Genomic DNA, 144179 nt, shown 5'->3' with positions numbered 1-144179 from the left:
CCATAAATAATGAATTTAAATTACACAATTAATTAACAAGGCCTAGGGTTCAGTGTGGAATCAATAACAATCTTTTCTCTGTAATGTTTTAGGTTAAGATCCCCAAATAAACATTTAATTTAGATTTTCATATGGGAGTTACTGTGTGTATAACGAAAGATTATTAAATGTTTTTACAGAGTAAAAGATTAACTGTATAACAGATGAAACATCTGTTAAACAGGTTTTAATTCTACTATCCATTTCTGTCTGGTTTTAATTCTAACATTCATTTTAACCTACTAAACTTATTTTACAGGAGCTGTAATGTATATGTATATGTAATGTAATGTATACCAACATTTTAGTTGGTATGTAATTGTAAACAGGTCTTTTACCATATAGTTAATAGCAGGCTATACGGAGGAATGTGGTGTTGATACATAAGATACAGAAATACCACACACTCACATAAAACATACCAGAGGGTGATGTAAAGGTCTGTTCTCTGCTTTGCATAGGACAGTATGGAGGCAAGTCTATGGGTGGTCCTCAGCCTTACCCCCTTGGGATTTTACTAGGCAAACAGAGGCACAGCATTAGGTCGGGCTGTGGTAGAGCATGAACGTTGTCACTTCACGGGTTGTTTCATCCATTAGCACTTCCACCGAATGTAAGAATCTCTGAATAGTGGCACAGGATTCTGTTTGCAATGAAAAAAAAAAAATTAGACAGAAATGGAATTGCATATTTCTGTGGGTTACCAAAGAAAGCCACATTTTTATAACCGTTCCCTTTTATCCTCTAAAACAAGACACCACTCTTGCCCTAACAATAAGGGAATGTCTGTTAAAGAATTTTGAGTACTACTGGGAAATGATGAAACAGATATTAAACAAGGCAGGTAATACATGATCTAAAAACTGAGGAAGCTGAATTTTTTTAAATGTGAAGAGGGCAAGAACAATTCAGATTTCACCCCTAACAGGCCCTTAACAGGTGCTGCTGCATTTTAAATAATGCAAGAATCAAGCTACAGATCTCCAGGACATGTTTAACTTTGTCTTGCATTAAATTAATTACTAAAAATGTGGAAGCAATTTGTGTTAAATGAAAACATTTGGACATGGGTCATGGGTCTAACTGCCTTAGCCAAATGGTTATTTCATAATTGTCCACTGTGGGATTTCTTGTACTTTCAGTGAAGCATCTGGTACAATCCATTGTCCAATATAGAATGCAGGGTTGGATGGAGCCAGTATTCTTGTTAGGTATGGTTATTTTTCTGTGGTAATTGAAATTATCTTTTGATTAAAATTCATTTAAATCCTTTACCTCCATCTACACCCAAATTTTGCTCAGTTTTTCTGAAAAGTTCAGTGGCTTTTCAGTTGGCTTTTTAGTGGCTCAGGCAAGGTGGTAGAGGTAGAAATCTGTGTAGCACTTTGGATAAATAAACAACTCACCAGTGTGAAAATTTCTAAAAATCTACAGGGGTATCAAAATTTGTTTGATAAGGAAACATAATTCCTCTCTTACTGTAAATGCATTTCAAGGATATAAAATCTTGACCTAGATGAAGGCAACAGAATTTCATCACTCACTTCATTGCAGTACATTCAGGATTTACCTAGGAAAAACAATTTGCTCAAGACATTATAGGAGCCCATGAGAGAGACCCAAATGGTGCACGGTTACATGAAGCCCTAGTGCAATGCTTGAATGACAAGGACATATTTGCTAGTGCAGCTGCTCCCTGGATCTGGGTGAAGTCCTGGTGCTCTAGGTTTTCTCTTACGCTGGATCAGCAAAATGATTTAAAAAATCTTTCGAAGGTTTGATGGACTTCATTAATGAATGTTTATAAAGCACCTCAAATACCTTTAAAGAAAGTACTAGAGAACCATAAATAATTACTATTTCCCACTTGCATTGTGAACAAACACAAATGCTTTTGTGGAAACTGACATTTTCACATACATACCAAATTGCTGAAAAAATCCGAGCTTCATTGTATTAAATGTTTAGCAACTCCAAAGTTTAGCATGGATTTCTTCACCTCTCTCCCTCCCAGAATTCAGTACACATGTGAAAATATGAAAATGCCACCTTCCACAAAAACATTTATATTAATTTTTGACAGATGTTTATCATATTGCAAGATACAATGAAAAGAGTCAAAGTCCAAGAAAGAAATGCTTTCTCTAAGATGAGCTCAGTGAGCTACAGTATTATAAAACTAAAAGGAGTTCCATTTCTCAGCTAAGCTCATGAGTTCACACACAAGTCACATGTTGAAAAGGTTTTATGGAAAATCATATCTCAAATCTAAATTTAGCAACTCATACCCTATGGGAATAAGGAGGAGTTGCAAACAGTGGAGACTTCAATCCTGTTTATGTCTGTCTGCCAGTATAACTGTAAAAGCACATAATTTGGCCACAAGTTACCTTGTAACACGCAGGTGATCTGAAAACCATTCTCTATACTGAGATATATTGTTATAGCTTGTCACCCTTTCTTGTTTCATAACATGAATTCTGTCTTAGTTATTACCTAGGAAAAGACACTCCCTGTGAAAATTTTTCTTAAATCTAAATCTGACAGGATATGGGGAGAGGAGTGGATAAGGGCCATTGGAGTGCCGCTATAATTTAGTTCATTAGTAATTTTTTATATTCTTATCTAAATGGCTAATTTCACCTGTTTTCTAATAATTTGGAGACAGCTAAACTACCGTCATCTTCAGTTAGGGAAAAAACAAAGGTTCAAAATCATAACCTCTGAGATAAAAAACAAAGCAAATGACACTGAATAGTGACTATGAAGCAGTTCATTTAAGAAATCAAAACAATCAGGATACCAAGACTATGAAGCTAGAAATCAGCTGCTGGTCTCCCCAGATACCATTTTCTCAGCCTGGACACATTCTTCTCAGATATCATAAATAAATAGCTCAACTAACTTTGTCATCTTCCCAAAGCCCTTCCTAAGTTTCTCAGCTGTCCTCACTGTGGGTTTTGAGGGTGGTTGAGGAGGTAGAGCTAATTGTGAAGGGCCTGACACATAAAGAGAACATGCAGAGATGTTAGTGGGGTCACAAAGAGAAACATAGCCACAGATAGAGCTTTCCATGCTTCTGTGTTATCAGAGATACCCTTGACAAAGTGGCCTGTAATAGGTAAGATATCCAAATTTATTTTATAAAGTTGAGAAAATACATTACCCTAACATTTGTTAACCCAGAATATTTTGAAATTTCTCATTCAGAAACAAGGAGGTTCCTTAGGCAAGGCCAGGATTATTATTGTATCTTACCCAGAACATCTTAACTCATGTATGTGGAGAGAGATACTTTGACCTATAAAATCAGGAAAATTAGTGAAGCTTGAGAAAGGATATGCTATGCAGAGAAGGAGGAAAGGAGGAGGACAGCTGATACCAAAAAATGATTGTTCGTGTTCTGAGAGGTCTTAATGTGTAAATGACTCAACATGATGGGGAATTATGTGAAGAAGGGGCATAAAAGATAATTCAACCTTTTCTGATATGGTTGAGGTCACTTAAAAAAATTGGAATAAAGCACCAGAAAGGTCACACCATGAGGACAGGAGCTCATGACATGTTTAAGAATTCTTCAGACAAAATCTTAGACATGTCCATTGTATTTAAAATCACTAAGGTTCACCATGGGTAAGAGTCTGAACACTTTAATCTGGAAAATTATAAAGCCATCAAAGAGACCTATAATCTCCAGCAAGGCTAAGTAAAGCAAAAGTAAGGATCTTTGTTCTATTAAATCTACAGAAAAAGATAAGATTTGATACTCCCTGCTATATACTTTTCTTTCATCAAAATACTTCAGTGCTCTTCATGGATCTTTTCATGCTAAAATAATAACAATAAACACAAATCACGATCAGCTACAGTGGCATTTCACACCACCCATCAGCTACAGAGCCTGAAACAGGAAGCACCATTTTCCAAATTGAAAATGTTTCAATGGGCTGTCAAAAAGCCTCTCAGTAAATGTGTTCCATCCAACAGAAACAAACCCTGTGCAAACAAATCAAGTGGTGCAGAAATCCTTTGCACAAGATTATAGGCAAGGCCTCCATGCTGACACTGTATGCAAGCCAAGTTTTCATGTACTTTGATGGCTGACCTCCAACTCCTGACATATTCATTATATTCCAGCATGTTGGGTGCAGATTGCATTGAAGTGATGACAGCTACAAGGCAGCCTACAAGGAATATAGGCATTCTGGCAACAGGTGGCCTTTCATTTGTACTGGGAAAGTTAATCTAGTTTATCATCAAAGTATATTATGTTCAAGGCGTGTCATGTTTTGAGAAGTCTAGTGACAGATCAAACAGAGGAAGCATTCTTCCATTGACTGTGACATTTTTTGTAGACCAAACCTTTCAAATTGCTCTATTGTTTATGCTTGACTTAGGTCAGTTAAAAGTTATTCCATTGTCTCAGGGTTTACATTGCTGGCTTGAAATTGCAGTTCCTGTTCTATGTCAAAGGCTGATGGAGGCATGCTGTACAGTATGCAGCCTTGAGACCACCATCAGCTGTACACTGAGGAATACTTGATTACCTTGCAGAAGGTGATTTTAGAAGGACAATACTCCTTAAGGAAACAGAACAGATAGGAATACTTCTGGGAATGTGTATGTCTAGCTCTGACAACCACATTAGCAGCAAATCAGTCCTGAAAAATCTTACTCCCCTACCCATTTTGCTTATCTATTTCAATAGACTGAGGAAAATGATGTGTAAAATTGAAATCACGTCAAAGTCTTATAGCTCAAGTGGTTGATGTGAACTCTTGGTTTAATTTCACTTCTTCTTTAGAAGGTAGGTCAGAGAAATACTGCACCACAGATAAAGCAAACCACTGATTTTACACATGAGAGTATAGCCACAGAGCTGACACCATTTTTTCTTGTTGAAACTGTTTTGGGTTAACAAAGTGGGTTTTAACGAAGAGGATTTTCAACAATTAAATCAATTTGTCATGGAAATTATAAATAAATATAACCAGGAGACATAAATGAGCAGAAAACGCCCCAAACCCAAAATAGTTAAACTGGAAATGGATATCTGGAAATCCTGGGACAGCCTCCAAATATTACATCTTTAATAGCCTAAATCACTTCTTCTCTACTGACCACTTTCTGGGATGCAGAATTACCAGAGGATCTTGGCAGTAAAACTAGACATATCATGAGAAAGGTGATCTACCCAGGGAAACTGAGACACCAACAGAATTGGCAGACTAGCAGGGCTCAAACTACATTTTCTGTACTGTGGGCACCATGGCAACATTTCCAAATCAAAATATCAGGTTTTCAGATGAAATACTTCTTTTACTAATATCTATCAAAAATAACCACTTAATGGAAAATGTAAACAAGTAGCTTAACCTCATAAATTAAATTTGCCAAATAGAAGATGAAAAAAACATCTTTTTCTAGCATGTGTTGCTAACAGTGTAGTTAAGCTTAAATGATTGCTGAATAAGGATCCAAATGTAGTTTGACAGCATAGTAGTCTGAAAAATCCAAGCATGTATATAAATATTGGTTTTGTAAAGGTGAATGTTTATCAGGAATCTCATAATAATATTTGGCTTTTGCAATCAGGGAACATAATATTTGAAAGATTTTAATCAATACAGCTGCATTGATGTTTTAGCTTAGGTGAAGAGTATGTTCCCTGAAGTCATCCTCTCCTGCTGCACAATGGTTCTTAGTATGGAGTTGTCTTTGCAGGGGCGTTGGACCAGGTGACCTTTGAAGGTCCCTTCCAGCCCAGCCTCTAGACTCTATGATTTTATGATTCTGTAATTGCATGAACCAAATTAATTTGAGGTACAACTTCATGAGAAAATGTGTTCCAGAACAGCACAGGCCAACTCCATCCTTTAGTCTGTGCAAGCAGACCAGAGCTAAACCAAAGACTTTGACAGCCAGTTTCTAGCTTCCCAAGCAAAAAAGTAGCTAGAGCTACAGGGGGGAGTTCTTTCGTTGGTTGTTTGGCTGGCTGGTTGGCTGGTTGGTTGGTTGGTTGGTTGGTTGGTTGGTTGGTTGGTTGATTGGTTGGGATTTTTAATGAAAGATACAAAGGAGATAATTTCTCAAATAGCAGAGCCTTTAAGATATCTCAGCAGCCTCTAGAAACTGTGGCATAGGTGTATAATGTTTCTGACATGACCAACAAGAAACCTGAATCATTCTCTCACATGGCTTTCATATATATACACTTATTAACAAAGTAAAAATTTTAAGATTAGTCCTGAGAAAACATTGATATCTGACAAATAAGGACTCCTCTTTCAAGTTAGGAAAATATGCATCATATTCAAAGGTATTAAAAATAAATGTAGGAAATAAATTACACAAGTTTGCAGAATGTGACAGATGATATGGAGCTCAGACCATTATCTAATAAGGAAAAGCAGAAAAACAAACAGCAAGTATGCCGTTTTTCATAGATGAATACACCCAGATCACCACCTCTTGCTGTTACAATGGCCATTGACACCATTAATTGACAGCTGTGCATATCTTTACTTCTGTAAGTCATTTTCTGCATACTGAAGAGTGACTTCTGGTTCATCAGCTGCTTGCCCCAACCTGTCTAGTGGATTTATAGCTTCTGATTATGATTGTCTTTACCATGTTGTGATGTTAATTAAGATATATGTGCATTCTACTCATGTGACTGAGAACAGAATCATGCCCACAGGCTCTAATTTCTTTCACATTCCAACAAAACATGTATCTATCAGAAATGCCTGGTTTTGCCTCATGTTCTCTGCCTATTGCTCATGTTGGTCTAAATCCTTACAACTGATTTTATAAATGGCTTTTAATTAAGAAAGGTGTTATGAAGTTCCTTGTCCTGCTTTCTTATATTTCCTTGTGACCCTAGCTGTCAGAGACAGAATGTTTTGAAATTTGAATTTAATTTTTTATTGCAAAGTTCTTCCAAATTTTGTCCTTACTCCCTGTAGCCAGTTACTGAGTAGCTGGAAGCTGAAAATAACAGGTAATTTGGTTAACCAGGTGATCTTGCAGGTCTCTTGCATCAAAGAACATATGACAGAATTATGCCATATAGCGTTGACTGAGATAAAAGTTAGATAATAAACATTTTAAATAATTTCTTACTTGCTGTTTTATAGACACTCCCCCTTCTCTACTCTTACAGTGTTGCAGTTAGCCTGTGAAGGCAGATCTATGGAAAATAGGCTTTGTAATGGCTTCCTGCCTCCTGAAAACGGGAAAAGTGTAGGCCCAGATATGAAGTTTAAATGTCTTAAGTCCTAGGTGGCTGTTCTGCTAAAGAGAAAAAGGCAGTTATAAACTTAATTTGATGTATGTGCCTCCTTCAGCTGAAAGGGGGTTTTGAGTCTTGATCCGGATTTGGAGAAAACTTCTGGAACAAACTCACAAACAGAGTTTCAAGTTGACAAGCAGGTATTCTTTATTGCGGCACCAGAAGACAACGGGGGATAGCTCTTCCTAACGTGTGTCCCTGTATTGCTGTACAGGCTATTCTTATATGGTCACTGGGCACACATGAATTACATCATATTCCAGAAAGATTCTCACATGCATACAAGAATGTGATGGTGGTCTTTAAGGGTCTTTTTACTTCTTCCAACAATCTTCATAACTTCTGGCAGTCTTTGAAGCACCAACTTAATTAACATTACAGACACAGCAATCATCCTGCCTTCTACTTAACAGTTAGTTTAACTGCTCCCATTCTGGATATCTGCTAGTCCCAGATACTCCCCATCCCCAGGTCCTGTTTTCCTATTCTGCTTTTCTTAGTCTTTTTGTACTAAAGTCTTAAGGACCTAAAACTATGTCATCTACCTTCAAACACCGCAGTTATTTTCCGTTACAAAGCCATCAAACTTAACGTTACTTAGAACTGATTACATTGTGCTTTTGTGCCTCCTTGTCTCAATCCACAACATTTTTAGAAGACTCTTAAAGGCTAAATTTTCTTCCTTATTCATAGCCATTACTCCTCTAAACCTCTGGATGCTCAGAGTATGGTGAGAAAAGGTTTAAATTGCAGTCTTACAAAATCTGGGAGCTGCCCTGCATGACTTTCAATGTGGAACACAGCATGTTATCTATCATATTAGCTTCCTGTGCATACCTAGGTTCTACAGAGCACTTATTTTTGAGGGGTGTTTCACCAGCAGAAACAAGACTGAGGAAAGTAAATTTGGTTATAAACATCACAAAATTTTATGACTTCTAATGCATGGACTAACAGAAATGGTTTCTGGTTCACAAAGGTTTGTTAACACTATTCTAATAAAAACAATATGCAATAACACTAAAAGACAGAAAACAAACTGCAGACGCACAAAATAATCATGACAAGTTCTCAAAAGAAATGTACTTCTGGAGACAATATGTTTGCTGTTTCTGTCACATTTGAATAAAAACTTTTGATTCTTACCCCAATTTATAGTTGCCTTAGTTAAATTAATCATTGAAATCTTTTCCCTAAAATATTTTTTCTAAGAATAATGATTAAACTTGATATGGGTCACAGCTGCTCACTCAGAACCCTTGGAGACTGAGAAACCTTTGTTAACAGGACAGAGGGATGTCATGGCGTTCAATTATGGGAAGTAACACCTAGCCACAGGTTTCTTGCAAAAATTTTTAATTATGCTTCTCAGAGTTTGGGGTTTTTTTCAATGAACACTTCCTGTATTTGCTTGAATGTCACTTGTGCAGCAAACATTTCAACCAGCAAATTCTTCTGAGAGTGAATTTATGAAGGCAAACAGGAAGGCTTTCTCTGGACTGACTCAAAGACACTGTTTTTCTATAAATAAATAACAAAAAATCAGCGTTATCTCACTTTAAAATCCTACCAGCAGGCAGTGTGTTCACTGTTTCCTGTGAGGTACCCAGGTAAGTACCTTACCTCTGCAGTTGACCTCATCTGATTGACCTTGGGCTAACTCTGAAAGTGCTTTGTTTATAGTGCATTTTTGGCACAATCAGTCAATGCCTAGTCGTTATCTGCATGTAAAGCACTTTTTTACCATGTAAAGCAACCACTGAAACTTACAGGACTGGAATTTACACGACTCATTCACTCAGGGATGTTAGCGCACTGGCCCAAGGGCAAAAACTTTGTGGAACACAGTTGTACTTGTCTGTCCCATTCTGCTGCTGCCATAGAGAAGCTGTTGACAGAAACACTACTATTGTTGCAAAACTGCACTAGCACAAGTAAAGTAAATTCCTCTAAATACATTGTGGGAAAAGAAACCAAAGTGACTTGGCTTTCCCAGTCACAAACAGAAGCAGAAGCTACATGTGGAGAAGCTAATTGTGGAGAAACTATTTCTTTTCCCTGCAGAAATTTGTGATGTATTTGGCTGAGAGGCACTGATTTATATCCTCATACTGCTACATTATCTGTCCTGCACTTGGCCTATTCATTCTCTAGAGCCATGTTTCAGATGTTTACATGTCTGTAACACACATCCCGGAAGCTTATACTGCAGCCTTCTGCCAATGCTGTCACACCTCAAGTAAAGACATTGTAGATATTATCAATACATAAATCATTATAAGATACTGACTTCTATAAAATTACAGTCCAGAACTAGAGAAGCAATTAGCTTTCCACCCTAAAATGTACATTCATCCTGTTTATAAAATGCATTGCAGGTATCAAATGCATGCTAATGTCTCAAACATCTGCAGTAATTTCGCGGCATGAGCTTCCAATGAGCTTCTGTGACATTGCCACTAATATTTCTCATTAAGAAAAATTAATTCTACATTCCATCATGCCACTTTCTGGAGGTATCAAATAAGGAACTAGTGTAGAGTAACTCAAATTTGATACAGCATGTCTTTCCTTAATTTACTTCATGCTGTTAATTACCCATCTAGAGAGATTTTAACGATGCCACTTTTAATAATCCAGGTCTGTCTATGTATAAGCATTCATTTAAACTTAGTGGAACTTACTTTGTTCTGGTACATGACTGGCAACATGAGAAATGACACGATTGAGGATTTTATGTAAGAGGAGTTTGAATAAGATATATTTTACCAGTTCTCTTGCAAATAAGAGATGGATAGTGTAGAAGGGTGCCCTAGGAGACACTTTTTCCTGCCAAGACTTTTCTGTGGAAAGCAAAGTCATTTAATTCCTAGGTCCTTTTCATTTTGCAGTTCAGAGCAAAAGGTCCAGTCATGTGTAGTCATGGACTTAATATGTACTCTGCCAAGAGCTATGCTGCAAAGGCAGTTGCTGCATTTTTCTCACAGCATACCCTTGGCTGTATTTCACCATCTTTTCACTGCTGGAAAATATAATTGGTTGATTAGAGTACTTCCCGGCAAAAGAGTACTCTGAAGTACTGCCCAAGCACCAGACCTGATAAAGGGTGAATGTAAACATTTCAAAATGAATTTTAATATGATGACACAGTTCTATGTGGACTGTTCCCATGTTTCAAGTCAAATACATGTTCTGTTACTTGTTGGATTAGAGCCAAAGATTTTGTCTGTCTGTAAGCTTTTTAACAAAATCACATTCATGACAATTTCATTCACCTTTCAGATGGTTTACTTACACCTGGTGTTCTACCGACAGTTCTGTGGGTGCAGTAAGGACTCCTGCTTCAGTGTATGCTCTCCATGAACAAGAACCACAACCCAGAACATATTTCTTCATCCACCTGATCTTGCCCAGCATGGTCTGTTGCTCTCCATATGTGCCCTGTAGACCAGAGACATTTGGTTAAGTAATAATTCCTGATACTTTCTGTTCCATTGCAAGATTTCAACCTATAAGGATATTTTTAAAAGATAAAATAACACATTTATAAAGATAGATAAACTCTAAATAAATTAACAAAATGCTCATTCATTTGTGCATTCATCAGGCTTAGCCTGATGAGGGTAGGAAACTTGATGACTTTATAGTGTTTCATCAGTCATAAAGATGAAAGTAATGACTATGCAGAGACCAGTATTTTAACTACTGCATGAGGAAATGTGCCCAACTTTTTATTTAAATGCAAATTAGCAACAGTAGAAAGATTTGCAATTGATTTTACAAATCCCACAAATAACTTCACAAATAATTAATAGTGTTAATCTACCCACTTTACCTCTTATCATGCTCCATACTTTGGAGCTCTATTTAATGTTCTGAAATCCATAGGGATAGCAAAGTGTTAGAGCATAAAAAGGTTAGGAGTTTAAACTGAAATTATGCTAGTACACAAGACAGCTGTGCAAGATACCAAGAAATCATTGCCATTTCTTTATCCAGAGTACTGGCATTGCAAATGTCTTGCAGCACAAAATGTGAAAGCACAAAACTTTTGAAAGCAATGAAAATGATTTATTGGCACTTTCTTTCGAAGTCTCATTAACTATAATAAACTGGACACAAAAACTGACTGTCAAAAAGAGTGCAACCATTTACATAATAATCACTCACACTACTTAAAAAATAAGACCACAGTTTAACATGCCTTACAACCACTTAAATTTCTCAGTTCCTTTATTTGTGTGCCAGGGGAAAAGTTGCTCCTCCTCCATTATTAAGTAATATTCAACGGCTTTGATCTTTTTTTTCTAAGAGTGAGGTAACAGTTTCTAAAGTAACAATTTGGTTTACGTCACTTTTGAGACATTTATTTTTTCCTTTTTGTAATTTGGAACACCTCCCTTTTAGTTCCTCTGTGATGACAATTTTTTTGTCTCCTGCGGACATGAAATAGAATTCTTATTCATATACACTTTCTTCTTTGAAAGAATATGCCTGCCTTCATGTTTCTTATCTGTGAACACTTTGTAACCTGCTCCTAACAAACTAGGCTCAGTTTCAGATGCAACAATATTCTATTGTGTTGTTCTTGACCTTGCTTACTGAAGTGTTCCTTGTAAGAGCAAACGAAATGTAACTGTTCAATGAACAAGGTATGTTCTGTCCTCCATACACTGTTTTTAAGATTTTAATTCAGCATTTACTTCAGGACCCTTTTGACCAATATATTCACACATCCTACTTGTTTAGTTATCCATTTGTATTTGAGCAGTAAACAAAAATTCTTTTATGGATTGTACCATTCTTATTCAAGAGGCTCTCTAACTCTCTGGAGGTTGGTAGGAATCCATTATCCCTTACCAGTGTTTAGGTGACCTTTCTTTTTTTTTTGCAGGGGGTGGAAGGTGAAAACCAAACAAAGTCAAAAAAACCCAAACCACTACATAGGTAATTATGTGATGATTTCTGTGCTAGGAAGAGATTAAACTACTGGTCTGGACATCCAAACATATCCATAGTTAGTTCTTATCCAAAAGTGTCTGAAAGTATCATAAATAGTGGAATTTCTCTTTAGCACCTCTTTAATAAATAAAAAGTGTCAAATTGGATTACTAGGCCTTGCAGCACCTTGGTATTACAGTTTCTTTCACAGGTAAAAGGATGAGACTGTGATACTACACAGTTGTAAAGATAGGGTACAGACCCATATTTTATTGGTAAGAAAGAACTTGACATTTAAATTCACTCCTAATCAGGTTCTACCCATACAACCAAATTCAGTTTTGTACTATTACTCCAGTTGGGAAGCCTGCTGTAGAATTTCATTCCTCTAGTGAACAACTCAAATGAAGTAATCAGGGAGGAAACTTTCCTTAATATATTTCCTCAGCAGTACTTTACACACTAAGGGTGACATTTTTAAGCAAAACTTGGGCAAAACTTCCTTTAAATTTAATATGGACACATTTTCACATAAAAGTACCATCTAATGAAACCCCTAATTCTTGTAATTGTGTCTTTTAGACTCCACCCTCACCGTGAGAAGGTTTCGCACTTTCTGCACTAGTAGCAACTGGTAGACAGGACATGCTTGATATCTGGCAGGGTCAGAATACATGGGCAACATTTCAAAAAAGTATCTATACTGAACTAAGTTTTCTGCAGTGGTTGGCACAGCAGGAGGTTGAGAAAGGTGGATCATTCCAGCCCTGTGATTATAAGAAACAAAACTCCACTTTTCTGCGCTTCCTTTCACATTCTGCTCTGCTGACAAACCCAGTAAATTGTGCTGTTGGGAGTGAAGACCTTCATATTTTCTAAGCCACTAGTGCTTAAAAGTGAAGTTTTGCCTTTCCTCATGCAATGCGTACTATTGCACAAAGGAGGGTCAGAATCCAGGGCCAGGAGTCATCAGATAAAAATTTCTTTATGCAGGAGCTTCTCTTCTAGGCACTGGTTGCTTAATTATTACCTTTTCCCACCAACTTGATGAAAGGTTTTGACCTCCTGGGGTTTTTACCCCTTTCAAAACAAAAAAGGTTCCCACAGAGACATTGTCAGAATTTGGAAGATTTGCATTACCTGGTTTTACCATATCAGGTGTTTTTCTGAGTGGAAAAAACCCCAGAATTTGCAATAACAGTATATAAAAAAAAAAAAAAAAAAAAGTCTTAAAGAGAGTAACTAACTTGTTCGCAGCATGAAAAACAAACATGGAAATCACTGGGTTTATGGCTTATTGTAAGCTTCATAGATACTTCTCATACAAGACCAGCTAAGCTGACCTATGATTTCATGCTGACATCATACAGATACAACAGTTTCCCATGAACAGGAGAAGAGAAAATTCAGCACTGGCAGATCTGACATTCACCATGAAAGATGTGGGAAAGGAAGTCCATTTCTCCACAAATCAAAGAAAATGCTTTCACCAGTTTTTGGGTCATGAAGATTCTGAGTTATTCCTGGTCTGATTCAAATTCTATTACGTCTTTCATATCAGCCCTACTTACAGTTTTGGTTCACCACTGCAGTCACAGAGAATGTGTCATTCACATATCTTTCCTTTTTAGCCAGCTATTTAAAACAGCATGCAAAACGGGTTTTGAAAATGCATGTTCTATCCCAGTTCTAGCAGCATTCCAGGGCCAGGTCATTTATATTCACAGAATAAACAAATGAAAAAAAAAAAAAAAAAAAACAACACACCAACCTCATGTAGTAGATTTGAGAAAGAGTGTAGAAACACCATCTAACTCCTGAAAGCCAGTGAAGAGTTTAACTTGCCTACTTTTCAGAGACACATATGTCAACATATTGCAAATGTATTTTCAAATTGTCTGAGTCTTCCATGTTGCAACATGGATCTCACACTTCATGTGCCTCATCAGATGATTTTCTCATTTTGAAGTTTTTAGTTTTATTTGGTCATTAAACCTGAAGACTGCACAACACAGAAGATGTCTAAAATATAACTGATCAATGCGACCTGGACAAGCCACAAAAAAAAAAAAAAAAAAGTAATATTTTCCTTGTTTGGAAAGGCTGTCATAGAATCCTGCTGAGATTCTGCCACAGATTTTCAACTCAGTTTTTCCTGCCATCAAATAGAAATTTGTCGTGGTTTAAGCCCAAGCTGTAAATCAGAACCACGCAGTCTACTGCTTCCCCCCCCCCACCTTTCTTCCCTCCGCTTCTGGAGGGACGGGGAGGAGAATCAAAAGAATGCAGCTCCCACGGGTTGAGATAAGAACAGTTTAATAGCTAAGGTATAACACAAATCACCACTGCCGCCACCAACAATAACAACGACAAGAGAAATAACAAGGGAAGAGAACACGATACCGCCCGCTGGAAAAGACAGCCCGGCTGAAAAAAAGGGACGTACCATTCCGGGGAGCTCCCAGTTACATCCCCTGGCATGACGTGCTGTGGTATGGAACACCTCCTTGGCCAGTCTGGGTCAGGTGTCCTGTCCCCGCTTCCTCCCGGCCCCTCCTCCTCCCTGGCAGAGCATGAGACTCACAAAGTCCTTGGTCAGTCTAAACATCAGTGTTATCAGCTTTTTGTTCCCAAGCCAAAAGTCAAAAACACAGTGCTGCAACAGCTACTAAGAAGGAGAAAAAACTGACTGCCACTGCTGAACCCAGGACAAAATTAAAAAGAAAAAAAAAAAAAAAAGTAATTTTTAAAGCTCTAACCAAAATTTTTAAAGCTCTAAACCATAATTTTACCATTAACAAAATGCAAGTTGTTCACATCAGTATCAGATATTTTGAGAGAACCTTTAAGATATCTTGAGAACGTTAATTATCTAACAGATCAGTGGTGAAAAAGGGAAAGAAAGCTATTCATAGTTCATAGCTATGTTTTACTTCTTTTCTATTACAGCTACTGAGGAACATAAGTCCAGCCAGGAACCTATTTTGAGCAGAAGAGTGAACAATGGTTCACAGACCATAACTTGAACTTCTGTGACAGATTTGATGTCACCTTGACCTAAGAAATGACATAAAAGTGATTCCTCCTTTGTTGTTACGGAATCTTGGATCTTATTCTTTCAGCTATAGCACAGTCATGCTATATGCCATTGTGCGTTTTTTAAGAGGTTGGTTTAGAGAACAATAATGAAAAGCGACTTTTTTCCTGGCACTTGCTTTTTCTACTGAGGACAAACAATGCGTTTAGAGTCCTATAGATTTTAACAAAAGAAGGTCTTTGTGACAATTAATATACTGGGTTTGTGTACAAAACACACAGAAATAACTAACACATCTTAAAAAAACAAGAATATATATTCTGCATTCAGTAATTAAAGTTGAATTCGTGGCACAGATTGCCACTTCTAAGGTATATTTTCTAATTTTTTCTTTTTTTCTATTCGGAAATTTGCAGTTGATTCCCATTACTTACAGATCTTATAAGCATTTGAAACTGAGGTATATTGGGAATTAACAAACTCATTGATTGTCAGAATTTAAGCTGAATCTCACCTGTAAAACACCTGACTCCAGAGAAGACCAGCTCCCTCAGTACAGCATGGAGTCTTTTTGTTTAATCATTGTCTTGCATGTATAAATGTAGAGTTTAGAGATTTCAATTTAAAAAAAAAATAATGTATAGCTAAAATAATTAAAAAAAAAAAAAAAGTCAGTAAGGATCAGGCTTACTCTGAAATCTATATAAGGTGCTAGCACTTGAATAAAATTGTCCACAAGGGGACTTTTTAGCAAAAGAACAGCAATTTTTTCTACCCAGCTTAAGTAGCTAAAGTAGTTAGTCAAAATATATGCACCTTTGATAATAACATATCTTAAGTAATACTGTTTTACAGTTTACAAAATAATGAATACAAATGTAACAAATCATTCTCCTGAAATACATGACTAGATTATCTCTCTAATATTTAATCAGTCTTAATGCATAAATGGGAATTTTTTTTTGTTGATACTAATAATAGCAAAAAGGATTTTTTTAATATTGTCACATATTTCTTCTCCTTAACTCTCTGCTCTGTTTTTATTTAACTTCTGAAAACTGGTATATCTTTTGCTTTCATTTTGGTTTTGCACCATATTCTTACAACGCTTTCTTGAGACAAACCTGTAAGATAATATAATTAGAGTATCTGAAATAATACATTTCCTGCAGCTCACCTCCTACTTATTAATAATTTGAAAAGTCAGTATTTTGATTTGTTTCAGTGTTTGGTTTTTCAGGGGTTTTTATGAAGTTTGAACCCCAACACTTGTGTCAGTGACTTGGGTAGTTCCTCCCCGAAAAGCCCCGCTTTGGCTCCTCCCCGGAAGGTCGCACTTTGACTCCTCTCCGAAAAAGTCACGAGCCTAGGAGACTTTTTTAGATCTGGCTGGCCACTTCTTCCAACGTAGGCTGGCCCTGTACATCAGAATGAGCATGCGTTTTTGCTAGTATATGAGCCCAAGCCTCATCCTATGCAGGGAGGCAGAACCTCATACCACCCAGGTCAACGTTGCCTCCGTGGGGACGCCTGCTAAGGTTGAGCCTGCCACCCTGCTCTGCAGTGATGTTTCTCGGAGCTGGTTTCCTGATCATCATTACATGGTCTGTGGGGTTGGTAAGATAACCAAACATCAGAGATATCCTTTACTGTGTCTTTTGTTACCTCCATATTTTCCCTGTATTAATAAATTAAATATGATTCTTTACTGCGTTGCATTTCTCTCAACCCAGAGTCCTCGAACTCTGCCACAACACTGTAGTTTAGATGATGGATACAATTCCGTATCTCTTTCTTCAGTTGTTGTACCTCACTTTGTCATTTCACTGAGGACTTAATATTTCCTGAGAGAGCAAGAGAACTCTGCTATTGGATTGCAAATCACTTATCTTAACAAAACTACCTGTATAGATTAACCCACTCAACAAGGTTATTCACTTGTCAGTGTTTTCTTCAAGGCTTTACTCTTTTTGACAGAAATGGTAATGTTCTGCAATAACATTTATCACCAGATCAAAGGATTTCTCATGTTCAAAAATTGCTTAGTCCATAGAATGAGATTCTATGGCGGGTAAGCTAAAAATACTGGTCCTTCAGATCCCAAGATGTGAAGAACTACTTACACCATGCAGGCACCCGACACTGTCAGTTGTCTTCCAGTGATTCAGAAAATTCAACTTCCAAGGTGACGAAGGTAAAGAGCGTGCTCTGAGTTACAGTGAGGATTACTGCAGCGAAACCATGTTACGTTTCAGTAAAAGGGCTTCCAATGCAGCGCAGAAAGATAAGAATTCCTGTTGTATTCAGTAATAGTGAAACCAGAATTGCAGTGCAGAGTTGAGTTTATTTACACTGCACATCAATACAGTGCAATTTTCACACAATACAGAGTGGGGTCTTATTTAATCACACAATGATGGTTATACACCAAACTGCTGAATTTATTTGGGATTAGAGATACAAATCCATCTGCTAATTTTTATGGTTGTCTTAGCCCCAAAGACATAGGTGAAGTGTTGGTTTGAATGACTTATATCTTTTATTTTTCAACATATCTGAAAGAAGTGATAAATAAAATGGCAAGGGTGACAAACACCTAAATTGGTATTAAAATATTGTGATGCAATATAGGATTTACAATCTATAGTAATTGGTGTTTGACCAAAAATATTAAAAACAGGGATTTTTTTTTTCCAGTGTATATTGGGTGGAACTTAACACTAATATTGATTTTAAATAAGCATGGCAATACAGTAACAGTTAAAATACTGCAAGGAAACTTATTAGAGAGTGATTCAACTAAGTGACTACCTGTTTACAACCATTTCTATTCCAAGTATTTTTTTCTTTAGAAGTTTATAAATTGGAAATAAGAAATGTGTTTAAAATGTAACTCAGAGTGCCAGAAATTAATCAAGTAAATTTTGATGATATGTAAGATAATGTATCATTTCCCTTATTGTTAATATGTGTTACTGTATTTTATGTAACAATATATTGTAAAAATAATCTCTGTATGTGGACGTATACCACAGACACTGATGTTTTGAGATTGTTTCTGCATTTTTTGTTAATGAATGTTTACCTCCTTCTTATTCCCAATAAGAAACAGCAATTTTTGCTGTATCTATTAATAAAAAGGAAATTATTTTTGCAGTATTGTTGTCAGGAAAGCTGGACTCTGGTTTTTTTGGAAATAATTTTTCCAAAACTGGTACTGCTCCAGGCACACATCTGCAACCTCAACTGGAGAGCACAGGCTTTGTGCTGACTACACATAGAATCATAAAACGGTTAGGGTTGCAAAGGACTTTAAGATCATCTAGTTTCAACCCCCATCTCTGAGGCTAGCTGCTATGGAGGCACCTGGCCTCTTCGTTGCTCAATTCCCTGCAGCCCTGATGGAGACCAGTGCCTTTGCACAATGGTGTTGTAGCTGTCTGCTCCTCCTCTCTACAGTCCCATGTACTGGTTGGATAGAGCTGGAGAGACAGTGGTTAGCACCAGGGAACATATGCTACGTCTTATTTACAATCATATATTGCACATCTGCCCTGATACTACAACCCATACAGCAGTGGTGTCCCCACACCAATCACCTACCTTCCCTCCAGTACGAAAAATCATAAAAGGAACTGGGTCATGTAACCTTGTCAAGTCTGCTATCTAACACTTTTAGGACAGCCTCTAAGAAATGTCTTTAATGAGAATATTGTGTCCAGTTCTGGGCCCCTCAGTTCAAGAAGGACAGGGAATTGCTTGAAAGAGTCCAGCGCAGAGCCACAAAGATGATTAAGGGAGTGGAACATCTCCCTTATGAGGAGAGGCTGAGGAAGCTGGGTCTCTTTAGCTTGGAGAAGAGGAGACTGAGGGGTGACCTCATCAATGTTTACAAATATGTAAAAGGTGAGTGTCAGGATGATGGAGCTAGGCTTTTCTCAGTGATGTCCAGTGATAGGACAAGGGGTAATGGGTGTAAACTGGAGCATAAGAGGTTCCATGTGAACATCAGGGAAAACTTCTTTACTGTGAGAGTGACAGAGCACTGGAACAGGTTGCCCAGGGGGGTTGTGGAGTCTCCTGCGTTGGAGATATTCAAGGCCTGGCTGGACAAGTTCCTGTGTGATGTACTCTAGGTTACCCTGCTCTTGCAGGGGGATTGGACTAGATGATCTTTTGAGGTCCCTTCCAACCCTCAGGATTCTGTGATTCTGTGTGATTGCCGTACTGAAGAAATACATATCCCCATGGCTGATACAGCATTGATAGACTGATGTAAAATGGTATACCCTGATGTAATTTATTCCTTTTTAAATTTAGAATTATTAATTCGAAAACAAATTACTCTTTATCTTGCAGCAGTTTACCTGCTGTGTATGACACAGTGCAAACAGTCATGATGCTTATAATTATGGTTTACCTTCTGCTTCAGGATCAACTTCGTTTTATACCAAATTTACCTATAAAACCAGCTTTTACTGAACGCAAGCTAGAATGAGAAGATTGATAATGTGGCAGCTAACATTGAAAGCTCTCAAAAATTTTGCTGAGATGGAATGCAAATTCTCACAATTAAAAAGTTACATTATAAGAAAAGGCCCATTCCTTCCTGAAACAGGGTATTTGGGAAAAGGACAGAGTTTTAAGAGAGGAAACCAACATGAATGAGGCTTGGTGAGTTACAGAAAATGAAAACGTACATTAAAAAAGATTATTCATTAGATAAACATACTCATGGGTGTGCATCATCAACCAGATTCAATAAACACTAGAGTAGGTTTAAATTTAAGCACTGACTGCAAAGTGTCTTAGGTGTATGCTTAAGTGCTATGCTTACCAGAAGTCTTGCAAGTGAATTTTGTTTGCTTCGCTCACAACCTGTTATATTTTCTACAAAGAACAACTTACTGATGTTTTACAATCAGATACCTTTCTCATTGCCATCATCCCTTTTTAACAGTGAAAATAGAAAGAATGACTATAAAGAAAAAATCTTGACACAGATAATATATTGGACCCATGCATCCTTTGAAAGCATCCTCTAAAAGCATCCTCTCATGCTGCTTGAAGAAAAAAATAAATGAGAACAGTAACAGTAGCACTATACAGTTCTTCAACAATTAACAAGGCTAAAACGATTAACATTTAGTATTTATTTTATGAAGGGAACAATGGTATTCTGGAAGATCATGTAGAGAAATCACTTGCAAAAAAAGTCTGAATTTTTTTGATGAATAAAGGCTTCTGTTAGCACTATTTGTAATTTCAGAGTATATGGCTGCTGGCAACCACTGAAAAATGACATAATCTTTGACCCCAGAAATATAAGTGATAAATATAAGAGGATTATAAACCATTTTCCATAGTGCTTTAATGCTACTTCCTAGCTTGTCAGAAATGATTGTCTTAGAAGTTAAGTAGTAAATATTTTAAAGTCTTTGTTGTTGGCATATTTAGCCTGTTAACTGTGAAGGCAACATTAGCATAAATGTCTTCTAAATAGCACCATTATAGCTCTCTGGCTGTTCATATGACTAAGCCAGAGCTGAGCTGAACTCATCACCACCTGCCACTGGGAAAGACCTTACTATACATTTTGGAAACCACTTCTTTTCCATGGTCATGGCTTATGCTCCCAGTTTCTTTCTTCTCTAGGTTGCCATTCCCACTCCTGTGTTTCCAAAGCCTCACAGCTGTGATGCAGTGTACACTTGATGCCAACTAAACACCTGAGTACATGTTAGCATCTCCATGCTCAGCCATTTTAATATGGAGGAACCGCAGAGTAGAGTGGATGGGAATCAATCAGATGAAGAGGAATAGCTAAGAGATCTGAAATTTGCATATGCTACATCTTGTAAAGGTTTGGAAACTTCACAAAGAACAACAGATGACGCAAAATATAGTACATGTTTGAAGGAATTAAAATAAAAAGTTATCCCATCAAAGCTAAGAAAAATACTGTACATATATATGTCTGTTTATAAGTGGTAGCTGTAAGAAAGCCAAAAATTGTAAACGGAAATAAGTTCAGAACAAGATCAACTGTCAAAAAACTCTAAACAAAACCAAACTCCAGCAGCAAAGAATGCATTGAGACAAGTGAGAAATATCTGATGCAGCTGCCTGATCTAAACTAAAAACTGAAAACGTGCAATAGCAATGCCTTGTCAACACTAAAACAAAATATGGAGCAAAATGCGCAGAGATAATCAGAGGTTTTCAATACCCCTTGCCTAAAGATGATTTTCAGTTGGCAATGCCGAAAAGACTGTGGTGATAGCCAACCAGGACTATGTATAGATCACCATCTGGAATGCTAAGGCTGGTGTAAAACTTGAGAGCAGATGACTACACTCAGATCTTACATAGCAACTTTATAAGCGAGAAGCAAAAATGTTATGGACCTTGTCTATTATAAGCTCAAAAAACATCAGCAGTCTTCAAACCAATTCTTGCAAAGAACTTCAGCTGGAGAATAAGATGAAGAATCTGGCTCAAGATAGATGGAATGAATGAAAGAAATGAAGAGCAATCTATCTATTCCCCACACCTCCTAGAAATCATTTAGCTAATTTCCCATTTCAAAGGCTAATAATACAAATAAGAATGGAAATGGAGATCCACATGAAAAGCACATCCTAAATCTGAGTGTAACTACAGTAAGGACTATCTGTGGGTTGAGGTCTCTTACATGCTGTATTCAGCTTTTCTGAATATAAATAGACAAACTTGCGTTGCTCTTAAATATATTTTCTGTATAAATTACATTTTTCAGTGGTAAAATAGAAAGCTAATAAGACTGAAAAGGTAATATTACTTGGAAGAGGGATTGGCAGCTTCAGTCATGAGAATAAAATTCTAGTATTTCTGACATTTTTATTTTGATTGACTGACAAACAACTTCTTATGGCTTTAAAGCAGAAAATTGTATGTACGTTTTTTGAGATATAAAATACTCTGGCTAAGTGCTCAAAAATAACAAACGTGTAACTTGGCCAAAGTCTCATGTGTCCAATTAAAAGGCATAGTAAACACACAGACATTCAAATATAAGAAAAAAAGAATATTTCATAAATGCAACAAAGAAAAGTAAGACTAGTTCACTCATCTAATGGCAGAACAACCATTAGAAAACAAAGCATGACATCTTTCTACAGCCATGTTATTTGAATATCTCTTTACAAAGAGCTCATTACAAAGAGCTGCACTGTGTCACCCAGAGAACACTGGATCCGTAAAACACCATGGCTATGCCAACAGAAGATGCAACCGCTCCCTGCTTCTCAGTGTTACATGCTGCCAGATGACATTGCTGCTCCCAGATGCTCATCTCATCTAAACCTAAATTACCCGAATTAACTACAAAATCCAGGCTCAATAGTGGGTCTTTCTGCCATTTGGCTGAAAGAGGTTGGAGAGTACTCACCCAAACAGCTGTACCAAGAAATTTCAAGGAAAAGTTAGGACTGCTAGGGAGCCAGGGGTGACAGTTGATAGCATGAACCAATTGGCAGAGATGCTTTATAAAGAGGATGTATTTTCACAGAAAGAAAACACTTGTCTTGGAAAGCTAACAATACAAGTGGATCATGCAGAAAAAAAGGGATAGAAAAGGGCTGGTGGTTTTCCTTGCTTTTTACATGAGAAGTTAAGTAGCAGTGGGATTATTCCCTCTGTTCCATGAAACATGTGTCTTGCAATCATTGAGACATAAATCTGTGTTCATCTTTTGTCAAAATGTAACCTCAGCAATCTGCTTGAGGAAATTTCTGTTATCAGCAAGAGCAAATGCTGTATCCCAGGTCTCATACCAATGTTTTACTAGAAACAGACTTCCTCTTACCAAAGAAGTAGCTGAGCATGGTGCAAAATGTCTGTTAATTTGAATATCCATACTCAACTTCTTGTTAGCTTCTAACAAAGGAATTGCTGGGCTCTATCATTCTTTACAAATACTGGGATCCTTTAGGCATGCTTTAGACCAATCTTCACTTGGAGAAAAGTAGAGGCCTGTCTACTTTGGAAGAAGTGAAAAAAAAACAAACAACTGGAGCAGTTACTGCAGGACACCCCATTTGCACTCATTTCTGGAATGGAATGTTTATTGACCTTACTTTATTCTGCAAATACTACGATTTTCACAAAGCAAGGATACAGTGTCCTTAGGGGGAGCTATTTTCCAAAAACTACTTCAGTAGTGTGCACTATTTTGAAGGTATAAATGAATATAGACTGAAAAAAAAAAAGGAATAAAGAGACTATTTAAAGAATATGCCCATCTGAATCTATACTATTTACTTATCTAAAGATTTTAAACTCTTAAAATTCAACCCACACTCTTTTCATTCAGAAATACTGCATTATCTGGAGGAACTACACAGAGGTATGTTCAGTGTTAGCCAATTCTTGGTTTGGCAGGCAAAAGCAACATCTGCTCCGTGCCTATATTTTTCATTCTTGTTTTAACAGTCATGAATACTTTCGCAAACTGAAAAAGAACAGGGCTGCAATTCAGATAAATTAAGATTTCTGAATTCTGAAAACTGCTTCAGGAGTTATTCACCAAATTAGAAGAAAATTGATTTTATTCCCAGAATGTCACACTCTGTACAAGTACTAGACAAGGTTTCAGCAATTTTGCTCACCCATTTGCTTTTGAGTTTTGCAATCCCAAGAACACCAGTGATGATAAGCATTTGGGACCATACAGTTTAATCACCTCAGCCACCTATATCACATAAGCACTCCAAAGAGCTGTTGAAAACCAAGAAGTCTTTGTACTAAGAAAGTTAACAATAGGAAGCTGATCAGTAATGTCTTGGGAGTAGAGGACCTTCAGAAAACAATCAAATCCTGAATATATCTTCTCTTCATACCCACACTGTGGAACATTATAAATTGAGATATATTTCCAAAGATAAAGGAGTAAAGTAAAATCTCTTTTCAGCTTCAGGAGATTTTTATATCTCGCCTTATCCCACTTTGAGAAGGGAATTGCATAAATATTTATATAAGTTATACAAGCACTGTGATACACTAACAAGGAACAAACGTAATTACGAGGCAAATAGAGTGTTATATAAAAGGACAAGTTTTGTAGAACATATAAAACCTTCCTTCACTTATGAGTACAGATGTTCCCTGGATAGAAAAAGATCAAAATATGTGCTTGTGTGATTTCCTGAAGCTGACTCTTATTTAAAAGAAAAGGAAAAAAAAAAAAGTACAAACCCTCTTCTATTACAACAGATATAACACAAAAAATATGGAGTTCTTTTCCAAAATAAAGAAATTTCCTCTCTCCTTTATACAAGATAACACAAAAGTTCTGATACTTAATGATTCTCACTGAGATCAGACTTTTGTTTTAAGAACTGAAATCACTTCAGCCTCACTTTTACTTCAAGTGCCACACATTACAGGACTTAGATGTCTAAGACACAGTTCTTGTCTGAAATGTTTCACTCACTCACTTTGCAACAGATGGAGCAGAAAGATTGAACCAAAGAACCAGACAAAAGTCCTAAGAGATCTAAAATTGTTCCACACAGTTGAAACGCACACATGCTTTCAGTCAACAATACTGTAATTACAACCTCATACAAATTCTAGCAGTAAAAACAAGGGTGAGTTAAAAGGAAGAGTAATATTTTTACTCTTGATGTAGTAAAACTGATATAAATTAGATCTCAGAAAGTCTAGAGATATATCATCTAATGAAGCCTTTAAGCACCTTGAAGGTTCAGCTTGCAATTAGTATGGAAACCCTAGTTTGAATGGGGCAAACAGATTCCCTCCTACGCCCATCTCCTTCACACATCTCCAGCTTATGTCCTGTAGTAAAGACAAACCCAAGTTTCAAACTTTGAATCAGAGTTCTTCTGAACTGGTATTATGAACTTCACTTACCATCAGAATTCCTTCTTCTATCTCATTATTGTGGCCAGTTTGGTGATCAGGTTTCCTGAATCCTTTCTAATTACCTTCTTTTAATTAAATCCTACCATGAATAATATTTCTTACAAGTCATTAATACTTGTTATAAAACTAGTAGGAGTCTAAGCACAGATAAAAGACTATTTATTTTGTTTCACTTCTAGAGTATATTGTAAGCATTTTCATAGAATATCAACAGCATAAAGTAGTGCATGACCTAGAGTAAGTGTGAAGATTCTCATTATTTCATATTAGTAAAAATAAAGTTTTCACACATTGAAATGTTGTTAATGAAAGAAAAAAGAAAAGAAAAGAAAAGAAGAAAAGAAAGAAAAAGAAAAGAAAAGAAAAAAGGAAAGGAAAGGAAAGGAAAGGAAAGGAAAGGAAAGGAAAGGAAAGGAAAGGAAAGGAAAGGAAAGGAAAGGAAAGGAAAGGAAAGGAAAGGAAAGGAAAGGAAAGGAAAGGAAAGGAAAGGAAAGGAAAGGAAAGGAAAGGAAAGGAATGGAAAGGAAAGGAAAGGAAAGGAAAGAAAAGAAAAGAAAAGAAAAGAAAAGAAAAGAAAAGAAAAAAGAAAAGAAAAGAAAAGAAAAGAAAAGAAAAGAAAAGAAAAGAAAAGAAAAGAAAAGAAAAGAAAAGAAAAGAAAAGAAAGAAAAGAATAAAGAAAAGAAAAGAACACACTGGTAACAGACTTTCTTTTTGTGGATCCTTCTCCTGAAGTTGCCAAAAGCATTTGCCCCTTGGCGGGAACTGATTTTAAGGCCATGGTAAGAGATATTCTCTATTGCAGTTGCTTTCACTGAGAGGATCTTTCTTGAGGTTGTACTGGTGGTTTCTGCAACAGTCAGCATATTCTCGGAAACATGCTTTAGCTCTAAATTAGGGATGAGATGGTGTAATACAAATTTTACACACTTGCCAGCAGTAGCTTTTGAAGCTTTGAAAGTGCTGCAAGATGATCCTCTCCCTCCGTTGCCTTCCTGCAATTCAAGGTATCCTTGAAACTCGCAGCAAATGACACCAGGGCCAGGTACCCACTCACCCAGTCCATCTTCCCAGTGGAAAGCCTCTTCTTGCTCTCACATTTCATATGCCCTAACAGTCCACAGAATGGACAGCAGTAAGAACTAGAGGGGTGTGTGAGAAGTAACAGGTCTTATGTGGGTTTTTAAGAAGGCAGCTATCCTACAGAGTGCAGGATTCCAAAATGGCAGGTCTGCATTAATACATGCAATTACATTGTTGTAACAGCACCATGTATGTGTTCGGAGGCTTCAACAGCCTCATCCTGAGTGACATCCTGAAGTACACACCTGAGAATTTTTTGACAACAAAACTGCCTGCATGCGAGCAATACTGGCTGAAAATCAGTGGATTAGCAAAGAACAGATGTCAGAATAGCATCAGGTTAGGTGGCTGGGTTGGTTTGGTTTTTTTTAATGCAAAGAAAAGCGTGAAAGTGCTAGTAGTTGAGCTGGAGAACAGAGATCTTTTTGCTGGTGGTGAAGAGCAATTCGAGATAGAAAATACCTGTTACATTTCTTTATTGATCTTCCAATGGGCAGATTATAGCTGCAACACACAGTTATTGGTAATATCTGGCAAGAGATTTATATGCTCATAACTCCTGTACTTTTGAGAAGGTAAGTTACCAGGATTTCAGTGTGACTTCTAAAGCATGTCTCCATATTTTGGGAAGATTGCTCTGCATATTTTCACAACCAGTCAAGCTGATCTAATCACACATCACTAGCAATCATTAGGTATCTGTTGTCCCAGTAGAAGGAAAGGATGAGAAATTGAATGAAATACCTTTTTGTTAATAAGTGTAGTTGTAGCCAAATTCAATTCTCTGGTACAAGCTCCAGCCACTTGTACCACAAGTGTGGTTTTGCATGGCTTAGCTCTTGATCTTCTGCTGTTTCTGTGAATTATTTGATTTGACCTAAAAGCATTTCAGGTTAAGTTTCTTGGTGAATGCACACAATAAAACACCATATCATAATCAATAAGTAGATGTCTGAATGCTGAGAAAAACCTCAAACTACTCTCTCTAAGACCTTTGGCAAGAATTCTCAGGGAACAAGATCAGATAAGTGGCATTTATCCATCTCATTCTTCTGAAGAATGTCTGCAAAATCTGTTAAAGAAGAGCTATTCACATTCCTCTTTTTCTCCCTCTGCTTTCATCACCACAAAAAAATACGTTAAAATGGCCTACTAAAAAATGACTGTTTACAATACTGCAGGGGGAAGTATCAAATGAGGCCTTCATTCAGTTGGGCTTGTCTGCAGTATTTATTTTTAAAAATGAATGTTTAATAAAGAAGGGAAGCTTCAAAACTACATTCATCTGACAGGTTATTTTGTACATTAGAAAGAGAAGAGCAGATAAACAGAATAATCCCATTCCAGTCATGGTTGGCTTAAAAAAAAAAGAGCTCCTTCTTTAACTGTGAATGTCCTTTCGTATTCTGTATTTCAAGTATTTCATGGCAAGTAGTTAGATGGATCAAACTGTCTTAAAGATTGTTGGTTGCCTTACAACTGGTCCAATTATAACAATTATTTTTAAATTCATGGATCTACCCTTGTTATTGACTGCAATTAAACATTCACTTATTGTCTAGGAAGTGCAGACCTAGATTTTTGTGTACAGGTATTATCTCTATGTTTGTATCTTTGAATTTCCAGATCCATATTTACATAACATATGGATTATATTTTTGAGCACTTCCTTCAACAACGTTTTAGTTTGTGAGAGAAAAAGGATTTTTTATTACCAACTTTCCCACCTGCACTGTACTTCACATTTGACTTGTTTTTAAAGAAAATAAACCAAAGATCAGAGTCACTTTTCTACCTTTTTGTTGTTGTTGTTGTTCTGTGAAAATTAAAACAGGTTGGGATGTGTCTGTAGCGGGGGGGGGGGGGGATGTTGACACTTTATATTAGAATTCAGAGAAGGCACTTTTCAAAAGCATTTCGTATACCGATACCCCAGGTATTAGCTGCAGAGCCATATGAGCAAAGTTGTCAAAAAGTGCAAATACAGAGCCTAACTGTTTACCCTAATCTTGCCTCTAAACCTGAGGCATTGTCCCTAAGCAAAAGTACATGGAAGTAAAAGGTAACTTGCCCAACCGAGACTAGATGAAAATCAAGACCTTCCCTTTAAGGAAAATACATCATCCTTTATCACTCAGAACGGTTACATTACAGCTCTGCTACTTTTGTGCTTCAGTTGAGCAAGTTACAGATATTAAACAAAATGGCACATCACAATAGGACATGAAATGAATTATAGCATAATGAGTGAACACATCTACTGTATTATTATACATAGTCACCTTTCATGTATTATGTAAAAGAACCCAACTTGAGAGATCTAGCTTATTTTTCATTTCAAAAGAATTTTGTAGAGAACAGTTATAGTGTCAATTACTTCAGTACCAAATAGCAGATCTTTTGAAAGCTGTAAGGTGCGGGAGGGCCCAGCAGAGGTAAGTACATCACCAGTCACTTGGACAGCAGTGATCTTCACACACAGAAAAAAAAGGCAGCAATAAGAAATGTCAACCCTCTTTGCAATCCAGCAGCACAATTGCTCTGCTTAGGATAAAAGACAATGCAGTGTCAGGACTGTGACAGGCTACACAGAGGTCCTACCGGTGTCTTGGGAGGACCCTTACAGTTATACCCACCATCCTATCCTACAGGTAGCTGCCTGCACTGACAGGGGTTTTTTTTTCAGTAAAACTGATGTCCTTTACAACAGAAGGCAAAGCAAAATGGAACAAAATATTCCTTTCCAGGAGGAAATACCATTCCCAGCAGTAGCTTGCAAAAATAAGGTTGCCTGCAGCAAAGAGGGAGGCAGGTTAAAACTGATTGCATCTTTAAAAAGAGATGACAGTGTTTTCAGGCTTTTGTTACTCCTCAGAACAAAGAGTATCAAATTCTTCAACTATCAGACACATGTTCAAGCTAATACCTAAGCCACCAATAGACCATCCTGTACAAGCTGAAATCTATGTCCATCAAAATTTATAGATGCTTATACAGAAAACAGAATTTTTCCTTAACTTCTTAAATTATAATGGCTCACATGACCTTGTGATGTTTCAGTTATTAAAAAATAACAATTCAGCCATAAATAAGCCATCAGGAAAACATAACAATGGAAACTGTAGGCTATATATGGTGTCCCCAAATGAAAATTATAGATTTTTCTTTTTTTGAGATAAAATATATGTCATTCATTTGCATGTCACGACCGCTATGGACCTTCATCAGAGTTTCCTCTATGATTCCATGATTCTATGATTCTATGATTTGTAGTTTATCTTCATGGAAGCAAAAAGACTATTGGATTGGTGAAACACTTAAATAGGCTAACCATTTTTATACAAATGATAGTGGTTTAAGAACTGCAAGAAATATTGTTATCTTTAGCGGAATAACTTCATAATCTTTTATCTACTGAAGACCAAATACATTTTAAGGAAATTATAAATATTCCTTTTACCTTACCATGATGAAGAGGTTTACTGCAAACATTAACATACCTACTCACTGCACATAATTTATAACAGAGAAAGAGCTTGAAATGCTTTTATGTAAATAATCATAGATTTTCCTATGGTTACTAAAAGGCTGTTTGAAACTCTTCAGCAGCAGGGGAACTTGAAAAACACTGTTTCTAGCAAATTTCAGTGTTTTCTTTAAGTTTTGCACAGGGCTTACCCAGCTGACACCATTTTTGTCTCAGATCCTTACATAAACAATATTTGTAATAAAAGCAGATTTCATAAAAAAGTTTCATATGAGGCAGGCCTTGCAATAGAAATGCAAACAAAGATACTGGTGTAAATGAATGGAAGCATCTTCCAGCCTCTAGAGCTCATCAAGTACCTTCAAACATCTCCATTCACAGAAAATGCCACATTTACCCTAACTGGCAGAACAGAAAATACACAGGTCTCCAAATATCATACAACAGCCAGACTCCCATAACTACCACCTGTTATTATAACTAATGAGCAAGGATGCACTTGAAAGAAAAAAAGAGACACAGTTACACACTTGCTCTGTTTCCTTTATTCATATAACAATGGCTAAAGAAGGCTCTCAACTACAATGCAGGCTTTTGTCAAAGTTCACCCATCCAGAATATGGATTCAGAAAAGGAGAAAAAAGACTCTAGTTGTGATAATCTATTTATTAGAAGGATGTTTAGAGATTCAGAGTAAGCTTAATATTTTAAACTTCTGGTTTGCCTGTGAAACTACAACAATGCTCCCTGTTTCTTTAAGTCCTCCTAAGAGACTAGTACCTCCAAGAGTAACATCACAATGTGCAGCAAACACCGACAGACATTGTGATATCCCTTAGGGGAGGTATCTCACTTTATACACGATTCTGCATAATGAGACACAAAATGCAAGCATTCTGGATTCTGGAATATCTATAGATGTGTCAGGTTTTCACTCTAGCCTGTCTTTTGATCTCAAATTTCCTGAAGCAGATATATTAAAAATATGTTCCTGTCCTTCATGTAATCTTTCAGATATAATGTTATGTAGCTTGCAAGTGAATCCCTAAGTAAAACGTAATAGTTACAATTCCCACTTCTAATACAAAGATATAGAAGTTTCTCACAAAACACCATATTATCAACTGCATTTTAATAAAGGATAAAATATAAGTTAAAGCAGTCTCATATTAAAATATCCATAGATTTAAATGGAGGACATTATCAGAATATTTGATTAGGAGCCACCTTGGAATAATTGATCCATTATGACAATTATAGAAAAAAGAAATATGATTTACATCAGAGTGTAATATCCCGTACTCCAACTGAAGCTACAATTGTAGGCACATGTAACATAACAGAAAGCAAATTTAACATGCTTTTAAGATCTTCTAGTTTGGCCACAATAAGGTTGAAGGAGTTGATATTGCATCACCTAACCCCTAAAACAGGAAAAAAAAAGAGTTCCAGATATACCATAGCCAACTGGTGAAAGTTTATTATAGCAATCAACTGTAAAACACATTAAAAATTGGAAATTAGTTCTGATGGACCCTTACATTCATGGTTCAGTCTAGACATTCAGAATCAGCAACCAGGACACAGTTTTATTTTTGTTCTGGAAAAGCAGAAAGACCTAAGAGAGGCCCACATACTGCACACAAAGAAGGGATGACAATCCTCACATCCAGAGAGGCTGCAACTTAGGAAACAATGAAAAAGACAAGTAGCTAGGGTCAATAGCCTTCAATGATCACAATAGCCAGTAGACAAGCTCTTGCTCTGAGTTCATCAGAGAAGGGGACCGAGTGTATGTCTAAAATAGAAATTTCAATTTAAAAAGTGAATTAGTATCACTTATCTGAGGCTTTCCATAAAGGAAAAATATATAATTTCTCTTGAAGTACTTTCAGTTTATTTGGGGACTTTGTTTTTTTTCTTCTTGTCGTGGTTTAAGCCCCGGCTGTAAATTAGAACCACGCAGTCTACTTCCCCCCCACACTCCCCAGAGGGATGGGGAGGAGAATCGAAAGATGTAACTCCCACGGGTTGAGATAAAAACAGTCCAGTAACTAAGGTATAACACAAATCACTACTGCTGCCACCACCAACAACAATGATAAGAGAAATAACAAGGGAAGAAAATATGATACCGCTCGCCGGAAAAGAGCCCGACTGAAAAGAGGACGTGCCCTTCCGGGTAACTCCCAGTTACATCCCCGGGCATGACATGCTGTGGTATGGAATACCTCTTTGGCTAGTTTGGGTCAGGCGTCCTGTCCCTGCTTCCTCCCGGCCCCTCCTCCTCCCTGGCAGAGCATGAGACTTGATCAGTCTAAACATCAGTGTTATCAGCTGTTCCCAGGCCAAAAGTCAGAAACACAGCGCTGCAACAGCTACTAAGAAGGAGAAAAACTGACTGCTACTGCTGAACCCAGGACACTTCTTTACATTTTTAATTGGCTGTAATTTAGAATTAGAGCTCTGCAGTTGGAAGGGACCCACCAGCAAGGACTCAAAGAACTTGTAAAGACTCAAAATGCTCCCATTTTACAACCAATAGAGGTCAAGACTTTTTTAGGACTAAGGCAGACTTCCTTGCCTCTCATGCCATTAAGACATGCATGGGAATGCTTCTAGGGCTGGAAGTCATAGACCTGCAGTGAGATGCAGTGGATGAAGATCACCAAATGATGTGAAGGTGAAAGCCATATAGCATGGCTCTGAAGTCAGAGTCCCTCTGTACCTGTGCAGCTAGGACCACCAGGCAGGAAAGACTGATGAGTCCCTGAAGTCTCAAATATTTCAGTGACACCAAGGTGGCTCAATATTTCAGTAAAAGATAACATGAGAAACCTAAATGTTCCACAACAATTTCATGTCCTTGCTTCTCAAGAAATCTTACTGCCACAGTTGTGAAGGACTGGGTGGGGAAGAGATGTTAGTCACGAGGGATTATCAAAACCTGTTTACATGACCAGGTGCACCATGGAACACATCCATACTAACAACAAGTAGCTAACCTGTATTTTCAAAATAATGAGTTACTTACCCACTAATATGTATGCTTCCTCTGCTAAGTAGCTGCCTCCCACCAGTCCAGCAATGGCTGGAATTCAGCAATAAATAGTTTTCCCAGGACTGTGCCTGTGTTGGCTTTTTTTGCTTTGTTTTTGTTTTTGTTTTGTAGGTTTTGGTTTTGTTTGGGTTTTGGGTTTTTTGTTTTGTTTTTTTTTTTTTTTTTTTTTGCTGTTTCCTTGGGGTTTTTTAGGGGTTTTTTCTGTCTTTTTTGTTTCTTTGTTTTGTTTTGGGTTTTTTTGTTTGTGTTGTTTTTTGATTTTGTTGCTTTGTTGGTTTTTTTTATTTTTTTTTTTACTGTGGCAGGTAAAATAGTCAGCCTTGTGACTATTTTCTGCATAAGAAAATTTAGCTATCCATTTTTTTCGTTTCTTCTGGTTGTTCCCTACCAACCCGCATTCCAATTGGGTACCATTCCAGGTACCTAACTTTGATTGCATCAATATACTTCTTTTCTTGCCTAAAACTGGTGAGGCCACACAAAGCTCAGTTCACAATTTTCTTTGTTGTTACCATTGAATATTGGTACATTAAATAAGTTCTTCGAAAAGCTATGCAGGATGGGTAACAATGATTTGTCTGGTGGACTCATGTTCAGCTTCAGAAAATATTTTGCTTGAAAAGGAAAAAAAAAAAAAAAGAAGGGGGTGTTAAATAATACGAAACGGCTCTCACAGTGATCCATCAAACCTGTACATGCATGTTCACATTCTTCCAGTTGCAGACATGCTCAGCCTGTAGGATACAAATACTTGTGGCTGGATCAGGAATTTTTCTTTTGCTAGGCATTAACAAAATAAATGCCTCACCTAGAAGACGAGCCTGGTAAAATTTTGCCTGGTGCAAGGTGGCTGCCTGTTTCACATGGAACAATTTGGCTTTTAATGTCATTTTCCCCTACCCTTCCTGACACAGCCAGTGAAGGTACCTTCTGCAATCCTTGTCCTCAAACTACATCTCTCACAGCAGTACATAGTAGCAGCCAGTAAAACTGACGATCCTGAGCTGCAATATCTTGCCTTCCTCCCATGCAGCCAAAATCATCTTCCCTCTCTTCCCTTGTTATTTTGAGGACCTTAAAGCTATCAGTCTGCATAGCTGCAGTCTGGGATACTCCACTAGAACCCAAGTGGTATGGATGCAACCAGTAATAGATGAGGAGGAAAAGCATCCGCCATATCTCCAAGCTCAAAAAAATGCAAACACTTTGACTTATAAAAGAAACCAGATCACCTGTCAGGGTTGATGGTGTACAAACTTAGTGAGTTAAGTAGGCTGGAATATACTGCATTAGAGCTTGAACAATGTGCAGTTTGTTTTTTAACCACTGTTTTCAGATAAGCAGTGTCATAATAAATAGATTTAGGGAAAAGCGCTTGTTTTTCAGCTGAAGAGAAACACTCCAAATGAGTGTCTTACATTTGACAGCCCTTCTCTCTCTCTACCCATCTTCCTCCTCCTCCCTTTCTTACACAAAACTTTTTTCAAAATAAAACCTTTAATTCCATTACCATTATATATATGCAAGTCCAGCACATACAAAGGACTGGAAGAGACTTAAGGAATATGAACACCAATGACCTGCTATCACATGCACCTCTTCATTAAAGCATCATGCTCAATCTTGGAAGAAGTCTGCTTTTTTCTCAGTGGTCTCTGGATTGGAAACTTACTCCAGGGCCACCCTGCTCTAATGGGAACCTCTTTAATTCCAGGCTACCCTGTTTTCCTCTCTTGTTCTTAGGGCTAGCATTATCTTTCAGTTGTCATACCTTTTTACCCTTGATGAATAGACATTTGAAGCATTTTCAGACGACATTTTTAACTGCTCTGGGCCTGCCACTTTGCTAGATTAAAAGGATGTAGGCTTTTCTTACATGACACATCCTCCATCCTTCAGACTTTCCAGTTTGCCGAGTAGGCCCTTCTCCCTATCAGTCTCATTTTCAATTAAGTTTTTGAGCACAGGTGACCAAGTTTGTACTCACTATTCCAGGTGAGGTCTTGACAGTATCTTGTATAATAGCAGCAATACTTCCCTATCTCTGCTGCAAATGCTTCTCCTGACACATCCTAGATCACATTTGTCTTTTTCATGGCTGTCTCCTGCTGGTATGCTGAGCCCAGCCGAGAGTCCCACCTCCCTCTCCTCCTCTGTCGTTTCCAGCTGATGAGCACCTGTGAAACTTGGTAAAAGAAAAGGGTCAGCTAGATAGACTGCTCCTACCACACCTCTTTATTTAAGACTTCTCAGAGGAAGAAAGAGGCATAAATAAGTCTGTAACAGCTGTCACAGCAGTTGCTACAGCCAGACAAATCCTGTGAACATTTTCCATTCCCATTCGCTGAACAACCCCTGAGATTAAGACCACACCACAAGCAACAGCATCTCTTGAGCACTGAACAACAGACTCGGGAAGGTTCTCATTGGGAGAGAGAGGAAGGCATGAGAAAATAGCAGCAGAGTTACACACAACCCAAAAAAATCCTAAAATGGGTATGGTGTAGATAAGCTATTCTGATTGTTATTCTGAGGCTAATTTGCAATGAAGGGGTGAATTTTTTTAATTAAGCAAAACCATGTCCATAGGTAAATGGGAGAATGACATTAAAGTTGCTTTGGAAAAAAATATTTTTATTCAAATACTAACATCACTGTCAACACCTTGATTATGCTGTAAAATGAGCAAGGTTGTTTGTTTTTTTTTTTGTATAATATTGCTTCGTGTGTTGGAGAGGAGAAAGCCTGGTAACTATCCTTGTTTTTTCAACATTCCTGTTTTTTCTAAGATGGCTAGCTATACTATCATTAATATCACAAAAGGATTCATGTTTATTTATTCTGAAAGGAATTTAAATTGGACTTCATACCTAATACCTTAAAGCCAGGCTGAGACACAAGGAAGTGTATTACCTTTACACCATGTACTTTAGAATTTGTTTTCTTCCCACTTCAGCAGAAGACTGACAGTTTTTAACACAGCAGTGGAACTGCATCATTTGCACATTTAAAATGCTTGATAAGGGGTTGAAATTCTTGATTCCCCAGACGTCTTCTTAGTTCTCTCCCCAACGGAAAATGCTCCATACATTTCAATACAGCTGTAACAAATTTTTCTAAAAATCATATATCTAGCCTTTAGATAATGCCTTTCATGCAGAAGAATGTAACAAACACTTCACATGGGGCTCATGCAAATAATTTCACTACACACCAGGCAGCACAGAGCAGAGCCTGGAATCAGAACTGGAGCAGCCCATTCCACATGGCATCCCCTGCCCATGGCTCTGGGACCGAATTCATCCCTATGCACCATTTCTTGTATCAAACACCTCCTACATTACAGTAAAAAAATCAAGACAGAACGTTTGAAACATCTCAGAATTTCCCATACTGGACAGACATCCAAATGCATTCAATTATGCTGCCAAAAATCTGTATTGCTTTTGCTCAGGAAATGAGGCAATACCTTAGACAACCAAGTCACCCTGTCTTTTTTTATGCCAATAGCACTGTCCAAGCCTGGCTGTTAATAGCAACCTTATAAACCCCCATTTATAGCATTACTGTGGATTGTGCCACAACACATTTGTTAAAAGTTCTTCAAGAATAATGCCAATAAAGCCAAGACAATTACTGCTCCAAGCACTAGTGTTGGGGTACTTTTTAGATAAGAGATTTGATTGAAAGGTAAAGATTAGCTTTAAATTCCTCCACCTCTTCTTTTATCTGAATATGAAAAGAAGGTGTAATACAGATGCTTACCTTGATATGACATTAAAAGACAGTTTGGGTCAATATAATTACTGCAGAATGGCAGATTTTTTTAAAAATCCTTAAATATTTGTGCTTACTGGTTTCAACCTTCGGATGCATTCTAGCATTCTGGGGTAATTTGTCAAAGCCAAACCACAGATGCAGAAGTAACTAGTAGACAGTCCCTCCCTTAATCTATATATTGTGCACACAGTATCATAGGTTACTCCCCCCCAAACAAGAAAAATGTACTTCTGCAACAACATTTTAGAACACAACATGTGAGTTGACGTGACCCCCCAGAAGAGCTCCTTTGCACTTGACAGCAGGTTCATGGACATGTTGTAAACGTCAGACTACACCATTTTTAATAATAAAAAAAGACACATTAATACTGTTTCCTTGTAACCAGGACAGAAAATCATTTGGTAAGAGTAAGAACATTTATTGGGTTTGACATAAAAATTTCTTGCTGTGAGGTGGAAACGCTGTACTCCAAATACTGGAAGAAATGTGAAATCTCAAGGGTTATGTTCAGTAACTCTTGGTTCAAAAGCAGATGTGGCAGGTGCATTATTTAAGAGCTTGTCAGAGATGATCTTCTACAGCACACGACTCCAGGATTCATCTCCTGCTATGTCTGGGAAGGAGATTGTCATGTAAATACGTGGCAAAACTGGCTGACTGCACATCAAGCCCATAATGCCCAACCCTCCTCAGTACCACTGTGGTCACTACAAAACGTTAGTATCAGAAAAGTTCTTCAGTCCTGAATGCAACCACTCCTCCCACATGCCCCTCATAAGAATTTAGTTCTTTGGCGGAGCTCTTCAGGATGCACTGGCTATGAAAAATTCAAAGCAACATTCTTCTCAGTAGCTATACTTGATGTTCTAAAGCATATTTTTGTATTGCTGTATTCAGTGCTAATTTGCTGCCACAAAGATGCAGTATATTCAATGCAAATGAGAAACAGTTGCAGCCCAAGCTACTGCTTTGAATTTCCTGACTCCTGCACATACAAAAACTTGAGCATATTTTATTCAATTTTTTTTTCCTTTTCATTCTTTCAGAGCATAAATCCTTGAGTATAAGTTAGTCACACTAGGATTTCATAGGGATGATCACAAATAAATATGCTAGTAAGAAATCAGAACAGGCTCAAAGGACCAGACTGTTAAAAAAACAAGAAAACTCCAATCTAAACGGGTTGATTGGGTCCTCTATGCCTATAGCATTAGCTGTATTTTCAGCTAGATATTCAGCTGTGTAAGCTATAGGAGCATTATTGTCTTCAGCACAGAAGAGCTTGTTTGTGCAAAGGATCTGGCCTGTATTTCTGTAGAAGATACTCCAGACATATGTAGACTTGCATAGCTTCCTTCCCGTTTCTCTTACACACCCATCAACATTTCAGGAAGAAGGAATTTCCTACGTGTTTCGAACACCAGAGTGAAAACAAGCACAAAATCCAATGTGAACTACTCCAGTACAGACTTAAAAATCCCTCATAGAGGAAAGTCACAACTGGTAAAATACTTTTTTTTTTTAATGTAAATGAGTAGGTTAAAAAAAAAAAAGGAGAAAAATCACTTCCAGCTAAGAACAAGCAGGAGAAATGTAATTTAAAATTGTGCATTTTTAGAAATTACTATTTTGATGTTGAGTGTTTAGTTTAAGCATGTCTAGAGTGGCCAGTCAGAAAGATTAGAGAGAAATGGCTTTCTTGATGTATTGTTGCACTAAACATTTGAGAGACGGAAAAAGCATGCAGAGAAAGCAATCGTCATACCTTGAACAGGGAGTATGCTGGCCACATGTTTGTGGCATAAAAACTATCTGTAAGAAACCTTTTTGCATAAAATTGTGCTCCGCAGTGACAAGAAACAGAAGAATGAAAAAGAAAGGTGACCCTATGCCTGCGTAACTGAAAATCATAAAGTAGCTCTGTACCGTCTCCCACTTGCAGTGAACACTGAAGGGGAAAACATTATGATGATCACACATTTAACTGCAGTAATCCTGGATTAAAGCATTTAATTCCTAGATTGTTTACAAGCCGTCAATATAAACATTAATAAGGAGATATATGGCAGCCTGCTTTAAAAGTATATTACTTTGCTGTCAAAACTAGCTCAGGTACAAATGCAATGTTTCATTCTTTCTAAACGAAGGCTTTATCTTAGGGATTCTAAGTAATCACTTACACCTGAACTAATACATAAAAATATAACATCCTCTGCAAACATTAAGTAGGTGGTTTCTCCTTTGTTAGTAAATGGAGTACACCCTAGCCTTTTAAATTTTGAATGTCTTTGGAAATAAAAGGTGTCTCCAATATAATATTTATAACAAGTAAATTAGATTTCTTCAGACAAGAGTTACAATTAACAGAAAGCATCTGTACCATGTTTACCTTTATGAAGCATTATTGTACTAACTAGCACATAACCTCAATATGAATGAAAACTTATATTATTCTGGAGGCTATCTGGAAAACTCTTCACAGTTCACTCTAAGGAAACTGGTAGCTATGAGAGAAACATGCCTCTACACTCTATAAACAAGAATTCCCTGGTCACTCACAGTACAGGCAAATGACCTCATCATCTTAAGCCTTGTTTTTCACTTTTTGAGCATAAAAATTTCTGGGCCTGGCTTCAGGTACCAGCAGTCACCACAGGCTGGCACTGCACAGCAGAACAGGCACTCAATCCTACTGTTCATATTGCTGACAAACATGCTGAACAAGGTTGGTGTTGAGACCAAACTTGTTAAACATCTTTGTCGGTGACATGGACAGTGGGATTGAGTGCGCCCTCAGCAAGTTTGCTGATGACACCAAGCTGTGTGGTTTGGTTGATACACTGGAGGAGAGGAATGCCATCCAGAGGGACCCTGACATGCTTGAGAGGTGGCCAGTGCCAACCTTACGAAGTTCAACCAAGCAAGGTCCTACACCTGGGTTGGGGCAATCCCAGGCACAGCTACAGACTGGGCAGAGAAGAGATTCAGAGAAGCCCTGCAGAGAAGGACTTGGGGGTGTCAGCTGGTAAGAAACTGAACATAAGCCAGCTTCAGTGTGCGCTCGCAGCCCAGAAAGCCAACTGTATCCTGGGCTGCATCAAAAGGAGCGTGACCAGCAGGTCGAAGGAAGTGATCCTGCTCTGCTCTTGTGAGACCTCACTTGGAGTATTGTGTGCAGTTCTGGTGTCCTCAATATAAAAAGGACATGGAACTGTTGGAACAAGTCCAGAGGAGGGCTACAAGGATGATAGGGGACTGGAGCACCTCCTATATGAAGACAGGCTGAGAAAGTTGGGGCTGTTCAGCCTGGAGAAGAGAAGGCTGCGTGGAGACCTCATAGCAGCCTTCCAGTATCTGAAGGGGGCCTACAAGGATGCTGGGGAGGGACTCTTCACTAGGGACTGTAGTGATAGGAAAAGGGGCAACAGGTTCAAACTTAAACAGGGGAAGTTTAGATTGGATATAAGGAAGAAATTCTTTACTGAGAGGGTGGTGAGGCACTGGAATGGGTTGCCCAAAGAAGTGGTAAATGCTCCATCTCTGGTAGTGTACAAGACCAGGTTGGCCAGAGCTGTGGCCGACACGATCTACAGTGAGGCATTCCTGCACAGGGCAGGGGTGTTGGAACTAAATGATCTTAAGGTCCTTTCCAACCCTAACTATTCTATGATTTATGACTGGAATTTCCAGCATGCACGATGTCACTTTTCAGAAACGGGTTATGTGATAAAGATTTAAAATTTAATTTTCCCCTGGATTTTTTCCGTTTTCATTTCTCCTGTTACAAACAGCACAACTCCCACCTCTAACACCCAATAATGTATAAATTCATTTCTCATAGTTCACTTTAACCTATGTTTTAACTCAATGGAAATTAGGTTCAATTTATACCTAAAATCAACTGTAGTCAAGACAAGCTTTTCACAGGCATGAACAGGTTTTAGCTCTGGATGGGGAAACCCAGGAGTGATACTGCAGTGCAACACCACTCCACATATCCTTCGGAACTCTGCATACTTCAGCAGGAACAAGAGCAGGAGTCATCTCCAGTGTCACTCTCTCTCCCAGGTACTGGATAACGTAAAGTTTTGTACCAGAAGGGAAACTTTATAAACAGGAGGTGGCAAACTCACAGGCGATGTAGCCAAAGCCTTGTGGCCAATACCTCCAAGAGTTCAGAATCACTGAGGTCAGGTGACTTGGAAAACTACAGATTCATTGATTTTTCTAAGTTGGAGAAATTTTGTGAAATTCTACATTATCTCTCAGTGACACCACCATGAAGTATCTGTAGCAGTACGCTCTACAACTGCATGCCTGTTATTCTTACAGACAGCATACTGCAAACGTAACTGAGATTACCCCATCCAGAAACAATGAGGGAGGAGGAAAATAAAACCAAACGAAAAATAAATCTTAGAAGTTACTTATGTTTAATGCTTAAAAGTCTGAATGCACAAACAATAGTCTACCATTATAGAAGTACTGGTGGCCAATACAATGCATTAGAACTATGTACAATGACACAGTTTAGTATCAAAATCTTTCTACAATGTTGAGTATTACGAAACTGTTAATGACATCAAACACTAAGCACTTAAGACACCATTTTTTGCTACCACATTTGGAACTTCAATGAACAGTCCATTTTAACTTGCAGCATCAATCCATTTCTAGTATGAAATTAAGTAATTTTCTACTTATACAATAAGATTTATCTACACGGGTCTTTTGATTTTGATCCATAGCAGCAAAGGCACTGTACATCAGCAGATCCACAGACTTAAAAGATTTTTTTTTAAAGCATTCAAAAAAAAAAAAAAAAAAAGTCACAGATCATAGTTTAACAGCAACAACAACAACATAAAAAGATAACATGTTGTCTCTGGCACAATGGCTCAGTCTGTGTCCATTTTAGGGACATCCAATCAAGACTTGGATTGGACTGCTGGCAAACAAAGCAAGTCCTTATCCCAGTGAGAATCCATTCCATTTTGAATTTCGGAATGAGTACTCTTGTAAATCCTACCTAGGAGGTCATTGCTTTTGTAGTTTGTATATTGGTAGGCATCCATTCTTATTTCAGTGCAGTTTCCAAAGAACATATCAAATATTTTCATAATCTCTTGTAATTGAAAAATTGCCCAAAGACACATATCCCCATTTTCAAGGAAACATTGCAAAAGTTTCCAGAAGTAACAAAGGTGATTCTTTGAGGCAACTTACTGTACTCTCTACAATATAACAAAGAGAGGTGTTTATATTAAAAAACCTAGCTTGACACCAAAATGCTTTATGTTTATCAACAGAAAATCATTGAGAACAAATCTGTACACAAGATGCTCTATTAACATTGTAAATATATAAATTAGCACATTCTTACTTAAAGTGAATTTAATTTAGATGTGAACTGAATTTGCCATTCATTACAGTCATGTAGATCACTGGCTACAGTTTGCAATTTCCTAGGTTTCCAAGACTGTCTAAAATAGTTAAGATACAGCATCTTCCCACGAAATAATTATACTGTAGTAACACTTAGAAGTCTCATCCAAGAACAGGACTAAAAAATATAACAAAGTTTATTTTTTTAAATAGAAACTGCAAGTCTTATTTAGTGTAATTTTAGCTATCTCCTGAACATCCTTCTCCAAGATCCCCAATTTATTCACCTGCAAAACCACAAAGTATACAATGCACCTTTCAAACTAAAGCCGGGACAGACAGCTTTATTTAGTCAGTTCATTGTTAGAAAGCCTTTTTAAAGAAAATAAATACATTACAGCTATAATACATAATTAAAGAGTCAGGTTCACTGTTAAGTATGCTTATTCCATCTTCTTCCAAATAGATATCTGACCATTTGGTATCACAAGTTCTTAATGAGCATTCACAAATCAACAGCAAGTTAAGAAGGTAAAATAAATTTCACAACTGTGATGGATGAGCATTTAAATTCTCAGTTGAGAAAGAAAAAAAACGGAATATACAGCAAAGTGCTAGGAGAAGGAGTTCTGTCTGTATTCAGATTTGTCTCTAATAAATAACTTCGTAGACTGTAGCTTTCTTGTCTCCAGAGCCAGTGACAATGTATTTGTCATCCACAGAGATATCACAGCTAAGCACAGATGAGGATTCTTTGGACTACAAGAAAGAAAAAAAAGAAGAAAAAAAGAATAAAAAATACAGCTTTCCAATCCTTCAATCCAGAAGGGCTTGAAGGTTAATTGGAAGAGTTTATAGAGAGGGAATACACCAAAAGCTTATTTAAATATCAGTACCATAGCGGCAGCTTTTGCTACAAGACTGTTTCTCCAAACTTGTTGTACCTAAAGCTCTATGGCAACAAAAAACAGCAGCAGAAAGGGAAGCAAATGTTATGAACCTAGAGATAACCTATCAATCAAAAGAAAAGGAAGCAGTCCTTTCTATACCCTTTATAAGTAATGAGCATTTATTAATATTTTATACATTAGCTTTTGCATAAAAAATGAAAAGCCATATTCTTCCGGTTCTTCCTTCCTTTTCTTATTGTAAACCAGAAATCATTATGGAGTAGCACTACAAAGCCCTGCTCACCCACAGGCACAAGACAAAAAGACTTCACAGAAGTAACTGTACCTCCTCTCACTATTTCCCCAACTTACAAGTCTTTGTGCCTTGCACGAAGGAATTTACATTATCAGGGATGATGCAAATATGAAAAGATATTATGGTGGAATAGTATGCACAACAGTGTACAGCAAGTGAATGGGAGACAGAATACAACAAGATACAGTAGCTTTGCCTCTCAAGTCTTTCCTGTGTTTTCTGAGATGACGTATACGTTCTGGTCACTTTATACCTGCTGTTTCAGTGCATGTTTTCTTCACATAACATGTGTCCATGTTCTCTATCTGTCACCACAAGAGCTAAACACTTCCCAATCATGGTAAGCTTTTGCCAAGAAACCTCTGCTGCACTGCACAGGAAGTTTCTTTCTCTACCCCTCACTAAGAAAACTACACTGGAGTTTTAACATCACTTTTAAGGAAGATGTGTTTTTGTTAGGATGATTTGGGCTTTCTGTGCGAGGTGGCTCCAGAGCTGAATAGCCTCCACTAAATAATACCAGACCTCAGCATTCCCATTCAAGGCAAACTGTACTGTTCTGAAAGCAAAAGACATGGCAGGTAGCACAACAGGTGAGATCTGACCATTTAAACCTGAACACCAGTTAGGTAATTAAAAAATACCCACCCTAGAGGTATCTGTAGGTGAAAGAAAATGTCATGCCAAAAATCCCACTTTTGTTTAATGGCACACACTGAAATGCCGTTAATATTAGTACTGAAGACAATAAAAAGGTTACAACTTCCAGTTACACGCCACAGGGCTCCTCCATAAGGATACAGTCTTTTGCTTAGAAGTCTGACTGCCCAATCCACTGACTTTACACATCTCATCCAAAAAAAATACATGTTGAGTATGTCTCTCACTGTTTTAACTTGATTTTTGGGCATTAGGAATGTTCACCTAATGACATTACTTGGGCACTATATTACAGCAATATGCACTACAAGGTGAGAAAGAAGGGTATTAAAAACAATTATGTATTAACAGGCCACTTTATTGTAAGAGCTAGGTTACTCAAATGTTAGAAAGGACAAGAGTACATCTCTCTTTAATTACAGACAAAATCTTAAAGGAGTATAGTAATTAGCCAAGAATTTCCATTTAAAACCTCCTTAAGTTGATGACAGACCCTGAGATGTGCAGCTCTACTGCACTGTAATGTATGTGGAAAATAGCTTTTAGGAGATTATTACCTGGAATATACTGGCTCCATAAGGTGTCCTCCAGGCATTAAGAAGATTATCCTTTCCAGTGCTTACAAACCATTTGCCTGCAACAGATTGTTTAAATGTTATTGCTGCATTTTGTTTTCAAGGAATGCACCTCAGGAAACAGATTAATCATAAAAAACAATACATTCACACATATCCAAAGGACAGTCACATATTTATCTGCACTATAATATTCAATCGCAATATAAGCAGCTCACACAAAAAAGCAGTCACATAGAATTTTTAAAATCATTTTAATACTTAAAGATCTAACTTTTAATTATAGCCTTACTTTCATTTAAAGGTAATCTTGAAGGAATTTCTCAGGAGGGGAAGCACTGTCATAGAAAGATTTGCTTACCACAGTGAGCAAATTTGAGTGACAACACACAACTCTCATGAAGATGCAGCTGATACTTGTCCGGCTTAGTAACATGCAGCACCTCAACGTTACTGTTCTCCATTCCTACTGCCAACCACTCACCAGTGGGACAATAGCCCAGTGAGAAGATCTGGAATAAGCACAGCACATGCTTCAATAAATAGAGGAATGAGCTTCAGATATCAAAACCAACTCTGGCTACACTGTTAACACTGAACAAAGTCATACTTTGGTCTACGACGGTTTTAAAACCATGATAATCCAATTACTATAATAATCAAGATAAATTAGTTCATGTAAACAAAGCTCAATTAAAACTGTAACAGTAACGCACTGAATTAAGATACCAAAGTTAATGTCCTAGCTTGACAGCATCAAAAAATATTTTTGTAAAATATTTTTGAACAAGAACATATAGAAATGGGAACACATTGCACATAGGAACACTTTAATCTGGCAATTCTTTTATAAAAAGATTCTCCATTACTCTCACTGGAGAAGAACTAATCTGTCAAATAGTCATAATCTAGAAAGATGTTTAGCTGCCACACTGAAATGAAAGAAAAAGTGTGAGACTAAGTGAAAAATTCTTTGGAGTTCTCTTTGAGTCTGTTTTTGCTGAAAATGAAATAAAATAAAGTAAAATAAATATATAAAAAAATATAAAACCTAAAAGTGCTTTTTTTTTAGAAAACCATGACAGATTTTTCTTAACATTCCAAAGCTTCTAAGATTGAACCTGTGATGTGAAGTCATGCTGCTGTAACTGCCTTCCTTCTCTGAGATCCCAGGATCTGACTGTATTGTCCAAGCCCCCTGTCCACAGTTTGGTGCCATCATTAGAAATGTCAATACAGCTCGCTCCATCTGTGTGGCCCTGAAATTGCCTGAAAACATAGGAACAAGACACATACATTCTCACACTGCAAAAAGTCAGTTCTGATCATGTATACAAAATATCTCCTTTTTAGTTCAGTCCCTGACAGACAGCTATTAAAGACAACATCAACAGTAGATTCCAATAGCAATCTGAGATTAATAAAACTCTGGGATGACCATATGAGTTTTGTGATGAATTGATGACACAATCAGGCCAGACAGCCAAGCACTAATTTGATTTTAAAAAGCATGCTTTACAAGTCAGATGCTCTAGGGATCTTTGCTGCTGAATGTGCGATACCCACTATTTCACTGAAAATACTTCACTCCCCTCAAAGGAATGTAGCATGATCACAAAATTAACTGAGTTTAAGAAGAATACTTTGGCAACCAATAAAGCTGGAAAAAAAAGAGCATGGGTATAAATTGGTACATCAGGGAGTAAAAGTCTGCCTTTATATGCAGTACTGATATATTACATAAAACAACATATGTATTGCAGTGTACAGTGAAGCTTTGTATGACTGGCTCCTAGCTTACTGTACTTTAGTATTAAGCAGCAACCCATACTCCTAAGATGCTAAGTTTGCAATGCAGTAATTTACATACATCTTTACCGGAGACACATTTGCTGAAGAACTGATTAAAGAGATTGGAGTGTGAGCACAGTGTATTGCATGGAGACAAAGAAAACCATCTGTTCAAAGAACGTACAGCAGTGTCAACACCAGATGATCTTAGGAAGTTACAGTTATGGGCTGCTCAACAGGCCTGGAATTATGAAACTCTCAAAACCTGTAAAAAATTATATAGACTTTTGTCAAGGTATTACCATGGCTATTGCCTAGCAATGAAATACTGGAAGCAGCTATGCAGACACCATGAAGAAAATAGCATACATACGCAGAAGAGCACATAAAGCTGTGTCTAATTAATTCTTTACTACCTGATGATCCAGTTCTGCCGACCTACCTTACTAAAGTCTGGTTATGCAGATCCCACACTGCAATGTTCCCATCGCTACAGCAAGAGAAGCAGACCTTGGAATCGGGGCTGATAGCTAGGGCATAACAAGCCGGAGCAGAAGATGTCAGCTCTGCTTTGATACGAGGAGTTGGAGCTGCCAGATCCCAAATGGATAACGTGCTGGCTTCCCCACCAACAATCAGGGTGCGGCCGTCAGGGAGCAATCTGCAGGAGCGGATGTAGTTATCTCTGTTCTGTGGAGACAGAAGCCATCAAGAGATTACTCATGAGGAAAGGAAAACAGCATTAACATGAGAGCAGAAATCCATAAAAGTATTGTATTCCCTCCTGGTTTTAATGAGCCATTTATACTTATGACAATGATAAAGTATATTAATACCAGAAAATTACATGACATTAGGGAAGTACTTAAACTTGATCTACAAAATTCAGCAGTGAAAGATATTTAATCTTAATTAGCATCAAAATGCAAAGACCTGAACCCAGTCCAAAACAATTCAAGATAGCTTGTGTAGAATGTTGTATTTTCATACTCTGTTTATTTCAGCACATTAACCTCTCGGCATGGGAGAGTACCAAATTCCCTGCACACTCTCCCACTCTGCTCCAGTGAGACTTGCTGCCACCATCTAGATGTCAGAGGAAAATATTTGGGCAATTTTCTTCATTTGTGTAGCAACTTGTGTAGCAATTCATTATATGTCTACACATGCTGCACGGTTTTCATTTTACTGCCTCTGTAACAAGAAGCAGCAACTTACCAAGAACTGGTAAATAACATCAGAAAAGCTGTTAACAATGGTTCATCTTGTTAGCACATTCAAATAATTTGTCAATAACACTCAGGGATATTTTTAATTGTCACATTAAGACAGGGCAATGCATTCACACACATACGCAGACACGAAATACATGACATTATCTTCAAATACTCTTGAAGAATATAGCTGCAAGACAGCAATCTTTTGCATGATAGGATGTCAAGCTTTAGGACTGCCAACAAACGTCAAAGTTATAAATAATATTTGCTGTTCTGTCTTTCATCTTTCCCCCTACCAATTCACTTTTAGGCCATTAAAGATGTTTTGATTCACTGAAGGTAGGGGGAAACCCAGAAGTATGACAAGGAACATATTTCAAATTTGGTTCTAAAAGAAAAAAAATTACAAATTAAATACCAAGTTTTGATACCAATGAGAGCACTCAGGTAGCCAATGGTTTTTGCACCTTAATGGTAGCATTTTTATCCTAACACAACCTGCTATATTCTCCCACTGTCATGCTGTTGTTCACCTACCAGGCAGTCCAGCTGGGAGACAGGGCTCTTGTTGCCAGGGTGGCTGATGTCCCAGACTTTGACACACCCTTTCCCACCTGTATACACGTGTCTCGTGGGGTTGCTGATGGTAACTGCACACACAACTTCCCCGTGGTTCAGAGTGTTGATCTGACGGGCATGGCGAGGGATTCCTGGACCAATGAGGGCATCAGGAGGAAAAGGAACTGGCTGCATCTGACCATCCGCACTTACATGAAATGAGTATGCTCTGAGGGTAGAAGAAAGAGAGGGGGTGATTTAGGACGTTTTAGTTCAAGCCTATTTAAGAAAACAGAATTAAAGGTGTATTTCCACTGCAGGCATTCAGATTGTGCACTCAGCTCCTTTTGCAATATTTTTAAGAATGTAAATAAGAAATAATTCATTTATCTATAACAGGACCATCAAAAAACTTAGGTACTCTTCTTTTAATGGGCAAAGTCAAGTACCATCTACCAATCAAATGAGCTTTAAGAACTCATGCAATGATGATTTCAGGCATGCATGAGGATACACGATGCTACTCGTAAACTTAGGGCATGCATTTCAGGGAAAGAAGGTCAGGTCAGGGTGCCTTGGAAGACAGAAAGAGTTGGCCGGCCACTGCAGAACAATGCAGATAGCAGAGTGCCAGGGATCATTTGGTTTCTCCATTACTGACTCTAATGTGCACACTTGCAGCTGTGTGTGCTGCCAAGGTGGCCCAAACTCACCACAGGTCCCACGCTCCTCAAGCCAAACTGCTCAGCACTGTACCTAAGGGTGCAGTGAAACCTCCACTGTCAAGAAGTTAAGTCCTCAAGGCACAGTTGCTGACATCTGACATAACAGACCAGCAAAAATGCACTGGTTTTTTTCCCCACTTTGGAGTTGCTGTCTTTTCTTTTTTTTCCATATATATATATTTTTTTGTATGTTCATGTGTACCTAACACAATAGCTACAAATCCTATTCCTCTTGCCAGAACTAGGGCTCTTACTGAGAAAGAAGGTGTTGTGTGACTGCCAGTTATGCCACCTGTGAATAACCTATCAACAGATTCATCTCAAAATATTTTCCAGGGAGAACAGTTAGGTTATGAAATTGCCTTATTCTGAGATGCTACCTGACACATCACATCTACTGCAAGAGCACAAACTTCGTAAGAGGGTTCACCTACACATAGCAAGGTATGATTAACAGAAGGCTTTAATTTCCTTAGACCTAAAAAATCATCATAGTACTGATGAAAAGTCCATTGTCACAATGGTGGGATGAGAAAAGCTCACAAAAAAAAAAAAATCATTTTAAGAGAATACTTAGGTATTCACTTCCCTAATTGTTACTTCTAAGTCACTGAAGAAAGCAGTATTTAGTACTCAACTACTGAATTTGTTATTTAAGATTCATTAACACTAGAACAATAATTTTCAGCAGGACAAAAGGCAAATGCATTTCCACCTTTCTGCCCTATTCCCAGAGCTTTACACACTCTTCTCATCCTACGCTGGTTCTTGTTCTGGCAGGTCTGAGTGACAGATTGTATTATCATTGTCCATTTTTTGACATTAAACACATTCAGGAAAGGGTAGGACATTTCTGTGGTTGTCAGAAGCAGCAAACCGCCTCTATGAGTAGAATTAGGGTTCAATTATCACCACAAGGTACTGAAAAGAAGCAGCTGATGGTCTCCTGAAATCCCTAACAAAACAAGTGGAACTTCATTATCATCTTTTCTGATTTCTGTATGCAGTCATTCTCTGCAGAGCCATGTTGAGCACTGAGTGTATGGTACTTTTATTAGCCAAAATGATTTTTAGCATGCTTATAAAGTACACAGGGAACATATTTAACAATTACACAAACAAAGCATAGATATGAAGTGATCTGTGATGACATTATTTTGACTCTATTCATTACGCCATACCAGCACATATGATTAAACTGCTGTGTTTCTTAGCTTGATTTTGTGGTGGTTGAGTGTTTTTTGAGTGGGTTTTATTTTTGTTTTTGTTTTTTTCACTCTGACAACTAACACCTTATGTTGCTTATTTGAAGTCCTCTAAATATCTGATACTATAAACATCTGGCAGGCACTTTTTTCTTCATGTTAGCTACCTTTTCTATTTACATATTGTACAATTCTTAGTGCTTCACAATATCTCTAAAGTGAGAGGAGTATTATGAGGGTCCAAGATTCCTGATGTGCCGCACACTGCCTGCTGCATTTCAACAGACATCAACAGTGTGGAGAATTTACACAATTTCTGCTCTAAGGGAAAAGAAAGAATAAATGAGAAAGCAAAAAACCCTTTTGCTGGACAATAGCTGTGAAAAGCACCGCACTTAAGATGAAGAAAAATCAATGCAATTATGCTAAAACAACCACAGATCTTAAAGATTTCAGGCCTATGGCAGAGAAATGGCAGTTACAGTTACACCTTTAAAGCAGTCATCAATACATCAACAACATTCAAAAACCTTGGAAATACACCAGAATTGAATTGTTTTTACTTCAGTTTGCCTGATGTTTTATTCTCCCTCTCTCTAACACAAGTGAGATGTGAGCAGGGAGATCTCCGCACCCTGGTATTGCTGTTTCTCAGACCACTGCTAAGTCTGGTAGAACTGGACACCCTTCCTCTCAGGCAACCAACACCACCAAGGATGAACTTGAACCCAGCAAACATTCTATATGCCTGCTGCACATACAGGATGAAGGCCTGTGCCCCACAGGATTTTAATGCAAACAGATTGTCTGGAAACTGCTGTACATTGATTTCTGTACTTGGTTTATGCAGCCACCTAAAGGGTGTGGCAACTAGCAAAAAAGTCAACTTGGGGTGGTGACCAGCGTGTGATGTGCAAGAGAGCTGGACATGGTTTAACATTTGTGTGATACATTGTCCTGGGTTCAGCAGTAGCAGTCATTTTTCTCCTTAAACCACGACACATATGTACAAGAGGAGTTACAGGTGCTAGGACCAATTGCTTGTCACCACAGTATGTTATTTACCTTGAGCATCTGCAACCTCACTGACAGGTAAGTATATGCATTTATTCATATGCATGCAAGCATGTGACTACCCCCCAGCCACTCCTCCACAATCATATCCATACATACAAAAGCGAAAGAAGGAGTGGCATAAACATCCCCTGCCCTTGAAACTCTTAAAACTCTTAACCACTATTAACCAGTCACAGTTTCCCATAAGTGTCAAACTGGAGGACCCTTACATAAAATCTGGATCAATATGGTTTGCATAGCTGTTTTATTTTTTCCCTTCTCTAATTCAAGAAAGATGTGAGCACAGAGTTCTTCCTATCTGTGTAATTCTTTTCCTGAGGCTTAACAACAAACAGTGCCTGTTAGAGCAGGTCACTCTATGGTCAGCTCCATCAAGGATGAATCTGAACATTATGATACAATAATTCTTTTCAGTACTTTCAATCAAACAAAACATTACCGTGTTCCTTTCTCTGCACACTGCTGCTTATAGCAGCTGATAAGTTTGCAAGTAACTTGCAAGGATTTTGTGAACAAAGAAATAATTTTTTTAAACTGAGGAGCAGAATATAGTAGAGATGGAAAGCTGAGATCCTGTTCCAGTTCCAGTTTGCACTTCCATACAAGACAAACCAGTCAGATTCAGCATGTAATATCTCGAAGTTCAGCTCTTTTTTTTATTTTTTTCTGTCTCTTTTACTCTCTATCACCCAGTTCTTGTCAGCTGCTATTAGTCTCCAAAGCAAATTTACAAATGCAACTTTAAGATTAATTAGTGTTTCTCCTGTCCTTGCCAAATAGCTAGATTTATTTCTATTCACACAACAGTTTTCAGTAGCTAGGGGGAATTCCAACTGGCAAGGGAACACAACTTCAACAGATGACTGACTTTTGAAGTTGTATGCTTGATACTCACGGTTTTCCTCCTGGGATGCCTGTGAGATTGGGAGGGATGCCTGGGACTCGCATGTGATGATGTGGATCAAAACCAACCTATAGTTGTTCCCATATAAAACAAAAAGGTGTATTAAAAACAGAGTTAGCCAAATGAAGACTGTTTAATTCATCTTCTCCATAGCACACTCCCCAAATTACAGAGACTGAACTAGATTTAACCCTGCAGGTCTTACATTTACTATAAGCTGCTCTCAACACCAAACACACTAGCACCAAACACTTACCACTGGAGATCTCCCATAAGCTGCTGCTGCTGCTGCTGCAGCTGCTGCACTCATTTGAGGGGAAATATTGTGCAGACCGGCGTATGCAGCTCCAGGGCTGGTCAGCTCTCCGTTCATACCAGCATGTGGCACAATCCCAAATGGAGTAGGATAAGGACATGGCACTGCCATAGGTGTCCTTAAACCTGAAGCTATTGAGGGGGAAAAGAAGAGAGAAGTCATACAGCCAACCCAGACCCATGAAATGAAACACGAGTTTGGTAAACGCACTGTACTGAAGTGTTGAAGAACCAGCTCTGCATCCAGTTTAAGCAGCTGTAATATACTGTCCCACACTGCAGGTTTAAAGGCAGTGTAACTAGGGACAAATAGGCAGTGTTTCACACCATCAAAATATACAGAGACTAACCTAGCGGGTCCACACCTGGGGGTTTGCCAGGCACTGGCCTCAGTCCGGGAGTGGAATTGCTGCCAGGAGTTGGGGCATCAGTCCGTGGAGTTGGGGTATTTGATTTAGACACAGGAGTGGTAGATTTCTCATTCTAATCACCAAAAAAAAGAAAAAAGTTATTTTACTTTTTCAGCTACCAGCTGGAAAGAGAAATGAGGACAGTCAGAATGCATCTGATTAGAGGTATTTAGCTTTTGGATTTGGGTTTCAACAGTCCTTGTCAATGAAGAGAAGCTGCAGAGACACTGAAAATAATGGAATGGCTTTGAGAATTATCTACAGCCTTCACAGCTTTCCTCGTCGGGAGCACCTGTATGATCCAGAATGAGGTCAGTGACTTGAGAATCATTGTTGACAATTACACTCGCAGCATATGTGAAGTCTGTCAATGGTCTCACTCTGCTCATAGTGGACCTGCTCCCATTACGAGTTTCTGTGAGAGGCCGCTGCTGGGTGGACAAGAAGAGCAGACCCCACATACAACTGGCCAACAACTCATGCCCAAACATGGTGCTGGAAACACAGGACGGAGACAGTGATGGGTATAAAGTCAGGAACTATGCAGTGCCGCTCTTGTGACAAGCTTGTTCATCAGGCAAACCACCAACTCCTGGGCCTGAACCTGTCATTCCATCACCTTTTCTGAGCACTACATTCACTTTAAGCTTTCTATTTATTTATTTTATTCCTTTAAATAATCATGTACTCTGACCTGTGAAGAACAGAGAGGGAGTCTCTTTGCAGCTCAGGAAGATGATTAACCGTGGTCACAAAAAGGAATGGAAAGAACACTCCTGACTTGCAATTGGCTTTCTTTTTTTTTCATTGTGATTTGAGATGCAAGTCAAGGAAGATTCTTGTAAATGACAGATTACTTTTTAGACAGAAAATAGAAATTATTGTTGTTGTACATGGCCTGGTAATTCAAACAAAGCTAACAACCAAATCACATCCAAGCAGGGAACTGAATTTGCTATAAACCACAGCACAGGAAAACAGCTCAAGAAGCCCCTGTGTATTTTTATTTATTCTCAGAATGATGGTATTTCATATGGGGGAGGAGAAAAACATCTCTCAGTACAGCACATCTATCATCTACCTACATCACCAGTGAAAATAACCTCTTCCTATCCCAACAAAAAGCTGTGGACTTTCTCCTTACTCTGTTACTAAATTCCAGTGAAGAGACAAATAAAACAGATTTTAAATTGATGCTTCACAGTGCTTTACTGTTAGCTGTGGAAATCCAAATTACACCCAGTCAGAAATTCAGTAAACATGTGTTTTGGCATATGATCATGGGTCTGGAGCATTCTGAAGCACTTACAAGGCTAAGTTCTTTGGATTTGGAGGAAGGAGTACTGCTGGAGGATGCAATAGACGCCGGACTAATTGGTGCATCTTTCTTCAGCAGTCGAGTCTTGTCCAAGCCATTCTCCCGTGGAGAGTGTGCTGGGCTCCCCCGAGGAGAGGAAGGATCCTAAACATCAGCAATGTGGGTTAGTATAAAAACTTCATACTAGCCACTAGTGCTTGTCTTGAGCAATTTTCACTTTGGAATGAACCTGTGTCATAAAAACTTGACATCTTCTTTCCACTCTTAATTGATTTAGGTGATAAAATTGTGAAATCGAGATGGATAATGACAATCAACATCTTTACATTTTCTTTTTTTTTTTTAAAGAGAGTCTGAAAATTTGATGCCATTAACCATGAAAAACACTGCCCAATCTATGGATATTGAAATTGTCAAGTAAATGTAATTTGTCAGGTGACAGATTGTAAAGGTTTGAGGCACTTGGCAGATCTGATAAAGTTCACAAATGAACCCATGGCCAGAGTGAAAGAAAACACAGATAACCTTACAAGCTGCCTACTACCTGCTGTGCTGGGCTGGCTTCAAATATCTCAAGCAGACTTTTGGTTCATACAAGAAACAAAAAGGTCCTTTGTAGAAGTAAGTGTTACAGATCTGATTTGCATTCTAAAGAAAGATGACCTGACTGAATTCTCTCAGGCATTTGAAGCTCCTTTATGGAGACAAAGGCTGTCATCTTACTCTTATACCCCATATGCACAGAAACCACTGAAGACACCCCTACCACTAACACAGTAACGTAGAAAAAACACCATTGTGCATACCTCATTGGAAACATCAACAACCAAGTTGTCATCACTCTTTTCACCATCGCTGTCCTGCAATGACAAATCAATGTGTCAAAAACATTTATTTAATATCCTAACATATTTTAAGTACTAAGAAAAAATAAACCAATGAAATGCAAGGCTGTTCATAACTACGCAACATAGCATTTACTTTTACCAAGCTTTATGTGGTAATACAATTATAATATTTAAGTCACCTACAGTGCTTCTGCTTAACAGGTAGCCATAGGTTATTCCCAGTTTTCACGACAGTGAACAAGGACACAGGATTAAAAACTTCATCCTAAATTGCATTGCACTGAGAACCAGAGCCAAGCTACAGTCCAGATACACCAAGTCCCAGCCTAATGCTCGGTCCTCTTGTTGCATGCCTTCCAGGTGCTCTGTATTTGTATTATTAAAAACACTATCAATCCTACATACTGAAACCTTCAATATAGCACAGACGTGAAGAGGGAGGCACTAAGAACCTGCTAAAAATTTGATGCTTCTTTCTAAAAGTAGTTATGCAGCAGGAATCAGGTGAAATTACAGAGGAAATTACAGAAATTACTTAATTTCGACAATGCACAATGTAGACAATTTACTCACATAACGAGCTGCTATTTCCTTCTCTTCTGTTTTCTGTTTTTTACTATCTGTAGAATAATCTGTTGAATTTCTGTGCTTTTCTGCTGTTCTGAAACTGGCTGAGGGAGATACCGAAGAGCTCTGCAGTCAGGAAAGAGAGGAAGAAAACATCATTGGATGCTCGCTCAAAACAGTGGTTCATTTGTCACTATCCCTCAATACAACTTAACCTGATAATATGATTTGGAGCTGTTCTCACAGATAGCACTTTGGGTTTTAATCAAGTGATAGCTACCCAGCAAGCGTCTTGTATTAAAAGTGCACAATGCATTGCAAGAACAGATAAAGGCGATCAGCCAATGGATCACAGTTGCTATCTGCCGGTGGCACCGGGATGAATGTAGAGCTACTTTGGACCATTTTATGAATACTGTACATTGATCTGGTTTTAGGTTGTTTCCTCTACAAATATGCAGAGCTAAATCAATACTCCCAGAAGAGGCTGGGTGTGTATGTGCGCACATTTGCCAGTGTAAATCAAGAAGAACAAAGCGACTCCAGGTAAGTCAGACTTTAGCAAACATCTGAACGAAGATTTTTAGCAAAGAAAGAAGGAAGCTTCTTTCTAAACAGTCTCAAAGCAGGAAAGAGAAAGGGAAACACCTAAGCTGATTTTATTTTGTCACCTTTTACAATTACAGGCTGTGCCTGCAGTAGATGGAAACACAACACAGTGGCTCAGTGAGTCTCTGGTTATTCTGCAGCCCTCACTTAGTAATCATCATTGAAGAGCTCATGCACAATATAAGAGAGAAACAGACGTATTATGAAGTTTTATGCACTGTCATCCAACAATTCTGCTCTACTCCCTTTTAACAAGGCAGGCAATACTTATCAACTCATACCATATTTCCAGATTTTGGTGGAGCCTGTACCTTGGTATACAACGAAGGCAGTAATGAAAGATGCAAAGTTCCCTCTGGGATTGATTTAGCAGCAGCAGCAGCTTTTGGCCCTAGTTCAAGAAAGCATTTAAGCATGCACTAAACATTCTCTCACACTGAAGTCAATGTTTGAATGTACATAAGTAAGGATGTGTTCAGGCGTTTTGCAGAATTGGAGCTGACAGAAATGAAGAGGAAAGTAATCCTCAGTTGAAACCCTGCAGTTTCCTTCTTTCTACCTCCTTATATAAGGGTGTGGGAGGAACACCAACCAAAAAAGTCATTACTGACAGATTTTAGACCTCCCATTCATCCAGAGCATTGAGTTTGGAGTTTTTCCTCCATGCACTACAGAGAGCTATTATTCTGCATAAAACTGTACAACACAGCAAATTGGTTTTGGGGCTTTCAGTACACACCTCTCTAGGTTTATTTTATAGCTATTACCAGGAGTGCAAACCAAGAAATTAGCATTTACATTGTGCAACTTCTGTTCCATCGCTACTACCAAAGTTGTTCTTTTCCTTATTACACCACAAACTTCTGGAAAGCATTAAGAACACTGAACCACACAAATTAAGCTGTGATTGTTGCCCAAATCATGTGAGAGAACATTTCTCCCAGCTGCGACACTCAGATCCTCCTCTGCACTTTTCCAAAATTTCCAAGTCTTGTGAACAGCAGCTCAGATTTATGAGTGTGGAGTTTGCAAAACCCTTCCATCTTCTTGAGTGGTAATTGTTAATTACCCTCTGAGAACACTGAGTGGAAATAAAAATTTTACAACAAAACTAGTGCTGAACACAACCTGTGCCTTTCCCATTTGTCTGCTGGCCTGTCTCTTTCTCTCTGACAGTATAAAATAGGCAGACAAGGATTTCCCATCCTCAGCAAACACATCTTCAAATACATTCACTGATTCAGCTTTAAAGCAGATCATTAATCAATAATTATAGTAAATGACACAAACTAACTGTTATTTTTTTGCTCTGAAGAGACAACACATGTTAAGACATTAGAAGAGAGCAGTGGCAGTAGGCACAGAAGTCTTAAGTAGAAATGCAACATTAAATGAACTGATGGTTTGAAAAATATATTTGTTTACTGCAACAATGTAGCATAGTATTTTGCAAAAGATTTTAATAGTATGCTCCTATTACATTTATATTCATTTATAATTTGGGAGGCAGTAGCTTGTAATATGAATTCAATTCATTATTTCTCAACTTCACCCTACAGAAAGTAATTTGCTTTAAAATTAAGAAAAATAATCACCAGTAAACTACAAATCAGAGTTGTGTCTAAAGAATTAAACTACTGCACTTATTTAAATAGAAATATTTATTTTCATAAATTCAAAACCATATAGTTTCATATTTCACAATCTAGTTAGCTATGTGCTATAGATACCATTTTAATCTTTGATTTCTCTGCTTAATAAAGTAATAAATTAAAGCTCCCTACTAGAATGATAAAGTAGCTAATTATCACTAGCATATACAGGATGAGTACCACGTTGGGGATATGCACACTGCTTAATGGTTTTATTGCTTCAAAGATGGATCAGACCTGATACCTATATGGAAAGATCTTTCTGTGGTATCTCACCTGGTATTAGCAGAAAAATGGAGACACTTATCTACTGGCAGCAGTCAGAATCTCATTTCCCAAACTGAAATTTGGCCAGTGTATTAGGACTAACATTATTTTGCTCCAAGAGCCAATTACTACAGAACTAAACATTCTCACTTTTAACTGTCCTACCCCTTTCCTCGCACGGAGGCAGTCAATCAATACCCCTGCAGTACTAGCTTCTTTTCCCTTCAACACATATATGTACCTGCCACATAAGGATCTTTGACTTCACGGAATTTCTGGTACTGGTGCCAACAGATGAAATTTATTTGCTGAGTAATAAAGATATGTCATGTACATAGCAATGAGCTATTGTCTAGATCTTCCTATGGACATAACACCTAGTAGTTTCAAGGGAAAACATTATTACCCATACTGGATTCCCACTATCGTTTGCAATAGCTTATCAGCCTATAAACACTTGTAAAGATCTATCTTCAGTGAGAAATACCAGGATGTAACAATGTCCTCATGGTTTCCACTGATGTCAGATTCCTTACATATAATCCTGTATCCACCCACACTTTGGTTTCTGAATGTGCAAGTCTATGTACTTCAAGAGAGGTCCTTACATTTGCAGATTGTGGAAGAAAACCTCCATTGAAACACACTGTTTAGTTGTCAGACTCTGCACTGTTCCTTGATTTAAACATTGGTGCTCTCCTAACAGCTGCCTTTGAGAAGCTGCAATAGGATAACTACTTAAAGAAACCAACTGATTCAGCATTATGACTTGGCAGGCTGTACCTTAATGGGCCAGAGTCCTCATTTTAGCAACTATTAAAATTTATAGAGAAATAAAGTCTTTTCACACTGCTGTTTTCTTCAATAAAATGCATTAATCTACTACAGAGTAGCATTTTCCTACTAACCAACACTTGAGTTTGCTCACATATAAGAATTAGATCAGACACAGGAAAGTAGGTTATGTTTAATTTCTGTTTTAGTGAAATGTACTACTTTTTCATATTCTGCTTAGGTAGAACATTTTTATTCATGTTAAATACACCGCAAAATGCTGACAAAACCAACTGAACATACACATTTATAGAAAGGCTGAGCATACTGCCTTGTTCAGAGAATTTGCTTAAAAAGTGGTACAGTTTGTTTCTAGGGCTGGACTCACAGTATCTCTTGCACTAGGCTGCAAAGCATGGCATGCTATACTTCAGCCTCTCTTCTGGGCAATGCTGAGCACAGTGTGAACTGAAAAGGTCTCCCACCACAAGGACTACTCTGCTTTCCCTCCAACATTGGCAGGGTGCTGCTCCAGGTGGAGCACCAGTGCCACAAAGGCACAAATCAAATAAACATAAAAGAAGGCCATACAAGCCTTTTACGCAGCCCCAAAATCCTCAGCAATAACATTTTGCATAATTCATGCTTCAAACTGCTAGGAAAAGATAAAAAAAAAAAAAAAAAAACCACAAACCAAACCCCCCAAACCCACACCATTTTACCTCCAGCTTCCACTGGAAGTTATCTGCATTAACATAGATGACTCAAGCTGTAACATGGCAGAAAAGGAATCAATATGGTCAGGCTGCCATCCAACTGCTCTCAAATCCTGCAAACCCCAAATCCCCATATGCTGGCTCCTGCAGATGAAGACCTGGCCTAAGCAGACTAAGTGATAATCAGTGTTAATAGTAATGACTAGAAAAGACAGGATGAAAAGCCCTCCCACATGATAAAGCTGGTAACTCTTTAAAGCATTCATGAACATGACTGTTCCCAAGTGTACCCTCACTATTATGCCAAAATGATGTATTTGGAGTGTCATAATTAAAACAATAATTCCCAGCAAAGTGGGAATTATGAGATAATTGACCGTCCTGAAGTATTAAGCAAACTGCAGTAAAAGCCAAGGATGCTCAACAGTAAGGTCAATTATGGTATAATTATCTGAATGACATTACTGCTGTTACAAAGTCTGTTGAAAGTATAAAAGAAACTATAAAAATGGATACAATATGCATTGCAGGGAAACGATAAGGCAGTAACGCTGCTTGGATGGCTGGTGCCAATGTTATAGACGGACATTCCAGCACCAGAGCTTGGACTCAGGCATGGCTCCAAAAAAATACAAGAAATGAGTGCTGTGACTTCTGACATGCCAGGGATGAGACAGAGAACACCCTCTGGTGAGTAACATGCAGAATGAGGTAAGAGAACCAAGCAGAGAGGTGACAGAGCACAAGAAACACCTAGGAGAGAGGAAGGGGCAGTCCAGCACAGCCCTCTGAGACCATGTGCCCAGAGAGAAAACCTGTAACCAATAGCTCTGCACAGCAAACACTTCTGCAATATCCATCTGTCAAAAAAAAAAACTGACCACCATTCATTTACATACACCCGTAGGCACAGGTACATTAGTCTTATTAAACTGATGGAGAAGGTGTGAAAGGCTGTGGGCTGCTTTAAAAACACCATATGGAGTGTTTGCATAGTGTTTGTGCTCCTGAGGTCACCCACACCTACACTGCTACTATGCCTTTTTGTTATTATTACTACATTAGTATTATTGCTATTACTACATCCCAGTATCCACTCCAGCCTCACAGATTTTGTGCTCTTTGATTTCGCAACATCCCCCCTTTTCCTGTACTTAGGCAAGCAGATTTTCCTTACCATCTCTTTCCCTTTAGATATATGCAGTGGGTCATGACCAGGTTGACACAGGCAGGCACTAGAGCCTGGAGTGCATCTCTTCCAAAATGGCTCACCAAAGGAGTGGGGGCAGGTAGCCAAGTATTGTTCCCACATATATTACCGGTCATGACAAGCTTTTAGTATTTTCATCTTCCCTCTTTCCACCTTGTTCCTCTACTTACACAAGCTGAAATCCAACTTCCACTCAGCCACACTGTCATCAGTTTTTGCAGTTTCAGTCACTGCCTTTTCCCTGTAGCTGCATTTTCAGATACAAGACAAATTCTCAGTGACTGTTAGTGAAAAATGCTACTAACCAGGCAGGAAATACACAGAATGACAATGGTTTTAGTAACACATGACCCTTTCTGAGCTAACTGGATTGAGTTTGGTAATCAAACAGCCTCATGCTCGCAGGCCCTTGTCTTCATGGGGGATTTCAAGCACCCCGGTATCTGCTGGAGAGACAGTACAGCCCAGCACCAGCAATCCAGGAGGTTCCTTGATTGTGTGGAAGACAACTTCCTCTTGCAAGTGATAAAGGAGCTGACAAGGAGAGGTACCATGCTTGATCTCATGCTCACCAACAGGGAGGAGCTGGTTGAGAATGTGATGCTCCAGGGCAGCCTTGGCTGTAGTGATCATGAGATGATCGAGTTCAAGATCCTCAGGACAGTTAGAAAAGCGTGCAGCAAGCTCGCTGCCCTGGACTTCAAGAGAGCAGACTTTGGCCTCTTCAGGAACCTGCTTAGTAAAGTTCCATGGAATAAAGCCTTAGAGGGCCAGGGGCTGAAGAATGCTGATTCAAGGATTACCTAATTCAAGCTCAGGAGTGTTGCGTCCCAACAGGAAGAAAACGGGGCAAGCGGAAAATGGAAGACCCAGGGAACTACAGACCAGTCAGTCTCACCTCTGTGCCTGGCAAAATCTTGGAGTAGATTCTCCTGGAAAGCATGCCAAGGCACATGAAAAACAAGGTGATTGATGACAGCCAGCATGCAGAAAATCATGGCTGACCAATTTGGTGGCCTTCTGTGATATAGCTATAGAACTGATGGACAGGGGCAAAGCAGTTGATGTCATCTACCTGTACTTCTGCAAAACAGTTGACACCATCTTGCATGACATCCTCATCTCTAAATTGGAGGAATATCAATTTGATAGATGGACCACTCGGTGGATAAAGAACCGGCTGGATGGCTGCACGCAGAGAGTTCCAGTCAACAGCTCAATGTTCAGCTGGAGAGCAACCAGTGACAACTGGCATTCCTCAGGGGTTGGTGTTGGGACCGATCCTGTTCAACATCTTTGTCAGTGACATGGACAGTGGGATTGAGTGCACCCTCAGCACGTTTGTCGATGACACCAAGCTGTGTGGTTCGGTTGATATGCTGGAGGGAAGGAATGCCATCCAGAGGGACCTTGACATGCTTGAGAGGTGGCCAACGCCAACCTTATGAAGTTCAACCAAGCCAACTGCAAGGTCCTACACCTGGGCTTGGGCAATCCCAGGCACAGCTACAGATTGGGCAGAGAACAGATTCAGAGCAGCCCTGTGGAGAAGGACTTGGGGATGTTGGCTGATGATAAACTGAACATGAGCCGGCAGTGTGCACTCACAGCCCAGAAAGCCAACTGTATCCTGAGCTGCATCAAAAGGAGCGTGACCAGCAGGTAGGAGGTGATCCTGCCCCTCTACTCTGCTCTCGTGAGACCTCACTTGGAGTACTGGGTACAGTTCTGATGTCCTCAACACAAGAGGGACATTGAGCTGTTGGAGCAAATTCAGAGAAGGGCCATGAGGATGATCAGGGGACTGGAGCACCTCCCATATGAAGACAGGCTGAGAAAGATGAGTTTGTTCAGCCTGGAGAAGAGAAGGCTGCGTGGATACCTCATAGCAGCCTTCCAGTACCTGAAGGGGGCCTATATAGATGCCGGAGAGGGACTCTTCATTAGGGACTGTAGTGACAGGACAAGGGGTAATGGGTTCAAACTGAAACAGGGAAAGTTCAGATTAGATATAAGGAGGAAGTTCTTCACTGTGAGGGTGGTGAGGCACTGGAATGGGTTCCCCAACGAAGTTGTGAATGCTCCATCCTTGGTGGTGTTCAAGGCCAGGCTAGACAGAGCCTTGGGAGACATGGTCAAGTGTGAGGCATCCCTGCCCATGGAACTAGATGACTTTAAGGTCCTTTCCAACCCTAACCATTCTATGGTTCTGTGACTCTGTGACAAAGCTTGTGATAATTATTTTTAATACAAACTATGATTAAAATGCGCACTTTGAAGTTTTAGATAGCATTTTTACCCACTAATTAACTTCACTAATTGCAAAATTAATTAAGTTAATTAATGGATAAAAGTGTCATAAAACACATCAAAGTCTAGATGTGCAGTGCTGCTGCAAGAGCAACGACATGGCCACAAAGAAGTCCAGAATAAAAAGAATGTGTGGGCTCAGTAGTTTTGGAAACACAAGTGCTCTCAAAAGTTTGCATGCATATAAGTATATGTATGTACAAGCATTATGTATATGAGAGCAATTTCTTAAAAAGTATCTGTGTAACTGTTTAGCAATCTGCTTGCCCTGGCGGTACCACTGCGGTATTTAATCTAAGCTAATTAAAAGCATCGAAGTCTAGTTGTTATGAACTGGGTTATAAAATGAGCAATAAGCCGCTACAGTTGTACATGTTAATTCCAGTCGTGTATTTCAACACACACTTATCAATTTACTGGCAAAGCTAAGCAGGCCACAGAGCAGGAGCTGGAGATACCTAGCAATTTTAACGTATAATCCTATCAGCATGTGCTGTTGTTTCTCCAGCTCCTCCTGATGTACAGGTGCATGGTGGTGGCAAGAAAAGTAGGTGTTTAAAAGCAATGGTGAGGGCTGCTGGCTAGCCTTTCACAGATGGAGTTTTGCAATAAATCCTTTAAAATACAGCTTCTCCAGTAATCGCTGGCTGAAGGACATAACACACGTAAGGCCTAATCACTACTGACACTTTGAGGGTCAAAGGATGGAGAGAAGAAACAATGCATCTTAAGTACAAGCAGTGAAGCAGTAGAGGAACACAGCTGTGAGGCAAAAAGTAAAGACAGGTTTAGGTTAACGTATATCTTAGCACAGGCACATGGAGTAAGTGAAATCAAGGAGTGTGGCAATAATAACAAGCACCCTTTGGTAAGTGAGATAGTTTGAACAAAGGACCTGGTTTCAGCAGGGAACATAAGAAAAAGGAACAGATGGGCAGGAAAAGGAGTTACACACTTCTGATAGGTTTACAGAAGCTTCAAAGTTCACAGATTACATTTACCATCAAGTCTGCTCTTGCCCACATCTGCCAACTTGTAAATATTGAATTTAATTGATGGTAACACAGCCCAGGCAATGCCAAACATACTCCCCTCTAATCCACAAAGCAATTCACCTGATCCATTCTACATTCACCTGATCCATTCTCCACTCACCACCCAGCACTTCAATCTCTTCCCCTTTGACCAGACCCCAAACTAAGACCACATGCTTCAGCACACAACAGAGCAGGTAATCTGGACAGAATGAAGATTTGCTAGAAGGTGTTAAGGCACAAATTGCAACTGGTATGGACAATACAGTGGGTGAGCCCCAGGGCATGTGCAGGCTGAAAAGGAATTCTGTCCCTAATGATCCCAGGAAAGAGAAGTACTCCCAGAGCAAGCCTGGAAATGCTACCGAAGAAATGCTTGTGGCAGTTTAGACAACAAAAAAACCCAACCAAAATCAGGGGCAAACCTGCATGCTGGTCAACACATTGTACAAACCCCTAAATGCTACTTTTACCAAGATCAGACACACTGAAATGCAGGGGTCAAAGATCACCAAGTTACAGAAATTCAGAAGAACTGAGGGTAAATATAATCCTCAGAAATCTGAGGAACAGAACAGTGTCAAGGAAATGTGGAACTACAGCTCTTCTCTCCTCAAGTATTTATTTGGGGTTCCAATTACTGATCTTTCATGTCATTTCCTTCAGCAGAGACCCAAAACATTTTGAGCAGCTCTAGCAAGAAACGAAAACAGAGAGGAGAGTATTGGGAGTTAACTAGGAAGAACAAGTGAACGCATGCAATCACAGGGTAAGAGAAAAAGCTCAATCAGCTGGACCATTCAATGCAGCAATTTAATTGTGGGCTCACCACCATGAGAGGAAGAGAGCAGGATAACCAACAGCCTGCATTATGGGCTTTGATGCAGTGATGTGCCACAATGCAAGGAAAAGCAGCAGCACTCCATCAGTACTCATCAAAAGGAGATGATGGACACACACAGAAAATTCCCAACATCCCATGCATTTACAGAATATTAACACTAATTACATTTTCATAGTGACTGAATTTAAACAAGAACATGCAAAGTAAGTTGGGTTTTAGAATAGTAAGAAAACACTAACATGGGAATGTTTTATGATAGCCATTAAAGGCCATGTCAATATGATTTACACTTTGTCAAAAAAATACCTGCAAGAATCACAAAATCCCTCTGAAGAACAACTGGGTTTTGCTTAGAGCCCTCTTTTCAGACCAAGCAGCACAGTAAAACTGTTATCCTTTCACATTTCACAGTGATTAAAATGGACTGTATGGCATTGTGCCGAGCTGAAAGCAAACTCTTTCCTGCAGCGTCTCAAGCCACAGGGGTTATAAAAATCTTGTCAGTACTGGCAACACAGGTTAGGAGGTAAAAAATACACACACCTACGCCCCGCAGATTTTGCATGCTAAACTAGCATTGATTGGACTTTAAGCACTGCCTTCTTCTGGGATAGCTAAGTGGATTGTTTTCATGTGACAGGTCCTAACAACCTTCTCCTGGGATTTATGTTTCCTACTCAATTCTTCATTTTGACCAGAAGGACATAACCTAGCACTAATTAGCCTGTTTTGTTGCTTTAAAACCACAGAGATCATGTCTGAAGACAGTCCCATGAGACATTCCACTCAGCTGCTTTCAATCAGGTACTGTACCCCATTTTTAGTTTTGGTTATATCTAATATAGGCTATATTCATGGCAAAGGCATCAGTTTAAAGTTTTCACATTTCTGTTCCCTTCCAATCTATCCATATTTATCAACCCCTCAGAGAAAATCACTTTAATTTTCTTTTCTTCTACCTGTTTGTCTCTAAAGGATTTTATAGTTGTTTTGCTTCTTCAGAGATGACCTAGGAGATGATAAGAGAGCAAAGCAAATTATTGTTTTAAATGAATGCTTCATGAATAGAGCTGATGACCTCCTTCCATACTTTCTGACTTGTTGCCTCCTTTCCTCCCATTTTTAATACTACCCATTTCTGACCTCACCAGTAAGAAAGTGATGGGAAAACAGGTAGTCTTCAAGAGGCTACCCCGATTACCAAAACATGCTAAAATTCAACAGAAACATTCACTCCACCTCCTGATCACTTCAATCGACAGAAACGTATTCATTCTCAGGTATTAACTAAGAGACTGGCAATTCACTCATCTCTTCCCCGTCAGATCTTCTGTGGCTTCTGAAGGGACAATACATTTCATGCTTTTCTATTATCCTGCATGATTTAGGAAGCCAGAGCCACTGCTAATTGCCCAGTGAAAACACAGATCTTTATCCAACCAGCCTCCTAACTGGGCAGGTGGACAAAATATGGCGAGGCACTATTTAATTTTTGCAAATTCCAGTTGATGCTGATTCTAAAGCAAAACATTCTCTCAACCATCTATAAAAAGGTCTTCCAGAAAGAAATCTTTGAGTGCTACTGTTTGCCTCTCTGCCCAAATAACATCCAAGCCCATTATATCTGTCTCACTTCATCTACACTCACTCGTGTTCCCAAGATCCTTGTTCAGGAAATTATCCCATTTCCTATTCAGGAAAGCACTTGAGCAGATGTCAGATTTGAGGTACACACTTTGATCTCAGGAAAGTCACAAGACAGATAAAGAAATCAGAGGAAAGTACGTATGTGCTGAACTTTAGACGCCTACTGCGCCCTACTCTGAATCTGGACCTCAGCCTCCTGCAGAAATAATTGTCCCCAGTCTCATTCTTCAAATCAAGGAGTCTGGTAAGGGGAATGGATGGAGGAGTGGTGGGAACACAGATCCCGCAGTCAGCTTTATAAGCGGTTACATCAGTATGTAATAGCACATTATATGTACAACACCTACTTTGAAGACTGAAAAAGTAAAACACACAGTCCTTTCTGCCAGATTTTTAGATGCATTTCAACTCCTGAACATCCTAAAGCTTTGCCAAGAGAAGCTGCAGTAGCTTTTACTTTTCTGGACTTTTCATTATTTATATTTGACAGGTCATGCTGTTAATTTTTTAAACATTAAAAGCACAATCAAATACTAACTTCAAGCTAGCTGGAAATGTTTTGATGTCAGCAATGAGCAGCCAATACATTTTTAATTCAGGCTAGAGGAGAGGAAAGGCAAAAATCTCCCTCTTGTACTCCCCTCTTACACTCTGCCAAGTAGTTAAGTGTGGTAACTGGCATGTACACACATGACCTTCTGTTCTATTCAAATGAGTTATCTTAGGTAATTTGTGAAGACTGTTCTCCCTCATTTAAGTACTTCATAAGACGATCCATTTTTCCCTTTGCTTTTGTTAAGAGAAGACTCTAGTAATCTCCTGAAAACAGCATTCTGGCAAGCACTCCTAAATTATGTAATACACTAGGTTCAACTCTATTGTTACAATCATTTTCAAGGAAGACGGGTATAATACATTATCATTATAGCTATACAATCCTGAGTTGAATTTTCCTTGGCTGAATTCCTAACACTTTAATGCTGAAATTGATCTGTTTTAAAAACATCATTCGAAAGGTTTTTTAAATACCATACATGCTCAAGCTCTTTATTTTAAATGGTTTAGAAATGAGCTGGTGGAAACAGGAGACAAAAAAAAAAAACAACCAACCAAACCAAACAAAAAACCCCCCCCAAAACCTAACCAAAAATTCTTGTGTTCTCTAATCTAGCATTAAGCACATTTTAAAGAACAACAAGCAAACAAGAAGCATGTTTCCAAACAAACAAACTATCGCAGTGTACGAATTACCCAGCAGGGATGGAGATAACAATACCTATGGTGTAGGTTTAGATCTGAGAAGAAGCCGACATCTCATCAAGGTTGTCTAGGAAACTATTTTAAAAATTTGTTTATAGAACAAAACGCAAGATGTTTATTTTGTTTGGAATGTGTCTAGAGAAGCTGGCAAGTAACAAGTTTATTAAAATGACAAGTTCAATGTACTTTTCTTGTTGACTGTAAAAAACCTCCCTGTGAGCCAATTAGGAGTGTGGAGATCAAAGGCCTGAGCAGCACTATAAAACCAGGAGTTACAGGGTTAAAGGAAAGCCTCTCCAACCTTCCTCAATATGGAAAATTTCCTCTAACTACCATTCAGTCAGGTGGTGCAACACCAAAGACAAGTATTTTTGAACTTGCTTTGGAGTATGTTACAACACCCATATTTTAATGGACACCTACCCAAGCAGCTTGATTTTACGCACAGCTGGGAATTATGTTAGTTGTAAAGATTGATCCAGATGAGACTGAAGCAGCTAGATGGTGAGAAGGCAAAAAAAAAGACGTCAGGAAGGATGCACGGGATCACTTGTGAAATAGGTTTCTCGGTTGAAGGGCTACTGAATCTCAGACTGAAGCAGTTTGTCAGTGCATTTCTTCTTAGTAGCTGCCAAGACCTTGACTTTTTAAGGCAGAAGTCAGAATAGCTAGCAAAGTGTCATCTAATGCAAGGCTTAACTACTATGATGATATCTGCTCACACCATCTTCAAATTCAACATCCATGTAGGGCACATTTGTCCTGATGAATGCGGGGACTTTATGTTGAATACACAAACCGCTCCCAGCAAGTTTCTAGCTAGAATTTAAGAGGCTGAGTTTTAAGTCACACCACTGTTTACTAACCAACACCTTGGGCTGCTTTGACCAACTGCTGACTCAGTTTCTTTGCAACGCCACCTTGCTTACTGTCATCAATGAGCTAAATTCTGCTCTAAGACAGAGAAAAAGCCTGATATTAAAGTGAGTCTGCATTGCCGTTTCCCACTATGATAGGGACTGATTCCGAACCTGCCCAGTTCATCCCTCTTCATTTCACTCTCTTCCCTGCCCCTTGTCTTACATGTGTGAGGTGAAGGGCAGGCTTTTCGTTTTTGTAGTGACTGGTAAGACCATCAGACAGCTCATTGCACGTAGACTTTTAGTTCTGACAGTAAACGTAAATTTCCATTTAAAGACACCTAGAGCACCAGATGGAGCCCTCACAGTGAGAAAGCGTAACAAGCTCTTTCACAGCAGGCACAACTGTATCCAGAGCTCCAGCCCACAAATGGAAATCCTTCTTCCCTGCCTACACGCTCTCCCCACAGGGTGCTTTCACTACTGACAAAAATCACATTCCCAGATCCACCTCTGGGGCTGCTCTCTCTGGAGCAGCATTGGTGGAAGCCTGGGAGATTCCTCCAGCCGTGCACAGCAGCCCACGCTGGGCACCTTGCTAGCTGGCAGCAGAGCAGCGTGCAGACAATCCTGATCCACCGCTGAACAATCTTGCTCCATGTAAAGCAAAGCCCTGCTAGCGCGGCTCCGGGCCAGAGGTAACGCCATGGGGAACAGCTCAGGCACAGTGCTAGGCTGCCACAGTCTCGCTGCTGGTGGGTAGTGTGCTACCAAGAGGGTAATATTAGCCACAGGGATTCAGCACTGCTTGGCGGCATGGTGCATACATGCGGTGCGGTGGCTGGTTAACGCGGGGGGACATTGCAGACACGCTCCCCTTGCCATAACCTTCCCAACAGTGCGGTGGGCTTCCTCCAATTCTGCTACATCTATAACCTTCTGTGATATTGAAGGATCCATACCACTGAATGCCAAGGAAGGATGAAAATTCAACCAAAGCTTCTCTTCTGAGAACACAAACAGAGATTAAGTAGTCAACTGAAACCAGAATTAGCCCAAAAAGACCGAGCTGGCAAACTAGCCCACACAAGCTATCACCAGAAAGAAGCATGCATGCTCTTGTCATGCACGGAACTCAAATCCACTGAGAGGTGTTTGAAGGAAAAAACAGATAAAAATGGATCACAGGGTAATGCTGATGCCTGAGCAAAAAATTAAAAATTGGGGAGGTGGAAACCTGTGTTTGTATTTGGGAAATCTAGGTTCAGTAGTCTCTGCTCTTTTGTCTGATTGTGTGAAGTTAATTAAGCCTTTTCATGCCTCAGTTCATTATCTATAAAATAGGGATAACTTCAGAAGCCTAGAGAGCATTTCTTTCCCTTTCAGGGTTGTTGTGAGGATTAATGTATTTAAGATTTGAAGGTACTCCAGTATCAGAGCTATGGATCCATTAAATACGCTAGACTGCAACAGAAAAGCAAGAGAGGGAGAGAGGAAGAGACAGGGAAAAATAAGAAAGAAAAAAAATCAAATTTTCCTTGTATTAGAAAAAAAACCACAATTAGATGACTAGAACAATCCTGCTACTGTATCAGACTGCCTACACTGAACTCCAGAAACTAGTATGTCTACAAATAATAACTTTAGCCCATTTTTTGTTTGCATAAATCTGTATCACACAGACACAGGAAATGTAAAAGAGGAAACACTTCCGCACTGCGTGTAAAACTGTCATCAGCTAAACTCACAAGACCCTAAAGCCACTACATCTGAGATGTAACTAACTTAATGCTCTTAATTTCAGGAAGAAAATACTGCTGGTGGTTGTTGCTGTTTTTTAAATTACCCATGGGCAACAGAATTAGCCAGGAAATGTGCTACCTGCAAGCTTGTCTTTGAAATTATTTTTCTCAAATTAACCTTATGCATTTGAAATGTGAACAAAGCCAAAGTTGCAGCTGCCTAATAAACTCAAACCTGTACTTCAGAATGTGTAAGGCCTTCTCACAGACAGCCAGATGTCAAATTAAGCTCCCTGATTTAAAAAATGCAGAGCTGGTCTTCCTATCATCACTCTTTTTACTATAGCCCACGAAGTATACAGTGTTTTATTGCTTTGTGCTATGCAGTGTTTGTACTTAGATCACTCCATAAATAAGAAAAAAAATCAGGGTGTGTGCTGATCTGATTAAAATACGATGTAAATGATATGCAAAATAGGTGGAGCCCACTGGCTCATGGCAAGTCACCAGTAAAGACCTTCTGTGCTGAAGGCTGCGCACCACTGATTTAGGGCATCATCTTCATCATACTTCTACTCGAGTCTCTTTATTTTAGTTTTCTACTCTACATTATTGAACGTTCCTTCCCATCTCCACTCTTACTCCTACCTGGATAGTTTAACTCTCCATTTTCTACTATCTAGCAGCAGACTATGCAAAAAAAATTTTGCACCATGATGCATAATCACTTTGTGATTCAGGCAAGTCCAACCCAATCTCAGCCTATGTAGCACACCACTTCTCTCTCTCCTGTTTGCTCCTCTAATCATTTAAAACTATTGTTATGCCAATGCAAATTCTTTCCAGAAGCTCTTTCCTGCTCCAGGTCTCAGCTTTCTGAAATTCATGCCTTATCCTGGTAAAGCACAGCTTGTGGCCCTCCTTACAGGTCTGCAAGCAAAGCAAATTAGCCTGAAGAGCTAATTCTGGGCAACCAAGTACAGGGTACATTTCACATGAAATCAGAAAGCTATCCAAGCATGATTAAAAAGCATCCAGGCAATGCCACAGAACATTCACAAGTTATTTTTTTCTGAATTCACACACAATTTAGAGGATCCAAAACTGGATTTCCCAAATGCTGTGCAGACATGATTATGGAATATTTGTTTTGATTGGGCTTTAAGTCCCTACTTTTCAGAGATTTCTCATTTTTCCTTCATTCAAGGTTGAAATTTGCTATGATAATTTCTTTAGACCCCTACAGAATTGTTCAGTGTATTCTCCAAAGAGGGAGACAAAAAGAATTGGGGATTCATCATGCACAAGCTGATATTTACAGTAACACCACTCCCAGTACATGTTTGCTGGAAATAGCTTGATATTTCTTCACTTTCTTTTAATATTTGTAGGATTAATAACAAATTCGGGCCCTGATCTCATAGTATTCGACATCTGGGCAAAACGCTTCTTGCTGACGTCCATAGGGCTGTGGTTTGGCACAACAAACATGCTGCATCTTACAAGAAACCTTAGCCATGGCAGCAGTAAAAGGCAATTTCTTCCTTATCTCTGTTTGTGCTTCCCTTATCTTATTGCAAGGAGACTAGGAACGACATGGCAACCGCAACAAAGGGGGAATAAAGAAAATACGGATGATTGCTCAAAGTGGGTACATAAATGTCGCTATTACCTTGCTACTATGGTGTTAGACAACCTGAAACTACATGAAGGCAGGCAACAAGAAGTCCCTGCAGGTGCTCTGAAATCCTGTGGGTACCTCAGATACCACCAGATGCACACATGACAGCAGAGGCAAGGAATACCTTTGTGTGCCTTCAGACAGCAAAAAAACCCATGTCTTCTCCTTTCATCACAGTGGTTTCTTCACCCCTGTGAACTCTCTTTGCCACTTTCCAGTTGATCTGCACTCTGAGGTTGACTGCTACAAGAAAGCTACAGCCAGAATTAGAAATCTGAAGCATCTCTCCTGCCAAGTGTTAAGACTAACTTCCTCCGTGACCAGCCAAACTAACCATATTTCACAACACATTAAATACGTTAAGGGTCCCAAGCAAACAATGCGTAGGCTCAAAATTCAAGAGTCAGAGATGCCCAGAACATACTTGCATCTTCTCCAGGGCCAAAACCGCCTTTTCAGGGAAGATATCCTAAAGTGACTCTATTCTTCTGCTTCTACTCTTTGCCATCCCTCAAGATGGATTTGAAAAGAAGGGACAGCTGGCAAAAGAGAACCAAGTGACAAAACCATGAGTTAGACAGAGGTAAAAAGGTTAAGTCTCCAGGAGCCAGAAACCACAAGGATAGGCATCTTAGACACGTATTTCTAAATGCCTTCTCTCCTTCTTGTCTTCCTAAAAAACTAAATGCAAAATGAAATCATCTTACAGAAGGACAGCCGCTTCCCCCCTGTGCTCAATCATTCCAGTCACACTATGTTGTCCAGTAACCTGCATTGATAATTCCTCATGAATAAAATGCCAACATTATCATCCACAGCTATGTTGTTGACATGCTTTTGCTATTTCACTAAAAATACCATTAATTTTCTGGCTTCACAACAGCTGAGCTACTCCCCATTTGAATATACAAAAGAGTATTTTGTTTAAACCAAATTAAAAACGTTCCAGTAAATGACTTCAATTTTGCTGGCTATACTACTTAGTGTATACTGTTCTATTTAATCCTTTCTTTTCTCAACTCTATGCCTTCCACCTCCCCCTCCTTTTCTTTCTTTCAATTTTTTTTTTTTTTCTCCTTTCTCCCCTTCCCTTTTTATACTTAATCCTTTCATGCCAGGAACTGGATTTGCCCAGCAAGACATCCACAGCTTCAAAAACGTGGTGCCAAAGAGTTAAGGCAGTGGTGAAATTGCCTCTGCTCTGTTTTTATTCACCTGTTTACCAAAACATATTTAGCAGTAAGGAAAGGAAGGGAGAAGGGAGGGGGAAGCACACAAATGCTTAGCACACCTTTCATTCCCCATCTAGAGAAATGTCGACATTCCTCATTTAAGTCAGAATGAAAACCACCATTACCGCCAAGCCCTCCTGGCATCTCACCACTTTATTCATTCCCATTTGTATCTAATGCTTTTGTCAACAGTTCAACAAAAGTCAAAGCAAACAACCCACTACAAACACTGGGGGTAACAGCAACAAGCATGAATCCTTCACAATTATCCAGCCCAGCTGCTCAGTGCCTGTCCAGGCTGCTTTCATTTACAACAGTGTCAACAAAAAGCTGAAACCCAATAACTAGGTGGGTCAATACTACCACTGTAAAACCTCTGGTGAAGGAAATGCTATTCTCCTGCTTAACTGCTTCAGCAAACATGCAGAATAATTCAGTTAGATAGACAAGTGCTTGCCTAATCATTTGTTGTGTGAATTATTCAAGGCTTTCCCCTTAAACTACTAAATGATGGCTCTTCAAATATTTCTAAGGAACCACCAGATGTTCGACAGGAGAAAAAGAAACATTAAGTAAATTCTGACATAACAGAAGACAGTGGTAGCCTACAATCCTGGAAAGCATTAATGTTCAGAGGATTAACGCTGTCCTACACCTTGCTTCTGGTGTCACTCTATAGGGAGCAAACTGCTTTCAGCACACAAGCACTAGGCACGCCTCAGTCTCCCAGGTGCCTGATCTGTATACAGCATAATCAAGGCTACTGCCTATGATTTTTCGTCCTCTTTTTTTGTGTGAGTTGTAAAAGAGTTCTCTCTAGAGAGTATGTAAAATGTGGATAAAAATAAGCACTGTAGTTAGTCAGGTGGATGCAGAGAGGAAACACGCACTTATACCCACACCTCTCTCCCCCTCTGCTCTCCAGCTCCCCTGAAGCCCCTCATGCTCATTTATCTCCTCTTAATCACTCACCTTAGTGTTTTTTTTTTTCTCCAGTCACAAGGTGAATTGTTCACATGCTTTTCTCCAGAGGTTTCACAGGGTATGCTTACACTTTCAAAAAGCAGGGCAAACTAGTCACATAGCACAGAACTAAGCATTACATCTTTTACTTCAATTGCCTCTTTAGTCTGGGAAACAGCCATCTCCAGATGTCTGCTTCCTCATTTTTGTTGGCTTTTGTCACAACCATATCATTGCATGTCCTGGGTTCAGCAGTAGCAGTCATTTTTTCTCCTTCTTAGTAGCTGTTGCAGCGCTGTGTTTTTGACTTTTGGCCTGGGAACGGAGCTGATAACAGCGATGTTTACTCTGACCAAGGACTTTGTGAGTCTCATGCTCTGCCAGGGAGGAGGGGAAGCCGGGAGGAAGCGGGGACAGGACACCTGATCCAAACTAGCCAAAGAGGTATTCCATACCACAGCACGTCATGCCCGGGGATGTAGAATTGAGAGTTCCCGGAAGGGCTAGATCACTGCAGGGTGGGGGTGAGGTATCGGTTGGTGAGCGGTTGTATTCTCTTCCTTGTTATTTCCTTTATCATTATTACTATTAGTGGTAGCAGTAGTGATTTGTGTTATACCTTAGTTATTAAACTGTTCTTATCTCAACCCGTGGGAGTTGCATTCTTTTGATTCTCCTCCCCGTCCCTCCAGAAGCGGAGGGAAGAAAGGTGGGGGGGGAAGTGGACTGCGTGATTCTGATTTACGGCCTGGGCTTAAACCTCGACATTGCATTAACAGATTATTTTTAAACTTTAAGTAAACTTTAAGAAAACAGGCAAATTAGATAACAAGTGGTGCTTGTTTTGATTTAATCTCACTATTGGCAAGAGCAACCCTGGATATGAACAAATGTTTTTCCCAAGACCAGTTTATATATACATCAGAGTGCAGTGCTGGACTTATACGTATCTTGAGCCAGAACACAATATCTAATACACTTATAAATATTTTAATTTTGACATCTACAGTAGCAGTCGTGCATACTGAATAACTAGCATTCCAGAGAGAATTCCTGACAGTTTTAAAACTCAGCAAAATAGTAAAAGAAATTCTGTTTGTCAAATTGAAGCACATATTTTTATTTTACAATTAAAATCTGTAACATATTTTGTCTGTAAAACAAGCAGTTTTACAGTGATTGCTCTGTAGCAATCTCTCAATCTCGGGAGTTGTGTGTTGTCAACATAAAGAGCCTTCTTCAATTAAATAGTTTTCTTCCTCTTTCTGTCTAAATCAGTTATGAACACTTGCCTACTACGTAGCTGCAGCTCTGTCACTTTGTGATCACAGCAGCTGTTGGTACTCATTTCCACTTGGTGGGAAACTTCACTTAAATTTACTACTATAAATCAAACTTGCAACACTAAATTTATCAGGATGAGCGGGACTGTTACAGTCATTAGCAGTATCTGCAAAATGGTTTAGGTCCCTGGAGACCAAAGGCAACATACAGAGGTACTATAGCAGAGAAAACATTTGATATCAGAAGGGCTGAAACTTGCACAGATTAACTGGGAAAAACCTGCACAGCCTGATGCTAGATACAATAAAAAGAACAGGGAAGAGACAACACCACAATAAAATACCTCCTCTTCGTCATCCCCTGGAGCAGGAAGGGTCCAAAAATGGCACCCCCAGCCTTTACCATGGTTGAGGGCAACACAGGTATCAGAAAATCTTGAAGAAGCATGTAGGACTCCTACAGAAGGTCTGCTAAGCACGTAATTGCTTTCAAATACCTGAAGTGTGATACAACGCTTTTAGGCTACCTAGATGGCAAGCATACAGTGCTTTTCATAAAGGCACCGAACTGACCCTGGACAAGGCTGCCTTTTTGCTGAAAGCAGGGTTGCCTATGCTACTTTAATGCTACTCTAATGCCAATTATGCATCCTGACAGGGCACTTAGAAAGATGCTGCACTTCAAGGAATGGCAGAAAAAGGGTTTCTCTCACCCCCCAAAGTTACTGTAATTAATTTTAAAGCGATTATTCTAGAACTATTCAGACATTGAATTCCTTTCATATTTTGCAGTATGGGCCAGCAAAGCTCATTACAAAACAGTATTTGCAGGTCATTGCAGGGAACTTTTTTCTCGAAGCAGGGGAGGAAAAGCAAGACATCCATTTCCTCAAGGGCTAAAATAAATTGCAGTTGGGTATTTTTAAAAGAAATAGAGAAGTGAGAGAGAAATACAACATTAACAGGTATGGTTTCAGCAAACTTATCAGGGAGGGACAAGAAATATAAACACACAGCTATATTTACTGCAAGCCAAATACAATGATTTCCTCCACTATCACAAAACAAAGCTTCATGTTATTTAGGTCAGCACTGGCTTTCCAAGTCAATGGAAGCCATAATTTCTATGTAGTCTGGCCACTTAGTTATTAAAGTAAAATGAGCAAAGGACTCAGAAATATGATGCTCTAGCAGCCAAGTTTTGTGTTGTGTGTGGTCTATGCCAAACTTAAACCACAGACTCCTGCAGACAACCCTTTTTCTGGGGGTAGTTGTGTTCAGAAGCACCTCTCCTGGCCCTTCCATACACCTGCGTGGCACGTCCGCAACTCATACGAGTCTGATGAAACAGGACACCACCAGCAAAATTAGAGTTATTATTTACTTTGTCCTGGCAAATAAATACATCTAAGAAAATACGGTACGCCCTCTTTCAAAAACTGGGGTGGCTTGAACTACACCAGCTTCTCTGCACAGAGAAGCTACAACACACCACTCACCCTGTGAACAAAAAAAAGGAACAAACTGTGTTGAAATTCTTGTTTTCCCTTTTCTCTGCCCCACTCACTCATAAGTACATATTAAGGAAACCCCCACAGCTGCTTTCACTGCCTCTTGAGAGCCAGAAAAACAGAGGTACAGCTGTGCCTGCTAATATTCGCATGCAAACAAATAGCATCTGACTGCCTGCAATACCTCACTTAAAAGCACCTCGATACCTTTTGATAAGCTTGCAGCTCAGAAAGAAGTGATACAGAGCAATCTGCCATCCTCTTAATGCAATTAGCAGATTAAAGCAGCATTTCACTTCCAATACTTCATTAAAACACTGATTGCAACCAGCCTTCTCTGGTGATACGGCATACTCAGTGTTCCCCCTACAGTCTTTCCGGAGACTTGGTAGAGAATGCTGGGGTGAGCCCAGCGCTTGCAGCCAGCAGCCGGCACACCTCCCAGAGCCTGGTGTGAGATCTGTGGAGATGAGGGAAAGGAAACCCTGCACACCCGCTAGGGTGATGGTGGGAGGCTAATGACCCTCACACTGGTGCGCCCAGTAATTGCTCCAGGAGGCAGTGGAAAAACTACTGTCCCTCGGGATCTGCCTCTCTCAAGTGGCCAGGTCACCTGTCACACTGCTGATTCTCATCACACGTCTCCATTTTGTGGTTTGAATGAGACCAGCTACCCCTCAACTTCTGCTTTCCCAGCAATTCGGCGAGAGTGCAGCATAGCGAGGTACAGTAAACTGCAGTGTGGACATGAGCGCTTATTTCACTCTTCCCCTCACGTTACTCTTCTTTCACAGCAGACTGGGAAGCCCAATAAAGCCTCAACTTAGGAGAAAATTTCTTTATCTATTCCCCTGTGCACCCAAAAGCAGGCCAACAGCATCCCAGTGAGACCTCATCAAGCTGACCCTTTCCACAGTGTAAGTGCTGCTGGAAGGGACCCAGGTGCTCAGGGCATCCTGGGGAGACCCTCCAGCTCAGCCCCCAGCGCTGCTGGCCAGCGCGGCCCCAAGGAAAGCACAAACTAAAAAAGATTAATTCGCAGATGTTCATGCATTTCACACACAGGGTGCCCTGTGGTCTGTTGCCAAGGCAACAGGAGACCACCAGCGCGCGCTTTATTGGCTTTATGAAGTGCATATCAGTGGCTATAGTCCGAGAAATGCTGCATGATAATAGTCAGGCTTTTCAGAAGCCTTGTTTTGTGTTTATCCACATTTAACCCTCTGAGTGTTATTAACAGCATCACTATGCACGTCTGGAGCACCAAGGAGAGTAGAGATGGGGACAGAAGGGACACACACGTGGTCTCTGCTTCCAGCCTAGAAATCCTGGAAAATGCATCCTCGGCACCTACTCCTGCGTGCCCAGCACTGAAGTTCTCACCCACAGGCCACAGGTAATCTGGTCCCCAGGCTGCAGTAGTGCAGAGCTCAGCATAGCAGGACCTGGGGACGAAACTGACCCTGTCAAGTGCAAAGGCAATACAAGTGTCACATTAGACTAATACACTGTTCACAGCAGGCACAACATGTTTTCTCAGTAACTTCGAGAGAAGGGATTAAAGAAAAAATGGAAAAAAAAAAAAAAAAAGCGGCTCACTAACTTCCTAGACACATTATGATAAAAACCACATTCTTAATTCAACTCCCAGCAGGTGACACCAGCCACACCAAAACCTCTACTACAGCCCTCCAAAGCTGTGGTCCCTGTGAAAAAGGAAAGTCCTGTGTCCAGATGATGCTCGGTCTCACAGCGCCATTGGCTACAACATCATTTACGAAATTCACACAAACAAGCCAGAGAAATAAGCCGCCCAGGACTCTGCAGCTCCACCCCCCCGCTGCCTCCTTCCCCTCCTCTCCTCTTTCCAGGCAGGCAATGGGCATATCCTCCAGCTGTCCCTCTCACTGGCCGAGGCAGGGAGGGGATGGATGGGGGTTAAAATCACAAATGCCACAATGCCTCAAGCAGCAGCAGCAGCCAGTGCCAACATCAAGTGCTAATCCAGCAGGAGAGGAAAGGAGAGGGAGAAAGCAAGAGTGGCAGAGGGGATCAATAGAAGAAATGGCTTGCATTCAGCCTCACAGGAGAAAGAGCATGCAAAGACAATCATTTCCTGGGAAAAGCTAAAGCCTAACGAGAATTTGCTCTGTCTCCTTTATTCAGACAACCAACCCTTTTGTGGCAGGGACTTCCTGAGTGACAGGAACTCAGGGCCCCTTAATAGGATTTCCATATTATTTCCAACACCTGCCTAGAAGTTATTTGTTTACATTGAAGGAGCCGAAATTCTCAAATCAGACATCTGCTTCTGGTTCAGGGATATCTTAGGAAACCATCTAGAAAGAAGCTTTGTTGCTATGGAGACATTTTTATTTTTCTTCTCTTAGTTGACTGGAAAACATTCGCATTTCCAGTTTTTTGTTATTCAAAAGGCCAAATGTCACTCAAGAAAACACAGAACTTTCCAAATTGCCATGCAGAATAGGCTAATCGAGCTTTAGATATTTAATTAATCATTTGACTCAATTAGAGCTGTACCAGAGAGAGGTGGGAGACATGGTCTAACTTTCCTTCAAATTCCCCTCAATGGCTGATTCCTGCTGGCCAGCCTAATTGCTTCTTCCCTCAAAGCACGGCTAAAACTTTGTAATTCATGATGCACTAAACAATCTTGCATAATAACTTGTAAAACAATCAGACTACTCATTTCTTTCATGTTCTTCTAAAATCAGCCTAAGAGACTGACAACACTTTGACTACGAATACGATTCTTTCCCAGTGCCAGGGAAGAGACATGAAAAGCAATACAAACATTGACACAAATATTACTCTACTACTAGCATTCGGCGACTTTAGCCGGAGGACAGAAACTTTCAGCACAAATCAACCCTGACACTGGTTCCAGAAGGCAATCTGTCCTTCTTCCCTCCCTTTACCAGATAATCAGCATGCCTGAGGAATCCACTGATTTGCATAAAAATAAGGGATGTTTCAAGTGGCTTTGGATCTAAGGGTCTGAAAGACAACTCAAAATCAAAATGTTAAGTTCTCAATATAGTAACAAAAAATTTGGAGAAAAGCAGCCATATAGTTTGTGCCCCCCTTTGACAAAAATTGGTAAGTATTGTTTATTTTCTCCCACTACTTTGACTACCAACTATTTAACCCAACCACAAAAATGCTCTTCGTTTCAGACACATTCACTGTGAGTAAACTGGTGTGAGCCATGAATGTCAGCATCTGAAGCATGATTTTAATCGCACAAACTTACAAAAAGGAGAACTTCAAAAGTGATAATAAATTAATTTCCTGCTTTACTTCTTTTTCCCCAGCTATTACATTGTCAAAGCCTTTGCACTGGAGAAGACCTTTCCACCCACTTCCTCACCTCAGCAAACTTCCTATTCCTACTCTATGACTTGAAGGCATAATCCTGTGTTATCAACATCACCGTCTGCTGCCACGGGAATAATTAGACATCTCTGCTCAGGTTAGAAATTACAGCCCATGTAAGTGTTTGCCTCCTTAGCGAAGAGAGTGTCTGGAGAGAGAACATTTGAGTTACCCTAAATCACCAAGTAGCAAAATAAAGTTTGTCCAAATGTTGGCACACCACCAAGTAAGAGTCACCTGTGATAACCTGCAAAAGGATGCAAAGTAAGAGGCCAGCATACAGTTAATACACAGAAGTGTGAAAAAAGCTACTGGGTAAAGGAGGTGAAGCCACGAAAAATGGCAGAGGCAGCTAATTCTTTGATACCAGTGTACATGGTGTTACTTTTGTATGAATACTCTACACTAAATTAAAATTCCCAGACAACCTCATTAAAAAGGCAAATTATGTGACACTGAATGAAAGAAATGTAAAACTCAGTTGGGAGGGGACAGGGGAAGGAGGAGGAGGGGAAAAAATAAGAATAAAAATGCACCAGGAAGATAGATGCCCTCATATACCCCAGGTTCAGTTTCTTGTTCTGAAAGTCTGTTAAAAACCACCGGCTTGAATGATATGCTAGAAATCTAGCCATGAAAAGGTTATTAAGAAAAAAAAAAAGCTGTGCCAAAAAATCAACTCCATAAGATAGACTGAGACAACAAACAGGACCCTGCTAATTAATATTTGCTCTGCTTCAGCAGCCAGTTACTGGATGAGACTGCAACAAACAGGCATGTCTCACCCAATCACATCATTAATCCATTCACGTTCACCACCTGAGGACCAACTATGCCCCACAGATATTTATTCATCTGTTCCACAAACAAACAATTACAACACATTTTCTAGAATTAGGGCACCTGTTACATTCAGTACAGCTTATACGCCCAGAGGCAGATATCAATTAATACTGAAAAAATTACTGTATCACAAGCCAACAGAAGTTACGTGTATTTTCATAACACTACTCCCAAAACACCCATGAAGATCAAAATCACAACTCTTGTGGAGCAAAGCTTAGTTCAAATACACTAAGTTTAGAACTACCACTTCATCATTATGGAAAGCAAAAAGCACCTAATGTCTCATTTCCAAACAGAGAAAGGCACAAGCAGAATCTGTGACACGAGTGTGAAACATCTGAATTTTAACAAGTCTACGAAGTGCTTTTCAGCTGAATGTCATTACAGTGGCAAAGTAACAAAATGAAATAAATTTTGTAAATTTCTTTAGGCATGTAACAGGTAACTATGTTTCTTTGGCTTGTTTAATACACACTGAACGCACACATTTGGTGGGACACTCATGACACTACTAGAGGAAGTCTCATTTAAAAGAAACCTGACAATTAAGGTAAAGTCCGCAGCAGTAGACCATTGGAGCTTATGTGGTGTTCTTCTACCAGAGAAGAATAATGTCTGAGCAATGGAACTACATTTGTAATATTCCACAGTTTTAGATGTTGGGCATTTTGATTTCAAGCTACCTCGTTCTTTTCAGAAGCATTACACTCTTAATTTAAGTATCAAATTACAGCTGCAGGAGTAAGCTGCTTACTTTTACGTACATACCAAATGAACAGAGGTCTAAACACTCAGTAGCGGCTAGCAGCTCGAGCAGCTAAATTGAGAAGCACTGGAGCACCTGCCACCACAAACGTAAATGGAATGTGGGAATCGCACCCGTCCATTTTCCCTGTATCTGCCATGTGTAATTATTAGCCTTCACACAGATTAAGGCAAAACTAATCTTATTGCTCAACCCACTTGAATTTTCCCTGACAGATTTCTCGTAGTTCAGCAGCATGTTGGACCTAAATTCACCACAAAACTGCATTTGATGTCTTATTTCAGGACCTGTATACATTTTTTTTCTTCCCAGAGGAAACTCAAACAAGTTATTTTATTCCTGCCACAAGGCCTCATCTTTTAACTACTGGCACTTGTTGCTGCTGAAACAGTAACCCCAGCAGTCCTCACGGTGTAGGTAAGTCTTACTACGAGCAAGGTCTCTTCCACATATCATTTACAATTCAGACTAAAAACACAAACAAACAAGCAAAAAAAGGCAACACTCCGCCAGTACAAAGAACAACAGATCTGGATTAACAACAAGTGAGGTAAAAAGGTTACATCAGCTGAATCCTGCATATGGGGCAGCGATTCACAAAATTTCTCAATAACCCACTCAGGATCATCCTGGCTACCCTGGGCAGACATCTGGAGGCTCCTTCACTGCAGCTGCCGCAGTGAGAGCCATGGGAAGAGACTCCAAGCACTAAGGCTACTTTCTGCCAGGTGGTGCTTTTGCACACAAAATGCTTCTTCAGCTTCTTCACAAGGTATGCTTTACAGAAGTGACTTTGCTAGGGACCAGAGAAACTTGCCACACCTGTTTGAGAGAGGGTGCCAGGGCTGGGAAGAACGACATGTCTCCTGCACCAGCAGTTCTTGCAGGAGGTGGAAGAAACCTTGCAGGGTGCAATTTGAGCAAGAATCCACTGCAGAACAATACCTTTTTTTTGTTGTTCTAGACAGACAAGTTTTACCGCTTTGAAAAGTGGACACCCCAAGTCCCCTCTGTGAAAAGCTGCTCGGTTAACTGCAGAGCTGTTTGTCTCTCTGTCTAAACACGTTATACTCCCTCATAACCCTTAAGCCAAGGCTGAACTCTGAGCACAGCCCTGCACTTGCCACCCTTTCTTTCCCTTTGTCCGCCCTGTAGCCTTGCCACTGCACAAAGAGTGCTCCCATGACCCAGTTTACCGCGTCTAGAGTTTTCCCACACTTCGAACTTTGCAAAGGATTTGGAGGATTGAATCCAAGACGAAATCAAAGAGTTCCCAAAGCCCCTCTTCATGGAGCTTGCTGTGCTGATGCTGATCTATTATTTAGGAATAGCTCCTGGACAAACTTGCATTATCTGTAAGGTGACTACTTGGCTTCAGCCGTGAAGTACTCACTACTCCAGGGAGGTGTTCGGAAGGATGTGAGCCTAGTCTGGCTTACCAGGCAGAAAACACGCATTTAGAAGGGTGAGACAAATTCTCTTTTTCCCTGGCCAGAACCAGGAGGAGGATCAAGACCAGCACAGTGAAAAGACAGTAAGTTTCACAAAGACAACTGCCCAGCAAATCCAAAGCACCAGAAGCAGTGGCAAGAAGTGGGACACTTCAGCCAAACTCCTTTCTTTGTGGAAATGGGTAGGGTATCTTCGTTATCTTGATAGTACACTAAAGTGTAAATTTACACTTTATGAGCTATTCTAAAAATCTGCCCTGCTTAATAATCTGTATCAGCAAGAAAACACTTTAAAGTGTCTCTCACAATTAAACCCAGGCACAACCTTCTATAAATCAAAATTTTGCTACCATATCAAAACGTTACACTGGGGCTGTATAACATTGCCCATATCCTCATTACATGCTACACTAATTACTACCAGCAGACTCAGAATTTTCCGCACATTAGAGGCTTTTAGAGGAGCTATAAAAATTTTCAGGCACCATTAATTTAAATTTGTATTGAAATTTCCTTTTGACAGATGGCCAAAAATTACTTACTATTTAGAGTACCAAAGCTGCCTGTTTGCACATTGGAAGAGGAAAGGGAAAAATTAAAAGCAAGAAGAAAATTTATGTCACGTTCATTACCTGTTAAATGTTAAGGAGCATTATCCTGCATGAATAAATTATTTCATACAAGCACACAGACTCCAGCTGCTGGCAACTGGCACGTTCTGGCTGACAAAAACCATTTCAAGTCACAGACCAGACAATCATAAAAAGCCTCTCTTAACCAGGAACCACTTAAGGGAGGACAGATCAATCGAACAAGCGACTAACTGCTACTCTGGGCATCACTGAAAACATTTAAGGAAATCAGCAAACTACTTCACCTTGCAAAGCTGGCAGCAAGACCCATAATGCTGACATACAAGCCAACTCACATTCTGAACACCGTGCAAGACAAACATCTACTTATCATTTTGAAGTAAATTGGCACAAAGCAGTGACGCCCTCCTCTCCCTCTGGAAGTTGTATCAGTAACAGCACCTTTTAATCATTCCCAGACAAAATCAGCCTTTTTGGTATAAACACTGCATCTAACACCCATGCCAGCATAAACACCCCAACATTCCACAGGCGTTACAGAAACATGACTAGCAAATTTTGATTAGAAAACTCGATCAGCATATACTAGAGCAGTTCTCCTCATATACCTTCTTGAGTGAAACGCTCGTGGTTCCAACTGTGCAGGTGTGCAAACATGCTAAAGAAACCAGGTGGGTTTGTATTCCCACATTTAGGTATCTGCCTTACTTGTGCTTGCATGTTTGAGTGCAGGGAAAAAAGAGAATGGACTAAACCTACCGTTCGCATTGAACAGGGGGTGTTTTAGGGAAATCATCATTAATCTGCACCCAGCCTTGCCACATAAAGCAATAATCCCAGTTTCTAGCCCTCATGACAAGGAAGCTGAAGTGAAATCTGATGTGCTGTTGTCTTATGTCAGCAGATAGACAGCTTCAGTGCCTCTGCTGCTCACAGTAAAAACTGACAGCTCCTGTCAGCTCCTGGTTGTTATGCAGAACCCTGTGGGTAATAGCAAAACTGACAACTATCAGCTCAGTTGCGCTCGGCTGGGACATGGCAGAGTTGCCAGTGGCAGAATGGGCACGCTGGGGAAGGCTGTGGGGCACATTCCCATTTGGAGCTGACGTAGAAGCAAAAGCATGGCCCCTTTTGTGGCAGCGCCAGCCAGAGAAGTCCCTGGCTGGGGCAAAGCCCATGTTCAGCACCATGCTCCTCCCAGAGCTGTAGAGGGCACACCAGTTAACATCTGACTGGCAAGCTCTGGGTAATCTTGTCTAATGCATCCAGGACTCACGCTGTGAACACCTCTTATACCTCTTCCTGAAAAAAAAACACTATGAAAAACTTGGCAAATTTGTTACAAGTGCTCAGTAAGGTGGGCACTGGTCTTGCCCTTTGTAAGGGAAACTTACCTTTCATTTCACACTAACCATCACCTAAAAAAGGTCCTGAAAATTGCATAAGCCACTCATGCTCTACTCTGTAACTACATCTAGCCATCCAGAGCTGGGCAGGTAACTACGTAGCTGGCAACAACTGGGTCTTCTGCGAGCTAGTAAACTGCCAGAGGCCGTGAGGAGAGCAGATTAATTCAGGAGAGGGCAGGGCCAAGATGCACCTCCCCACTTGCAGCATTAAAACCGTAGGAGCCTTTGAGAGGCTCTGGTGGCTATCCAGTATGTACAAGCATCCAGGCACACACGCTGAACTGTAGTCGCATGCATCACTGAATGCTCAAAATTACATGAGCAGCAAGGTGTGTATTGAAGCTACTTATAATACTACCATGCACAGGATGGTGCACACACGTATGCTGAAGAGTCATTCAGAACCTGAAAATTAATTCATGGAAAAGGAAGGCAGAATTCCCAGTGCAAGTATCACCTTTGTCGGTCTACAGAACAGCAGCTTTCTTCTCTCAACTGCTTTGGCAAGGACAGCAGGCAGGCAGCACCCCACCACTCCCCTGTGAGCAACAGAACTCTCCTTACACAACTGCATCATAAGGATGTATCAGAATTACTGTTTACAGACTCCAAACGACTTAAAGCTAACTCTTTGTATCTCAGAAGCTTGAGCAGAGACCCCGGGCAGCCCTTTCCTTATATCCAGGAACAGCCCCTGAGTGCTGTTCCAGCAAACTGCCTAGAATCCCAGCTGCCCCACTACCTGCCGCTTTCTAAGTGTGACAGACAGTCTACGCAGGGCTCTGCTAATAAACACGAGTGTCACAACCTGGTTTCACTTTGTGACTTTTTCCACCACCCTGGGCCATGCTTCAGAAAACTGCAGTGTGCAGTTCTTCTGAGCCGCCTCCTTCACCTATGAAATGGAGTCCTACCTTGATGGAGTCTCTGTCTGCATGCAGAGCAGCCCCCGTGCACAAGGAGGGGAGGAGGCGGTGGCAAAGAGAAAGAAAAGAGTACTAGTTAGTTTACATAAAATTATACATTTATCATACTTGGAGGGAAGAATCCTGATGTCTCTTAAATAATAAATCGCACAGATGTTAACTTTTCTGTACAGTTAATTATTAATACTATACAGCCACATTTATAAAACTGGATTTCCAGCATTTTAACATAATTTCTGGCAGCTACTACGTAATAAATACTGATGTAATTAGCTTGTGAATTCTCGTGAAAACTAGAGGGTTTTTTACCCCCCACCCCCGGTTTTTTGTTTTCTTCATTTTTTTAAAGAGAAAAGTTTAAGAAAAAGAAAAGAAGAAAAGAGGAATGGGTGAAAGCACACACTCAAGTGGCAATGCCTACCTCTTTGGTGATCATTATCATGGTGCTTCTTCTCGTCTTTAATTGGGAGGTGGGACTGCCCCCCCAGCGCACTGGACAGTGCCAGAAGACCAGCACTGCTGCCAATGGGTGGGATGGCTGGAGGCTGCAAGCCTGAGGGGTGCGGAGTGAGCGGCACAGGAAGACCATGTCCATGTGACAAATGCTGGGCCTGGAGTTGTTGCTGCTGTGAAAAAGGAAACACAGATACTGAATTTGTTCGGAGAGCTGGGGTCTGTCCAATCGTACAGGAGTACATGAAGTGAGATTGATCAGATCAACAGATGCAGCTGCCTGATCCAGGTATCAACTCCCACCAACATCCTGGCATTTTAAAATTGCCCATACGCTTGGACACAACACAACCGGTAAACTGCAGTATGAATTAAAGGAACAACAACAACAACAGGAAAAAAAAAAAAAAGGAAAAGCATTTTATAGTTTTGGTGAAATTTTTATTTCTCTGACAGAGGTATTACATTTTACTCTTCCTATCTGAAGCGCACCACGTACATGTCTAATCAAAACATATGTAACTATATAAAAGCAGTTATATAATGAAGAAAAAAAAAAGGCTGAAAATTGAGAAAATTAGTGTTAAACAGTTCTCCCAGCGCTACTGCACAGCAGGCAGTGAGAGTTAATTTGAAAGAGAAAACCTGAATTAACAATCCAGAAAAGGAAACTGGTTGCAGCCACCGTTTTAAGCCCTTTAAGTGTCCTCAGCGGTACTTCAGCAAATTACTAAAGAAAATCTAATGTAGCAAGGCTTGGGTCTTCCTGTAGGCTTGCTCAATAATGCTGAAATAATTGGGCACTCTGTGCACGTTTAGTGATGCTCGAATGAAAAGCTAGAGGCCTGCCCTCGTACTCTTCTCTAGCTGCTGACTCTGTGTTGTGACAGGTTTATTTGAGTGGGACTGTGATGCATGCACCAGTAACTGCGCTGACAAGAGTTTAAAGTCATTTTTACCAGTACACTGGCAACACATACAGAAAGCCCTTGAGAGGTTCGAATTGGAGTGCTTGACCTCAACCACGGCTGCATCAAGCTCTGTGCTATATTAACCATTGTAGGGTAGATAGATTGTTTGTTGCTACTCATAGGGAAGGCAGGGAAAACAAAAGCAAACGGGTGAAAGAAGTAATGTTAAATATATCCCAGGAGAGATCTGTTCAGGTCTAAGGCTTGCTCACTAACTGTCCAACTAATCTGTGCTCATACAGTAACTAGATTAGCTCTGAAATTTTCTTTTTGTTTTCAAGCAGTCACTGCTCAAAACTCAGGGTAAACTGAATCAGAAGTCCTCTAGGATTGTTCTCTCCTCCCTGCACATCTGCATACAGGACTTTGGAAGAAGAAGAAATAAAAACTTAACTTGCTTTGCATAAAAAAATCCATTTTAAATTCCTAATTGACAAGATTCAAGTCCTACTTTTGTTTGGTTTTCATTTGAACCTAAATTCACTTTCCACCTTGTAACCCAGCTCTTTACTCAATCAAGAGACAATACACTGTTCACTTCCTTTTCCCCTCCCCTTCCTACCATGAACCTTTATGTAAGGGTGAGCTGAAAGTAAGATTGAGAGTCACACTGGGCGCGCTAGGTAATTCAAGTGGCACACTGCACACTCACCTCTCTCATCAACCCCTTGTGAAAATGCAGATCATTCTCTTACTCTTGGAAATACAATCCAGGCAGCGGAATCAGGCTGATGGTGGCATGAGCAAGTCATCTGACCCAAATCAGTACCAGGGAAAGGAAGGGAATGAACCAAATAGGTGAGTGGGAAAAAACCCAAAAAGAAAGGGGGGAGGGAAGGCAAATGGAAAATAGACAACAAAAAAATGGAAGACTCGAATATTTTTCCAAGTGGAATCCTTTCCACCTCAATCCTTTCCCTGCTTGCTACCCCATGTCATTCCAGCAGGTGCTCCTTCTTGTACAAAGCATCGAGCACATTTTGCTTGCTTGATGCTTTTATGGAAGATGCTTAATTTCTCAGAATTTTTAATTAACTACAACAAAATGAAGCAAGAGACAACAGTGTATTGTTTAGCTTCAGGGTTGGAACGCAGCTGCCTTGCACCAAGGGAACAATCTGGCATGCCTGACTTGGGGAAGGGGAAGGAGGGCAGCAAGATAAAGAATGGAATGGACAAAATAATCTGTGTTCTGGAGTCTCACTTTAAAACAGGAATTTCCCATTTCTATTACAGAATGTGCTATAAACAACTGCAAGAAGATGTCTGCCTGAATCTGGGTGTGAAAGCAAAGGCTTTGAGAAGAGCCCGAGCATATCAACAGTGACAGAGGTTTCCCTCTGTTAACTAATTACACTGTTGACCAAAGTATACCAGGTATACTCACTGACAGTTCACAGTGTCACACTCACTGTACAATTCACACATATCTCCCTACTGACCTACTCAATTTGCATTATATGACCCCTATCAATGCAGGATGGTTTCCAAAGAGCTTGAAGAGAACTGCTCTACAAATGCAATCCTCTTTTTTACTAGTGTTTGTTAGGAACATCTCTACATAGCACAGAGAGCACTTTGGATGTACTCAACAACATTAATGCCTCCCAGGCATAATACGGGCATTAGGAGTAGTATGGGTAATGAATCTTCAGTGTGTAGAGGCTTGAGAACACTCTGAACAGCATGGCTGGCCTAGTCTCTCCTGGCCAAGAACCAATGTGTTTTCACTCCAAGATGAATTGTAGAGAGGTCTGAAAATAACAGGAGAGAGTAGGAGGAAAACAAACAAACAAATCAAAACCAAACCAAAACACAACCTTCCTGCCATGGAGAGCTTTTCTAAAGAGACCAAGCTCTTTTATGGAAACTGATGGGAACATGGAATCTGAAAAGACCATGGAACATGACCCCCACAGTCACAAAAGGTTCATTCACTGGTACAGCAGAAATTTGGTCACATTGTAACAGCACAAAGAAAATACTTCAGTATGAAAACCAGACTGTTAAGCAAATCTGAACTAACACTCAAAATTCCAGTATATAGCCCTGAATGCCCGTGCCACACCGACATGGGCAGCGTTGTGCATGTTAGACTGGTGTGGGACTAAAAATTCAACAACGGAAGGATGGTGGAATTGGTACAGGAAAGGACTATGAGTTCCTCCAACACAATGAGCAATAGTGTATGGCAAAAGGGAGGCACTGGTCCAAAACCAGAAATGACAAAATTCAAGTCAAATACTGGGCAGACTTTTACTCTCGAAATACGATACAGCAAACAGGAAAAAAAAAAAGGACATGATCACATAATTAAGCACTGTTTGCTAACGGGCACACACAAGAAGGTAAAGCCAAAGTGATATAGCATCTCTCATTTCTAGACCTCTGGTACCTATTACTATATTCAAATGCTCACAGCATTAGCAGCTTGGTTTTGCTTTTCCACTGCCCATGGGTATCACCAGCCACTTGGTTACAGCAGAAGTTACAAAACCACAGAGAATTCCTTAACCAACTGGGCATCACCTTAGTACTACAAAGTGATTAAATAAAAGTGGGCTCCTCTAGTCACCAAAACGCCAAAGATATGGAGGAGTAAGACAACTGACAGATATTCTCCACACAGAAATATTCTACTGTAGAAGAAAGTTTATATTTGTTTCTGCCTATACCATGAATTTAGATCATAAAATCTGACACAATCTAAAAACTTGCAAGCAAAGCCTGAAAATGAGCCAGCTGAGCAACCACATAATTTTTTTTTTGATGTTGCTGTAATGCTTTCACTTCCCACTCCTCCATCTCCTCTTTAATTTGTCATCCTTAGTCATGTTATTTATGAACTCTTAGCATGTGCTTAACTTTAGACAATCCCATCACAGTTGACTACAGTATGCATAAGGACAAGCATACATTTTCAGCATCAGTGCATAATAGGTGAAAACTTGCAAAGGCAGTACAGCAGGCTTTATTATTTTGTACACTTTGCAGAACTATTTAAAAATAAAACCAGCATCAGTTAGGTATCAAGAAACATGCCCTAAAGAATTGCAAAATAGACTGCAGTGTTTTTAAGAAACATCCAACCCATGAAAATGTAAGAGCAAGGGTGAACCCAGCAATCAGAAAGACCTCAAACAAGAAGACTGCATTGTTTTTGGTAATAAGTTTAGGATGATGATTATTTAAATCAGTTCAGTAGTAAAGACTGAAGTAAAACTTTCAAGACATATTGACACATGTCAAATCAAGATAACAGCTGGTTGCTACTAATCTGCTAGGTTTTTTTAATTTTCTATATATTCTCTTAAACAGCCAACATTGAGGAGTAAAATAACTCCAAAGCCATGCCTAAACAAAGGGGCAAAAAGGCTTTGCAAAAGCTTATTATCTGAGTATCACCAATTTTTACAACTGCAATTCTAAATATTGATGCTTAGCTTAATTCTTTTCCCAACACATCTTAAGAGATCAAATTTAAAGTAAAGTGCGATAATAAACCCACTAACAAATTAGCTTTGAATGCTCTCTTGTTATAGTCAGTGCATTCAAAGCCTATTTTCCTGGAAAAGGTCCAAGTTTTCACTGGATACTTTCCAAGCAGCTCTGTGTCGCAGTAATCTACCACTTTTGCTTTTGCAGACCCTGAAAACTCATAGGCATTATCCAAACAACCTGAACATACTCCTCTAACCTGAAGACATTTATAATGTTACCAAACTAATGTCTCAAAATTACTTTATATCTATATACATGTATGTACTACCCACACCTCCAGTACTGGGAGAAGATCTTAAAATATCTGGATAAAATAGCTTGTTTGTTTGAAATTTGTTAGATGAAGTGACGTATTGCTCAGAGTGAATCCTTAATAAGATAGCATACAGACAAAACAGTAACCAAGATGAAGAGGAAATAAAGACATAAAACCAAAAACTTGACAGTACAAAGTATCAATGACAATGGTTTAGAGACCAGCAAGAAAAGGAAGTCCTTTGGCACACGCAGTTCTGAGCGTGCTTGGGATGGTATGTATTGTTATCTATCATGCCTGTTCGCACCCCTGACATGATGTGCACTGTCTGCACTTCTTTTGTACATTTCTGTCTCTTCTGGCTTGCCATTACAGAAGTGTTTTTTCTGATGTTAAGATACAACACAGCAAAAGAGCATACAAAGAGTCATGCAGCAGTTCCTTCAGTGGAACGGTCCTGGAACTATATGCATATATAGGATATGGCAAGCTTGCCATAAAGAGACCGTGGTACAGATGTAGGGTGGAGCTACATACTATCCTTACTCCTTTAAGGGAAAGTGATTATTTTGCAACTGAACATGCCTAGTGTGAAAGAAAGGTATCAGAGACTGGTGAGAATTCTAAACGCTCAGACAAAGCTGATCTACTGGAAAACACAGTTTCTGTCCACAAAGGGGAATGAATGCACAAGTTTAGACAAAATCTAGGAAAAAGAATGAAAAACAATGAAAAGGAGAGAAAATAAGGAGACCAATAATGATAATAATAATAATAATAAAAAAAAAAAAAAAAAAAAAAAAGAAAAGCAAATGCCAAGCTTCTTACTCTCTGAGAACAGTGATTTCAGCCTTTGAGGATGCTGATTTACAGGAGGAAAGCAAGCTCCACTAAGAAAACTATGGGAGGAAGGAAAAAAATCAATAGCTGTCATTAATCAGAAGGGGAGCATTTAGAACTCCTACATAAATAACAAAAGAAACTATCAGAATCGTATCTCTACAAATTGCCTCACAGATCTTTTAAGTGATCTAGGAACAAAAAGTCATCTCCCGAATCATATTGTGAGATGAAAGGCAATATATGCAGAGCACATTTCCGTTCTTAATCATATATATAGGAATATCTATCCGTCAGGATACATGTTTCATCATTTGTCCTCCCTTACTCCCTTATGACTTCTCTTTACTCAGTGAAGCAGCATGAACAAAAGTAACAAAAATTAATACAACCCACTGGCAAATACAAGATTTGTGGTAAAAAGGTCAGCATTTTAATAACGGGAAAACCTAGTTCCTTACAAAAGGCCAAGTGCACCTGCCTCCAGAATCCTGGAGTTCAGTAGTTCCTTCTGCATACAGGACTCCTCTCCACCTCAGTTTCCCTCTGGAGGCAGATGGAGAAAAAATTAGGCTTTTTAAAATCACTTCCTATTATCACTATTAAAGGAAAAAACTCTTGCATAAATCATGCCACTTAAGCTCCCTTCTTCCTTCTCTCCCATAAATTGCTAAGGAAAATAAAATCCACATCTCCTGCAAGAGAAAGCAAAAAGCACCAAATGCCAGTAAAGTTCAATGTCTTACCATATCAAGCACCATTGGCATGAAATGTACCACACATGCTCTTCAAAACCATTTCATAAGAACAAATGCAGAGAAAAGAATAACGATGGCAGCAACTGGGTGTCTTCTGTTACAGATGAATAGATGGCAAAAATCAGCTTTGGCTATCTATGTACACAGTGATTGAAGTACTGTATTTACCAGGTGCTCCACATATCCTACCCACAGGCACTAGGAAGAGATTTTCTCTCTTATGGACTGACAGTAGGAAAATGGTGTCTCTCTTGTGTCTGCTTGAATCTTGGTCCTTTTCCTTAGAACTAGAAAATGAAGAATGATGCCTATACTTTTCCCAGCAGAGTCCTAAATAACCTTTTCTATGGTCCTCACATGAAAAAGTTTCTGAAACCTTGTCTACATAAACACGTCTGGAAAGTGGAAAAAGCACTATCTGAGATGTATAATGAATCAAACAATAAAAGCTAGAAGAAAACTTAAGCAACACCACTGGTCACAGAGACCCGAGTTGCTAAATCTATATGCAATTTTATCACCAGAGCTTTTACTGTGGCAGCTGTAATTTACTTCTAAGATTCCTCACAAGTTATAGTCTAAGAGCCATGCAGTCTTAGCGTAAGAGAGATGCATGTTATGCACCCCACACATGCATTTCTTTAATGCATTTTTTAAAGTCAATCCTTAGCAAGTCAAATTTTTGGATAGCAATTACTGAGAAGCATAGGCTCCATAACTCTGTAAGTGTTAACATTATGTTTCATCATGCTTACAACATGCAAACACACACTGCGTTGGACTTCAGCAAATTGTCTTTGCTTGAGTTGCCTGGACTGATCCATTCTTTCTTTGTCTTTTGAAATCTGCCATTTCTGGTGCAGCTCTGGCCCCATGCAGAACACTGTAATGCCTTCCCTATGCAGTGTTTTATTGTCCATCCCAGTTAAGCACTAAAACCCTTGCTTTAGTGAGGTTATGCTGTTCAGCAAGGGTACATATTTATAGGGACTGTACCTCCACTGAGTACATGAACACTGCTGATTTTGCAATGAAGCATTTTTAGGAACCCCTTGCCTTCACAATACTTCAAAACTAAACATCCTTTAAACACCTCTTCTTCTTCTCCAAAGCACTGGTATAGAGCCATCACTGAAGGTAATATATAGCATATAATGGACCAGGAGTCTGATGGGAGCATCCATGTTTGGGTAGAGAGAGCTTCCATACACTTGAATACAGACCACCCTGGCAACAGGGTTTTCTCCTTTCTACTGTGTGTTTAGTGACAGCATACAAAAATAAGTCATAAATAAAATATTGCATATATTCATGCTGTAAAACATGAAGAAAATTCTCCTTAGGACCTCTCCTATCTTCACTGATTAATGGTAATTAAAAAAAAATAAGGTGGTCACATAGCTTTAGAGCCACGAATTGGAAAACCTTGAAAAACATGGAGGCAGAAGTCAGCTTTCCTGCCTGATCAGGTACAGTATGCGAGCCATAACACTCATGTCATACGCACTTACTTAAGCATAACGAGTAGGGCCTCTGGCATGAGCATACTGGCAGTGAGATGTAATAAAGTTGTCTGCACTTCACACCACAATGTTACTCACTGATCATATAGTGACAGACCAACATAAATTCAGCAGCTACCACAGCTACTGGAAATAAGTGAAAAAAAGGAAAACAGTGGCACCCTATTCCAAGTGTAGCAACAGTATTTAAAATCCATCCTCAGAGCTTTTTTTTTTTTTTCCAGTAAATATGGAACCTGGAATTATTTCCATTCCAAGCCCCTCAAAAATCCCTAAAAATATCATCCTGTGCCTTATTTTCAGCTTGATGCTGCATACGAAAGAGATTTATTTAAATTAGGCCTCACCTGCAAGGCTCCCTCTGAAGCTGACACCCAGGAATAGCAGGAGAAGAAGAAAAATCCCTAGAAAACACATCTACACATCTTTCCTCCCAAAGAACAAGGTGTCTTTAACCTAGCCAGATTTCAGATGAATAATTCAAACCCAAAAGGCGCTCACTAAAAAGCCTTGTATAATTTCTTCTGCAATTCAATTTCAGGCAATAGGCAGCATCAGAAGATTTGCAGGATCTTAGGATCACACGTCCTCAATATAAAAACAGCAAATGAGCAATTAAATGGGAAGGAATGAATTTCAACATTTTTTTAGGGTACACAAAAAAACACAACTCAAAACACATACCCACTAAGTCAACCTTGTCTGCCACTTTCCTGCTGGTACAATCTGTGTACAACATACAGCAGGTGACCAACCTGGTTTACAGCATTTAAGCTTTAATCACAGGTAAATAAGCCTTTGAACATGCAATACAGAAGGGCTGGAGAGACGAGTAACTGTTGCTCCTGAGCTACACATACTTGCTTGTTCTACTACCTTCCACGTACTCCCTGAAGCTCCAGTTTCTGAATGCACACACTTGGCAAGAAAAAACTTTGCCATGCAAACTGGAATCAAAACATTTCCCCTCAGCTGCACTGGCTCAACCAAAACCCCCTGCTATTCCTCACAGCACAAGCAGAGACAGGAGGCAGAAACAACCCACCCTCTGTGAGGACTGGGAGATGATTCTGTACGTTACACACCAAGGCAAAAAAGCACCTCGGCATTTGGCAAGAGCCCTGGACCACTGGTGCCATGCCAGCGAACGCATGTACTAATGCTAAGCTTTTATGACAACTTGTGTGCTTGTATCTGTATCGTACCGCCTCCAAAGGTTTCCTCGCCTGTGATGGTACACTGGTATTTCTTAAACAGGTGTTGTTATCTGCAACTGCAAAATGGACTACTCGCTTGAAAGCAACCAAAAACTATGCACCTTTCGAGGTGGGTCAAACAAGCTCCTCACCTTCAAACACATGGCAGAAATTGAGACAAGCAGTGTATTTAAGAAGGAACTTTATAGCGTGATGATTATGCGTGACAATACAGAAGGAGTCCTTTCTTCCAGTAACTGCCATTTGCTTATTTTTTAAAGAATAAAAGTGACATGGTAAAACAAAATGCTTAGAAATTAAACAAAAGCCTTTTTTTTTTTTTCCACTCAGATGTATAGAATGGTAAAGGAAAAATAATTTAAATCATTTCCTCAGCAATACAAGTAATATTTAAATAGATTTAATAGTGCTGCTCTAAACCAATGAATTATGAGTTTAAAACCTATTAAAATGTAATGTTTTTTTCCTGAGCTGAGGGGAGAGAGATTTAAATCCACTGAATTTTAATATTTCAGCTTGAGCTGCAGGAGGTAGAGAAAGTCCAAATGAACTCTTCCATCAGCACCATTCAAGCATGAACATTTTAATCAGTTTTACTTCCTTGGAGTTCTCCAACACAGTTTACGCTGTCATTCTGAAAGCACTTAACACAGAGGGTGTGAAAAACCACCAAGGCTTGTTATTGCCTTCACAATTGATGGCAAATAATTTTGCAGGCTTCCTATCATTAAAATGTCACCGCTAAAAATTGAGGTTCAGCATTTCTTGTGCTAAACTGCATTTTCTTTGAACACCATCACATGCCTGTTCTTAAGGTTTTGGTACATTTATCTCTTTCCATGTGATAAACAGAGACACAAGCAGTAGCCTCTATTTCTGCCTCACTACCTAACTGCAGTAGAAACCAGACTATTTTAAATGGGCATGGGGGGGAAACACTGATAAAATTCTTATAAAGTTACAAGTTAGTTCTCTGGTATCCTTATTAAAACATAACCACATTCACACAGCATGCTCTGATTATATAGTATAATGGATTAAAAAAAAAAAAAACAAAAAAAACAAAAAAAAACAAAAAAAAAAAAAAAACCACAAAAAACTCAAAACAAAACAAAAACATTTTAAGAGAGTTAGAAGACTCAATTTAATAATACAGGAAATGAAAACATCACTCCTAATTAGATCATCTTACTGATTTAAGACTACAGTTTGTGAGTTGTTCCAACAATGTGATCTTGCAGATTTTAATTTTAAAAACATGGCAGCTATGACACATGACAAGATCAACTGCATAACATCACACTGCTCATCCTCATATGCCCAACCTGGAAAGGAGCTCTGGATGTGCCATACAAATGCTCTGAGCAGGAACTCTGTACAACAGATGCAGAGTCTGGATGCCTGCAGATTTACAGTCCTCCTGCAGCATGCTTATGATACTTAATTCTAGTATATTTTTTTCTCCCTGCATCTCTCTAGAAGAAGATAGATGATACTCAACTTGTTTCAGCCCATCAACAGTTTTAAACTGAACATGACCTGTGAAAGAAGTCATTATAACTGTGTTTCATTCCATTAAACACAACTAGTTTATTGTCAGGAGAACAAGCAGTCTCTCGGGGTTCCAGGCTCACTTCAGTATTTTGCATTTAAACTGCATGGATCAGTGATTTCATTCATTTACCAATAAAGATAGAATAATACTGCAAAGTTAAAAGGTGCTTCATCAGATTCCATTAAATCAGATCAAATTCACACAAAAACATATACATGTGAAACACAAGGAGAGACATGATTTGTGCACATTCAATTCTTTTCTTGCACCTTCCTCAATTCTGGTAAAATCGATTTTAAACTCAAACCCAGGGATCCCCTGTTGGAACCAAATGGGGTTTAGTATGAGTGAGGTGAACTGAATTTGGCCTCCCAAAGCTAGAAGAAGCTTGATATACAGTTGCACTTCAAAAACCCAAACACTTTTCTGTCTTTCTCTGATACACAGTTCAATGGATAACTAAAGACACATTTTTAAAAACTCTAAAGAGCAAACAACTTCAGAAGTTTTTAAAATACCACAGTGTTAAAAGAACACAAACTCTATGAGACTTATCAGCCAGTAAAATAATATAACACAACATAATTAGAGATATAGAAAAGCAATGATTTCTAATTATGTAGTTTTATTTTTATTTGTATTCACTTTACAAAGTATGAAAAGCATCTTTTAGTCCCATGTTACATTTTCAGACTTTAAACCTAAGTGCAGACTTATTATTATTGTGGGTATTCCTGCAATCAGAACTTCAGCTTTTTTGGTAAGTTGCTGTCCTACCTGTTCATTTTTTTTTTTTTTTTTTGGTAATTAATCTCTTAAAGATTGGACTAGATTACTTCTCTTTAAACCTAAAGAACACAGTCTGTATCACTCCTGTTTCTCTAAAACTAAAGCGACGGCCATAGGGTATTTCCTAAATCAATATAAAATAGGATTCAAAAAAGCCAGTATAGCAAGGTAAAAATCAGTCTAGCAAGGTAAAAATCAGTCTTATGAGGGAGGTGAGAGCTGTCCAATTTTAATGCACGATACCAAATTCAGACATTATGAAAATTTAAGGCCACAAAATTTCAATTGACTTGAAGAGATAAATTCAGACCACAACAACAAAACAGAAAATTTATTTCTGTCTGGTGGGAGAAGACCAACAAAAGTTACTGCCAGGCTCCCAGACAGGTATCTAGCCTGCTTATATTTATTCTGTGTGGTTTAGTGGTTCATGAAAGCAGGATAAACTTAAGTAACGTTGCAACAGCCAGTATCTATAACGTCACATCAATCAACACAGTCTTACCAGAAAACAAACTGCTTTTAGCAGTCACCTAATATTTACAAAGGTGAATGGCAAAAATGAACACAAGTAGACTCTGAAGTATTGATACACAAGTGTGTACACACACACACATAAAATGGGATGTGCAAATATACAAACACGCTATGTTGGCACACGTATACAAACTTCTTTAACAAAGAAGTTAACCTTTAGCTACTTACTTTATGCAAAGAATGTTAATAGAAGGCAATATTTTTGTACGGTAATGAAAACTAATTGGGAAATTATTCATCTCCCGCTCTCCCCACTGGAGCGTAAAAGACGTATAACAAATGTTATTCATGATTCTACACGACTCGCTCCAATTCACCCCCTTCTTTCTAATAGGCACTTCAGAGGAAATAAAGGTTACTCTTTTCCATTTATATCTTCTAATTGACTACCAGTGTTTTCTTGTGGTCAAAGGGATACAACACAGAGTTAGAAAGAACCTATTAAAAACAAGCTAAAATCAGACCACTGCTCTACACTACCATCAGCAATGATCAGAGAGCCCTGATTTCCTTGTTAAAAGACAGAGGCATAATTGAAGCAATATCTTCACTTCAGATTGATTATTCGGCGACCCTTATCCACATCTTCACTCAGCAATTTGAATTTTAATGAAAGTAAATGGAATAATTAGCATTTCAAAGTGTGTTTGATACACTGAATAAAAAAAGTGAAAAGACTTTTATGTATAATCTATACACAAAAGAAAAGGCATTTGGGAGGGCGCAGAAGATGGGAAGTACAGTTGTAGAGCCTTCATTAGAATAACTTAAACAACTGCTTGCACCAGCTGCATAATTACACATGTGAATAATGTGCTATTAAGCTATGACTTCTCACCTTTATTTTATGTAGTGTGAACAGTCACAGCTTTCGTTGTTATGCCTTTCCTCTCCAGCTGTAAAATGTAAACACTGTGGCTGCCCACACTCATAAAATCTCACAGGACTGCTCTACCATGCTAATGGAGCTGGACGTAAAGCTTTTACAACAGGGGCTCTATATACCACTGTTTTGAGATGAGTAAGAGCAGGCACGCCTATGAGTGTACTGGTGACACGTCATTTTGTCATTGATTTGGGTTGGCTGTTTGGTTTTTTGTTTTGGTTTGTTTTCTTTTTTGCTCATGGGCTTTTTTTTTTTTTTTAAGTAACATCTATTTTGTCATGTAAAAATGAAAAGTGTGGTGAATATTCACAGTCCTGAGCCACATAAGATGCTGTCCAAAGAGATGCTGGCTGCAGTGATGCGAAAAACCCTTATAAAGCACAAGTATGTCATATGAAGGCTACCTGTTACCACAGCTGCAGAAGCAGACTGCCACACGGCATGCAAAGGAAGCAAAAAGGACAACAAAAAAAGATTCAGACCAAGCTTCAGGAAATGGATAAAACACAGACATTAATCACTCTGTTAGTTTTCTCAGCACAGTGCAAACAGAAGTCTTCAGGTAGTAATTAGATTCTATGAAGATCAAGCTACTGAACTTCACTACTGCTCACAACTTTTGCCCACCTGATGAAAATGAGTTCATACAAGAGAGAAAGAAAAGCTACTTACAAATGCTATTAGAGCTAAAATGGAAAGACCACATACCCCAATGATTGCATTCAGTTCTGCCATGGTCACTTGCTTGGCACGCTCCACAGCCTGCACCACTTGTTGCTGGTGCTATAAATGAAGATCAGAAAAAAAACAAATTATTGGTTTTCTAAATTATTAAGTACAGAGTCTTCCTTTTATTTTCTTTGCTTCTCAAATACATGCAGGGCTTGAAATAACCTCTCTAACAGACAGTCATGTTTGGTGTTTATCTGCGAGACTTATATCAGGTAAGGGGAGGATCAGTTTATGCTGTTACTTGCCAGGAATTACACCTTTGCTTCCCAAAGAGCTATTTTACAACCTGGCTAAAAGGAGAACTGTTTTCCTTTTGTTCACCTTTTGTTCAGTGTGCTTTTGAATTTACACACCAACTCAAAATGCAAGCCACTGACAGCCATCGAAACTTTCTGATTAAAAATAAAAAAGGAAAAAAAATTAGTAAAAGCATACGGAAAAAGAAAGGTATGTCTTTTCAACACACACATAGCACCCACATCACTGAAGGATATAAAGATTCTCCTCCTAGGTACATTTCAAAGCAACTCAACCGTAAGAAACAAATTTAAAACGCCATTCACAATTCTGTCAAACACGTGAAAGAGAACTAATTATTTCAATCTGCAACATGTAAATTTTAATAGCTTTAAAAAGTCCATCAAAACCACATGGTCTAATTAACAATACAGTTTAAAAGCTTCAGTGGTGATATTATCTTAGTTTGAGTGATACTGTATTCCTGCAGTAAATTCAAAATTGCTGTATACTGAAAACTGATTGATATTTATTTGAAAACACCAACTACAGATAAAATAAGGTCCTCATCTTGCAACCAGATCCATGCCTATTCAAAGCTCCACTGGTAGCAAATTCATATATACATGCAGCCTTGCAGGACTGGGATTTCAAATGACAAATTGGTGCAAGAGGGGTGTCAGGGAGAACTGCAAGCAGGTTGTGCGCTCTGCATGATCTGCACTGGGAGTGTGTCAGCCTTGATTAATAGCCACTGGTGGATCACAGAGCAGGGTGAGCTCTTGTCTATCTTGACAGGTGCTGAAAACATAACAATGAAACACCAGCTCTGTATAGAAACCAACATCTAGATGTTCTTTAGCGCAAAGTTTAAGGAAAGGGCTGAAAGGGTGTCTTTAAAGCCTCCAGTTTGCCCACATGCCTGTGTATACAGGCAGCGCAGAGCTAAAGTACAGACCACGCAGCAATACCTCCTGTTCGTCCTTACCAGGGGCAGAAAGCTGCATACAATAAGGTGGGGACCCAAGTCCTTAATACTCCTCCCAACACCTTCAAGGGTAGATGAAGAGCATTGAGAAACACTGTCTCAGTCCCGATGGGAAAGGGGGCCATAACAAAAGGCTCCACCACCTCCAGGACTTGGCAGTCTCAGATTTGCCGATTCCCAACGCAACACACAAACAGAAATGGCACTTTCACTTATAAACTCTCTCAAATAGAAGCCCTCAGAATGGGGCAAAACAAGCCTAAAAATCCACCTATAACTGTAAGAAATGCTGGCCTCAACTACAAAAAATGGATAAATGCAAATAATAAAGGAGGAAATTTAGAAACACTCCTGGAAGGAAGAAAATTATTTTAAGGTTTGCTTGTTTTTAAGCAAAGAATTAAATGAAGGAAATGCCAGGATAGCAAATAACATAATGCTGCAAACAGAATCACAGCATTCCCATTTAGAGTTTTGTAAAGCTACAGTGCTAAAGTAAACCAAATCTGTCACTTATAAGCAGACAATGTAAAGACCATAAAGCAGGCTGAACATGTGCAAATGTGTTCTTTTCACTCAGGGGGGAAAAAAAAAAAAAAGATACAAATGCAAAAACACAAAGTTGTGTACTGCCATCACAGATAACCAGTAAAAAGGAAATTACAATACTCAAGCCTCAAGTTTCCGTGATGTGTTATTATCTCTAGGTCATCACATGTTAAGGACACATACAGCTTTCATTGATTATGTAGCTGGAAGCCCAGTGACACGTGGCTCTATATGGCAACACAGCGATCATGAAAATTACACCACCATTTTCTGGTGCACGTTAGCCACATGAAAAATGGGCCATGGCATTTTTGACCAAGCTTCCAAAAGAAAAAAAAAAAAACAAACAGAAAACCAATATGGGTTTTTAAAATCCTCATTAAAAAAAAGTTAATAAAAATATCCTTTATTTAGCTGTTTACAGTCATCTGCTTTCCTACAACTTCCTAGGCAATGCTTTTTGCACTGAGGTAAAGGAAGGAACCTAGGTTTTGATTTGTATGTATGAGCATTCAATTCCAATGCCCATTTACTTAAATTCTGTTCCTGGGGCCACAGGCAGAAGAAAAATCTTCTGAGGTACCTAAAGAAAGCTGACCTGAAAACATCAAATTTATTGTAGAAATTACTCCAATTCTCATCCAGGTTTTGGAAAAATAAGTCAGCTCCACAAGAGTTTGAGTGTTTTCCTTTCCTTTACAGCAACCATACAAATAATAGCTCTCAGGATTATTTGGGGAAAACCTTATTTCATTCCCAGGTGAGTGGAAAGAAGGTGGAGGGGTTGAGTACCAAAATCTCACTTTAACACTCTTGCTAAAAAGCACTGTAAAACAGAAATTCCCTAAGCAGACTCACAAGGCATCTTTCGCTGATTCTCACAGGCTTAGGATCAAGTCTTCATAGAGAGGAGAAAAACCATGGGCCTTGTAACACTGAACCTAAATTAGGTACAGGAGAGACAACTAATACTCTCCTTCTGCTAGCTGCTTTAACATTGATTTAATCATCACTGGCATAGTATGCAAAAGACACTAAATAGATGGTGTGTAATTAGCCTCTCCATCACTTCCACCTCATTGCAGCAGCTGTGCAGACTCTCACTCAGCACCCTGAAGCCCCGTGGGGGGCCTATCCCCAGTGACCCTGGGGCTACTTCAAGGCAGGCACAAACCACATACTCCAGCGGATAAAGAGACAGGAAAGCAAAGTCATGCCGTGGTGTGGCAGAGTGATGAGCAGAGTTCGAAGAGCCCACCAGCTGTCCCTTGGGTTTCTGAACCCAAGCTGGCAGGCAGCTCCACATTATCAACTGCAGGTTCAGTAATGGGTGCAGATCTCTACACACAAAGGAGATGGACTAGGCCCCAGGGACCCATTGCTATTTGAAATCAAGGTGTAGCCAAGTGGGCCTGGCCCAGCCCGCAGGGGTACCCAAGGATGGATGACTCCAGCGCTTACAATATGCTTGCATGCCTTCCCTGGCCAGCATGCCACTAACAAGCAGCATTATGTTAAAACCAAGCAGTACACATTAGCATGCCCATCAAATGATCATGCAGCGATTTACAGCCAAGTAAAAAGAGCAACAATAATAAAGGGTTACTTTTTCCCAACCAAAAATAGACAGGGTTGCAGCTTTCACACACATTTAATGCTACCCTTCCACTGTGCACACAAGCAAATGACAGACCCACTTTCTTCAGTTATGGGAAAACAGTATTTTGCACTGCATTTAACAGGCCAGAGCATTGAACTCAATACCCTGCCCCGCCTGTCAGGAAGACTAGTATGATTTCTCCTTTTTAACTTCTTCGCTGTCTCTTCTCTTCACCCCTTTTTGCTTTCTGTAATGAGCAGCATGTCCACGCTTGCCTTGTGTTGGAAAATCACTTCCTTTCAGTCTCACAGTGAGTAGTAACAACAGAGACCACAAGAAGGATGTAGGCTTTTCCCCCATCACACTGTCTCACCACACTGTCTTGTCACCTAGCCCTGGCTCCTGTGCAGTCATTGAAGCAGAGTGGAAAATACCTGGGCCTCTTATACCGTCAGAGCTACCCAACACCTCCCACTGACAGGTGGCCAAAATTCCCCCTGGTATGCACACACAGACACTGGTGTTAGAAACACCTGATTCCAGCCTGTCTCCAATACTGCCAACAACATCCAAAGCAAAAATCACTGAACGATTCACTCTGCAGAAGCAAGCAGGCTCTGCCATGTTTTATTCATATTATTTTGTTGTTGTATTATCTTGTTTAGAGGGAGTACAGACCAGCTCCTGCTTAAGAACTGCAGCAGTGCATTCTGAAAAGCTCTTATCTAGAGGCAGCATGATAAGGCCACACCAAAAACACTACTGAGAACCAGACGGCAAACACACATTTACTGTGGAGTACAGCACACACTTGGAAACTAGAAGGAACCAGCACATTCACTGCATCCAGACACTGTAACTCAAACAAGATGTAATAGCTACTTCATAAAAATATAAGAACATTATTAGCAATATGTGCAGAAATTGCTAATAAGATGCCTTCCTTGGTAGAAGGATTACTTACTGTTTCACCTCTAGTCTGGGGCAAGTCTAAAATGGAGAAAAATAATTTAATCTTCTCAGCCTCTCACTTCTCAGACCAACAACTGCTTCCTTTTGAACAGCATGGAAGGACTCCTGCTCTGCTCCTATAATGCATCTCACAGTCTTCATCCAAATTTACTTAACTTTAGAAGCACCTCTAGGGAATGTACAGAGAACAGCAAGCCTATTATGGCCCATACCTTTCTAAAAGGAAAACTACCAACTAATACTAAAGTGCTTGAAAGCACTTTCCTTTTTGTATGTTTGCTGGTGTGTATGCATGCCAGTGCTTGGCATTTTATTGTACTTCGAAGTATATCTGACCACCTTACCATGCATGGGAAACTGAAGATCCCTGTTAAAGAGCAATCCTTCTAGCTTGCTATTAGCGAGCTCACTGGCAGTTAAAAGGGAAAGCATACCTTTCAAAGAAGTTTACTACAGCCTTCTCCAGCCCACATAATGGTTGCAATGTGGCGTGGAATTTGACAGGGGCCAGTAAGGTGAGAAGCCATTTGTCTGGCTTCTCTAGCAGCTTTTGCAGTTTGTGCTGAGCTCCAGGCTGTCACAACCGCACCATTAGCTATAAATGAGCCAGTTTGCGTGAGCCTCATGAATATGTACACAGTCAAGTTTTACTCAAAAGAAGTTAACCATGATACATGAATATCTCCAGCCACACTAAACAAGTACTGCTATCCAGCACTCAATGGCCACAGCTTGCAGTCACAAACACCACTTTGACCAGAGAGGAACCAGCCTCAACTTGAAAGCCACAGAGTTGTGCTAGCATCACACTGTTCTGCAGCTGGTAAATTCAGATGAGAAGAAGTGTCAATTAGCAGAGGCATCATCTACGGCTTTAGACCCAAAATGAATTGCATTTTACTGGCTAGATCATTTGATGTTGAGAACATCGAACTAACTATACCAACTGCAGGAGATCAAAGAACCTCCAAGTATTTACCTACAATTCTGCAGGCACCCCTTTCACCTTATGCAACAGGAATGATTTTGAGCACACTGGTATCTCCCATCATAGAGAGGTGGAAAATGACTGTTGCAACACAAGAAGCCTGCAACCACAGCAGAAATTGACCACACATCACTGCCCTAAGGATGGACTAAGGTCCATCTCATGCCTTGGCCACAAAGTTACTCTTTCTTACCAAAATGGGAAGCCTGTATTTCTTGGCACTGTTTTTTTACAGCCTGCCTGAATCAGAGCCTACGTAAAAACAAGGTACCACTTGATGGTGTATGTAGGCAGGTCAGGGACTTAATTTTTAATACGTGCCTAGATGATGTACAGCACAGTAAAACTGACTGAAGCCTGCAGAATTTCCTGAATTCTTTACTGGATTGCCTCCTGAAACAAAGCTGACAGTAGTACACAGTAGGATGATGTATTACAATTGCATCCTTTTCTCAAGATCTCTAGCGATTTTGGCCACGATTTCTTACTTCTAAGTGAGTTATCACAAGCCATTGATTCCTTACAAAGTTAACAAGCAATAAGACAAGTTAACCTGGTGCTATTATGAGGCAATAATGTTGCCATCAGTGCATGTAACCACTGTATTTTGTTCATTTTTCCCTCAGGCACAATACAAAGGAGTCTGATCACATTTTTCAGCCACTATTCCACAATTAGACTGTATGCAAAATGCATAAACAGCAAAAGCATGCTGCAATTCAATTCTCTATTAATCTAGATGGTGAAATAAAGAGACTTCCATTAAGACACTCACTTTTTAAAAGACACAAATTGGACAGAAACCAAGTCTAGCAGCTTACTCAAGTCTGGAGATCAGATCTCTTTTGCCTCATAAGCACATGCCAATATAAACTCATTTAAGAACTGCTTCTGCGAACAGAGGTCAAACAATTACTAAGATTTTCCTATCTCCAGTATGAAAACTACCATGATCAGAGGCACTGTCAAGACAGATGAAAAGTTTTCTTGTGCTTCCTCTTTCAATCCCTCTCTGCTGTATCATTCCCCCCTTCCTTTGCTAGGTGAACTAAAAAGCACCCTTGCCTCCACACATGATGAATTCGTACACCGGCTCTTTAGAAGTGCTTCCTTTTGTCTTTGTCAATGCATGTGAAACCGCTGAAGTTGGGAATTTTTTGACCTCTCCATTCTCTCTGTAGCCCAAAGAGCTTTGATGCCAGGCAACATGCACAGCAGAGGGGCTGTATGACTTGGCAAATGAGATGTGTAAACAGGTGTAGGAAACTTTATGGGCCACAGATTTAAAAAGCAGATGCCCGCTAGCACGCAAGCCATATGAGTCTTTTTTTCTGATCTAAAACTGCCTAACTCAAAGCTCTGATCTAAAGCATAACAAAGTAAACAGCAGTCATTAGGCACACTGATGCTGGTGTGCTTAAGCCCTCACTGGGTGGTACTGTACTCATGACAGAAGGAGGACAACATCACTTTCTAAATTTACAATCTGACCACCTCAGTTGTCTACTTACATAGTTTTTGCAATTAGTGATTAATGATGAGCTACTGCAATGGCTAAGTTCAGAATTACTTTAAAATTGCTCTCCATGCCTAGCTTGATGGCCAGGAGATTGTTAAACAGTGATCAGGGCTCTTGGCTGACAGTTCACAAGTTACTGCATGAGAGCACCACATGCGAGATTCTCCTCAATGGAAGAAAAGAATGAAGTACAATGTGTAGCCTTCACAGTGCCTTCTCACTCTAAAGCAGGGACTTAAAATGTACCAGTATCAGCTTTCAGGAGAATGACTCCAGGGTGATTCAGTTCCGGGGACAGCAGAGCACAATGCATGGGGAGCAGAAAAAAACAGATAGACCATGCTTACCTGAGTGGGATGCCACTAAGAGTAAAGTTCCAAAACCTTTTTTGTCCCCCCCGCCCTTGATTCCATGTGAGCATGTAGAGGAGGTGGAGGTCAGGACTTCCAAAATCAAAGGCCAAAATCTATCAGTCACTGTGAATCAAACACATCTTTTGTTTTTTTCAAATCTATTCTAAGCCCATGTAATCCTTTTGCTTGTCTAATTGGAAAGAAACACCTACTCAAGAAAGCATATGGGCTGCATTTGTAGAAGCAGAGCAAGGAGAGCAGTGTGATCTGTGTAGGGTAATAAAATTTCATTCAGCATTTGGCTGAAAACAGCAGTACCGGTACCAGCAGTAATATACCAGTACAAAGTTTCTAACTGCAGTAGCAGTAGCATACGGGTACATAGTTTCTAAACATAGTACCACATACTCTAGAGAAGATTTCTCTGCTATGCAAATGTTGATCCCATGTCTTTGCCAAAATTACAGCTTTGCCTGCCAAGTACTCACCTCTGCCTTTGTTTCAAAATCAGTTTAGTGCTCACTTTAGCATGAGTATGAATCAGCTTTACACCTCATTTTTATATGCTGTCCTATTCCTATGCGTCAAATAAAACCCTGTGACTAGATATACGGAGATTCTGTAGTAGTCAAAGTACAAAATCAACAGCTACTCAGCTCAGATCCACGCAGGACTTGAGCTCGGATCCACCAGCGATGTAACTAGATCATTACACACCATCTCGTTTCCACAAATCCATCTTTATGAGCAGAGAGCAGAGCAGCACTCAAGAACATCGTCAGGTTCTAGTTTTGATAGCATTATTCTCATCTCAAATACGGAGAGATATGAATGTGCATGCACACATGCATCACATTAGATGAATGCCGATACAGAGCACGCAGCCTCTCACTTGCTGCAAGATGAGCAGCAACCTTGAAACACAATGGCATTTTATGGAACAACTGAAAAGGTGGGAGTAATTGTTGCAGAGCGTTCTCAGGCATGATATTTTACAAATGCAATACACAGAAATACACTTCCCAGCTTTGGCTTTTCAGCTACTAACTCTAGTGAAATGAAGCCACGCATTAAAAAGATGCAGGCCAGCCTGCACCAGCAGACCCCAGTCTCTAGCCACTTTCCCTTAACAGAGTGGCCAGGGGAAGCAGTTATGCACCCAGGATCTCCCTTCATGAGCCAAGCCTTCATTTTATTTCACACGTATCTGTCACTCCAAGGCTTCCTCACTATCTCCCACTGTCTCCCCCAAAATCCCAGTGTCCCTCAAAGTATCTACAATGCACTCAAGATAATACCAGAAAATCATAATTTGGAGAAAATTGGTCCTTACAGAAATTATCTCATAGTGAGTTTCAATCTTCTATATTCCCAAATATGTAGAAAACATAAAAAGATTTAAGGTAATTAAGTAATCTGGGATGCAGAGAGAAAAAAAGCAGAAGAAAAGCTGCATTTGTGTGTTTACTGTATTGAACATCACTACTCAGTACACCAAAATAGAAGTTTCTGCCAAACTTTAATGCCTGCTGACAGGAATGTAGCACAAATCATGCATTTTCGCAAGCTGCCCTCTGATTTTAGACCAACAGTCATAATTTTTATAAAAACTGCATTTATAAAAACTGCATGACATCAGTATATTTAAGCAAATAAAATCTTGCTTAGCACACTGCAACATGTTCCATTTAATAAATATACCGAAATTATATTACAATGGACTTGGAAAAGATAATAAAGTTACAGTGACAACAGCACAGTGAAAAGTAATCTACAAGGACCAAAAGTTTCATAAGGTAACAGTCTCAACACAAAGTCCCACTTCTGTAATAGATATGATGAGGCAATTGTTCAGATCAGCACTAGTACAAATGACTACCTACCTCTTGGGACAGGAAGGGAATGACTTGTGCACATATAGCATTCAGCCTCTTGACAATTTCTGCCTGCAAGTGACAAGAAGAATGAAGTTCAATTATATAAATTCGCAGATGTAATTGTCACCCGTGAACATAGATGATACATTTCTTTGGAGTTATTTTTCATCTCTAGTCATCCTCTGGCCAGGACATACTATCTAAATAATAAAATAATTTGGACACCAATTAAACAATACATAGGAAGATAATAGCTTCTAGCTAAAAAGTTTCCCTTAAAAAAGACACCTTAGAACTGACACAAGTTAATTCTGATTATGCAGTCAAAGGGATTTAAAGAAAAAATCTTCAGGACATGTAACAAAAAAACCCGAAACATCAAACACTGTGTTTTGAACTAAACTCTCTCCTAAGAGGCAAAACCAAGGATCACTTCATATTACAGCAATGCCACTGTAAGCAAAGGGAACAAACAAAACCATTACTTAGTATTAACACTGCATATCATGAGAACATTAGCAACACAATATACAACTACATTGATAATCATTCTACCACATATTTTAGAAAGAGATACTGCAGTCTTGTATCATATTTATGCTGTTACCAAACCCAAGGTTAATAGTGGTTACTTTCATGCTGCAATGGTGATCAGAAATGAATAATACACATTGTTTTATTTCCATATTGGAGATCAATTCTTGTTCTGTGTATTTAATCTGCAAATCTCAATAGAGATTGATGAGATTTGTAGAGATAACACAAAAATTATAGCTCCAGAAACAGAATATTTAAAGCCACACAGACTTTCTTACAATAACTCATAACTTTCTTACAATAAATCGTAACCAGGATCATTTCCTCATTATACAGTAAGACAGAATGCTTGTCCTTTAGCAAAGTCGCTAACCATAAGACAAAGACACAAACTTGTGCAACTTATGCTTCCTTCTTTTAACAGCAACCCTTCCAGCCTTTTTGCTATGCTGTTTTTTAAATTGTGAATGCTTAGAAAAGTACCTGCAGAACAGAAAGGCTCAGAACTAGCAGTAAAAAAGTCAGAACCACAGATAAAACGGATCTGGGTTGAGGAATTTTACTGTTACACAGCTCTGTAACCGGAAGACATGGTACACTAGAGGTAAGGGTACACATGAAACTAACTCTGCCCCCTTGTGCATACTGTGATACACTCGAGTTAACACAACTTTGAAATATAGTTTCTTCATTTTCTCTGAAATGTACCTAAACTGCTGCATGTTATTTATACAGAAATTTCTATGTTACAATGTCCCAATATCTTCTCACTGGTCTTCACTGTTTATGCAAGTCCACACATTGTTAAAGTTACGCATTTTAACACACCTACTACACCTGTTCTGTTTATTCTGCAGCACAGGTACCTTAAGGGACATTTGAGAATATGTTCTGTTCACCACAAAGCTAAATCACCTGTAAATTTCGAAAGTCTATAGATGCCTATAATATCAGATATGCCACAATGTAAAACTTTAATACCCCTTTAAATAGACAGTGTTTACTATACTAGTTGACACAGAGATTTATGAACTGCTTGTACACAGAGCAGTACAGGAAGTGAGTGACAAGATGTGTGCATCTAAGCTTCAGCCAGACAGGCTGCAGCATTACTTGAGAAACAATATTTGATTGAGGAATTGCAGACTGTAATATAATGCACAGCTGCAAAGTTCCTGTACTGCTGTGGTTCAAGCACCATTAATGTACTAATTCCCAAATTTCAGGCCTTAGCCACACAGCTTCTTTTTTTTTTAAAGAAATCTCCTGAGTGCGTTAAAACCAAGGAGAAGAAGAGACTTCCTGCTCTTCAAGGGTTTTTCATATCAAGAGAAAACTTCCGAGTGTCACCATGCTGACTTGAGCTGAAGCCCCTCTGACCTGCCGTTTAACACACATAGATGCCTTCATACAGAAAAGGCACACGATGTTTTCCTCTGCTGCAAAACAACTCCTCCTACCCACCTTTAACATGCGTGTCACAACCTCACACACCTCCTGCGCAGCACCTGAAGGGAGCCTGTGTCATAGCTGTGCTCAGCAGACTGCTTTTCCACCACAGGTACGTGAGCTGGATGCCTCTATTGCACTGCTTAGGCACTGAGAGTAAAACTGGCTCAAAGTGCCACAGAACCACAGAATCATGGAATAGTTAGGCATGCAGGAGCTCGGCATGTAATTTTAAAAGGCTTGTAGATCCATTTATTTTAAGGTCAAAAGGAACTGCTACAACTGTCTTATCTCACCTCCTAAGTAAAACAGGCTGTAAAACTTCACCGACTTCTCCATCAAACCAGTAAATTGTAGTTCAGCTAGAATATAGTTTAGTCAACAAAAACAATTTTACTCAACTCACTTTGAGGCATTTCTTCTTAATTAAGGTACTCAACCCTCAATAGCTATTTCAAGCTATTTCAGCTATGATGTTTTTCTTTTGATCTCTTTTCCTCCCTCCTCCCCAATAGAAGAATTATGTCTCTCTTCTATTACTCTTCTGGCCACAAAAATGGTTGAAACATATCTGCTCAGTGTTTACACAAAAATTCACCTCTGGTAAATCCTGCGCCTGAGAAATGTTAAGCTAAAAAGCATCTTCCAAAAAAGCTGTAAGTAACTGAAAGCAGGTGACTAAATATGAACAGTTACACAACTGTAATGAACTTCTTGATAACAATCTCACGGGAGTGCAGAACTGTGAGTCCTTTCATGTTGTATGCAGGAAAGGGAGCTGAAAGAGACAGCACCCAGCTCAACCCACAGAGAAGAAAAGACTGCTGGGTAAAATAGCTTCAAAAAATGACAAGACACTCCCTAGCAGCATTTCTCAGCTTAGGCAAGGGGCCCACTAGGCCAGTCACAACAAAGCTGAGAACATCTTGCTATGCTGCAGCAGGTGTTTACACGGTTTCCTTATTAAAATGGTCTTCACTTCCCCCAACAATGACCGTCTCCAATTGAATGGTTTTGCGTACAGTTAATTTTTATCACCCTCAACACTTGGGTAGCAAGGGAAGAGCCCAGCTGAGGTGCGGTGGACTGCAGACGCACAGCAAGACCGGGGTACAGACTGCCTGCTTTTGGAGACCACATGCAGCAGGAAGGAGCGAAGGAAAAGAAAACACTGTGTACGTGCACAGTGATAGGAAGGACATAACACATTCTGTAACAAAAATGTCTTAAATTAGACATATTCACATAGCAAATACGAAGCATTCTCTGCCTTGACAAAGCAACTATTTCTGCAACTAGTTGTGCAGGATAATGCCGCAACAACCAGGCTGGCTGTTTACCACAGAACTTACCACAGGAGTTAGCTAGAGTGGGCTTCTTGCAATGCCGCCCTAAAACTTGAAGATGTAGGTATTGATGACACAGGTTAACATGTTGAAGACCTATTCCTACTGCCATCAGAGGGGGCTTAGAAACTCCTTTGCATCAGGTACAAAGGCACAAAATAAAACACAAGCCCACTTCACATTTCTACACTCATACAGATTTTTAAAACCCGACATTGAAAGATCAGTTTAGGATCTTCTCTTTTCTCTTAAACATCAGGCCAATAGGTTTTTCATGATCATCCTAATTGCCAGGAGAAGGAAAAAGGCTGATTTCATAAAATCAGGTAGCCAATTCCTGATATGGAAAGCCAGAGCTGCCTCAGAAACACGGCTGTTTCCGCGGTCATCTCATTTGCCTCTTTTGTCCCATGAGACCAGGCTTTAGAGAGGCATTATTTATTTATAGGCCTTTCCACTGGGCTTCAGTTATCGGCCAATAATACTGTGGACACACACACTTCTAATGGCCTATGTTTTGAAACCAAGTCTAATCTGATGGCGCAGCGCCCAAACTCCTTTTCCATAGCCATTAAAGGATGTAGGTTATTGCTGTTGTCACCATTGATATTTGTCATTGTAATGTAATTAGGGCCCTAAAATGATGCATTACAGCCCTTGGCACAGCTTCTATTAAAATCTTTTCGTCTGCTCACTGAACTGCAACCTGTTTTCTGATGAATAACAGACAGGCAGCTTTAGGGTGAGGAACAGATTCATCAAAGAAGTATTTTTCAACTCTAGAAATGAAATAAATAAATAAATAAATTAGAGGGCAACCCAAGAAGAAAAGCACAAAGGAGTCGGGGTGGGGTGGGTTTTAGGGGGCAGATATAAAGACCACAGTGCATTTGAATTTCATCTGACCACTTGAAATTCTGATTGCATCGGATGAATATTTCTTAGGACGATATATTCCCAGCCTGTGAATCACATGGTTAATCAGGTCTCTAATCTGCCATCCATCAGCCTATGCCAGTACTGTAACTTCCAACCAAATTTATAGGTTACATGGGTCACGCATCCCTGAACAATTTACATTCACAGATATCCCATTTAAACCAGCACAGATTCTGAAACGCTGTTGTTAGGGTTACTGAATGTTGCAATACTATTCAAAGCTTTATGAAAGCTCCTGATAAAAGCTGCTAAATTATTGCCTGTGGATACAGCATGATGCTCTGAAATAGCATTAATAGCCCAATAAAAAGGCTATTGTTCATGCCAAAATATAAAAAGGATAGCTTTTGCTGCCATAGTTTGTCAAGTATGTTAACAAACACCGACACTTCTATTACTCCTTTCCCTGAACACAGAAAGCATTTAGTTTTGCTTTAAAACACACCAGCATGGACTCAGAAAAGATGAGGGACAGGCAGGCAGAAAAGGCTCTGGCTGGAATCATCTTTTTACTTATCTAATGCAAGCGTATGTTGTTTTCATCCTTTGGGAGACTCCTACAAAAGACACTGTTTTAACAGTTTTGACATCTTTTTACAGCCACTTATGTGACATCATTTTTTAAAAGAGAAAGATTAAATATTAACTACAATATTATTAACTTTTTAGTTCTGTTATGCACATAGACAATAATAAAAATCACCGTGCCAGAAATCTGAGCACACTAAAGGAGCAAAGACCCATATCAGTTAATAGTCAGCATTACTGCAGTGATACAGCAGAAGAGCAACAGCTTAGGTACTCCATTCAGGCAAAAAATCTTTCTGAACAAAGCCAATGGTTAAATGGTACTTAACTGCCTAACTATGCCTAAACCCTGAACCTTAAGTTCATAAGTGCCTATAACGCATGATGAAACATGTTCAAAGATAACCCTGCAGGCAAGGCTACACCTCAGGAACCATGAGGTAACACAACCCCTCAAGGGGGCTCAGCAAAGCTGGTCCTTGGGATACCACCACAGCTACAAGCTGTACTCAAAGGGGAGCATGTGATGCACCATCAGACTCCTAAATCCCTCTGAGAACGGCATCAGAGGGGTTTAATTCAATTAACCCTTGCCACACACAGCTAAAATAGAACATAAGCATATGATAAAATAGAGAAATCTATTTAAGTGCCTTGATAAGTGTTTTGGCATATGTCTGAATTCTTAGTACAAATGGGAACTAAAAGAGAAACCAGAATCAAATTAACTCCAAAAATAAAAATAATTAGAAATGTTCTAATACACAAGGAGTTCAGAATCTTTTTCTTTAATTTCCATTTACATTCTTTTGTGGCAGAAAAAGAGAACTGTGATTTTACTTATAGTATACATACTTCAAAAAATATTTCCACTACATTTCACAAAGTTCATAATTATTACAATTATAAAAAATTGCTGATAAAGAATTACCACTGGAGGCTGTAGGCCTGTCAGTGGAATGGAAGCAAAGCTACTATATATGTATTGTTGAAATAAAACAGAATAATAAAACATTATTGGGAAACCCATTTCAGCAGCCAGTAGGAAAAAAAAAAATGCAATTATACTTTCAGAAAAATAATCTGAAACAACTGTTATTTCAGGTTTAATTTATTCTACACAATACAGCCTTTGCCAAAAAGATCAATCTAGTTTATTAAGTGCTTACCAAGAACACAGGCACACACCCATAACATCTAAACAAGCATTTCACAAATTAGTGAGAACAAAAAACATTATTACACTGCATGAGACATATCACGATTCTGGAAAAAAGCTAATCTTAGTATTTCACAGAAAATTAACTCTTCTTTCATAAGAAAAATGTGTTTTGTTTTAATCACAGACTGTTGTCTGGGAATGCTTACTCAAGTTCTACAGAACTGGAGGAAATTCTGCAAGCCCTGAATATCAAATGTCTTTTCAGCCCTAAAGGAATGGTGTTTGGCAACAGCTGAAGAGTCTAATCTTGTAGTCAAAGAGAGTGGAGGTAAAAGTTCTCTGGTGAGGAGGATACTAAACAGAAAACTTCTTCACTAGGCCAACTGCTCAAGTTTAGGAGACAAAATTTGAACAGTGCAAATATGAGTTGAATGCAAGCAGGACCACCAGACTGTGCCAAATAATGCAGGTGCATTCTCCACTTCATTTTCTTACCAACCTTCTCTATAAACATATCAGCTAAGCACATGAAGTACTGTCAACTTGATACTTTCCCTCTGTAACTTAATTTAGGTGCTTATTTTGCACAAAATACTGCAGACAGCAACATAAGCAGTAAACTGGAGTGGCATAATTTTCAAAATCAATTCTCTAATGTACATCCCAATCCGTGGGCTGCTGAAGTGAACTGATAAGACATGGCTTTTATTTAATGTCTCAAGAACCATGTGGACCTCAACTGAGCAAGAAAGGATATATACTGAATCATTCATGATTAAGAAAATAAAAAGGAAGTAAAGTAAGCTGATATATAAACGTATCAAGCCTGTCACTTCAGGAAGTCAATGGTTTTTGTTAATACTGACTTTTACCAGTAAGTTACAGAAATGCACAGACTACGGATCCATGTAGTCCTTCAGCCGTGCAGGCGATCAAGCAGCAAGCTGCATCCTGCCCTGCCACAAGCACCTACAGACCACCCAGGAAAAGGGCTGCAAGAGGAACCTGAAATGGGAGAGACTCGCTTCAATCTCCCTTCCTCGAAGGCAGCAAGAAACTCTTGCTGAAAATGCAGACAGAAACATCTAAGGGGACACTGAAGTGGGAGGTGGTGTTTCCATCTGTAGAGCTCTGCAGTCCTCTATATGGTACTATCCCTTCACCTACCAGCAATACTCAGCATTTCACAGCAATATTTGTTTTGTGAATTATAGCCTTATAAGGATGAGAATTTTCCACCACTCTACCAACTGATAGAATCTGACTTCATAGTTTAAAAACAAAACAAAACTTTTTTTTTTAAGCTTATAAACCTGGGACATCACACTAAGGCAGTTTCAGCTCCATGTTCACTTGCATGTCTCCTAGCTGCAATTAGGTCAGAATTTCCCACTTTAATCTTTCCTGAAACACAACAGTACATCCGCAATCACCAATTTCTTACTATTCTGTTCTTCCCTGCACAAATTCCCCTCCAGTGTCTGACCACAGTTCTTCTGACCCTGTAGGAAATGGTACAAGCCAGTCTGAGCCTGTCCTTGCAACTATATGCACACAGTGGTTTTAGTGAGCAGTGTTGATTTCATTGGATGCAGAATGCCCCTGTTTATTCGTATCACAAGTTCATACTCTGTTTCTCAGGGGCAGCAGGAAAAGTAATCAGAAAAGAAACAACACAGATCAGTAGTTTTAATGTGTACATTGCAAAAAAATAAAAAAATAAAATAGGCTTACTTTTAATTTGAAAGAGGTTTCTGATGCTCTTTTTGAATATTACCACAAAATAAACAGTAGAATTGTTCCCTCTACAAAATAGAGCTATCAGTGTTCAGTTCTGATCCCCAGCAGCACTTACCTTTCATTTGCAAATACACATACAGGAAAACCAGAAACAGCTAAAGGCACCGTATAACCTACTCTCTCTATTATAGCTACAGTGCTTACTCTGGAGCAGTATGTTCCAAATGTTAATCACCGAGAAGCTGATACGCTATCTTGGTTGAGAACTGTGATGATTGTGCCATAGTTCCAGTTAGATCTATGAAGTTGTACTGTTCAGTCTTGAAGCTTTCAGAAAACTCTGCAACCTGCAGAGGTAACAAGTAATAATCTGACAAGGAGGAAAATTAGCTTCTCCAGCAAGTATTGTGCTGTTCCAGGCTTTAATGAACTACATAAAAGTGATCAATAAACTTACAAAAGCAGCCAGCAGAAGTCCCTCATAAAAACAGGGAAAGCAACGTGACTGCTAAACAAACACTTTATTTTATTTTTTTTGGGGGGGAGGGGGTGTTGGGTTGTTTGTTTTCAGTTTGTTTTTTTTTTTCTCCAGATTCATCTGAAGGCCAGGAATCCTCCCTTCTGCATCATGAGCAGGATTGCTTCTCTTCCACCTCTGGTTTCCTTACCCACCTCAGCCCCAAAGGTCATGGAAGGTGGAGCCCTCAGCCTCTTTGACTCATTAATAATCACACTTGATTAGATTTGCTTCCTGAAAAGAGAAATACTAGGAAACAGCCCACTGATCTCGGATTTGTTAGGCCTGGTCAGAAAAATTCATACACTGTTTGAAAACTTCGTCAAGTTTCACCTTCAATACTTTGTCTGTTCTTCTTATCCTACAATTTTACACCACATGGTGAATAGCCATCAATTAGGTTAAGAAATCCAGAAAAAAACCCCTTGGCATTTATTTAAAGGTAAAGTAGTCTACACAATGGAAGTAATATTTTAACTTCTTTTTCATTGCAACCTCCCTGTCACACTATGAAAATCACCAACAGATGCAATTTCCATAGATTTTTGTGTTTGACATGATAGGTGAAAATCCTGCCCCTTTTAAGCCAGTACATAAAAGCATGATTTTAACAACACCTGCAAGAAATTAAAGAACAGTGCAGTGGATTTTACAGCAATGTTATAATCAATCTTCAATTCTGAATCCTTGCAATGACACAAATTCAAATAACGCATGCTACTATCTCCACCTTTAAACCAACTTAAGTATGATAATAACCTGTTAATTCTTTCTGAAGATAAGTATTTCATACTCCTTGGTCTTATTTACCAAGTCCCAGTTTCTGGAAATAAGTGATCCTCTGAGAATTAAGTGATCATTTGAGACATTTAAGATACCCTTCTCCCTTTTCCACCTTGAGAGTTTTGGGGTTTTCATCTGTGTTTTGTTTGTTTGTTTTTAAATCAACATCTAACAAGTGAAAGTTATCTGTAGCACCTTATAGATGGGCAAGTGTCCTGGGTTCAGCAGTAGCAGTCATTTTTTCTCCTTTTTAGTAGCTGTTGCAGCACTGTGGTTTTGACTTTCAGCCTGGGAACAGAGCTGATAACACCGATGTTTAGACTGACCAAGGACTTTGTGAGTCTCATGCTCTGCCAGGGAGGAGGAGGGGCCGGGAGGAAGCAGGGACAGGACACCTGACCCGAACTAGCCAAAGAGGTATTCCATACCACAGCACGTCATGCCCAGGATGTAGAACTGAGAGTTCCCGGATGGGCTAGAGGCTGCGGGGTGGGGGTGAGGTACCGGTTGGTGAGCGGTTGTGTTCTCTTCCTTGTTGTTTCCTTTATCATTGTTACTATTGGTGGTGGCAGTAGTGATTTGTGTTATACCTTAGTTATTAAACTGTTCTTATCTCAACCCATGGGAGTTGCATTCTTTTGATTCTCCTCCCCGTCCCTCCAGAAGCGGAGGGAAGAAAGGGGTGGGGGGAAGTAGACTGCGTGATTCTGATTTACGGCCTGGGCTTAAACCACGACAGCAAGCTAGGGCAAACTGTTACCAGCCTTGTCACTCAAGGCTTATACCACACTGCATATGGTGACACAACCAGTCAGGATCCCAATTCCTTTTCTTTGGAGCAGGTTGCCCTGAGAGTAAGAGGGACAGTACTGAGGACCTGGTGAACTGAGCACATTCATCCAACAAGGACAAACTGGAAGTTCCAGCATTTCACACATCTCTGCCACCAGTCAGATGATAGTGATTCACAATGCATATCTTTTTAAATAAAACACTTGCCGCAATGACTAGCTCAATGGGAAGCATTTCTTTATGCAGCAAAATGCTGCTTTTCTGAGAACAAGAAGAAAAAGAATAGTCTGTAGCTCTGATTTCTATTGAGGAGAAAATATTGATATGGATTGTCATTGCTCATAATTTCAATCATTGTGGATCACAACTACCACTGCTGCAAGTACCTCTATTTGGATTTCACTGGGGTGTCCTGCTCTTTTTCCCCTAGGTGAAGGAAGACAAGGAAACAACAGGTAATTTTATCCTTCAACATGTGAATACCTAACAACTAGTAGTTTCACTAGCAAAGTATGTCTAAAATAATCAGGCAGTTTACAATTCTCATTTTAGTCTTCCTAAGAAGACACATTTGCAAAGCAAATGCTAAGACATTTGTAAGACATGCATGCTTAAAATGTTCAGGAAATTCACTTGTCCAAGACAGCTGGATATACTAAGTACATCTTGAAGTTCAATTCATTTGAATAGCATTCCCCCAGTAAAACTCTTGCCCAGACAGACCCTGAGGCAAGCAACACTTAAGGGCTTTTATCTTTAAATCACTTCAACATTATTGAAGATTTCAAATATTCTTCATCCAACAAGGATTTCATAGAATCATAGAATGGTTTGGCTTGGAAGGGACCTTAAGTATTATCTAGTTCTAACCCCCTATGTAGGGACACCTCACACTACACCAGATTGCTCCAAGCCCTATCCAGCCTGGCCTTTGAAGACTGTCAGGAATTCGGCAGCCACAACTTCCCTGGGCAACCTGTTCCAGTGCCTCACCACCCTCATAGTGAAGATTTCCTAATATTTAATCTAATCTCCTCTCTTTCAGCTTAAAGCCATTACCTCTCATCCTACTGCTACAGGCCCTTGTAAAATATCTCTCTCCAGGTTTCTTATGGCTCCTTTAAGGTAACTGGAAACTGCTTTAAGGTCTCCCCAGAGCCTTCTCTTCTCCAGGCTGAACAGGCCCAACTCCCTCAGGCTGTCTCCATAGCAGAGATGTTCCAACCCTCGGAGCATCTTCGTGGCCCTGCTCGAGACTTGCTCCAGCAGGTCCACATCCCTCTAGTGTGGACTCCAGAGCTGAACACAGTACCGCAGACAGGGTCTCATGAGAGCAGAGAAGAGGGGGAGAATCAGGTCCCTTTATCTACTCCTCACACAGTTGGCTTTTCAATGCAAAGTAACTTTGTAAAGAAACAAAGTTTTAAGAAAATGCCATAAAAAGCAGAACAGGAGGCATGGAGCAAAGGAGAACTCTCTAGCTGGGAAATGTAAATTTCATGAAACCTTTTCCAGTGCTATAACTCTGAGAGATCACACTCTGTGTGGAGAGCTACTATGAATTGCATTAATTCCAGGCAAATTCTCAAGATGCACCATATGTTAAGTGTGCTTTTCATCATACTGCACCTACAGACTTCAATGAAAACATGCAGAATGTGGAAAGTACGTCAAATGTAAGCAAATGAAAGGGGTAAATAACCAACTTTGTATACAGGTTAACCACGTGATAATATCAACACTCTTCTCCTTAAACATGTCCCTATCAGAAAAGGCATCAGTCAAACCCAATTCCTCTATAAAGCTGATCCAATTCAGCACCCATGACCCCCTATAAAGATGCCTGGGCCAGAAATACAGATAACACACCCACCAATTACGCAGTATCTCCTCCTGAGAAACACAAGGCTTTTGCTGTAGCTTCACATGCACTTTAAAATGGCATAAAAACAGGCACTGAAGAGGCTCTCCTCTAATTCAGCTACTCCTGCTCACGCCACCCTTCTGCTGCTAGCATTTTTGTGGGTACATGGTGAACTAAGCAATTAACTTACTAGAGTTAAAACCCAGGTCCCCGTCGCAGACCCAGTTTACCATGGGGTTAACCCAAATGTGTGATTATCTCGTTCATTACCAATAATACCTTCTACCCACTTGAAGTGCACAGAAAACTTCAGTCTCAGAGACACAAAATCTCTAGGCTGAGACTTCTTGTGAACACCCCTGTGAGTCAGAAAACAAGAGCACGGTTAAGAGAGCAGACCACACTTGGCTAGTACTCTTGGCTAGCTGCTCATCTTGTTACAGACACTGATAGCTCCCTGGACATGGGAAGGAACTCCATTTCACTTCCTCCACTACTCTGCAACCAAGATATACTGCTATCAACCACATTCTAAACTTTTCACTTCTTGGGTTAGCATCACAATCTGGCTTAGCTGCAAGTTTTGACTAGTCTTCAGATCTGTTAAGTCATCTGGTAAACCTAATCACCAATACCCAATTGCACAGTGACTTCACAACAATAAATAAATAGAACTTAGTTTACATTAATGGTGGATGTACTAGTTCGGCTGTGGTCAGAGGAAGAAATTAAAACGCTGTGGTCAAAACCGTGAAAAACACAAACACATAAACCAATGCATGTTTAGTCAGTTATAGCAGACAGCATGAAAGACAGCAAAACCACATTTCCATGCCTGTTTTTTTGCCCTTCGGTAATTCTATGGTTTACCAAAATGCAGTCCCTGGGCTTATTAATTTCATGTTTAGTCTGCTAGGTCTGTAATCTTGCCACCCTTTTAATCAAACAGGTTTCAGGCAAGCACTTATATGAAACATACCCATTCAAATCTTAACATTTTTACCCACAAGAATACACAGAGGCTGTACCTATTTTGTTTTATGAGACTCTGTTTTGCACAAACTATTATAATTATTCCTTTTCATAACAGTAGCTTCCCCTGACAATTAGAGACTCAGTTGTGCTATTCTGTTTGCATTAGAAATTTGCCAAAATACAAGAAAGGAAACCCTAAAGTCATTAAACTACCTACTGACTATTTGTAAACCTGTTTGTGTAAAATCACAGTTTTTCACAAAGACAACAGAAAACACTGGGGAGGAGCACGCAAAATAGGTTTGATGACTAGTGGATATCTCAGACTGTATTTCCTTTGAGCTTCAGTGAAAAGAGTAAACTAGAAAACATTAACCTTTGCTATAAAGTGAAGGCAGTTCAAAATGACTGATGTCTTTATTGAAAGAAGTCAGCTCACTACTGCAACATACTATGTGGTGTAGGTGAAAGCAAAGGAAAGAGAAGTATGAAAAAAAATATTTTTTAAGTCATCAACAAGATTAGGCAAATCAGCTTAGTGTTCAACAGTGAGGATCACAGCTTTGGTTGAGTCGTCGCTCCTTGGCATATGAATACCCCACACATGTGAGAAGCTGTAAATGTAGTTTTGATCATAAATGCAAGTTGGACTTCAGAAAAGAAATACCAGTGTGAGGACTGTCTTCAGCATAATTATAGGAGGAAGGTTTGACAGCAGGACTCTTCACTGAAACAGTGCTCTGCTTTTCCCCTTTGGTGAAGGAGTGGGATTTAGATGGTAAAGTAGGTCACCGTCTCTATCTGAGAGCCACTTTGCCACTACATTTCTTGGTTACCCTTCCTCAGAAGGGTGCCAATTTTGGAGGCAGAACAGCTGTGAATTTAGCAAGACTACAGTATTTCTGAGTGTCTAGTCTAGCTTAGTCAATAGAGCTGCAGAAAGCCTAATTTTCAACCGTATCAAATGGGACACGCTATGACAAGATAGGAAATTTTGTTTTGGTCTTTCCCCAGAAATCCCACCCAGGTAAAAACGGAGTATCATCCCATTTTCCAGATGGAGAACAGAGGCTGAGTAGATAGATTACCAAGGGCAAACTTCCTTAATACAAATCAAAGCATTGACTGCATTACTGCTGAAAGGTACATCACTGGAGCATGCTAATCGCTACTGGGATGGAAAAGGCAGCAGAATTTACATGAGAGGGAAAATGAGGACAAAACTGCCTTGGGAAAGAGCACCCTGCCGCAAGCATTGTACAATCAAAAGAGATAAACACAGTCACTTCTAAGTGACTCCCATGTAATAATATTTCACCTCCAATTCCTTAACATGCTGCTCTTCAAACACTCCTCTGTGATAAGGGTTACGCTTCAAGAAATAGTACTACTTCCACTTCCCAGACAGAGCAGCACTGAAAGCCAGAAGTGAAGTCTCCAAAAGGTATGAAGTGGCATTTAGGAAAAACCTAAGCAGACTAGACATGTAACTCAAGCAGAAAGCCAGAGACAGACAAACGCTCAAGAAAACTTTCAAGAATTCCTAAGCACAGGGGGGCACTTACCCATACCCACAGATACATAAATGTACCTCTGCATCTCAAAAAAAAGAGGCACATCATGTATTAGGGCTGGAGCACCACAAGAATTTAGGAATTAAAATCCCAGACTACAATCCTCACTCTCTCACCTCCTCACTTAGATACAATGCAGTGCTGAAGCCAGAAGAAACCACTGTAGCAATCTCCATCTCCGTCACTGAAGCTCTCCATTAACCCTGCGGAGTCCCCTTTCCAGGCATATTCAGAGGAATCTTTGGCTTCACAAGACCAAGCTCTTTGGCATTCAGCTCAGCCCTGCAAACACTCTGCCCTTGCAACTCTCCCAACTCAATGTTCTTCAACCATGATCCCCAGAGAGCTGAGAACCGCTGCCCAAATCATTCCCACATAACATACAGCAGCAGCACATTTAAGAATAAACAAATAAAATGGTGGAGAACAGGTAGATTTCTAAATAATAGGTTAGTGGCTAAAGAGTCTAATCATAGCACTATATACACGATCTTAACTCTTTCTCTACTTCTCCTTCCCACCTCCTAGGAGAACATCCTAATAAACAGGTTTCTGTAAACTCTGATTGGGAAATACTACCAGTTCTTCCACTGGAGAAATAAAGCTCCTTTTATTATTGTACATGAAATATAACCATAGGCTAAAACATGTAAATTGGGTTTGGGGCAGGGACTGGAAACCTCCGCAGCTTCTTCAGCTGGCCAGAGTCTTTCCAGGATAACAGCACACATGCATCACTCCTCTTTCAGCTCTACTGAACCATTAAGGATCTCATGCAGTCCAGAAAGTTTTCCACCGGGTATCCTAGTCATTCTCCTGAGAGAGAAGAAACATGGGTCTCCCCAGCAGAAAAACCAAGGGTGCTGCTTTCTGCAGCTTTTTTGTTCATTTTTTTGTTTAAGAAAAATGTGCACTATGTTTACAATAAAGTTTGTGTGCCACTGATCCTGGGACTACCAAGGCAAGGCAGCATGTCCTGACTGCACCAGCTCTGGTGTCTCAGCCTTTAAGCAGCAAGAGGTTCAAGACACACCCATGACCTCAACAATTCCCCGTGAGCTACTCTCTGTAAGTGCTACATTTCTTTGGCTCCATACTGAATCCCTGAACATGCCTATACACCGCAAGCATCATCCTGTCCTCATTCAGCTGGCCCTGCAGCATCGCTCCTGTCTCACTGCCTACAGCAAACAAAGCAGCTTGTCCAAGGTTCCATAGGAAGCCCAAAAACCTGCCCCTGCATCCCTCAAAACTCCAGATCCTGGCAGTTGCATCCCATCCACCCAGGAGTCTTTTGCTTTTGCTTCACATTAATACAGAGAGGTATTTCCTGTCTCTACAGATTTTCAGGCTCTCCAGGCTCTGTCGCAAGCTTAAACAAACCTTAATACAGTGCATACTTACAGTGGCATTTTTCTTTGAAAACATGTAAACTCAGATTATCCCAGGATTCTTCTCACCCACACAAAAAGACTTGTTAAGAAGCACTGCTTTAGAAAAAAATACACACCTCAGTTCCAAGTGGAAAACAGAGGTGAGTAAATAACAACTAAACGAAGTACAAAGCAACACCATTTCATACATTCACACAGCCTATATGTCCATTTGGCTGAAGGCCATATTTGGAAAAAATTGTTGCATAGTTGGATTGAGCGCGCCCTCAGCAAGTTTGCCGATGACACCAAGCTGTGTGGTTCAGTTGATACGCTGGAGGGAAGGGATGCCATCCAGAGGGACCTCGACACGCTTGTGAGGTGGGCTGATGCCAACCTGATGAAGTTTAACCATGCCAAGTGCAAGGTCCTACACCTGGGTCGGAGCAATCCGAGGCACAGCTACAGGTTAGGCAGAGAAGAGATTCAGAGCAGCCCTGAGGAAAAAGACTTGGGGGTGTTGGTCGATGAAAAAATAAACATGAGCCGGCTTCAGTGTGCGCTCACAGCCCAGAAAGCCAACCGTATCCTGGGCTGCATCAAAAGGAGCATGACCAGCAGGTTGAAGGAGGTGATCCTGCCCCTCTACTCTGCTCTCGTGAGACCTCACTTGGAGTATTGTGTGCAGTTCTGGTGTCCTCAACATAAAAAGGACATGGAACTGTTGGAACAAGTCCAGAGGAGGGCCACGAGGATGATCAGGGGACTGGAGCACCTTCCGTATGAAGACAGGCTGAGAAAGTTGGGGCTGTTCAGCCTGGAGAAGAGAAGGCTGTGTGGAGACCTCATAGCAGCCTTCCAGTATCTGAAGGTGGCCTACAAGGATGCTGGGGATGGACTCTTCATCAGGGACTGTAGTGACAGGACAAGGGGTAACGGGTTCAAACTTAAACAGGGGAGGTTTAGATTGGATATAAGGAAGAAATTCTTTACTGAGAGGGTGGTGAGGCACTGGAATGCGTTGCCCAGGGAGGTTGTGAATGCTCCATCCTTGGCGGTGTTCAAGGCCAGGTTGGATGAGGCCTTGGGTAGCATGGTTTAGTGTGGGGTGTCCCTGCCCATGGCAGGGGTGTTGGAACTGGATGATCTTAAGGTCCTTTCCAACCCTAACTATTCTATGATTCTATATGTGAAGAAGCTGGATGTTTGTATCTGCAAAGGAAAATCTTCTGTCTTTCTACAGAGGTAGATTTTTAAAGTGTACAATAGCAAGGGTGCTAATGTTAGTTTGAAAAGCATCTTGTACATGTTTGAAAACCCACCTTCAAGTGGAAACCTACCACCTCAGAAAAAAAACACTGCACAGGCGTGCTTGTGGGGGTTCTCTTCTTGTACAATCTTGTAGAGCTGTTGCTCTTTACATCGCTAACTGTATGATCAAGCCTAAGTACAACTGCCATCCTCAGTCAAATATGGTTTTAGAAGAGATGTCAGAAACAAACCATTTCCCAGAAATTTCCAGGAGGCCACAGGCACAGAACTGTAAGACTTTTTTCTTATGCTTGCCTACAAGTGAAACACGATACATGTTTTGGTGTCACCAGTCTGCAGAGACAAGCCAGGGAATGCTGTGAGAGGGAAAAGAACTGAGGATCCTGTAGAGATGCATGGGAAATGTCTTTCTCCTCATGTTGTCCACATTAAACACGTATTATTAACTTTGTTTTCCTTAATAGCTAACTCTACAAGCACATGGAAGTGAAGAGGTGCAAAGGAAGCAGGATATCACTCTCGAATTAGTTAAACCAAGAACTTATACACAGTTTACTTTGCAAGAGTAACACCTCCATATCTGCATATGGGCAAATACGTAACAAGTAACTCTGACATAAGAAGTCCTCTGATGTTTGGAGGAGTTGGTGCTTATTTCATTGATGATGTTTTGAAGCAACAAATATGCAAGAAACTCTCACCAATGCTTAGATTTTGTTATTGTAGTTGTTGCTTAGGACAAGACTGAGAAAGAAAACATACAGTTTGTCCCCAGAAGGTAAGAAGGACTGACAAAAACTGTAAATAAGCAACAAGCTTAGACTGCAACAGCTTTCTACAATTAGGACAGAAAGACTTGTGGTTAAATTCAGTAGAAGAATACACATCCTAACCCACTGACACAAACATATGGGGTGTATTTTATGCAGAAAGTCTTTCCAATCTTGTGTTATTCAAATGCTATGGACTGATATTTTAAGAAGAGGTGCCTACTTTGTATCTTGTCACATGTCTTATAAAATTACAGAAAGCAGATAGTAGTGGTGGTGTAGCTGACTCTCTTTTACACATGAGCACTTTCAAAGGGGGCACTGTGAAAGTGGATGGTTGTCATATAGAGTGAATGGTACTGCAGGGAAATAAGAGACATAAAAAGAAAACCAGTTTATGAGCTCCCTCCTATCGTTCCTTGTTCTCTGCCTCCTTCCTCAAAACAAAAATCCAGCATAAGCATTTTGGCCAGCTTTGGCCTTATTCTCTTTGCTTTCCTTCTCCAAACATTATCACACTACCACCCTCTTCCCATTTCCATCTTTTATCCCCAGATACAACGAACAGAGTAGCAGGCAGAAGGATAACTCAAGTATCTTTAATGTTATCTCCTGGTAACCTCTGTGGCATAAGGACAAAGGAAATCCCATAGCAGTTAAGAAACTGCTGGACCTTGATAGAGAGCACACACAGGTTTGGAAGGAGTCCTCTTCCCTCCATGGCAAAGACATATTCATTCAATATTCTGTGATTCTCTAGAGCCTCTCATCTAATAATGGATGTTAACAAATTAAATCTTAGATCACTTCCCATCATGTAAATATCCTCACTACTTCAGAGGGAGACAAAGGCACAGAAATGCTAAGGGGCTTTTCACAAAGTGCTGCAGAGCATGAGCGTGCAGACAGAGAAACCACAACTGGTAATCATCTGTCACATGCTTTAAATTAAAAACAGCCTCTTTCCCAGATCCAAGGCAGACAGGGCCCTGGGTAGGCACCTGCAGGTATTCAGAGCAGAAAACAGGACAGATATCAACGCTGACTTTTCCCTACAGACCCACAGTGCTTCATGAAGGACAAGGACTAACTCACACCCCTCCATCCTGCAGCTGCTGTACACATCCAGCGGAGCCCCACATCCCTCTCAATGCCAAACCATTGTCACAGTTTGGCTCAACTACTGGATTCAAACATCCAGAGTCCATGCTGCCACTGGCCACTTGGCTGCCAAGCAGCGAGATGGTGGCTTGTCCACCTCAAACCCAACACAGCATCTGCCAAGACAGACAGAAAGGTGGTCAGAGACACTACCAGAAATGCCGACAGAAACCCAGCACTGCGCTCCTCTCAGGGAAGCAGCTTTCATGAGAACACAGAGAAAAATATTGCCAGGTCCACGCCTGCCCCCTTCCCCAAGCCTTAGCTGGGGTACTCTACAGTTATTTTGTCTCCCTTGCATTCATTAATAGGAAAGCTTAATAGGGAAACAACACAGAAGCATTTCACCTATGAGGCACGGCTGAAAACTCCTTACTCATCCCTGTGGAAAGTTAGAAATGAGGAAAAGCAGTTGTCCAAGGTAAAAGCTTTCCTTGGTGGTTTCTCCATTTTCCCCATGGGTTTAAGAGGTAAAATTTGAATGAAATGCTACATAGGAGTAATTGGTTGACCACCAAATAGAAGTTACTGAGATGGGCAGGTTAACCAGATATCCATGTATTTCAACCCAGAAGCCCTCAGTTACCTAAGTGCATTATAAAGAACGTGCAAAAATAAAGTTCCACCTCTCCTGCCAAGAAGCAGAGTCATTAGAAATAAAAAGAGTTATCAAAATGCCTGTTTTCCCTCAACTCCCAGCTAGAAACTCACTCCAATTTCTCTTATGATTAAATAATGCTGTCAGATTAACACGCTAAGTGACAGCTACAGCCACGGAGCAACTGCCAAAAACATTCTGCAACCAGACTTTCCAAGCACTGAAGTCTGTGCACCATCATGCAAGCATCCTCACAGCCGCTGCAAAGGGGATCCCCACAGCCGCTGCAAGGGGGATCACACTGTGCCAGTTCAGCGGGCTTCAGATTACCTGCTCTCCCCTCCTTCCCTGCTTAGCCTCCTGCTGCAACCCCATGGACACCCCACAGTGAGTTCTGAGGAAACTCACTGCCCTGAGGACACAGCAGACCCAGACTGGACCTTTTTGCTGTTGTTCTTGGGTTTAAAACTGTTAGTGTTTAATTTCAATAGCATTTGCTGTCACTGCCTACAGGTACCACAACCTTTCACAAAGTATTTGCAGGCCACATATGTTGGCCCTGCTGCATTTTGATTTGTCAGTCTGAGGCTCAAAGCGGAAAAGACAAGGGGAAAGAGGCCCCTTTGCTTTCCAAATTACTCTTCTGTCATAGTAAATGTGCATCACTGGCTATGCCTGTAACTGAAACCCAGGTGATGTCCCAGCAGCAGGATCATCATGCCCTCAATACAGTGCCATTCCATCACCAGCTACCTAGTCTAAAGGCAATCACTTCTCTCTCCAGTACTGCAGGACAGGGTCAGAGGGTTTTATTCGCATTTGCAAATTCTCCAAACACTTAAGCACTAAGAGAAGCCAAACACATTAAGCATACAGAGTAAACACAAGAGAAACTTACTGCATTTAAGATGGAGGAAATAGCAGCATTTTTAAAAACTAAATGCTCTCAATGATCATACACAACACACACACAGGACACAACACCTGCCAAACAAAACCTAGTGGCACGACCTATTGTTCTGCAGATTCTTTACAGCACGAAGGGGACAGATTTTGACTTCTGCTCAACTGTGAGACGTTCTGCTGAGGTTTTTAAGCAAACACAAGAAAAAAGAAAAGCACACATTCTCCTTGCCAATGTTCCACATCCCAAACATAACACCGAAAGGTTTTTCCCCTTTGAAGAAGTTGAATCTGATCCAGCAAATGTCAGAAACCTCTGGCAGTGTAAGATCCTGCAGACAAACCATTTAAGTAGACCAAATAAGAGAAGACAAGTTAGAACATCTCAATTCAAAACTATGTCCTATGTTCCCTCTCCTTCTAATACAGAAAGGGGAACTTCCACCAGCATATCTGTGCCATCTTACAATATATAATCCACAAAAACTTAAAAAGCAATTACAGAAAGAATAAGTATGTATTTTTAATTTGGCATTATTTTTACTTAGGAAAGCGCACCTCACATATTTTCCAGGAATAAGAAATTATGACAAAAAATTCCAGCCGTACCTCATACCCAGCTCCCTTGTCTTTATCATGAATCTTGGGATATTTCACTCCTTACTTATCAAAAACAATTATGGCAGAATACTGGTGAAAACCTAGGAGCATGAGCCAAGCACAGCCAGACAGCTTGAAATTAGAAGGGAAATAAAAAGAACCCTGAATTTATTATTTTTATCTCAACGATTAATTTTAAGCCAATCTCACGATTTTCTGGGGACTGGCATGATTTAACATTTGGAGTTGGCAATACAGCATACCATACAAACACATAGCCATAAAGAGACCAATTCAAGTTTACTGTGGGGACTATAACTTTGACATGCCTGACATTTGCACATTTAAACATCTGAGCCGTAACACCACAGTGTTCAATACAAGAGCATTATGTACCTGTCCTGGGCTTCGAAAGATGATTTCTTATGTCAAAATCCTATCCATGCAGGTAAGAAAGCACTATTTAGAGTTCTGTTTATTATTTGTGACATATTACAGTTATTTTTTTTTAAATACTATTAAAATATATGGATACATGCTCTTGACATTGTGCCAAAATGCCTTCTGCTACACTGAACTACAGGGTTTGTGCCACCACTAAGATAAACAATATCAAGGGGAAAAAAAAAATTACAGAAGTAGTACTTCAAGATACCAGCAGAACTGCAAAAGTATCATTTTGAAAAAGACAAAAGGTGTAAAAATATACAGATGAATAAGAGAGGCAAACAGATATTCTTAAAACTATTTAATATCTGTATATCTCAAAGATTAATTTTTAATTCAAACATTCAGCTTCTTTCCTAGAATAGCATTACTTGAGTATAGATAGGTTTGGCTTCAAGTGTATAGTCTGTTAGTTACTGTAAGTATCAGTTTATACATCCTGTGTTTCACATTATCATCTTTGTTCTGCTCCTGCTGTGCCTTGTGGCTAAATAGGTTTTCTGAAAGTCAGTGACAAGATTTGCTCGATCTATAGACAAGAAAAGAGGTGACTTCTGTAACAATTACAATCACACTGCTCAAACTGGCCCACCTGATAAACCCAATTCCCTCTTATGTCAACAAGAAGTACATCATATCTTCTCATTAGAAAAAAAAAAATTATAAAAGTAAAACCAAACTGGTAACTCTGAATTCTCAACTTCTTACAGCTTTTGTCACAAAATCTGTTTCCTAGCTTTAATGCACAGAGTCCACAGTATACACTGTGACTGACATGTATGGACAACTCCTTTACTTTTTGCAACATACACCAAAATCAGAATCCCTGCCTCAAGGAGCTTACAATGGCAATTATTTCATATGCCTGAATCTTTATGTTTAAAGTTATTTCAGTTCCTAAGCTAAGCAGCCAGACATTTTTAAGCTAGATTTAGTCACCTCTGCAGCCTTAATTCTACTTTCCTAATGTATTCTGCGCACTGAAAGAGGTCCTCTAGGAAAACCAGTAATGAGATCAGTGAGTGTGTAACTGAAACCTGCACCGTGATGCACATACACAATGGGGCAGGATCAAGCTTACACAAATGCTGTAAGACTCTGGCACCCTAGCATCCTGATACCTCACTTTGAAATCTACCTGTTAATTAGTTTTTTCCTGTACTGAATGACCTCAGCACTTCTTTTTTGCCCCCAAAAGGCAGGCAAATCTCACATCACAAAATGGTGCAGAAGTTATTATATACAAAATGGTGACACAGCTTCCCTCTCGTGGCAGGTACTAAGTTCTGACTGTTAAGCAGGAGCCTTATGGCCAAGTTTCCAGCTGGGCTGTCTGACCCAAGGAGCCAGCAGCCGAGCTGGGCGCAAAGAGGCTTCCCACCCCGGAGGTCCACATTACCACTCACTCTTCCTCTGCTTCCCCTCTCCCCCACTACTGTTCAAAAGGGGCTGGGGCTTTTCACCACAACGGTGTCACTTACTGAGAGCTTCTGCCATTCAAAAAGAAAGCAGGAAAAAAAAAAACACCAACTTGCAAGAATTTTTTATAGGGGAAGGTGTTAGGCAACCCTAACCACAGGGTCAGTGCTGGCCCCCTCTGCAATTACAAATGGGCCCATAAACTAACACAGTCAGTGAGGCAGCATCATGGCAATTAGCCTCTTTCAAAGACAGGAAAATGCTTTTATGTTTAAGCATTGTAGAGCACAGACTTTTACCAGTAAAAACAGAGCACATGTCTTAATTTAAAAGTTTGCTCAGCATGCTTTGCGCTACTTCCTGTGTCTTAAGCATCTGTCTGAATTGCCAAAACAAGTGGGAGAAAATGACACTTCACTTTGCTTATCAACAGCAAAAGGAGGGTGAAATGGAAGTCCTTGTCCACATGCATGTTATTGTGCAGTCGCAGGAGGAACAAGGTTATTTCAACAGTAACTCACAAAGAAGTGTCAACAATAAACTCCACAGTATTTAACAGGACCTCTCCACATAAAGGCTATCTAATATCTGTACCATGAGGAAAAAGAAACCACAGAATCTCGTTTCAGAGCTTCACCATTATTACCAAGTAAAAGGTTTCTGGTTTAACTGCAGAATAATACATTTTCTAACTATTCATAAGCTTCTAAGCTTTTCTGCTGGCTTCAGAAGCTAAATAACCTAAAACTGGGACAAACAAGCCTCAGTTGTCAAACTGATTTGACGGCCTATTTTTTACATTTTGCGACTTTAATGGAAAAGCCACTTGTTTTTCCTCTTCCTCCTTAATAGTCCTGTCTGAGCTGCAGTCTTCAAAATTTCACTTCTAATCTCTCTCATTTTGAAGTTTTCCAGTTCAATTCTGACTACCCACTGCCTGTATCTCTATTAAATCTTTTATACTGTTTACAACGGAGAGCAAATTCAGCCAGTATAATTCTAGCTGGCTCTCCAGCTATTCTTCAAATGGAAGACAATATACGCTCAACTACTGAATGTGTTGAAACAAATGTGCACAAATACATGCAAACATATTCACACAAAGCCCAGACCACTGCGAAAAAAAAAAAAAAAAGGTGAGAAAAAAAGAGTATTTTTCTGTTACACAGGCAGTGCATACACAAACCACTTCTCTGTGATGTACGCGCTTTATGGTCATGAAGATGAAAAACGGTCAAAACTCTGCCCTAAATTAAACAAACTGATTCCCATCTTTACCCCTTTACCAAAATAATTTACTAAGGCTTAAGCAGCAAGCAGGCTCATGGCTGGGATGTCATACAGCCCATATATTAACTAAGTCAGCAATAAATCTGCCCTTACTCTCCGTACTACTTTCATAAATAGCTCACTATAAAGCCCCAACCTAATTAAAAACAGCTTTCTTGGCAACAGTGGCCTTGATTTCACTTATTTACACATTAACTGCAGCCTCCGTTTGGCTAATCCAGCCTATTCCCTGGACCATGCAGGGCCTTTTATCTGCCCTGGACAGCATTTCTCCAGCAGATGAAGTAGATGCCGATTGATTTGCTGTCGAGCATGGTAAATTAATAGCAACAAATTGCTGAGGGCCCCATCTCGCTGCTCCACCATGCTTCGGCAGTTTTGCTTTATTTGCTCCATGATGGGCAGCAGTCAGGCCTCTTCAAGTCAATTTCTTCTTAACAACCTGCAATACTTTTCAATGGTGAAAATAGAGCCGTTCCTTGTAAGTCAGAAATCAATATCCTATTGCACTTAGAAAATGCTAAACAAGCAGTATTGGCAATCCACTTGGTGCTAGAGGGTATCAGATATAATGCAAATCCATACTGCTTCCCTCCTCGTAGTTATTACAGTTTGCTAAAAGGTTCCTAATGCCATTTATCATCATTTACCATCGACTACTGCAGCTATGATTATGATATCCTATCAGCTAGCAGAGCCCTTTCATTTCTATCCAATTAATATTTTAGCAGCACTCAAATGGTTGTTGCCCAAGTCTTGTAATAAAATTTACACGGATTGGACTGATTTTTTTTTTTCTGTGATTTTAAAAAGTCATTTATTTTTTAATATCCAGCTCCTCAAAATACCTGAATTTTCTCAAAAATGCTGAAATCCAACATCTACCATGTGAATTAATTCAAAGACAGAGGCCTAACCAAAAAGAGCAACTCGGAATAACATATAATGCCACCTCCAAAAAACCACAATCAAAGTAAAAAGTGAATGCTGTACCCAACTTATGCTTTCCATCAATCCCATCCCCAAATATCTGTTGTCTGTAGCCAAATACAGATGCTTATAATTACAATGCTGAATTAAAACCTTCAGCAAGCATGTTTGATTAAAGCAATTTAAATAAACTGTTTACTATAACATTAACACAGTCTTATTTCAGAAATTAAACCAAATGACCACCACCAAGTAGCAACAGTGTATTAGAAACACAAAGCAGCACATCAGGTATTCATTCATAAACTACTGGCTGAGCCTCTTAAAAACAAACATTAAAAAAATCAACTTAGTAAGAAACGGGGATCTTCAGATCACACTCAAACATTCATATATATATACCAACACTGAAATTTAAAAACTGTAGAGAAGTATCTCCTCATCCTGCGTCCCCAAAACCCCCAACTCTGCCTTTTTTTCAAGACTGTGTCTGTTTTGAAGCTTTATTGATCCTAGTACAGAATATCAAAAATTAGCTTAGAATTTTAGGCTATAACACCACATGTCATAACATACCCCACGCTTAAAAAAAAAAACAACAAAACAAGTGACTAATTCTACCAGTCTAATGCTATTTACTCAGTTACCAAAATTTAAATTAATTATGTTCTCAAACATAATTGTTAAAAATTGGCAACATTATGCAGGCTTAATTAAGATTAAATCCAATTTACTAAATGTACTTTAATTGGTACTAATTACATTAGCTTTCCTTTCAGAATGACAAATTCCCCATAGGTTTCACTTTAATAGTCTTCTATCAAAATCAACACAGGATGACTGATGATGAGCATCACACGAGGAGTGGGAAAAGAGATGCTCTTCTCCCCCTCCCATTCACCCCCAGACACACAGGCACACTCACTACCGCTGCTCTATGCGAGTTTACCCTTTTATCAATTTGCTAAGTCACAGAGTCATGACTCCATCACAGCCATCATTTTCTGTTCCAGTGAAAAATTTCTCTAAAAATAAATACTCTTTGGCTGGGAGCAGCCAAGAAGAACAGAAGCTTTAACAGAAAAATACACAAAGGTTTCAAATATCAGGGCCACCAATTACTAGGGTACTTCGAAGGACTCCAGGGAGTCCTGCTCTTGAACCCTTTGAGACGCAAATCTAATAAGTGAATAAGCCTAACCTGATCTTGAGAACTAGGCCCAATTACGCCGAAGGGCAACTTCACTGCATTATTGCCTGCTTTCCATTACAAGGGCATCCAGTGAGTACATCTGGAAAAGAACCTGAGAGGAACCAAGGCTGTCTGCCCAGAAAAACAAATAAAGACAGATATGCCTCTGTGCTAAAGTGAAAAAAAGAAAGAAAATATAATAAGTAGGTGGTTTGCAGGGCTGTCTGTATTTCATAATGTGATAAACTGCCCTCAGGATTTCTTATATGATTGAATTTGGAAAGCTGGGGGGAGGAGAAATAAAAAAAAAAGGTGAATTGCTCAATTTCAGCTGAGTAAAATTCAGGGATGGAAGAGAGGGGAATTTAATGTGGAAGACTAAAAAAGCCTCATATACAATCAAATGAAGCAATCAACGCTATCTATATAACATACCAAATCGGACCCTAACACTGTGATCGTAAAGCAAGATGGGAAACATTTTGCAGTTGCTCAAGCAAGAGGAAAAAGGAAAAAAACACAATTCTGTGACAACAGATGGGGAGTAGAGAGATAGGAAATTTATATCAGATTTAAGAATGATAGCGAGTAAGTTTCTTAGCCACAGCTAATTTGAATCAACATCTGACAAAATATTTAACCTCTCTGCATGAGTACGAACTTAAACTACTAATTTGAACAGAATGAACAGTAATGAAAAAGGGTGTTTAATTAAAACTCAGTCCTTTGTAATCCCCACACTTAGTTGTAACTAAGTATTTAATTTCTCCAGAATTTCACTATGACTCCATCATCATAACTTTATGCAATTCCTGAAGTAAAGCATTCAAAGTAAAAAGGGCTTTTGTTGTGGGGTTTTTTTCCTCACTTAAAACAATTTAATTCCACACTGCATTTTCAAGCTGATTTTGTCCCATGCAATTTTGTGCAGACGATGCAAATCTCCATACATCTAATTGCTGTAAAAAAATAGGACCTGAAACAATTTGGCTATTCATTTGAGAACAGATCGAACACCTCTGAGTCAGCAACGAGTCTGTCCACCAGCACCTGCAACCTGAATCAGGTCCAGAGAGACATCATGTATATCTGCAATCTGATCAGCTGCAATCACAGCCTCCTCCTCTCACCTATTTGTTGAACACTCTTGTTGTGTCTTCACAGTACCTGTAAGGTGGGCATTTGAAATCAACACGTCTACATATAAGTCTGTAAAATAACACATATATACAAGGTCCCCTATGTCTGGAACTGCAGATGCAAAAAATGCTTTGAGGCAGGAAATCCCACTATCTTCACATTTGTATGCCATCTAGGACAAATGACCCTAATCAGTACTCTGGCATTTCGGATGTTAATGGAATACAAAATATAATAAATAATAAATAACATGAAAAACAACCCACATTCGACTTGTATGTCTGCTCCCAACAAGATAATGAAATCCTATTTCCACAACCCAGAGAAGTTCCAAATCCCTAACTTTGAACAGAAATGCATACAAACCAATTTTCAAATGGTCTTTCTTCTCCCATCCAACCATTTCTTTATTTCTGCCGTTTACAGTCCCCAGCAATGCTGGCAGATTGCTCAACGGTTCGCTAAAATGAGTTGTCAGTATTAAACTCCACCATATAAAAAGTTCCCTCACTAAGAAAGAGGTCAGATATTTAATTCATTCTCCTCTAGACAGGTTAAAACCACACATTATCAAATAAGAAACTCTGATTTACACTACCATGTTCCATCTGATTAATCTCCTGCTAATCTTGGCCTAAGTGGTAGACTTCGAGGCACAAAACTGATAGCAGCCTTCCAGTACCTAAAGTGGTCCTAAAAGCAAAGCTGGAGAGTGACTGCTTTACAAGTGCCTGTAGGGATAGGACAAGGGGTAACAGCTTTAAACTGAAAGAAGCTAGATTTAGATTAGGTATTAGCAAGAAATTCTTTACTGTGACGGTGGTGAGACACTGGAACAGGTTGCCTAGGGAAGCTGTGGAAGTCCCACCCCTAACAGTGCTCAAGGCCAGGCTGGATGGGGCTTTGAGTGACCTAGTGTAGTGGAAGGTGTCTCTGCTTATGGCAGGAGGGCTGGAAGTAGATGAGCTTTACAGTCCCTTCCAACCCAAACCATTCTATGATGACATGCTAATGTCCTTGCAGAAAGCTCACTTACTCTTTCACGTTTGAGATGACAAGACACTGGTTTTGGACAAAGGTCCAAGTAGCAGCCTGAGCAAAACAAAAAACACAGCTGCGCATCAATTGCTTTTGTAGCTGCAGCTTAAAAATAGCCCAGGTTCACCAAAAAGAACAGTCTTTTCTATAACAAATACAAATCCTTCAACACCTAACATGACTTCATCATACCGCTATCATCTCAAAAAGTAAACACCAAAAGTTTGAGGTCAGACAGGTCTGAGGGCACAACCTACATACCCATCCCTACACATATACACCCTCCCCATGCAGTATAGGACCACTTGCAGGTGTAGAGATTGCATGTAACCAAGTAACATATAGCTGGCAGCCAAGATCATAACCCTATGCAAAGCCTGTACACCACACACAAGGCTGAGGCTTCAGGGCCAGGTTAAGTACAAAAACATACCCAGTGAACTCAAGCATGCAATTAAAGCACGTCAAACAGAACACACATATCTTTTAAGACTGATGGGAGAATTATACAGAACATTCTTACACAAAAACTATTTACCTACCTGTTTATGCATCTCTATATTCAGTCCATATGACATCTCGTAATACTGAGAAAGAAGAAAGTTACTCTATTAGACCTTGCAACTGTTGAAACTACGCAAAAAATCACTTTGAATCAAACATCATCTGTACAAGGACATACAGACTTACAAACATTTATTGGCCTTGAAGAGCTCCTGGAATTCAAAAGAGCATTTCACAGCAACAGTTAATTCTTTTTTTAATTTTTGCTTTATCTATATTGTTTCATGGCAAAAAACGGCCATAAAACAAGGAAAAAAAAAACACCCAGACAACAAAAATTCACAAAAAGTAATCACAACCAGAGTTAAGGATTAGAAGCAGAAAAAAGGCTACACAGAAAACGCTCAAGATTTTACTCCCTAGCACACATAAAAGATGCTAAAAAACCACCCGAAATGCTTGAAGCCAGACACATATTTAAATCAGCAATGTCTAAAAGACCAGTTATCCAATATTTTAAATTAAACACACAAAATTCTACAATTAAATAGCAAAGTTGCAAAAAAACAAGTGCATGTAAAATCAGAGCCAAAGCAGACACACCAATCTATCTATACCCTGTTGTGCTTGAGTATCACAGGGAACTCTGTTCAGTATGTAATGTTAGCATCAAGCAATCCCCAAGACTTAGGTATATCAGGGATCAAAAAACACAGCTGTGAGCCTTAACATTCGCCTGTGCTCTTGGTTAAGAATTTTTCAAGGTTATTTACTCTTTTTGTGAATACGAAGATGTCATTCAATGTGTCCACATGGAAAATGGCTAATCCCTCATAGATGCAGAGGAGAACAAACAGCAAGAGCTCTTCTGGAGTTATCATGATCCATCATCCAATCATGTATTTAGAGATACCTTCCTATGCACATCATTTAACCAGGCAGACCACAACCACTAAGGAAATCCCTCTCACAGATGAGATCCCTGCCGTTCTGAATTCAGGGAAACAATGAACTAGCTGCCCAGGTACAACAGTTCTTCTAAGAAGTAGGCTTTGGGTTTGTATCCGTACAAGTGCAATTTTGGCTTACTCCCTTTACAGGAAAAAAAATTATCCCAGACCGATTTACAGAGATGTGATCATTGGGAGAAGTCAGCGAAAGTGAAACATTGTCCCCAGGTACACTACGAAAGTTGTTCACAGCTTTAAAGGGCTGACAAGTTATCTGGTAGGATTCGGAAGAAACATCCCCAGTTGCTGACAAAGGCTGAAGCAGGTTTCGCAGAGAAACTAACTGCAACGAACAAGTTAAAAACCCCTGAAACTAAGAATTTATAATGGAAGCACTGATGCAACCTTAACAACAGCAGTGCTACTATAATCTTTCTGTTCGCCTCCAGCAATTCGAACGTATTTCGGTCTCAGTATACCAAGCCAATAGACATTTTGAATTTGTTAAGCAGCTTGCTTACCATGACATAATGTCGCTGCATCTCTGTCTTCTCACTGGCCAGTTTTTCACATTCTAGCTTTAAACTGTTCAAGACATAAAAAGAAAAGGCATGGGTACTTCATAACACAAAACCGATATTCTTCTGAACACAGGTTACTCCCCTTTTCAAGCATTTCTCCAACACACAAATGGAAATATGCATTCCAGCTCTTGCTTGGGAGTTCAGGGTGGGGTCTGTACTCTTCCTCTTTCAAGAGACTCTGTGCAATAGCCTCATCCTCATCTAAGCAAACTGCATACAGTACACAGGAGAGTATTCTTCTCCAACTAAAAAAAAACACTAGTTCCCAGAAGAAGCACACAGCGGTTCACACCTACAACACTTAAGCTTGAGAAGCCACTTACAAATCCATAATTTGGGGTTTGAAGTTTTTATTGGAAAGAGTTTTAGAGACACCTCTTGCTTTCACTCAACCCCCAGAGGAATCAAACACGTATCACCACTTCAAGGAGCAAAAAGTTGATGGATTTTTTTTTTTTTTTTCCTTTCTGACGACAGAACTGCAAGGAAAACACGGCAGGCAATTTATGGAATACCGTGGTAAACACGAACACCTCCGCTGCTGGTTTTTTTTTGTTTGCTTGTTTTCAGAAGCCGGCTAAGCAATTCTGCCAGAAGTCACTTGTCACTCTGAGGACACAGCACTCTTTCACCTAAGGATAATGAAATAACTCGCCGCCTCACTTCCAGGTTATCAGCACTTGACATGTCAATGAAAGGCGCGAGGGGGCCGAGCCAAGACAAGATGCGTGTTCTGAGCGGCATTTTGAAGGAAAGCGAAGAGGATGAGCCCAGACATCCACACGTTTTTCCATCAACCCCCAACACCACCCCCTCCCTGCCATACAAATCCCAAAACCCTAAACAAAACAGAAAAAAAAACCCACCAAAACATCACAAACTGGAGCGTGGGGAAAGCAAGAAAATCCGCTAGCCCCACGCCACTCGGGGACCTTGCAAGTCCCCGTCCCGGGAGCCGGGACTCGAGGGCAGGATGCGGAGGGGCTCTGGGAGAGGCGGCCGGCCCGGATGGGTCCGCTCCGCTCCGCGCCCGGGATCCCAGCGCCGCGGCGAGCGGAGATCCCGCGCGAGGCTCGGGGAAACTAGGCTGCGTTACCTGTGGTACTGAGCCTGCAAGAATTGAAACTCCTCCTTAATCCGATCGCAGGACTCGGAAATGGTGAATTTAAAGGGCTGCGCTGGCTGGTGAGGAGCCTGCAAGCAAGCAAGAGCGGGTATTTTAATCGCCTCCTCTCGCCCGCCCGTGGCTCCCCCCGCCCGGTCGCCCCCCGCCGCTGAGCCCGGCTCCTCGGAGGCGCCGCTTCCCTCAGGTCCCCGCCCGCCCTCCCGCCTCGGGCCGGCGACGTGATGCTCGAACCGCCCCAGGCTACTGCCCCGACGGGGCTGCCGGCGGAGCACGGCCTGCGCGGGAGGAGGCATCGCCCGCCCGGAACCACCGCACCGGCCGCAGCTGCGGGACGCGGGGCGGGCGCCGCGTCCGCCGCCGGGACCGCCGGGCGGGGGCAACACAGAGGAGTCAAGCTCGGTCCGAGGCGGCGGCGGCGCGGCGGACAACAATAAGAAAATGGCTACAACTCCGCGGTGCCTGCGCTAGAGCGCTGCCCGCGGGGCCGCCGCCGCCACTCACCGGGTGCCGGGTCTGCGGGTACATCTTGCTCAGGTCACGGATCATCCACGCCGCTTCGAGGAGCGCTGGCGGCCGGAGGGGCAGGGATCAGCGCTGCAGGCGCGGCGGTGGCGGGCAGGGACACCCCGGCCCTGCCGCCCCGGAGCTGGTGGGGCACCGCCGACAGCAGCGGGGCGCGGCGGCGACGGCGGCGGCGGCGTCCGCGGCGCGCAGGGGCCGCTGCCACATCCCCCGGGGGCGGTCAGCGGGTGGCGCCGGCCGGCTCTCCGGAGCGCCGCCGCTCCGCGGACTGTGGCGGGCGGCGAGCCCCGTGCGGTGGTGGGCGAGGAGGAGCGGGAGGAGGAGGAGGAGAGAAGGGAAAGCCCCTCCGCCGGCGCCGGTGCGCGCTCCGGCGGAGATCCCCGCCGGCAGTTTTCTCTCCTTCTGCAAACTTTTATTGCTGCCGGCGGCTCTCCCGGCGCCGGGCGGAGCTGCCGCCCCGGCGGGTAAGGGCGGCTCGGGCGGGCGGCTCAGGCGGCTGCCCAGAGGTGTGGTGCGGTGCGCTTTTGTGTGGCGGGCTGGTCCTCGCTGCTACCGGCCGGACCGCATCTCCCCTAGCGCTGTCGGGCCGCTCTTTTCCCGTTCTTTGTGTTGTCGGTTTTTTGTTTGTTAATAAAAAAAAATAAAAAGAGAGCGGGAAAGATGAAGCAGAAGATATGCTCCGGGCTGCTTTATTAATATCTTTTTTTTCTCTTTCCCCTCTTCGCCCTTCGAAACTCCGGTAAGTGGCGGCAGTAGCTGCAGCGCCACGCAGGACAGAGCCCTGTGCCCGGTCCGCTTCGGTCCGGTGCGCTGCAGCCCTGCCCTCCCCGGTCCGTTCCGTCCAGGCCCTGCCCTCCGCCGCTCCGCGCCGCTAGCACAGCCGGCTGTGGCGCGGTGACTCCTTTGACCAAATTTAGCCGCGGCTCGTCATTAACATTCTGATACATATTCAGGCAGCCGGAAGGGCCGCCGCCGCCGCGGGGCACCCTGGGAAACGCAGTCCTCCCGGCGGCACCACTCTCTGCCCCACAAGCCCGGTGCCGAGTACAGGACTTCAACTCCCGGCGACCACCGCGGCACCTCCCGCAACCCCCCCGCCAGCGCCCCTCTGCCGCTCCGCCCATGGAGGGCGTCGCCGGCAACCAATAGAAGGCGGCTTCACATTAATCGCCGTTCTGTATTAATGCCCATCATTTCGCCGCTGACAAATGGGCATGCGGGCCCGGGGGTGGAGGAAGAGAGGGGAGGGCGGCCCCGGGCTCGGCCCCCACGTGGGGCCCTGACGCCGCGCGGGCCTGCAGCCAACCAAGCGGCTCCTCCTGCCTCGCTGCTCTCGTTCGCCCGCCGCCCGAGGAGGAGCCTCGAGATCGCTGGCGTTCCGCGGCGCCGGCGTTCGAACATGGGAAACATTTGTTCAGCCGTCAATCAAAGTAACGTGGGCCGGTGTCGGCTGTCGCTGCCTCCGCGGCTGCTGCTCCCACCGCCTCCTCCGGGCGGGGCGGTGGCGCGGGGGGCGGTGGGGGGCGCCCTCCCCTGCCTCGCGCCCCGCCCGCGGCCACCACCGGCCGCGCGCGCTAATTAGGGGGCAATGCCTGCTTAAAGAGACAGGTGGCCTGCGCCTCGCCTCGCGTCAGGTCCCCTGGCCGGGCTGGGCGGCCCCGAGCGAACGGAGCCGATGCAGGCCTCCCTTCACAGCCGCCCGTGCACTCGGAAGGCGCCAAAGTGAGGGCAGCCCCCGACCCTTTGAAGTCTCTTGCGCCGCCGTGTCCCTGCCGTGCTCTCGGCCCTGCGGCGTGGCCCGGGCAGGGGAGCGGTGCCGCGTTACAGCCGCTTAATGCGACGCGACGTGAGAGCTTTTCCCATGTTGGCTTTGCTGGGGGAAACGGTTGCAGGGAGAGGGCGTGAGCCACTCGCCAGAGTAAGGCGTAAAGGCTTGACCTTTACGTGATGTACTGGACAGGTACGCTGGCATTTGACCGGCCGTTTTCTGGGGCACCGGGCTGGCGCAGGGTGGCTGGGCGCAAAGGGCCCTGTTTCTGAAGGGGCGGTAAGCGTTCCTTGGAATTACTCGCGGAAAGGAAGGGGCAGGCGACGACAGCCGCCACCTCTGTGATCTGCAGGCTGAGGAGCAGTCTCCGGAGGGTCTTTTCCAGGCTCGCACGCCGCATCCCTGCTGCACTGCTGCCCCACGGCCACCGGCTACCTGCGACGGGAAGGCTGCCTTTAAATAAATAACCAGATGCATCTGCACCTAGTGGTTCTGTGTCCTAAAAAGACCCCACAAAAACTCTTCTGGCGAGCCCCACCGCAGACAGTGCCGTGCAGTGATGAGGACGTAAGGGATAGGCTCAGGGTGTGTAGTTTTTTCTGTGTGCCTGTCATGCTTGGATTTGCCTTCAAGCAGTTTGTATTCCTGATGAGCTGTAGTGTAAACCTGCATGCAAAATAGATGGCAGTTTAGTCACGTCATTTTTGATGGCTGTATTTCGAATCTACAGTCCCGGAACTTGCACTCGGCAATTAATGCCCTAAGGATGGTGGCTCAATTAGATATACTTAAGATTTTTGGTCATAAAGTCTTTCTGCTGGCCACAGATCTCTGGCAAAGACCTGCAGCCGTTGAGCACCTTAAGGCCTTGATGGGACATGCCTCTGAGGTTTTG

General features: G+C 40.3%; 1 protein-coding gene across 10 annotated transcripts; it reads right to left on the bottom strand.

Annotated features, from left to right (window-relative positions):
• Positions 1-41236: 41236 nt before the first annotated feature.
• LOC308231623 (transducin-like enhancer protein 4) lies at positions 41237-142004 on the bottom strand. Of its 10 annotated transcripts, none has more exons than XM_080637255.1 (20): positions 141496-142004; positions 140965-141062; positions 139806-139869; positions 138373-138417; positions 109498-109560; positions 100385-100459; positions 86812-87016; positions 86379-86395; positions 55415-55534; positions 54800-54853; positions 53985-54137; positions 52616-52748; positions 52207-52397; positions 51942-52018; positions 48019-48268; positions 46707-46954; positions 45595-45742; positions 44835-44985; positions 44456-44532; positions 41237-42791 (listed from the first exon to the last, which is right to left on the bottom strand). In XM_080637255.1, exons 1-20 carry the CDS (start codon positions 141538-141540, stop codon positions 42684-42686), a joined length of 2322 nt encoding a protein of 773 aa, XP_080493381.1. In that variant the 5' UTR covers positions 141541-142004; the 3' UTR covers positions 41237-42683. The 10 variants fall into 10 exon arrangements, with proteins under 10 accessions (XP_080493381.1, XP_080493382.1, XP_080493379.1 ...); XM_080637256.1 differs by having other exon boundaries at positions 86812-87013; XM_080637253.1 differs by lacking the exon at positions 86379-86395 and having other exon boundaries at positions 86792-87016.
• Positions 142005-144179: the final 2175 nt, after the last annotated feature.

Source organism: Psittacula echo (genome assembly GCF_963264785.1).
Source record: "Psittacula echo genome assembly, chromosome: Z".
NCBI lineage: Eukaryota > Metazoa > Chordata > Aves > Psittaciformes > Psittacidae > Psittacula > Psittacula echo.
This window is presented reverse-complemented; position numbering and strand designations above follow the sequence as displayed.

Excerpts from the sequence above, each read along its gene's own strand:
- LOC308231623 (XM_080637253.1), bottom strand. The coding sequence starts at position 141,540 with ATGATCCGTGACCTGAGCAAGATGTACCCGCAGACCCGGCACCCG. Across the intron at positions 55,535-86,791 it reads GTAGGCATTGCCACTTGAGT|AGCTCTTCGGTATCTCCCTC; the intron begins GTGTGCTTTCAC and ends TCCTGACTGCAG. Across the intron at positions 42,792-44,455 it reads ATGGAGCCAGTATATTCCAG|TCCAAAGAATCCTCATCTGT; the intron begins GTAATAATCTCC and ends TCTTTCTTGTAG.